Source organism: Lepus europaeus, chromosome 1 (genome assembly GCF_033115175.1).
Source record: "Lepus europaeus isolate LE1 chromosome 1, mLepTim1.pri, whole genome shotgun sequence".
In the NCBI taxonomy this organism is placed as follows: domain Eukaryota; kingdom Metazoa; phylum Chordata; class Mammalia; order Lagomorpha; family Leporidae; genus Lepus; species Lepus europaeus.
The window spans coordinates 166,713,555-166,857,733 of record NC_084827.1 but is presented as its reverse complement, the minus strand read 5'-3'; the positions used below and the strand labels follow the sequence as shown (position 1 = coordinate 166,857,733).

At 43.0% G+C, this 144,179-nt stretch overlaps 2 protein-coding genes across 5 annotated transcripts; both read left to right on the top strand.

Moving 5' to 3' along the window:
* The first annotated feature begins 18,449 nt into the window (after nt 1–18,449).
* On the top strand, nt 18,450–19,463 carry LOC133767626 (RING finger protein 223). The gene has a single exon (XM_062202067.1). The coding sequence runs from the start codon at nt 18,450–18,452 to the stop codon at nt 19,461–19,463; it is 1,014 nt and encodes a 337-aa protein (XP_062058051.1).
* Nucleotides 19,464–39,818: 20,355 nt separating this feature from the next.
* PAX3 (paired box 3) lies at nt 39,819–140,312 on the top strand. Of its 4 annotated transcripts, XM_062202043.1 has the most exons (10): nt 39,819–39,903; nt 41,067–41,302; nt 42,567–42,696; nt 43,787–43,921; nt 109,280–109,485; nt 119,188–119,353; nt 120,202–120,416; nt 138,682–138,928; nt 139,422–139,452; nt 139,611–140,312. In XM_062202043.1, the coding sequence occupies exons 1-10, from the start codon at nt 39,819–39,821 to the stop codon at nt 139,675–139,677; spliced, it is 1,518 nt and encodes a 505-aa protein (XP_062058027.1). In that variant the 3' UTR covers nt 139,678–140,312. The 4 variants fall into 4 exon arrangements, with proteins under 4 accessions (XP_062058027.1, XP_062058019.1, XP_062058043.1 ...); XM_062202035.1 differs by lacking the exon at nt 139,422–139,452 and having other exon boundaries at nt 139,608–140,312; XM_062202059.1 differs by having other exon boundaries at nt 42,570–42,696; nt 139,422–139,689.
* Nucleotides 140,313–144,179: the final 3,867 nt, after the last annotated feature.

Sequence of the window (144,179 nt, the reverse complement as noted above, 5' to 3'; positions counted from 1 at the left end):
TGTAAGCTGTATTTGTGAAAGGTGGTGAGAAGAAACAAAATTCAAGGAAGGGAGAAGATGAACTGCAGTATGGTCTGTAGGACCAGTGAGGCTCTGGAATGAAAACAAGAGGTCTTCAGAAAAAGCATGGAAAATGTGCATTATGAAGAAAACCTGTGAGTGGATTTCAAAAAAAAAATTTTGCAGTAAAATAAACAACCCTTTAAAATTTATTTATTATCATTTTTTTTTGTGAAAGAGAGAAAGAAATCACCCATCTGCTGGTTGATTCCCAAAATGTCCCCAATAACCAGGGCTTGGTCAGGCTGAAGCCAGGAGCATCTAACTAATCTGGATCTTCCTCACATAGGTGGCAGGGCCCCAAGTACATAAGCCATCATCTGCTACCTCCCAGAATACACACGAGCAAGAAGCTATATTGGAAGTGGAAGAGCTGGGACTCAAACTAACATTCCAATATGGGATGTGAGCATCCCAAGTGGTCAGTTAACTGCTGAGTCAAATGCCTACCCCATAAACCTATCTTTTAATTTCATCTTCCATGAACTTTTTGTGGTCTCTCATATTGCCTAACAACCTACCTTGCACCACAAATGGCTGAGCTTCATCCCCTGCCTTTCAATGCAAGCTGCCTTGGGAAAGACAATCTTAGACAAATTAGAGCCCTAAAAGCATTGTCTGCCAGAAGGTGGGCACTGAACATCCTCCCCAGAGCTGAGCAGTGAGCTCTCCCTCATAGGGGAATCTGGGTAGCACATCTCTGTGTGCACCCCACCACTGATATGTGAAATTGAAATGTAGAAAACACCTCATATATGGTATATCTCATGAGGGAGAAATATATTTAGTAAGCTAAGCACACAGAAAAATGTGCTGTCCCTCACATTTCTCATGTGAGAAATAGCTTTGCAGGTAATTTCAGCCATCCCTGGCTCGGTTCAGAAGCTTTCAGAATCCACAGCCCTTGATGTACTTGGAAACATTCTTTTATCAGCCTCTGTTGGTTCTATCTCCTATGGCCTTGGCTTTTAATGCCACCGTTCTACCTAGCCTCATCTGTTTGACATTCTGATTTTGGACTGTTAGTTGGGCTGAGGCATGAGTCTTAGGACACTGCTTGCAGGAACCTCAACCAAACAGTAGGTAGAAAATGCAGATTACCAGGCAAGGTCTATAGCACCCTTTCCATTGCCCCAGTTGTCAGCAGCATAATTTCAAATCTACATAACACCAGAAGCTGGAGAAGTCAGTGAATTCAAAGGAAGCAAGTCCACCCTCAGTTAGAAGTAGCTCTGGAAGCCAACCTGTCTTCCTTACAGGAACTTCCACACCTTTTTCAAATCATGTGGTTCCACAAGGCTGACCCAACTCCTGTGTCCCTGAGTAGTCATGGGGTCCCGACAATCTGGACATATGATTGATCAGAAATGGGCACCTGACATAGCTGGGCAAATAAAACTCTAATGTTTCCATCAGGAGTTATTGAAAGACATGCTTTGTTTTCATGAGAAATACTCTTTGTGGGGATAGTTTAAGGCTCCATGAAGCCCTGCCTGCCATGGGGATTTTCAGCCACAGGAGCCAGTAAGCTGCTGTCAACGCTTGACCTAATCTGAAATGTGGTTTTCTTCTGTGTGCACCCAAGAAAGTCTAGACTAACACATATCTCTCTCAAAATTTTACCAAGTGCTGGTTTAATAGTTACTAAAAAGAAATAAAAAACATAAAAAATTCTTACAAAAGCTGGTTCCATCTATTAGGTGGGGACCATACCACTCTTTCCACACCAAGTCAAATAATATCTCTTGGGGCTATCAGAGTGTCTTGTTCTGAGTCCTGCCTCTGCTCCTGACTCCAGCCACCTGTTAATGAGCACTGTGGAAGGCAGCAGTGATGACTGCTGAACTACATGGGTTCCTGCCACCTACATGGGAGACCCAGATTGACTTCCCAGCTCCTGTCTTTGGCCTGGCCTATCCTCAGTTGTTAAGGAGAATGAACTAGTAGATGGGCAAGATCTCTCTCTCTCTCTCTTTCTCTTTCTTTCAAACAAAAAACCAATAAGCTCTCTATTTGGAAATTCACCCTTGATTGTATCCTGCAGAGCTGTAGTGGGCAGAGGCATTCATCCAAATATTTTGTGTATCAGTGCTTTCCAAACTTGGCAGCACATCAGAATTAACTGGGATACCTTAACATCGAAGATTCCAGGGCCTCACCCTAGATCCACAGAATTGGAATTTCTGGGTGTGCAGCCAAGGAATATGTATTTTCAAAGCTATGTGAACAGTCCTAATCTCCCGCCAGATTTAAAAGGCACTGATCCATATAATGCCAAGTAATTGTTTGACTGGACTCAGTAAATGTCCAGCTGTGTGGCAGTCATGAGTGTGTCCCCTTTGCTTAAGCTGTATTCTGTACAAATCCGGCCCCTAAGTTCAAGATGCAAATGTACAAAGAAACAACAGCAGTTCCAGTGGAAGAAAATTTGAGTGTAAACTGGAAAGAAACAAACAAAACTAATGAGGCTCAAACTTCAAATCCCCTCACTTGAACTTGTAAGTGTTCTCATGGCCATATGTTCTCATAAAATTTATAGGAATACATAATTCTAACTGCAAATAGCTGAGATTATAGTCTCTCTCCACTTTAGTTGCCCTCAGTTCTATTTCCCCATTTTTCAGGTGCTGTGGGAGATGCTATGGACATTTTTGGGATATAACTTAGGAAGTTGAAGATATATATATATATATATATATATATATATGTAATCTATATAGATATAAACATATATCTATATAGATAATTGGTTTACTTGGATGTTTATGTGTTTCACAGCCTCCTTATAGAGCTTACATGGTGCTAGCTGTCTGAGTCAAGAACAAGTTTCTGTAATAATCTGACTACCTACTCTACCTGTATGCCCCATTTTGGGAAATGAAGGTGCAAGTTCTGACATAACCCTTGTGTGATATGCCACAACATTAGGGACACCAAAGACAGACTGGTAAATGAATGTTGTAACCTCAATGAGTATTTAAGTTTCCTCCCTGCAACACAGAAGCCCCTGAAATGCCTTGAAATCTTTCAGCTCATTTTTGAAAACATGTGAGAGAGGTTTTTCTAAAACTGATAACAATCCTAAAAGTGACATGTTCATACCAATGTTCAGTTGTGAAGCCATAAGAAACCTTTCTATGCTGTCAATAATAAGAAATACAATTTGTCCCATCATGCTAGAGGAAAAATTGATTTCTCCTTCCAGTCTCCCTGCATAAAATACAGCAAAATCACTGTTGCATAAATAGGCAATCCAATGGCAAATTATTTTATTGAAGGGTGTGTCAGATAGCTAATTACTAATAATTATTTTTTTCTGGATCATTTCTCTAGAATTGTTTAGCTTTAAATTTTTGTTATGATGGTGATTTTTAAAAAATCATTCTAAATGAATATTTAATTTCATACTTGTAATAGGAATTATTTTTCTTAAAAAGGACCCCCAAAACTATATAAGCTTCAGGCCCACAGGCTTGCCCTGGTTGAAGTGAGAACTTCGTCCACGCACCCTCATAGTGGATGGGAAAGACCCTAATGGATCTGCCCTTTGCAGCTGCCTCACTCGCCTGAAAACCAAATCTGCTTATTATTAAGTCAGCAAATGCACAGTTGATGGATTGTAATGACTCTGAAGGAATCTGTGTGGCCAGAAAGATAAATAATACATTGTTTAAAGGTTTTTGAACTCTTACAATGTTTTGAGAGATGCCATTTAAAAAAAAAATACAAAAGAGATTAGGAGGGAGGAGACATCATGGTTAAAAACAAAAATATATAAACAACCAATTATGACTAACCATGATAGATGAAAGGTAATTTATCTCTAATTTCCATCTATAGGAAATATTATAAACCCATCATCTCGTGAAGAGTTAATTAAGCAGATTCCATCCAGCAGAGCTGGTCTGGCATGGCTCAACACACCCTCAGAATCTGTTCCTTTTCAGCCAGGGAACTGCTGCAAGTAGGATGGTACATGGCTTCGTGCAGATGATGCAAACAGCATATGGAAAGAATTGCCCACTTCCTTTATTGTAAACACATCCCAGCCTCTGTGCACACCAAACCTCACTCCCACTCTAGCCCCTTCAGGGACAAAAGGAGAAATCCGTTCCTATGCTGATAGATGGGCTCCTTGGTCTCATGTCCCCAGTTTTATACACTACTTTAAACCATCTCTGTTTCCACAAAGCCACATGCAAAAGCTGTTCAATTAAAATTCTCTGCTCTGAGCACCTCTATTCATACCTTGGATTTTTAATGCTTACTAAAAAAAAAAATGTGTGGCTGTTCTAGTTTTGTCAACACTGGCTTATACAACATTAAACAGATTTTTACAAATTTTAGGGGCCAGCATTGTGGTGTAACAGGTAAAGCCGCCACCTGCAAAGCTGGCATCCCATTGGAGCACCAGTTTGAGTCCTGGCTGCTCCACTTTTTTATTCAGCTCCCTGCTAATGTGCCTGGGAAAGGAGCACTGTTGGCCCAAGCATCTGGGACCCTGCCACCTATGTTGGAAACCCAGAAGGAGCTCCTGGCTCCTGGCTTTGGACCAGCTCAGCTCTGGCCATTGTGGTCATTTGGAGAGTGAACCAGCAGATGGAAGATTTCTCTTTTTGTTTCTCTCTCTCTCTCTCTCTCTCTCAGTCTGCCTTTCAAATGAATGAATAAATCTTTCTTCTAAAAAAAAATGTATTTATTTGAGTGGCAAAAAGCCACATGGAGAGAGTTAGAAAAAGCTCCTTTCTGCTGGTTCACACCCTAAATGCCCACAATGGGCTGGAACTAGGCCAGGCCAAAGCCAAGAGCTGGGAACTCAATCCAGGCCTCCCACATGTATGGCAGAGACAGCAGAAAGCTGAAATCAGGAGTGGAGCTAGGACTCATATCCAGACACTCTGAAATAGGATTCAGGCATTCCAACCAGCGGCTTAACCACTACACCAATCACGCAACCCTAAACTTATTTATTCGCAATAGCACTTCTCAGAGCTTTTAGTAATCAATCTGTAAGTACAGAATATAGACTATACTTTGGAATTCTTCCCAAAGTATTTGATCACAAAACCATTTTGTGAGTAACTCATATTTAAGATACTGTAATTTTGGGAAGTACTACTTTGGACCACAATAAAATTAGACAATAGAATATAAATACTTTATATAAAATAAAAAATAAACAAATTATAGTATAAAATAGCTATCACTACTATTATTAAGACCACCATACTCAAAGGACTCACTTGGATTCATTATTTTTTTCTATGTAACTATCTCAACTCAAAAGCAAAAGATCAAATGACCCATTTTTAAAATGAGCCAAAACCTCCTATAGGCATTTCCCGAAAAATGATGTACAAATGACTACCAAGCTATGAAAAGATGCCTACTACCACTAACCACAGAGAAATGCCAATCAAAACCACAGTGAGATATCACTGCTTCAGACTAGGAGGACAATTATCACAAAACCAGAAAATACCAAGGGTCGTTGAGGATGCAGAGAAACTGGAACCATTCTGCACTGTTGGCGAGAGGGTAAAATGGAGCAAGCACCATGGAAAACATTAAAAATAGAAGCAATTTTTAAAAAAAAAATTTAAGCTAAAAAAAAGTCAAGCTAACATATGATCAATCCAGTAATTTTCACCTTTGACTACAAATCCAAAGGAGTCAAAATGATATTGGCACTCCTAGTAGCACTATTCACAATACCTAAGAGATGGAAGCAACCCAAAATGTCCACTGTTGACTGAATGAATGAATAAACAATGTGGTCTATACACAAAATGAAATATTGTTTAGCTTTCAAAGGAAAAGAAATTCTAATACACGCTACAACATGGATGGACCTTGAGAATATTATATTGAGTGAAATAAGTGTGTCATAAAAAGCAAAAACCATATAATTTCACATCTGTGAGGCTTGTATAGGGCTAGAGTTCATAGAAACAGAAAGTAGAATGGTGGTTACCAAGAGCTGGGGAGAGGTGGCAGGAAAGGGGTTGTTTAGAGGGTATGCAGTTGCGATCTACAAGGTGAAAAAGTTCTGGAGATCTGTTTCATAACAATGTGAATATTCTTAGCACCACTGAGCTACACACTTAAAATTGGTTAAGATGGTAAATTTTGGCCGGCGCCGCGACTCACTAGGCTAATCCTCCGCCTTGCGGCGCCGGCACACCAGGTTCTAGTCCCGGTCGAGGCACCGATCCTGTCCCGGTTGCCCCTCTTCCAGGCCAGCTCTCTGCTGTGGCCAGGGAGTGCAGTGGAGGATGGCCCAAGTCCTTGGGCCCTGCACCCCATGGGAGACCAGGGTAAGTACCTGGCTCCTGCCATCGGATCAGCGTGGTGCGCCGGCCGCAGCGCACCTACCGCGGCGGCCATTGGAGGGTGAACCAACGGCAAAAGGAAGACCTTTCTCTCTGTCTCTCTCTCACTGTCCACTCTGCCTGTCAAAAAAATTTAAAAAAAAAAAAAAAGATGGTAAATTTTGTATCCTATGTTTTTTACCAGACATACATAAAAAGAATAGTGACATTCCTAGAGCCACCCAGACAAGCTGGAAGTCATTTCTAGTACTTTTTCTGTTTATCTTTTTTAACCATCTGATACTTTTTTCACATTAATGTTAGATTAATACAAAGAGAATAGACTCAATGTAGTTCATAGATACAATTCTTCCTCTCTCCCCCACCTCCCTCCTTCTCTTTCTTTCTTGATTTTTGAGATAACATATTATAGTTTACTTTATAGTCAAAGGCTTAATGCTCCACTAAATAACAATCTGCTCTAATCAAATGTAGGGGTCCTTTTTACAAAATTCCTTTGGAGCCAGCATACTTAAGAGATTATAAGTAGACTGCATATGTGTATAGAACCAGAGAATTAAAGAGTGAGAAACTGACAACTGGTCTGAGATGTTTTCATTTGAAATCCCTTTCCTTTCAAATTTCGCAGTTGGAGCTCAAACATAAGGACTTGCTCATCCGTACAGACTGTGAGGTCTCTGACCACTTGGATCTTTGCAAAATAGCAAAGAAGGTAGAGTGTCAGAAGCTGCACCATTTCCTCGCCTCCCACGGTGCACAAGAACCCACAATATCTCTCCTTTCAGTAGAAGAACATGATTAAATATTGCATGATTAGACTTTCACCATCCTTGGCTTGTAGTCTCCCTAGAGGTCAAGACAATCCCCGGTGTTAGGTTCACAACTTGAATGCCTTTAATATTTTACAGCTCTCAGGCAACCTCTGGAATTTTAGGATTCATTGCTATAATACAAGCATAAGAACAAATAACGGTAAGAAACAATACAGTTGCAGCTTCCTTTCTCCTCTCTGAGGCATCTAAGATGTTTTTGTTTTTATTGAAAGTGTTATATCTTATTTTTTATCTTTCAAAAAGAAGATTAAGGGGCAGACATTTGGTGTAGTGACTAAGATGCCACTTTGGATCCTGGCATTCCTTATAGGAGCGCCTGGGCTCAAGTTCTGGCTCCACTCCCAATTTCAGCTTCATGCTAATGCACACTCTGGAAGGCAGCAGGGGATAACTCAAGTAGTTGGATCCCTGCCACCCACATGGAACACCCATATCAAGTCCTGGGCTCCTAACTTTGGGCTGGGCCAGTTCCAGTCATGGTGGGGAGTGAACCAGCAGATGGGAGCAGTCTTCCTCTGTCTCTCTCACTCTCCGTTTCTCAAATTAAATGCATAAATAAATCTTAAACAATAAAAATAAAAATAAAAGAATCTCTGTAACTTTAACACACATTTTCTACCTAATTGTTTTTACAGCATATAATTAAAGGGCCAACTTACATGAGGGAGAAAAGCTTCTTGCAACAATACAGACTTGATTTAAAGGGTCTCAGGCTGCAGAAGCTCTTTAAGAAAAACAACACTGCACAGATGTCCAGCTGATCTTGTGTTTGCCATACAAAGGACACCAAATGATAAAGAGAAAGCTGTTTTAAAATTAAGCCTATGGCTGGTTGGCCTATAAAGCATACATTCTTGAATGGCTCCCAGAGATTCAAGTTAAACTGTCTTGGCCCACAAATGGTTCTAGGTGAGGATATGACCAAGCCTCCTAGATCCACATGTCTTTAAAACTTTGAAAAGTTCTGGGTAGCAAAAAAGTGTCAAAGACCATGTATGGAAGAGAAGCAGGTACTTAATGCACTGTAGGGGCCAGCGCTGTGATGTAGTGGGCTAAACCTCCATCTGCAATGCCGGCATCCCATATGGGGACTGGTTCAAAACCTGGCTGCTCCACTTCTGATCCAGCTCTCTGCTATGGCCTGGGAAAGCAGTAGAAGATGGCCCAAGTCCTTGGGCCCCTGCACCCAAACGGGAGACCTGGAAGAAGCGCCTGGCTTCCATCGGCTCAGCTCCAGCCATTGAGGCCATTTAGGGAGTGAACCAGCGGAGGGAAGGCTTCTCTCTCTCTGCCTCTGCCTCTCCCTCTCTAACTCTGCCTTTCAAATAAATAAATCTTTAAATGCATTGGAGAGAAAGCTCTTATTTTTCCATTCTGCTCATACAGCATTGATGAGCTCCTACATTCCCTCCTCATCTCCCTGATCCACGGATTTCAAGTTTTTGAGCAATGACATCAGTGCTGTCTGGGCTCCGGGCTCTGCAGCCTGAGCTGGACCTGAGGAGAGGGGAAGAAGGAGAGAAGGGCTCCAAGGACTTATTCTGGGCAGTCAGCTCTGAAATCCTTGCTTTTCCTCCTTGTTTCTACAAGAGATACCTGGGCTCACTGGCACTCCCTTGATTTCTTAAAGAATGTGGAGAAGAAGAAAAAGATAAAGAAAAAAGTAAAGAACAAAAGAACCAAAGTGCTTAGTGAGGTCTCCAAAAACATAAGCATTATTAGTGCTTTTTATATAAAAGTGATCTCAAGTTCGAGTCTCTAAGACTGATGACTAACAGGAACATTTAAAAATATTACAGAGAGTAGTTGTATAATAAATGACTGCACTTCTATCACAGCTTTAAACACTATGATACATTGTGAAAATCAAATTTCCTCTATCTTTTCACTTTTTAAATGTGTTTATTTTGGCTGAAATATTTGAAATAAGTTCAAGATATCATACTTTTTCTGCTTGAAATACTTCAGTATTTCAGATAAGAACTTTTCTTGTAACCACACTGCTGTTATAAAAATCAATAATAATTCTTTTATATCACCAAATAACATACCTGGGGCTCCACTTCACCTGTCTGGTTCATTGGCCAAAGAAGTCAGAGCACACCTCTCTGATACCTTCCTTTCCTTATCTCGTCTTCCTGCAGACCTTTGCCAGATCAGGCTAGCTTCACATCACTTCCTACTAAGACGGAAACACCTTTGTTCTTTTTTCCAAGGTGAGACTTGCTTCCCTTTTCTTCAAAGTACTAAGAGCAAAGCAACTCAGAAGAACACACACATGCATGCATGGGCAAACAGAACCTACAAGGATACTTAACAAAGTTTACAGAAAAATGTAATTAGAAGATAAGTTTCTTTTGGTGCAGAAAGATTTCCATCCATGCTTAGGTTTTCTTTTTTCTTTTTTTAAATATTTATTTATTGGGGCCGGCGCTCTGGCATAGCAGGTAAAGCCACCACCTGCAGTGCCAGCATACCATATGGGTGCCGGTTCTAGCCCCGGCTGCTCCTCTTCCAATTCAGCTCTCTGCTATGGCCTGGGAAAGCAGTAGAAGATGGCCCAAGTCCTTGGGCCTATGCACCCATGTGGGAGACGAGGAAGAAGCTTCTGGCTCCTAGCTTTAGATCGGCGCAGCTCTGGCTGTTGCAGCCATCTGGGGAGTGAACCAGCGGATTTAAGACCTCTCCCTCTCTCTCTCTGCTTCTCCTTCTCTCTATGTGTAACTCTGCCTTTCAAGTAAATAAATAAATCTTTTAGACAAAAGAAAGGCAGAGTCACAGAGGGGCAGAGGCAGAAACATAGAGAAGTCTTCCATCCGCTGGTTCAGTCCCCAGGTGGCTGCAACAGCTGGACCTGTGCCGATCCAAAGCCAGGAGTCATGAGCTTCTTCTGGGTCTCCCACGTGAGTGCAGGGGCCCAAGGACTTGGGCCACCTTCTAGTGCTTTCCCAGACCATAGTAGAGAGCCGGATTGGAAGCATAGCAGCCAGGACTTGAACCTGTGCCCATACGGGATGCCAGCACTGCAAGTGGCAGCTTTACCCACTACGTCACAGCGCCGGCCCCACTTAGTTTTTCTTAATGCACATTTTCCATGAACTTTTTGAAGATACCTTATGCATCAGCTTAATATGTTTGTATTATTCCACATTATCTAATGAGCCTATTGTTCCCTAGGACAACTTCCATGCTGCTAAATAAATAGGCCACAGTTCAAATAATCAATAGAAAATGCAATACTTTCTTGCAGCAGTTGTAATATTTTATACTTAGATAAACTCCAATTTTACTTAATTATCAGCAAAAGTGCAAACTTAATTTTGCCTACAACTCTAACTTCCTTTCCAACATAAAAACCACCTTTTGGGGATAACTGTTCAGTGAGTTCAGAATGTGATCCTCTTCACTTTCTTCTCTCTCTGGATGGCATTTGGGCTCAAGGAAGGCAGAGTCAAGAGGTTGGAAGGAGCTAGTGTGTCCTTGCTGGCCTCTGCTCAGATGAGCCTTATCTTTAGTGGGGGCGACTGTCCCTTACGTTGTACTACACTGGACCCATTTATTCTCAAAGGGGCTAAAGGAACCAATACTTCCAAGTTCATTTACTTCCCACCAGACCCAGTTGGAGTTCCTGGCTTCAGCCAAGTCTAGCCCTGGTTGTTTGCAGGCTTTGGGGGAGTGGGCCAGCAGATGGAAGATCTGTCTCTCATCTGTCCTCACTCTGTTGCTCTGTTTTTCAAATAAATAAATAAATCTTTAAAGTCAATTCCTACCCTCCAGTGGTTCACACGTATGTGTGTGGGGACAGACAGCAAGTCAATTAGTTAAATATGTAGCACCCATAATAGGCAGAGCTGGCTTCCTGGACATGAAACAGGGCCCTGGACTCGGAAGGGCCTCATCCTTGCTTTAAGGCTCTGCTGGCAACCTGGAAATCCTTAACTTTTTAACAAGGCCTCACATTTTAATTTGTACCAGGCATAGCCAATTACGTTCTGGAATAAAATATAGCAGGTAAGAGGGACAGGAAGTGAGCAGCGGTTGCACTTTTAGATTGGATGGTCAGGGAAAGCCTCATTGATGTGACATTTAAGCAATGTAAAGGAGGCCCTGGTTACAAATATGATTTTAAAGGAAAAACTCAATTCCTATTCAGTAAAAAAAATTATGTACCCTGAAGTTTTGGGGTAGCAAAACAAAACCTTGGAAACTGCTCTCTTCCCCTTGCTCACGACATCAGCAAATCCTGTCAGCCCCACCTTCAAATGAAGTCCAGAATCCAGGCAGTCTCTCTCTCTAACCTATGCTGTCCCTTGGTCCAAGGGCCCTCCTTTCTTTGTTAACTAAGCCAACAACTCTGATTAACTGTAAACTTGCCTTCTCCAGTCTATTCCTCACATAGCAGGTGCGATGGTTCTTTTGAAATCTGAATCACATCCTGTACCTTTCTGCTTTAAACCCTTGGCTGGCTTCTCATCTCATTCTAATTAAGGATGAAAGGTCATTAAAATGGCTTGTACATCCCAACAAGATCCACCCTGCCCCAGCATCCTCTGAGGCCTCATCTGTACCCTCTACTCATTGACTATGCTTCTGCCACTGCTTCTGGCAAACAGCACTCTGACCCCAGGACCTTCTCATTGCTGCTCACTTTCTTGGGGGCACTTTTACTTTAGAGAGCCACATGGTTCTGTCCCTCACTTCCTTAAGGTCTTTGCTCAAATGTCACTTTATTAGCTGGGCATTCTTGGCCACCTTACTTAAAATAGCAAGCCATCCCCTCCACAGACCAACATTCCCCCATCCCTCTAGCCTGTCATATTTTTCTCCATGGCACTTTCTACATCCTATCATATTAAATATTCATTAATTTTTTGTCTTTCACACACACATGCATGCTATCATGAGGACAAGCATTTTGCGTATCTTATTAACTCTTTCTGTATCCCTGACCTTAAAAATACTATCTGGCACATAGTACATACTATAAATAGTAATTTGAATTAACAAATCAAATTAAAGCAAGGTATATGCATTATTATTATAACTATAGAAAAACATGTGCCAGCTGGCGCCGCGGCTCAATAGGCTAATCCTCTGCCTGCGGCTCTGGCACACTGAGTTCCAGTCCTAGTCGGGGCACCAGATTCTGTCCCGGTTGCTCCTCTTCCAGGCCAGCTCTCTGCTGTGGCCTGAGAATCCAGTGGAGGATGGCCTAAGTGCTTGGGCACTGCACCCCATGGGAGACCAGGATAAGCACTTGGATCCTGCCTTCGGATCAGCGTGGTGTGCCGGCTGCAGCGCCGGCCACGGTGGCCATTGGAAGGTGAACCAACAGCAAAGGAAGACCTTTCTCTCTGTCTCTCTCTTTCACTGTCCACTCTACCTGTCAAAAAAAAAAAAAAAAAAGAAAGAAAAGAAAAGAAAAACATGTGCCTATGAGAATAACTTCAATGATGGCAATAGCTATGCTAAAGTGATGAGATCCAGGTGATTTAAAATTTTAAAATTCTCTCCTGAATTTTCTTTAGATAGTTGTACTATTTCTATACATTTTTAAAATTATTATTATTTTGGGAGAGGGATGTGTAACAGTAGGTTAAACAGCCACTTGCAACACTTGTATCCCATGTCAGAGTGCTAGTCTGAGTCCCAGTTACTCTGCTTCTGATCAGCTCTCTGCTAATGCACCTGGGAAAGCAGTGGAGAACGGTCCAAGTACTTAGGCCCCTGCCACCCACATGGGAAAACCTGGTTGGAGTACCAAGCTTCTGGCTCCATGGCCAATTAGGAAGTGAAACAGTGGAAAGAAGATCTCTATCTGTATGTCTCTCCTTCTCCAATTCTACCTTTCAAATAAATAAATCTTTTTTAAATGACTATTATTTGAAAAGTTATAAGTTTTATGACACTCTACTGCAATCAATTCTAAGGAAAATGTTCCCTTGGAAGGCTTTTCTTTCATTTTTTTAAGATTTATTTGAGAGGCAGAGTTACAGATGGAGGGGGTGTGTGTGTGTGTCTTTCATCCACTGGTTCACTCCCCAAATGGCTGCAATGGCAGAAGTCGAGCCTATCTGAAGCCAGGAGCCAGGAGTTTCTTCCGGGTCTCCCACGTGGGTGCAGGAGTCCAAGCATTTGGGCCATTCTCCACTGCTTTCCCAGGCACATTACTTGGGCCATATTCCATTGCTTTCCTAAGCACATTAGCAGGGAGCTGGATTGGAAGTGGAGCAACCAGGACCCAAACTGGTGCCCATACGGGATGTCAGTGGCACAGGCAGAGGCTTAACTTACTATCCCACAGCATCAGCCCCTCTTTTCAAATACACTTAGTGGATTCTTTTTGAAACAATAATATACAAATGAAGTGAGCAGATATACCCTCATCTAAAATTCTTCAGGAATTTTAAATGGCTGGGTGAGTGCAAATTTTCATAAACTGTACATTATCAAAACATTTTCATGTGCCCCATAAGTATATACAAGTAACATTTTTAATTTTAGAATAGTTTTAGATCTAAAGAAAACTTGTAGATTTCTAGTATTCCCATTAATACTTCATACTCAGTTTCCTCTATTATCAATCTTTCATCAATACGATATACTTATCATAACTAATGGACTGAAATTTATATATAATTATTCACTAAATCCCATGCCTTATTCAGATTCCTTAGTTTTCCCTAATGCCCTTTTTCTGTCCCAGGATCTTATCCAGGATATCACATCACATTCAGCATCCTCCTCCTTGGGCTTCTCCATTAAATTCTTCATTCCTGGAGGCCAGGTATCATCATCAGCACCAATGCCTTCTAAAACAGGACTCAATAAATATTGAATTGAATCGACCTGGTTTCTATTTTAAAATGTCAACTGCTTGATTGAATCATTTCTTACTTGCTTCTGAGTGGCATTATCTCCCTATACATCTAGCCCTCCAATACTGCCAGTGGGATTTCGCTTTGTCCTAATGTTTTATGCAGAGCTTTATTTATTAAAACTGGCAGATCAATAATGCATAGTTAAAATCACAGGTCAGGCCCCCACCTGGTCTTTTTGACTGAGATCCCACCTGTGTCTATATCCCTGAAACAGCAGTAGTGTTGGGTGAGAATCACTCTATTACCCACGGCTGCTCACACAAACCTCTGGGCCTCTCTCCCTGGGCATTTGTGAGGATTACTGAGATGAGGTGGGAAAAAACCCTTATATCAGTAATAATGAGGGTTAGCAGGGGCTGAGGACTGTTCTTTCAATTTCCACATACAGCATATTCAATCCTCACAACAGACCTAAGCAATAAGAGACCTTATCCCCATTTTACAGTTTGGGAGACTGAGGCTCAGAGAAGCTAAGCAGCATGTCTAATACTACACAAAGGATGAGACGTAGACTTAGGGTCTGGACTCAAGACTGTCAACCTACACTCTTTGTGAGTGCTTGTTCCCTATGATGTCCTTTGTAAGACAGCTTCTCCCAAATTAAAACATTCTCTCCCCTTAGATGGTCCAGGAAGGAGAAGTACAAAGGAGCAGCCGGAGGCCATGACAGTCTCGCCTTTACTCAGGTCCTCAAAAACAGAACAATTCAGCAAATGCTGAGTGTGTCGTATGTACAAGGCGTGAACAGGAGTCTTACGGTGGTATGCATTTGTAGCAGTGCTTGGTACTCCTTAAGATACTGGAGTGCCTGGGTGTGAGGCCTGGCTCCATTTCTCCAGCTTCTTGGTAATGTATACTCTAGGAGGCAGCAGGTGGTCCAGTACTTTACTCTCTGCCTCATATTGGGAGACTGGGAGGAGTTCTGTCTCCTGTCTTCAGCCTGGCCCAGTCATGCCTGTTGTGGATATTTGGGAGTGAACCAGTAGATGAAAGAATTTCACCTCCATCCCCCACTTTTCAAATAAATAAAACATACAAATTAATTTTTAAAAAATTTTTACAAATCCCATTCAGAGACTGACATGACGATTGAGTTCCTTATTTCTGACTTGAGGTCCCTTTGAGCACATCTTTCCCTCAGTGAAACCCCAATTCCCACATGAACGACCAAGCTCCCCTGTTCACTCCTGCAGGCAGCTCTGCGGACACTGAGCCTCACAGTCCATTAGGACGGATGCTAGTGGCCTGTGTCACACAGACTCTTCAGCTCCTCGTTGCACTGATGGAAATCCTCACATGACACCTCTGTAAGTGTTAAAAATGAACAACTGGCCCTAGGATATGAAATAACTTAAGACATTAGGCCCCACCAAAAGCTATGCAATGCAGAGAATAAATTCTAGCATCATTAACCAAATTCTGGCAACTGTTTACAATTCCATCAACAGAATGTATTATCAGTAATTGTACTTAGTCCTTCCAAGGAGCGCATAGTGGTACCTAAAATACCGTGAGTTACAGAGAAAATGCCTATACCCGCTAACTAATTACTTTGGCCATGCTGTGCTTGTTTGCACTGGTTGAATGTTGAAGGTGTTTCTGGCTTCGACTTCACATTAACCAAATCTGTGATTTTGATGTAGCCCCATGGTCCTCAGCCAGGGATGATTTTGTCCCCAGGAGACATTTTTGGTTGTCACATCTGGGAAGAGGCTGCTAAACATCTGACAATGCACAGAACAGCTCCCAGAACAAAGAATTATCCAGTTCAAAATGTTAATAGTGCTGAAGCTGAGAAACCTCAGTGTATGGTGAGAATGTGTTGTAGAGTAAAACTTCAAAATCTTAAGTGTTTTGCCCAAATACATGCTATGTCCAAATAGATAAGACCCTTCGTGTCCTAGGACCTGGGTGGGTAAGAACAAGGACCACATTGTGCTCAAGTGTCTGAACGTCTCTTTTCCCCAAAGCTCTGTTGATAAATTTTTCCTATAGTTGAGGTGGGCACTTGGCCTAGCAGTTAAGATGCCCATTAGGAACTCATGATCTAAATCAGAGTGCCTGGGTTCGATACCTGGCTCTGGCTCCTGATTCCAGTTTCCTGATAATGTAGAATGTGGGAGGCAGTGGTGATGACTCAAGAAGTTGGGTCCTGGGGCAGGCACTGTGGTATAGTGGGTAAAGACTATAGTGCCGGCATCCCCTATGGGCACTGGTTCAAGTCCTGGCTGCCCCACTTCTGATCCAGTCTCTGCTATGACCTGGGAAAGCAGTAGAAGATGGGCCCCTACACTGATGTGGGAGATCAGGAAGAAGCTCCTAGCTCCTGGCTTCAGATTGGTGCAGCTCCGGCCATTGTGGCCATCCAGGGAGTGAACCACCATGTGGAAGATCTCTCTTTGTCTCTCTGCCTCTACCTCTCTATAACTCTGCCTGTCAAATAAATAAATAAAAGAATAAGAATAATAACAAGAAGAAGAACAAGAAGAAGAGAAGGAGGAGGAGGAAGGAGTGGGGGGAGGAGGAGGAGGAGGCTCCCCATTTTGATTTAGCTTTCTCTTAATGTATTCCCTGGGAAGCCATAGGTTATGGCTCAAGTGTGTGGGTGCCTGCCACCCATGGGAAGCTCATACAGAGTTCTTGGCTCCTGGCTTTCATCTGGCCCAGCCCTGGCTGTTGTGGGCGTTTGGGGAGTGAACAAGTGAAGGTGAAAGTTAGTTTCTCTCTCTCTCTCTCTCTCTCTCTCTCTCTCTCTCTCCAGATTAAAAAAAAGGCACATATCACATTCACTACGCATATAAAGTAACACAAATCTAATTTCAAATATCACAGGAACATATGTTACTTATGACAAGTCCTCTCTCCACCCCTTGACTGTACTTTAGGTGTTGGCTGGTTTCCTTCTTCCCATCTTCCTTTTCCTTCTGCTAGCTTCTCTTTTGTTCATTCTTCTCAAAAACACTCCCTGGGGCATCCTGCTGCCATCTGCAGAGATTCTGCACAGAGCGAGACATCTGCATCTCCAGGGAATCCAGAATCTTCTGAAGCCAGTAGATTCATCTCTCTTCATATGGTGACGCCAAACCTGGAGAACAAGGGAACAGGGTTTCTGGTTAGGAATATGTGAAAACTGCCTCTCAGATGGGCCCCAACTCCCCACTCCTGCATCCTGCCAACAGCTGCTCCAAGAAGTTTTATTTTTCCCCAGCCCGCCCAGCTGACTTTCCACCAGTTTTGATAACATCCAGATCTGCCCTCTGTTACTCACGGAGTTTTCTGCTCCCTACATTTGGAGCAGAGTTTAAGTAGGCAAAGAAAACAAGCGGTGCGAGGAGTGAGGTTAAGGCAGGACTTTAGAAATTCTGTGAACCTGTTTGACAACTCTGCCTCCTCCAAGGAAACAGCTAGCTCGTCCGCTGTGGGCAGCGACAGGAATAGAGCCAGACCTGCCACGAGTCTGTGTGGCATGCCTCCTTACATCTCAAGAAGCAGAACGCCAGAGGGGGCAAAGGGGGACTGTGTTCAGCTCCACTCCAACATTTCCTCCAAACGGTGAAGGGAAAAATGCCACCTCTCCACTTCCACCCCGAGAGGCGCGCTGCAGGGCTGCCTGGGATCTGCTAATAAAAGCGCAGAGCGTAAACTGCTTGGTGATTATTGGCTTTCGCCCTCGGACGGAGAAATGAGATCACGATTTTCACGAAGGGCAGGAGCCGCTGCTGCCAGTCTGCTGAGGCCGCTGCCTCCTGTCGCTGCGCGGGTTCCGCATTACATCACGGGTGAGCTCTGGCTGGTGGGGGGAGACGAGGCCGCGCCGCCGGGGACCCGGGCCCGGACAGAGCAGGATAAACAACAACGCGGGGCGGGAGTGGTGTGCAGAGAGAGGGAAGGGTTTCGAGAAAGCAGGACCCAGTTTCCCACCACCACCCCGTGGGAGGGGACGCTGCACAGGCGAAACGTAACCTCTCCAAGCAGCCGCGCCCCAAACCCCGGGTCCGCACCGCCTCCCTTTCGCCCTCAACCCCAATTCCGGCTCCAACAAAACCCAGTATCCGAAGCTGCCAGGACAGCTACCTGGAAGGGGCCGAGGGGGACAGCAGAGAGACGCCCGGGGACTGGGAGGGACAGAGGCTCCCGCGCCGGGGGAGGGTGGGGTGCGGGGACGCGAGTGGGAGGCGGTCGCCACTGCGCCCCCGCCCGGCCCAGCCAGCGGTGCCTCCCCCGCCAGGCGACAACAGTCGGAGGGGGGCGGCAGAAGCGCCTCCTCCCCGCCCGGAGCCGAGGCAGCTGCGCCGGGGGAGGAAGGCGCTCACCTTGCCCCCCGATGAGGGGCGGATCATGCCATGGCAGCGCCGGCGAGCCACAGCGGCGGCAGCGAACAGAGCCCGAGCAGCAGCCCCGGGAGCCGGGCGGGAGCCGGGGGCGCCGCGCTGGGAGTACGGGACGGCGGGGACCCGGGAGTCCGGCACGCAGCCGCGACGGCTCCCGGCCTCCCTCCGCTCGAGGACTACGAGTGCAAAATCTGCTACAACTACTTCGACTCGGACCGGCGCGCGCCCAAACTGCTGGCGTGCCTGCACACCTTCTGCCAGGAGTGCCTGAGCCAGCTGCAGCTCCGCGCCGCCGCCGCCAGCGCAGCGCCTGAGCGCCCGCCGCGCCCGCCGCCCTGGCACGGCCCTCCCGGCGCCATCGCGTGCCCTGTGTGCCGTCACCGCACGCCGCTGCCCGACAGCCGCGTGCACGGCCTGCCCAACAACACCAAGCTCGCCGAGGCCTTCCCGCTGGCCCTGCGCGCCGCGCAAGACCCGCTGCCCCAAGACCGACTGCCGCCGCTGCCTGCGCGCCGCCCCGCGCCCGCCGCCGCCGCCGCGCCGCCCGCCGCAGCCCCGCAGCCCGAGCCGCCCGCCGAGGACGCGGCTCCCGAGCCTCGCGCCCGCACCGGCCTGCGCGCCCCGGGCGCCTACGAGAGCTGCCAGAACTGCAAGCGAGCCGCGCTCACCGCCGGCTGCGTGTGCGTGGTCTTCTCCTTCCTCTCCATGGTGGTGCTGCTCTTCACCGGCCTCATCTTCGTCAACCACTACGGCGGGGGAGGCGGCGGCGGCGGCGGCGGGGGATCCCCCGGGGCAGGAACCACGCCTGGCACGGGCCCGGCGTCCGGGACGCCCTCGCCCTCCCCCGTGGGACCCATTTGTCTGTCAGTGGCCAGCATCCTGGCGCTCTTCTCAGTCGTTGTCACCTGGGTCATCTGCTGGCTCAAGTACCGGCCCGAGGGCGCGGCCGCCGGCTCTGCGGGAAGCGGCGGCCCGAGGGCGCGGGCGGCGGCGGCTCCCGGCGGCGCGCGGAGGAGCGACACGTAGCGGACAGCGCCCCGGGTCTCTCGCCCGCCCCTGGAGCCCGCACGGCCGGAGAGAAGGGAGCCTCTGGCCGGGTGCGCCTGAGCCTCTCCGTGTCTGCGTGCGGGCCCCCTCAGGGCGCACACGCCCTCCCGACCCCTGCGAAGCCCGGGTTTTTCGTCCCCTCGGGTTCTCCACACTCGACCTGCTCAGCCCTGGGCCAAAGAGGGAAACCAAGGAGACGCCCAAACTGTGTGAGCTCGGCCCCTGCGTCCTGCACCACTCCCATCCTCGCCAGAATGCGCTGCGATCCCTTCCCAGAGTCCCAGGATTTGCAGAGAAAAGGCAGTGGGACTCCCGCTGCGCCTGCGGAAAACTGGTTTTCTAGGGGCTGGGATTTAGGAGTTTCCTTAAGGGCGCAGGTGCGCGCGCGCGCTCCCGTCTGCCGCCGCTGTGAATGAACTTGACTCTCCCAGAGGAAGAATGTAACGAGTCCTACACGTGAGGGAAACGTGTCCCTGCTTCCCCGCCGTCCCAGTACCCAGTCCTGGGTGCTGAAAGCAGCGCACGCTGGGCGCGGGCACAGCGCGGGCGTGAGGGCGCGGCGGCTGGAAGCGCCGCCCGCCGCATCTGTGCGGGATTGGGCAGATGCGCAGCGCGCGTGCGTGTCGGGGCCGCCGGCCACGCCGCGGTGCAGGGGCGCGGCCCGCGCGTGTCGGTGGATTCTGCTGCCCGCCCAGAGGCGGCTGTGTGAGCAGAGCCCGCAAGTCCCAACTCCTGGAACGTGGTGGCGGGTTTATTCTCGAAGCCACTGCTTGGAAGTCATTTCATCTTCTGTAACTGGACTCAGGGAGCTTGAAAAGCCCGTTTTCCCTTTTCTCAAAACTGACTGACTGTTGCCCCCACCTGGAAGATATTGAAAGCTATTCACACAGAATATCCTCCGTAGGCTTTCCTCGACTTTTTTCTCAGTTTCATTTAAAATAGCCCATTTTCGAATATTTAATTCTAGAAAATCTTCGGCATTGAGTTTTCCAGAAAAGTTGTTTGATAAGCAATGACGTTTCTCCCATACCTCCAGTCCAAATACATTTCGAAACAAGGAGTAGAAGATAACGGTATGTTGGTAATTATTCAAGATTTTATACAGTATTCAGTTATAGGATAAAATATTAAATAGTGCCCAAAGACGAAACTGACGAGTCTGCTTTGACTATGAGGATATATAGTGTACATTTACAAGAAAAAAATATTATCTTGAATTTAGGTGTGTGATGTTGTTGGAATCACCAAAATGTTTGCATCTGGTCATGTGATATGAAAAAGAATAGATATGATTTTGTAACTAAAAAGATGAACCACAAATGTGTGTGGCAGGTGGATTAGATGCCTTTTTTAGGGAAAGAAAAATATCTTCCAAATGTATTTTATATGAAAACATTCTTTATTCCAAATCTTGAAGCTTGGAATAAGACAAAGTTTTCATGCTTAAACATCACAGAAGATGCTGAGGGTGTGTTGTTATTCCTTGTGTGTTTATGCAAGCCATCTGCATGATATCTTGACACTATTCTATTAACTGAACTTGAATGGAGCATTTGTATCTATCCTAGGAGTGAAGTAATTTATTGGCCCATGATAAGTGGTGTGGCTGCAAATATAGGAACTACAATATGATGTGCTATATGTCTGCATTGTCTTAATAATAAAAAAGGAATTATTTATAGAAAAACCTTTTTGTTGATGTTTATTTCATAGTGAAATTGTTTCCAGTTATTTGTACAGTACTTCTGTTCCTTAGACACATTTCCATCCAAATTCCAATTTCATATTTTGAATGGGGCTGAGAGAAATCTCACACATGGGAACATCCATTACTAAGAGGATCACTTCATGGAATTATTGGTAGTGTTTAATAGGAGTCCCTGTAGACCCGGTAAGAGCTGTTGTGGTATTCTGAAAGGAGAAGTGACTGCCACTAGAACACTCACTACAGCTAAAATCTGTTGTCAGACTCTGTTCTTGGTTTCTATGAAATGTTTTCAGATTCCTCATACTAAGAATTATGCTTCAGAGATTGTTTGTTTGGAACTCCAAAATCTTGCATTACTTCTATATTCATTTTTTTTCTTTTAGTCATCCTTTTCTTTCACCCCCATTGCTGGTATTTGTTTACATTCACACAACTATTTAAATGCACGGTGCATTTACACATATATATGGGTATATGTTATACATATGTAAATATATAGAATACGTATGGCATATTGCATAATAATATCAGGACTTGGCATTTGTATGTAACCATGTGCACACATATGTTTATTATTTAATTTTCTTGAACTGGCCACTGAGAAGTCTGTCTAAAGTTCCTTGGGACCCAACTTGCTTCTTACAGAGTCTATGTTCCACAGGAGTATACCAACCTAAATTATTCCTCATGAATGAAAAAATCTTTGAATTGTTACACTCACCATAAAAGTCATATTTTGATTCTTTCATGTATTGCACAAATTTCTTACCATAACAAATTTGTTAGGATCCTTTAAAAATCAAATAGATGCAGGTAATAGCTCAGTACCTAATCATGGAGAGGTCCCCCCAACCTTGGGTGACCTTGTTTTATCACTAATTTTGGACTTTCTTACCAAGAATTGAATGGCAGGATGGAGCCATGAAAAGCATATTCTGGTTTTTATGGTTCTCTAGTATTCATGTGTCCCATTCTGCAGATTTGACTTAAATAACTCCTATTTAATGTGGAAAGACCTGGCATACCAGCACCTGAGATGAAGCAGGCATTGAAGAAGACATAATTGTTGAAATAATCAATAGGTTGTCTGGAGGGCTACTAGTTCCAGTGGAGTGCTTTTCTCCTTTCCCATGACAATTTTCATCTTCTTGGAACTCTTGATTCAATCCTGGACACATCCCAACTTATGAGTGAGAACTACCAGTAAAGTCACTGGTTCCACCTGCCTGGGGAACTCGGAGTCTCCCAGCTCAGGTTCTGCCTAGGTTCTGGGGCTGCAGGTAAACGTTATCATCATGCTTCTTTACAGTCTAAATTTCAGGTGAAAGACAGCCATTATGCAGGTGAGGACCAAAGGTAACAGCATTCACATACAGACAGCACACAGGGTTTGGGCTCTAACTACTGGTATCTGCAGCCAGGAGATGCCAATCTGAATATTGGCTCTTTTTCTACTTGGGAAATCATTTAACCTCTTTGAACCTCCAGCTCCTCATTTATAAAATGGAGAGAAAAGATTTCAGCCTCATGTACCTCATGGAGTTGATGTGAGGATTGCACATCTGAGAAGAGGTTGGATAAAAGTACTTAGGGAATTAAAACCCCATGTAGGCCTATAGCCTTGTTTTCATTCAGGTCTCCAAGAGTCTAATATCACCTCCCCAGAGAAGTCTGCCCTGACCACTCTGTTCCTGGTTGATACAGATTTCAGTTTTACTTTCTTCTGAACACAGCTATCTGCAGTGGTCTTATTTACTTCTTTTCTTTCTTTCTTTTTTTTTTTTTTTTTTTTTTTTTTTTTTTTTTTTTTTGTCAAGCTGCAATCAGAATGTGTAGATAAGAAGATAAGGACAGAAACCTTCTGCTCATCCGCTCTGTCCTTTCCTCAGCACATAGTAAGTGCTGGTACTCTGTTGAATCTGTTAAAGGGAAACCCTGGGAACCCAGGGAACTTGGCTCCCCAGACTCACACCACTGCTGAGTAACTCCTGAGTCCCTGGGGATGGTGGCTTTCCCTATTTCATAAAGATTTTTTAAAGGTGAAGAAACAATTTCCAGGCTCTTTGAACTGTGAGAAAAATCAAAGTTACTACATGATAGTCAGTGAGAGGGAACTCTAGAAAGAGTAAAGAACACTTGGCTTCCATTGTCAACATTTCTGCGTTGTAATTGCTTTTTGGGTTTTTATGCACTTTAATGGTAACAGAAATGGTTTTTGACTGCAAACAGAAAACCTTATTAGAGTTGGTTTATACAAGGCTTACTCACTTTCTGGGTGTTCCTTGAGAGAAGCAAAGAACCTCGTCTCAATGCAAGGCCTTTTCAGGAGATGATGATAGAGCTGATAGTCCTTGACTAGACATATGGCTGAACAAGAAATGCAACTGCAAGCAGAGTGCACATCAAACACAAGTTATGCATCCCGTTCATGAGTTGCATGGTGACGGTTTAAAGTATCTCTATGAACATGTCTGCACTATCCACTTCAAAGACAGCAGCAGCATAGTTGGAAAAGCATTATTGCAATGGAACTGCCCATATTAAGGATGAGATTAGTTGTTTTCAGTTTTGTCACTCTGATGCATCAACTCTTCAATGTTTTCATTTTAATAAAACATTCTTCATATGTTTGATAATTTTGTTGATCCCAATAGCTGAGTAATATCTCGTTATCTTGTGACCCAACTGATGTCCTCTCAATTCAATTTCCAGTAGCTAATTTTCATATTTTACATTTCTGCTGCTATATAAAGATTATTGAGTGAGTGTTATGAGCAATGAGTTGAATTCTTGCTTAATATGTGTTTGTATTTTTTTCCTTTGAAATTGTGTGCTGTTATTGTATATATATTACACACCAAGGTTTTTTTTTTTCTTAGTAAAAGCTGATATTTACCATACTAATTATTTTGAAATGAGTTTTAGGGCTTGGTTTGAACTTAGATCAATGAAGAGTGAAAAGGATTGTATTTATTTGTTGCTAAATTTCTTTTGATTGTCCATAAGATAAACTTTGTAATATGAAATATTAGCATTGCTTCTGTCAATTTAATTCAAAGGCTTCTGTTCTCTTATGCTTGAGAAGAAAATTTGTTTCTCTTGTAAATTCACAATCATTGCTAATTACAAGACATATTTGGGGAATAATGTTTAATGTCCAATTTCCAAGAGGAAGTTGAGGAATAATGTGCACACTTCCTTTAGGGAAAAAAAGTGTTGTACTTGCGTTTAAAATTGGATCATCCATAGTTTAGAAATACCACCTCTCTGGGGCTGGCGCTGTGGCAGTAAAGCCACTGCCTGCAGTGCCAGAGTCCCATTTAGGCATCGGTTTGAGTCCTGGCTGCTCCATTTCCAATCCAGCTCTTTGCTATGGCCTGGGAAAGCAGTAGAAGATGGCTTATGTCCTTAGGCCCCTACTTGAGAGATCCAGAAGAAGCTCCTGGCTCCTAGCTTCAAATCAGCTCAACTTTGGCTGTTGTGGCCATTTGGAGAGTGAACCACCGGATGGAAGACCTCTCTCTCTCTCTCTCTCTCTCTTTCTCTTTCTCTCCCTCTCTCTCTTTGCCTCTGCCTTTCTAATTAATCAATAAATCTTAAAAAGAAAAAAAGAAAGACCACATCTCCATGGGGTTTTTGTGGATGTTGAAGTGAGAAGAAATGCAAAAAAAAAAAAAAATTCTCCAGTTCCTAATATTATACACCACAAAATGAACAGAAGAGAAAGTGTTTTGTCACTGAAAGAATAGAATGCCTTTATTTTAACAGCTATGATTTCAAAGAATCTTGGTAACATATGGTCTGCTGTATGGTCTCCAACATAGAAAAATACTTTTATATCTACAGTACACATTTAAAAATATTTTGTAATCCAATTGTAGAGTGCAAGTTGCATCTCACTATAGTTTTGGTCTCCCAGCAAGAATCAGTTATTTCCTGGGAGAGACTGGGAGTGAGAGGAGTCGAGCTCCTTATATTCAGAGGCCATTTCTTATAGAATTCACACACAGCAAATTTGTTTCCTGACATGAGCCTCAAGGATGTCCTTAGCCTGGGTTACAAGTTAGGATAACCAGGAGAGGCTTTAAAAAACAAATACGGAAGCACCCCTCCTGTCCCTAGAGACCACATATTTAATTGCTCCGTCTCCTGGGAGAAGTGTATCCCTGTCTTTAAAAGGCACCCTCGGTTATTCTACTGAGTGACTAAAATGAGGGCCATTATATTTCACAACCATTTTATTGAACTACGAATGTCTCCCTAATCTCAGTTTAATGAACTAAATGTCGCCAGGTGCGTTTTCTTTGAAACTCATTAGGAGATCTGGTGACAACGCTTCCATTTTGGAAGTGGCCATAATTTGGAGAACCAAAGGAAGGTGGGTCTCTCTCTCTCTCATTCACACTCCTATTGCTTTTGCATTCCCAGAAAGTTAACTAAGTATTTGTATCCCTGTTTAATTTTTTAAAATTTTTTTGAAAATTTTTAATTGTACATATTTGTGGGGTACAGTGTGATAACTCAATACACGTACTCAGTGTGGAAGATCAAACCAGGTTAGCTTTTCTATCTCCTCAACCACTAAAAAAGTTATTTTTATTACCATTTAATAATCGTACATGTTCACGGGGTACAGGGTAATCTTCCATACATGCATGCAGTATGTCTGATCTCATTTGGCAAGCTGTGATCTTTTCTGTCATGGGCGGGTGAGGGTGCGCCTTCCCCATCCTAAGCCATTTCTGAGGGCTTTCCTAGCTCCTGCAAAAGAGGTGTTTTCATGTTCGAAGAATCTGATCAAAATCTGGTGACAACGTGGGGATTTGCTGGCAGTTATGTGAGTAACCACGAAAGTCTGGAGGTTAAATGAAAAAAGGGTCGCCCCTGGCAGCCGAAGAGGAACTCCCAACTAGTTTGCAGGTCGCCAACAGGTGCGCGCGCGCGAGCAGATCCAGCGCGCATTGTCGTGTTCTCAAACGCTCCCTAGGAGAGCCGTTAAATGCTTTTAAAAGACCCTTCGGAGTAGCCGTTCAGCGTGCAAATTAATTCCATGCTCTCGGATCCAGGTGTCAATGGATTTGCTGGGAGGCGGAGCTGCCCGCGGTGAGTGTGCGACTGGAGTTGGCCTGGATTTCTCTCTCGGTTTGGGCGCGGGTGCGTGGCGCCCGCTGAGCTCAGGGATTCTGCGGGGAACACGGGGCGCACGGGACCACAACGACGGCCGGGGGCTGGGGGCAGGACAGCCTCTGGAACCCTGGGCGCGGCTCTGAGGTTGGCCTCGTGGAACCCTCAGCCTGGGTTGGCACCGGCTGCCTCACCCTCGCGGCCTTCTACGCGGGACACAACCCAGGGTGTGTTCAGCGATCTCCTCTCCGCTGGGCCGACGACTCTTAGATTGTCCCCTTCGCCCCATTTCCCAGCCCAATTAACTGTGGGCTTGAGACCAGAAAGGCAGGGAGAAATCTAAGCACAAGGACACGGGCCGCATCGCACCTGGCTAGTGCGGAGGTCGGGAAACGGCGGTCCCGGCATCCACCCGGTCAACATCTCTGCTTAGCCTATTTGTTTTTGTTTCGTCTTTGTGCGGAATCTGATCCTCATCCTTCCCTCTCCTGATTTCAGGGTGTGACGGGCGTTATGTTAGACCAAATGCTGGTTTAACACCCTGCCTGCCCCACGGGCGGCTGCCAGCGCCCACCTGCCAGCTTCGCGCTCCGGTCTGCTGTTAAAAGCGGTACAGGTGCCCCAAATAAGTAGGTTAGGAAGAGACGCGCAGCGCGGCGGCCGCAGCGGCACGCACGCCGCAGGCAATCGCGTTCAAGGCTGCCGAGGAGCGTCCTGAGCTTTGGGCCCCCAGCAGGGATTTGCAAATCCCAGCCCCCAGCGGCTCCCTGAACCCAGGGTTTCCCATTCCCCATCTCCCCCGGCTCCCGGAGGTGTGGAGGGGCCAGACAAGTCGGTGTGCCCCTGACACCAAGCGTGGGGTTTCTATTGCAAACACCTTGGGAGTCTTGGGGGTTCCGTTTGTAAATTCCTCCCAGCCCGTACCAAAGAGCCGCGCTTGCATGCTCCCGCCCAGGGTCCCCAAACCGGCTTCCCCCGGCTTCCGCAGCCGCTCAGTCCTTACCCTAGGCCTTCCACGACATCTCGAGGAGGCGGGCGCACTCCACAGAGGTTCCTTGGGACGCCGGGAGGATTCCGCCTTGCAGACCTAGAGCGGAACGGTTACAGCTAGGGGACTACGAGAAACTGGAGTTCTCTTTGCAAATATTCCCCGCCTACCAAGGCTTGTCCCGCCCAAATTACCATCAGGGATGATGCTAACGTGTCTCAGGTTCTTCAACTGGAAAATAGAGACCAAAGAATTCTCCCTGGGAGAAAAACAAAAACAAACATTTTAAAGCAGGAATATATAATTGAATGTGTTTCAAAGGGGAATTGAAGCAGAATTCAATTCCAAATTCTTTTCTGTCAGAACAAGGTAGGTCGGTGCCTAGCAGAAAAATTAAAGGTAAGCAAGTTCTGTTGAAATTTACTTAAGAGTTGGAACAAGGCAAACAGTGCGAGGTGGAGAATTTAGTTAGGTTTCAAATGTTATTCCTTCTGGGTCTGATCTCAATGATGGAAAATTAGGGCTTTCCGCTGAACCCACTGACAATATGACGTAGACCTGAATTTAAATCCTAGCACTGAGGCAGGCTTTGACCCTGTGATACTGCTATTGACAACTGCATCTCCTATTTCCATATCAGAGTGCCAGGGTTCAATTCTGATCTCCCTCAACTCATGATTTCAGCTTCATGTTCCTGTACACCTTGGGAGGCAGCAGGTGATGGCTTAGCAATTGAATCCCTGCCACCCACTTAGGACACCTGGATTTAGTTCTTGGCTGGAGGTGGGGGACTTGGTGGGTGTTTGGGAGAGTGAACCAGTGGATGGGAGCCCTCTCTCACTCTCAAAACTCAGTTGTTGGAATAAGTGAATGTTTATAATATACTGAGAACAGTGCCAACATGAACTAAGCATTCAATAAATATATGCTATTAGTAGTATAATTCACCACTATTGTTAAGCACTGTCACCACATCCTAATTTCCACAAGACTCCTGAGATAGTTTGTTCAGCTTGCTGGGTAGAGAACCCATACCACTGGACTGAGGAAGACCAGGCTCTCAATGTGCCAATTCTAGGACATTGAATACCTTGATGAAGTCAGATAGAATGGTCTGATTCACAGGACAGAGACCAGGACAGCTGCCATGTGAGAGTGTTTGGCAGCTTGGTGCAAAGGGAGTGCTCCCTTCCTCCAGCCTTCTGCCCTAACACGTCCATAGCCTCTATTTTTTTTAGAGGATTTTTTTTCAAGTGTTCACTTTGTTCATATCCACACTTACTCTCATGACTTTGTTGTCTACAATGTTTGTGCTGGCAAGGTCCAATCTCCACTTCACATTGTTTTTAAAATAAATAAATTTGAAAACCTTGGTAGAAAACCAAACAGAATTATTCTTAAGGCAAAATGAGGTACAAGGGTCTGGCACATAGTAGGGTTGTAACTATAGTATTTTCCCATCTAATATCTTCTTCCTAATTTCAATACCCTAGCTCTTGCTTCCTCCAAATATACAAGCATCTCCTTTACATATTCTAGAAGAGTAAAAGGTTTAGATTTCTTCTCTCAGTGTTCTTCAAATCAAAAGAACTCACCCAAGGCTGCCCAGTATCAACTCACCTTGATTTATGAGGCATCAGTTAGGGTTCAAGTCATCAGAAATATCGTAGAGGGGTGTTCTAGTATTTGATGTCTGTCCCTTTTCAGTTTGGAGCAATCCTTTCTCTGAGTTTTCTTTTTCCTTTTTCTTATTCTATCTCTAAACCCAAACATTCTGAGACTATTTCCCTGCCTTTTTAAGCTCAGAAAACTTCTTTAATTTCTGCCTATCAATGTGACCAGCTCCTTGACTCCTCAGTGTCCCAGGGTCTGTTCCCTGACCTCCTTGTCATCCTCCCCCAGAGAAACCACAATTCACTCTTCTGAAATTGAGGCTTCTTCCACAACTTGAAAAGTGGAGCATACACACACTGATCAACAAATGAGACCTTGTTCAAAGGTGGATCTCCTTGTCTGTTATCATGATGGGGGGGGGGGGCTGCCTGGTGTTTCTGCTTTGGAGATAGAAAGCATGAGTCTGGAGATGTCATGGTGATTTTCTTTCCATATAGACCCTCTCCCCTTCTTCTATAGCTACACATTTCTGTTTCAACCCCCTCCTAAGCTTCTCTGAGGTATGTTGGGGCTTTGTTTGATCAACAGTTTCTGAAACAAGAAACAATCACTCTCTAGCTGAGCAGTGTTTCTACATAGTGCTCTGTTGGCTCTACATCCATTCCATGTCTTGGTCCCAAATGATGAAGTTATTCAAACGTGTTCTCAAAGCCTTCATATCAATAACTAGTGAAGATATTCTCTCCTGAATGTCCTTGCTGGTTCCATTTCTATTTATCTCACAAAACAACCAGCCAATGAAAGATGTTTCTTCAGGATCTTGGGCACTTCTGGATGCACTGGGAGAAAGAGTCCCCCTCACTCCGCCACCTCCCATGATAACAGGTGCCAGGAATAACCCAGAAGGAATAAACACAGTGCCTTCAACTTGCCCAACAGTTCCCCAGCCTTGGGGGGGGGGGCGTCTCCTCCTATTTGGGGACTAAGAAAGGCAGATCCAGGAGAGGATGGACATGGCAAGCTTTCATTTTTTATCCAATAAAAATGCGATTTTCAGCCCAAATCCATACTGGGTTTTTAAGCTATAACCACAGGAATGGAGGAAACTTGGTAGCCTCAAGCCTCTGACTGGCCAACAATGACATCTACTTTACTCCAGGAGGCTGAGGGAAGGACAGAGCTCAAGAAAGCATAAGTTTGTTAGAAGGAGTGTTCAGTACTCCTGTCTGCCCTCCACTAGCCAGAGTGGAAGATAGGGAGGAATTTTGGGAGGAATATCTTTCCCCAAAGGACCCAGGAGCCACCCCTTTCTATGCAAAACATATCAGTGTGTTGGGGTGCCCAGGGCCCACCCAGTTTGCCAGGACCTCAGACTGCTGGCCGCACAGTACAGGGGTTGCAGGTGTCGGAGAAACTTGGCTCCTTCACTCCCTTCCTTTGCTCTTGTCCTGCCTTTAGGGAATGCTGCTTTCCACTCCCTTCTTTGCAAGAAACTCTCTGCAGAGCCTGCCCACACCTCCCTGGCTAAATAAGAACGCCCTCACCCATACCTCAGCCATACATACCAGTCCACCTCTGACTGCCACCCAGAGTTAAGTCCAAGTCCTACAACCCAACTCCTGGTAACAATCATTGATTGATGGTTTTCTGCCACTATGATCTGTTTGGTTTACTGACTTAGCAACACAGCCGCAGCACTTGGAATAGCACTTAATCGAAGCCCCATACGTTTTAGTGGACAGAATGAAAAACCATGAGCTAGCACTGCAGTCTACTTAAGAGAGAAGCCTGGAGACAGGTCAGTCCGACCACCTAGCAGGGGAGGAGGAGTTAGATAAAGTAATCAGGTGACTCGTTTGCTAAGTGACCCGAGAGCAGATGAGCCTGAGCCCTTGATGAAAACTTACAGAGGAGGTGGAGGAATGAATGCTTGATGAAGAACTCTGGGAGCTGGGGTGTGCCCAGCTGTGGCAATAAGGAAGGGTAGGGAAGAGGGCGGTGCTTCCGACGCTGCCAGAGCCCTGAGAGTGTTGGTCTCAGGCTAGCCCACGCACCTGTCTGCTCTGTGCCCCATGCAGCACAGCAAGGCAGGCTTCTCCATAGGCCGCCAGGTCTTCCAGGCTACACGACAGGGCTCGGCAGCTCTGGAGAGAGCTCAGCTTGCAAGACTTTCCGCCTCTTGGGGACGCTCCATAGGCCCTCCAGTCAAGGGCACACAAGACGCAAGGGGCAGTCCTTTATGGCAGCGATGGCGGAGGACACAACCTCCGACGCCAGACTTGACTCAGCTATTACAATTGCGTTTAAATTCAGGACAGTCAGCCAGGAGTCGGCTCAGTGTCCCTCGGGGTCTGATTCTCGCTCACTTGCGCAGCTCCCACCTGCTCTGCTACGGTCTGAGACGGCACTGCCCTGTTGGGCGTGGGCCCTGAAATAAGTTTCCCCCTTCTCCCCCCACTTTGTTTTCCTTTCTCAAATCCAGTAGAATGTCCTTTAGGGGTTCGAGTGGAAGATTCTCAGATGGGTCGGGCTCTGGTCACAGAGAACCCACGATCTGCCAGGGTAATTTTGGGTGAGTGAGGTAGGGGTATAGAGGAAGCTCAGGATGAGAGGCCAGAGCTTGTCAGGTTGGAAAGGGTAGTGCGTGCACCATCCGTCCCGGGACGCTCTCCTGCCAGCGCTCAGTGTCCCTGCCTCCCGCAGATGAGAGGACGGCGGCGGAGGTGCCCGCTGCAATCTGCATTTACATTCCCCCTTACCTCCAGCAGCTTTCCCCCTCGCAACACCGAGGCTGTGAATTTTCCAGGGTCTCCCTGCCCAAAACTGAACGTGTGCCCGGACCCCCAACACGCACCTGCGCAGTGCGCTGGTGCGCTGTGCCGTCGGCTACTGGGAGGAGGCTGCCTGGTCAGCTTCTAAGATCTGCCGCACCGCAGAACCCTTTGGGCAGTTTTCCGGGTAGTCCTCGGACGACTGGACTAGGTTTTCAGCCTCCGCCGGCTGCCTCGCCCTGGGGATAAATTCAATCTCCCCAGATGGCTGCTCAGCCGGGATTTGAGCCTCGGACAATCGAGTCTTGTCAACCGCCACTTTGGAGCGTTCCAAGGGGAAGCAGGGGGCTGGAGCTGTGTGGGCCCGGAGAGGCACAAGCGGAGGGAATACACTGTGGGATGTGTTCGCACACGTCAGGGTGCGAGTTTCTCTTCTCTCTCTGTCTCTCTCTCTGTCTCTCTCTCTCTCTATCTGTGTGTGTAAACGTGCACGTGCCCAAATAGGGGACCGCGTGAGTGTGGGGACACTTGCAGGTGCGTTAGAGGCCCTCGGCGCTGGCGGGAGGACACGCAGCAGGCTAGAGTTTCGGTCCGAGGCCTCCACGCGCAGTCCCGCGAACTGCGTCTCCTCCGACCGCCTCTGCACCGAGAGCCAGAAAGGAAGAAGCCGGCACCTTGGTTCCTTTTGCAAACGCACTCTGCGAAAAGATTAGGCGCCCCCGCCCCTCCCACCCCGCAAGCCCCCGCCCTTGCACTTTCCGCTTTGGGCGTGATGGATGCGAACGGCGCCGCACTGAGGGCTGCGTAATTAATAAAGATTACGCCCGTTTTGTCGAAACGTCCTTCTTAATTAATGGAGAAGGGGGAGCGCGAAGGGTGATTTATTTGCATTTGGAAAATTCCCTCGGCATCTCGGGCTCCGCGGTGGAGGCAGCCACTGGGACCCAAGACTAATTGGCAATCCACAGGCTGCGGCGTTCTCCTTCGGTTCAAGTGTACCTCTGCCGGCTCCTTCGCCCCGCAGTCTACCAGACTCATCCCCTCCCCAGCTCTCCTGCATCCGCCCCTCTCGGCGGGCCTTGTCCTCACAACGGATACTTCTGGGTCTGGCGGGTGTCCACTCTCCAGCCCGCATGCTTCCACCTGCGCCCCCTGTTTTGCTACCCGTTGACGCTTATGGAGGAGCCCAGATCACCGATCCCGGGTTTGGCCAGAGCTTCCGTCCGTGCCCCGTGGGGAGATGAAAAGCATAGCAGGCTCCGAGTCCACAAGGCCAGGGACCTCCCGAGAAGGCTGAAAATCTACTCCCGGGCCCGTTCAAGTCTGTATTTCTGAATATCCGGGAGTGGTACGTTTTTGACAAAACATCACTCTCTCTTCCCGCCTCACCGTTCACCTGCTGCCCAGGTCGGGGGGGGGGGGGGGGGACGGGACTGGAGCGCAGCCTCTCTGTTGAGCCGCCCGGTACTGAAATAGACCCCAGTTTCTACCGTAGACTCCCCCACCAAAGAGGAGAGCGAGTGCCTCCGGCCCAGCAGGGGCTGGTGGGGAGAGATGGGGGCGCCCGGTGGAGGGCCCGAGAACCGGGAAGCAGCTTCAAAGGTTTCGGTAACGACTCTTTGGCCTTTATTTATGTCCCTATTAATACAATATCCATCATGCAGATATCGATCTTTATCCTTTAAACTGATACGCTGGGAATCAATTAGCCATGCAGATTACGTTTCCTGCATATCCAAATGTTAATCTTTCAGACTCAAGGCCGGTGATATATATTTTTGCAGCCAGATAGTATTAGATTTCGTTTAGAAAAGAAGAAAGGCTCTCTGAAGCTCATTCCTCTTGGGGCTACTTGTCTTAACTCCTGGCCCCGACTGGGTGCTGGGGTCCTGGGGGGCGGGGATACCCCTTACGGGATCTTCCGGGGCAAAGGGGCGAGAACCGAAGGTTGCGCCGTGCGCTGGCTGTCCAGGGGGCTTTCAGCGAGACTGCTCCGGGCCCGCGGTCGGTTAGGGCATTTCCCTCCAACCACATCGCCCTACCTCGCCGCCTCCTTCAGATAGGTTTCGGCGTCCTAGAATTTTTCGTGTTTTTAAGGTTTCTCCTCACGAGTCTGCCATTTCCAAGCTTCCAAACCAAAGTCATCCCCTCACCCCAAAACCTACAACTGGCTTATATGTTCATCTTGGAAAAGGAACTATTTAACCGACTGATTTCCTGGTGGACGGGAGACGAAGAATAAAGTTTAAGGTCTTCCTAGGAGGGAACTCGAAGCCAGTTGTGTCTAGAGACTCAAAGGGCTGAGGCGTCCTGTTTTGGTTGAGATCTTGCCTCCCGTCTCTCCCACCCTTCTTTTTTTCTCTTTCTTCTCCACCCCACCCACTAACACACACACACACACACACTGCTTTTAAAAGGGTGAAGGGTCAGGAGAGCATGTGTCCCAAGTCGGGCGTGCCCCTTGCCTGTTCCCCGGTTTGTGCGTGAGGCGCTCTCCAGGCCGCCTTGCAAGGGACCAAGGTCTCCAGGGGGCAGGTGGGCAAACCAAGGCTCCTAAAGTCTCCCTCCAGCTCCCGCCCGCGCCCTCCAAGGTTGCGGCCAGATCGTGCCTGGCTCGGCTCCTGGAAATCCCGGCCTCTTCCACCTGTTGAGTTTACTCCGCTCGGTTGGCTGCGCAGCCTCTGGCTCCAGGCGCGCTTTTAAATAGGACCGCGGATGCTGGGCTCACTCGCCGTCCGCCGCCTCGGGCTCGCGCGACTCCACGGTGCCCCAGCTCCAAGCTCAGCGGGAAAAGCCTAAGTTTGAACCCTCGTCTCCTGGTTGTTCTCGATCCTTGCGGAACCCCCTCCCCAGTCCCTCCTGCAGAAATCTAGCTCCGGAAGAAACTTCCTGCGGGGCTGGGAAGGGATCCAGGCTGAGAAACGCAGGCAGCAACGCACTGTGCGGCTCCGGCGCTAGGGCCCCGTGGAGCCGCAGCAGAGGCCTGGCCTGATTCTACCCGAAGACCGGTTGGCGCAGCAACCCCCTCCTTCCCCGGGAGGCTGCCCAAGCAGTTACCGTCCCGGTTCCGTGTGCTCAGATTCCCTGGGGAAGTGGTTATTTGCCTACCTTTTGCTCGCAGGATAAACAGACCCCTCAGAAACCCAGCAAACCCCTCTGTGCTTTCTTCATTCTCTTCCCCAGCTCTGCTGTCGCCCCACCTCAGACTCTGTCTGGCCTTTGCACAGATCAATTCTCCCACCTCCCCAAAGGCCAAGCTGCTCCATGACCAGTCAGTCCTCTGGCTAGGGCGCCTTACCTTTGCCCACCTGCGCACACACACGCACACACACCGAGCCCGGGCACGTGCGTGCGTGCGTACGCACAAGCACCGCAGTTGCAGGTTTCTTTTTCAAATATCAAATTCCTCCCGAGTTAGCCAGAACATTATTTTAACAATACAGAGCACTTATTCTATTTTTCAAAGACATCTTTCCTCTTGCAGAACCGGGCTCTGGCATCTTGCTTGCCTTGTTTGCTTACAAATGATTTTTAGACACAAACGTCCACACAAGGCAAGTTTCTATATTTCGTTCTCTCCCTCCCTCACTGCCTTTCAAACACTTTTTTTCTTACATCTTTCTTCTTCCTCTCCCTCTCTCTCCCTTTGCTTTTTTCTTCCTCCTTCCTTTCTTCCCACAAACCATATGTTTTTTATTGGGAACCGGCTCGCACGTTCCCTGGCGGCTGCCTCCGTCACAGGGGCACGGCAGGGGCAAACCCATTGAGGCTGACCCGCACCGCATTTCAATGCAACGTCCAGATCCTCATCCACTCCCAAATCCGAGCTCATCCCGACTGATTTTCCGTCCGGGAGAATAGCGGCGCCAAGGCTTTTGACAAATAACTGCGGGGGGCCTGGTGACGGTCGCCGAAGCAGTGGCTGCGCTGGGCTACGAGTTTAACCCGCTCATTCACCAACCCTTATCCTCGCTTCCGGCCCGGAGGCTTGGGATCCGGAACCTCCCCGCCAGCGCGAGGCACCCTGGTTGTGGAATGGAGGGCTTCGCAGCGCTGCCCAACCTCGCAACTACACCCGTGTCCTGTCCATACCCGACCACGCCAACCTGTCGGAGCTCGGCCTTGCTGCGGGGGTGGTGGGGGGAAGGCCTGGGTGGCAGACACCACCACCTCTCCCTGCCACACACACACACACACACACACAAGGTCAGAGACATTATTTTGCATGGATCATGGTTTGTTTTTAAGACTTGTGTCCGGCTGGAAGTGAGGTCATCTCTCAGGGGCACCATCAGCTCAGGGGCCACGAAAGGTGCCTGCCGGAGTTGTGGGTCTCTGGAAGAAGCCCACCTAACTGGGCTTACAGATGCTTTCTTGGAAACCGGCTGGGAGGACGCGCCTTCCAGCGAGGCGTGCTCCACCCAGGCCTGCACAGCCAGATAGATCGTGGTCTAGTTTACCCAAGATGTCACTGCAACTGGGAGCAGGGGAGGAGAGGAGGCAGCACCAAGTTTCCTCCCTTCCTTCCTCCCTTCCTCCCTCCCTCCCTCCCTTCCTTCCTTCCTTCCTTCCTTCCTTCCTTCCTTCCTTCTTCCTTCTTTCCTTCCTCCCTCCCTCCCTCCCTCCTTTCTTTCTTTCTTTCTTTCTTTCTTTTCTTTTCTTTCTTATTTTCTTTCTTATTTATTAATTCCTCCCTCCCTCTCTCCCTTCCCTTCCTTCCTTTGTCAAAAGTGTCTGTTGCTCTCAAAGCTCCGGTTTCATTTTGCATGTCCATCGATAAAGCAGGTGGATGCCCTGCTGGTTCACAAAAACTGTCTTAGGGACTTTCAGGGATGCTGTCTGGGTAATTTGTCAGCCCGTGGAAATCACGCTTCCTCCTAAACTTGGGTCTAGGGCTGCACGCTGCTGGCCCTTGCCTTGCAAGCGTGGTCGCTGCCAATTAGTGTCTGTGTTGCAGCCAGATTCGGCGCAGGACCTCAAGAGTTACCCAGGCTCCTGACGGGAAAAGTGGACAGAGTAGAGACCTCCAGCTGCAGAGAACTGGAGGCAGAATGGCTTCTGCTTCCTCAGAGACTTTGGAGAGAATTAAGTAAGGGTGGGTAGGCAAGCCTCAGAGGCAAAGAAAGAACAGCTGAGAGTGTGGAACTGGGCTGCGTCCTTCAAAACCAGTCTGGGAAGTCAGGAATTAGCCGATCCTCTGGCAATCTGTTGCATGCAGTTCTTCAGAGTCCCAGGCTCTGGGGTCTGGTTTGATCTGGCAGTGGGTTGGTGCTATTGATGGGTAGCCTCGACCAACAGTGTACATAGGACTTAGGAGATACCAGCCACAGGGAGCTTGAACTCCCAGGGCATTTGGAAATGCAAATGGACCAGGGGTGCAGATCCCAAGGGTGCCCACCAGTCTCTCCTTGGAGTCTGGGACTCCATATAGACCTCAGAGAACTGGGCAGGGGAGAGGCCCTGGAAGGACACAAAAATGGGTCACCTTCTGACCTTGGAGCTTCAGGCTCCCAAGCTACCCAGGTGCTGGTGGCCAACATTTGTACCTTTTCATAGCAAGTGGAGCGAGCTTGTGAGTGCTACTGCACCAGCACCCATAGGCGCTGAAGACACAACTCAAGCAGTAGAATCTCCGTTCCAGGGTCCAGCCGGCTCTCCTGCCTGTGGACCCTGGAGAACGAGTCTGCAGTACGCACATCACTTCCCAGATCTGCCTGCTTACAAGGCAAAGAGGAGCTGGCGGGAAAGTTCTGGGATACCCAGCCTTGGCTCAAGAACAAATAAGACTCAGCCCCAGACATTCTTCAGCTGCTCACTGCAGGTCTGGGATTCTTTTCAGCTAAGAGGTAAGCCTACATTTGCCTCTTAACATGTGCTGGAAACACCTCCCTTCCCCAAAAGTACTGGGAACCCCAGCCAGTGCTCTGTGGGCTCCGTTCAACCCTTGGGAGGTAGAAAACTTGGGAAAAGCCTAGCATCCAAAATGCTGTCTGGTGGTCCCCAGTCCTCAGGAAGGAAATGAGAACTTTTTTCCCCCTTTACAAGTTGAATAATTTCATGTAAAACCAGGTTAAACAGGGCTTCATTTTAAGCAACTTGTTGACTTTGTACAATGAATGCGAATTGCCTCCCCCCTCTCCGCACTCCCTTCCCAGCAATGGGTGGGAGGGAAGGTTTCAGGCATTTTCTGAAGTCTCCAGGGGCCTGTCTCAGCTGCTCCGAGAACCAACCAAGCCTTTTGACGTCAGGGGAGCGGACCAACGCTGGTCTGTTTGCTCCACTTGGAGAGGGTTTTTAAATGACTAACGTGTGACCTGTTGAGCAGTTCCACTCCCCCCCACCCCCCACCCCCGCCTCCGCTTGCGCGCGCGCGCGCACACACGCACACACACCATCTTCTGAGTTTGCCTTAATTAGGAGTTGGAGAAGTAGGGTTGGGGGCCCGAGTTCATGTCAAAACTGTCAAGGGAGGCGGGGGAAGGAGGGACAGAGAGAGGGGTGGAGAACTCCCCAAAAGGGGGAACTTGAAGCCCAGAAGTCATTGTTTCCTTTATTTCAAAGGGAAAAACCTGCCCGATTCTCATCCTTTTGATTGATTAAGGCCCTGAATACCTCCCGGCCCCAGAGTGACAGTCCCTGAATAGAGTCAAGCGAATAAAGCGCAGTGCAGAGCGCGGGGCTGGCACTCGGGGGTGTCAAGGAGGCCAGTTCGCTGGCACTTACCAAGTTATAAATAAAAGGCTATGCACAATGCTACCTTCTCCGAGGACAGACAGCCTTTACAACACTCCTGGCGTCACATCCTGCTGGGGACACTTCAGCTCCTAGCCAAGACCCCCGCTCCTTTTATTTTTCCAGCAGTTTAGTCTGAATGCCATAATAAATTCCTAAGAACAAACGCTGCGGCCGGGCAAAACTTTACCATATAGGCGCATCTCTGCACTGGAGGTCTAGACCTCTGCATTGCGAGCCCCCGGCTCCCCAGAGCAGTTTTCAAATCAGGGAGAGATTTTCTGTGTCCCCCCCCCCCCCCCCATCCATCCCTAACCTTCAACTAACACATCCTGGGGCCTAGCCCCTGGTTCTTTGCGCCAACCCGCCTTCAAAGTAAGAAGACAAAAGCAGGTTAGTAATAGTCCCGGGACTCCTCCTGAGAGGAACCCCACTGGGAGAACCCGTGACCGGCCTAGGCCACCGGACCCTAAGCCCAGGAAGGAAGCCCAGGAAGGAAAGCCGGTGCTGTCTCATTGGAACCGTGTTTTCTCCAGCGGCTGCAAGCCACGAAAATGAAAAAAAAAAAAAAAAAACAAACTAGGGAGCGAGAGAGAAGCAGACACAGAGACAGAATGAAGAGTAGAGTAAGAGAAAGGCACACACAGAGACACGAAAAGAGACCGAAAAATAGCAAGTCAAGGACAGAGAGGGACATTCGCAGAGGGAGGCGGACAGAGATCCTCTCTCCACCCGCCCAGGCTGCTGTCACCCTCGGGTTGCCTCTCCCGGTTTGCACGGGTCCACCCTTCTCTCCCGGGGAAGGGGCGCAGCGCAGGTTCCTCTCCGGGCCGGTGCAGGCCTCGGCACCGCCAGGGATGGGAAGAGAAAGTGGCCGCTGTCGCCCAATCAGCGCGTGTCTCCGCCACCCGGGACGGTCTCCCCGTCGGCCAATCGCAGCTCAGGGCTCCTGACCAAGCTTTGGGTGAAAGAACTAATAAATGCTCCCGAGCCCGAATCCCCGCACTCGGTGTCACGACGGGAGGAGACTCAGGCCGCGCTCCTGCCTCGCCCCCCACCCCACCCCTCTCCGACTCCTCGTGGAGCTCTGAGCCCCCTTTCCAGCGCCCCCAGCCGCGGGGCCGTTCGCCCTGACTCTCAGCAAACTTTTCCGCCCTGGGCTCGGGATCCTGGACTCTGGGGCCTCGCCGCCCGCCCCTTTCCCGGGTTCCATCCCGAGCCTCTGGACCAAGAGCGAGCAGCCCCCCCTCCCCGCGTCCCTCCCTCTCTCACTCTCCAGCCTTTTTTGGGGAGGGGCTTTACACGCTGCGGAGAGTTCCCGAGGGTCACCCGCGCTCCGCTCGCCTTGCTGTTTCGTCTTCACCTGGATATAATTTCCGAGCGAAGCTGCCCCCAGGATGACCACACTGGCCGGCGCTGTGCCCAGGATGATGCGGCCCGGGCCGGGGCAGAACTACCCGCGCAGCGGGTTCCCGCTGGAAGGTAAGGGAGGGCCTCTGCGCCGCCGGATCCCGGCCTGGGATCGACCGCTCCACCCCTTCTAGGTCTCCACCGGCTCCCGTGGCGCACCCAGGGCGCCAGTGCCCCGGACACTCCCCACCCCAAGAAGTGGTAGCACCGCGGGCGCTTTTCTCTCTGCGAACCCCGTGCGGGGCTGCCCTCGGCCAGGCCCTGCAGAGCTTGGCGGCCAGGCCTGCACCAGGCCGGGTCCACTTTCCAGCGTTGTTTTGGAAATGTCTTGGTGGGGAAGGAGTGAAACGACTTCTGGGCCCTAGAAGCGACTTCTATGCCTTCTGTCCAGCCAGAGTCGCGTCAGAATTGTCCCGGCTGCACCCGCTTTCGTGAAACTCTGGTTAGTGCGGGAAGAATTTCTTCGCCGTGCAAAGTTGGGATTGGCTAGTGCTCTGCCGGCCGTTGACACTGGCATTTTTAGTATTCACGAATCAGTCAGAGTTCGGTTTATCCCAAGTGGCATCGTGAAGTTTCTGTCCCTTGATTGGGAACCAGCTTTCAGTCGGCCGCGGATTTCTGGGACTCGCGGGCGGAGGGGCAGAAAGCTTTGCAAGTCGGAGCTCTTTCCGAGCCTCTCCCGAGGTTTACGCGCCGGAGCGGGGATTCTGGCAGTACCCTTGGCCCTCGGTCCAGAGAAACAGGTCACACCCAGAGCGCGCCTGGAGGCCCGCCCGGCGCAGCCTCTGTGGTCAGGCGTAACAGGTGATTGCGCTCTCTGGAGTCCCTCTGGGACTCTGGGCTGCAGCAGCCGAAATCCCCTAGGGCTGTCAGCGGGCCCCAGTGCCTCAGGGAGCGGAGGCCACCAAAGCCAGGGCCTGTAGGAGCCTCTCTCGGCCACGGAGGTTTCTGGAACGACACCTAGCAGCCTCGGGGTCTTGCTCTAAAATGCCAAGACCCCCTGGACCCAAAGGAAAGACAGGTTCTCTGGGGAGTTATCTTGTTTGATTGCTGTCTTCACAAAAGATTCTGCCTAATTATCTGAACACGTGTGATTTTAGGAAGATCTGGGGCTGGGAGTCTGAGCCAGGCTGTAACGTGTGGATTGGCCGGAAGAGTGAGAAACGAAGTGAGTTTGTCTTTCTGGCTGCCTCCTCTTCTCCCGGAATGATTTTCTTGCCTCTCTTTCCTCCCAGTGTCCACCCCGCTGGGCCAGGGACGAGTCAACCAGCTCGGTGGTGTATTTATCAACGGCAGGCCGCTGCCCAACCACATCCGCCACAAAATCGTGGAGATGGCCCACCACGGCATCCGGCCCTGCGTCATCTCGCGCCAGCTGCGCGTGTCCCACGGCTGCGTCTCCAAGATCCTGTGCAGGTACCAGGAGACCGGCTCCATTCGTCCGGGCGCCATCGGTGGCAGCAAGCCCAAGGTGAGGGCGTGGGCCCGGCCCTGCCGCCTCCGGGTCCCCTGAGTTGGGGAAAAGCGGACTGGGAGCAAGGGTTGCTCTGTGGGGCTTTCTTTTTCCAAGTCTGTAGAGCGGCGTCTGTGTGCGCCCGTGCATACGCGTGAGGAATTGGGGTGGCGGTGCGGGGGATTCGGTTGCTCCCAGAGCCCGACAATCCTTGACACACGCAAATGCCTTTCTGCAAAGGGGAGAAAGCATTTTTAAAACTACCCGGGAACCTTGGAATCCCCATCAAATTATGCTAATAGACGAACCCCCAAAGCCTGCAGTCTGCATGCGTCCACCTGTTGCGGGTTTCTTCTGAGTGTATTCCTAGCCCTGCCCATTGCACACTCCTGTTCCGAAGGATTCCAAGGAGCCCGCTTTTGGTTTTCTGATAGCTTCTTTCCCAACTTCCGCCCTCGGTCTCCGGGAGTGCAAATCATTTTCCTGGAGTTTTCTTGGTGATGAACCTATGACTTCGTTTTTAAAAAGTAATTTTTTGCTACCCTTAAATTATTCTGGCTCTCTTTTAAAAAGCCAAGTCAACCCTGGCTCCCCGTTGAATGGGAGGAGATAGCATAGGGTCTGTCTTTTCTTCTGAATTTAGGGAAAGGTCTATATGACTTTCCAATTGCCACAGGGCAAAATCTAAAAGGTTCTGGTAAACCTGCTGTTTCCAAACGCCCTCCCCTTTTCTCCTCCCTACCGAGACACCCTCGCAACCTCCCTAAAGGTCTTTGGAAATTCTTTGGGGGAGGGAGAAATCTCTGAAATTATCCACACGTGTTATCCACTCTTTTTTTTCCCCCCAAAAGATACTTAGCTTTGACATTTTATTCTGCTGTTCACTTGAGCTAAGAATCTTACGCCCCTTTAGAGAGACACAAGTTGCAGACCTAACTTGATTTTTCAGTTTCCCTTTCAAGCGCTCCTTTTTTAGTTTCGTTTTCCTATGGATTCTCTGTAAGGCGTTGTCTTGATTTCCAAGGATGGGACAGTACAATCTCCATTCCCAAGATGTTATGATCATTCTTAATTTATCCTAAAACTCCAACTTCTGTGGGGAGGTGAAGGGGAGGTGGTTGGAGTGTTTTCCTGTCTGGCCCTTCCTAAAGTCAAGCGCCTCAGAGAGTTGGGGTCCTTTTGTTAACGAGGGGAACCTTCCCAGAGGATGCAGGGTGAGCATTCCAACCGAGCGCGGCTGGCCCCGAGTACCGGGTACCAACGCCCGGCTGTTCTCTTAAAGCAGGTGACAACGCCTGACGTGGAGAAGAAAATCGAGGAATACAAAAGAGAGAACCCGGGCATGTTCAGCTGGGAAATCCGAGACAAACTGCTCAAAGACGCGGTCTGTGACCGGAACACCGTGCCCTCAGGTACCAGGCCCGTTAGCTTCTGCCCCAGGCGTGACCGTCAGTCCACTTTACCCCGGGCGGGTCCGCGGAGCCATTATCAGCCCAACTACCTACCCAAGCCGTGAAGAGGTGGCCCCTGCCAAGGCCCTGACCTCGTTACGAACCAGGCGTCCTTGGCGTTTTCTGCAGCGAGGGATGAGCTGCTTGTCCCGGAGGGCGAAGGCTGCGATCTCCCCAAAGAGCTTTTGGGTTGCGGAGGCGGAGGCCCCGCGTTAATATTGATGTTTCCTTATAAAGAGAAGCGAACGCTTTGGTAGCCCCAACCGAAGGAGACGGGGCAGAGCCGTTTGCGCCCCGGAAGGGAAGCTTCGGTAAACAGCCTCGATTTTCCCTGAGAGTCCCCGGGATCGTGCGGCGCCCCCCGGCAGCCTGGAGGAGGCGGAAGGAAAAGGCGGCGAGCGCAGGGCCAGCGCGCGGGCGCGCGGGCGAGTTTGTTTTTAATTAAAAGGAAACTCCCTTTTTCCCTCTTCGAGAACGATATATTTGAGAACATGGATTTGTTTACCAGACTGGGATCTGGAAAAAATAAATGGAGGAGAGTGCATTTTTCCTTTTGATTTTTTTTTTTTAACAATAGGAAACGATCCTGCAGTTGAAATTGAAACCCTTTCAGAGCCTCCAAAGAAGTTGGGTTGTAGGGAACAGGTCCGCTGGGGTCTCCTTCCCTTGTTGCGACCCGCGGGGCGGGGGCCTCAGGTGCAGAGGCGGAGGGCGCACCCCGGCGCAGTGGGGGCTGGCACAATTCGCTGCGACTGGAGACCTACAGTCCGCCGGATCTGTGGAGTCAGGAGGGAAAACTCTTCCTGCCGGGAGGAGAGAGGTGTTTTCTGGCCCTTACTTGGGGCTTTCCAGGCTCCGCCGATCTGAACCCAGATGAAGATGATGTGGCACGGGTTTGAGCGGGAGGGTGGACAGGTGGTGCAGGAGCAGACAGAAGCGAGGTGTCCGGGGCAGCCATTCTCGCGCCCCGGCTGCGGGTTTGGGAGTTTCTTCCTCTACACCCCCGCGTCTCAGTCCTGTGCTCTCCTTTGCCCCCCACCCCCACCCCCAGTGAGTTCCATCAGCCGCATCCTGAGGAGTAAATTCGGGAAAGGCGAAGAGGAGGAGGCCGACCTAGAGAGGAAGGAGGCAGAGGAAAGCGAGAAGAAGGCCAAACACAGCATCGACGGCATCCTGAGCGAGCGAGGTAAGCGGCGGCGGCGCGCTGGGCCGCGCGCTCCAGGCCTTGGCAGGCATCAGCTCCCCGACGTTGGGGGCCGGATCGCGGCCCAGCCCTGGCTAGTGTCGAAGTCCCTCTACACTCGCAGCCACCGAGTCTCGCTAAGGGCATCCAAGGGAAAGACCGGAGAGCGCATGGAATTAAAGCAAAAGTCTACTCTGTTTGAGTTTTCTACTTCGCACATCTTTCTTCCGCACTACTTTCCAGCCCTGCGGAGCCTAGAACGCTGAATTATGCTCTAAGTGGAGAGGCTGCCCCTTTGCCCTTAGGTATAGGAGGGGACTGGATATCTCTGAGCCACTGGGGGGCTGGGGATAAGAGTATATGAGCCTCCTGAGGTTGAAGTAGCTTCTGTACCCTCAGGAAAGATTCAATTTCCCAGAGAGAGAGACAGAGACAGAGAGAATTTTAAGCAGTGGGCCCCCAAAGTGGCCCCACATCTCTGCTGTGTTATATATGTGTATGTAGGTTTGCAGACTGTTTTTGATTTGTTCTAAATTGGTTTTCAGATGTGATGGGGTTTAACCTGTGTGCTCCTGGGACTCCAAGCTCTGGGTTACAAATCAAAGAGATCTGGGTTCGAGCCTCATAGTGCTGACACCTTTTGTACCCCAGGGTGCAGACCACCCCCACTCCATGTTGGCTATGGCCTATTTGCTCTTAGAGTAAAATTTCCCCTCAGGGGAACCAGAAATGCAGCGTGCTTCCCTTTTACCCGATGGGACTCATCTTCAAACTTGAGAAAGAGAAAGGGGTGGGGAAAGAAAAGGTGAGGGAGATGGGTCAGCGTGGGCTCGAAGCTTCAGCCTTGGACAGAGTTACAGCTCTTCACAGGTGCGATGACTGGGAGGAGCCAAGCACCCCACCCACACCTGGAGTTCCCTCACCTGCAGTGTGGACTTTGCTGTGCTCAGTAGAATTTTGTCTCTCCAGGTGGGCTTAGAGGGGTTACCTCCTATGACCAGCTGGGTCTAGCCCCTCACCAGAGTGACTCTGGGTCCAAGTGGGACTGTGGGTCCAGCAGCTGGTGCTTCTATCCCCTTCATTGTCCAGCCCTGGAGCAGCTGCTTTACCAACCAACACAGAATAGAGGCACACCCTCAAAGGCACTTCTAGATTTGGATGCTACAAATCCAAATGCCTTAGTTAAGGCATGCACACAATCAAGGAAAGACACCCCAAACCATAGCAGGTTGCACAGGGAGGTAACGTAGGCTATTGCCTTCCCTCCCCATGGCCCTTTACCGCAGGGGTTTCACAGGGACTCAGTCCAAATCCCTCACTTTTGGAGGGTTGTGTTTCTTTCCTAATCTCTAAGAAGATACCCCAGCTTTTAGCCCAGCCTTAGCTGCAGCCGGGAGGTGTTGGGGAAGGAGGAAGGCAAGGAGCTGTACAACTCCAAGTCCCTCCTGGGCTCCTGCAGACAGCGAGGAGAGGAGCCTGAAGTGGTTAGAGAGCTCAGGAGGCCCACGGCTTTGCTACTTGTTACCAGAGGCTCTGGCAGGGCTGATCGGCTGCTCCCTCACAGCACAGGCAGCAGAGGCCCAGGAGACAAAACGTCCCAAATGAGCTGGTCAAACATTTGTACAACTTTTCCAGCTTTTACAAAGAAGGCCTTCTCTACACAAACTACACTTGGAGATGAACTTGGGAGACAAAGCCTGGAGAGTCCATTGAAACTCACACTTTAGCTTGGGCCAGACAAAGCTCCAGCTCGGAGCAGCTTGATGTGAACAAAGGAAGGCAACCTTTTTATAATTCAAGGAGAAAAGAAGAGAAAACAGCCCCACAAAGGGCTGAGAATAGACATTATGGGCTTGCAATGAGGGATGAATTATTCAATGAGCCCCAATAGCTGCTGCGCCAGGAAGTTTTATGGACTCTCCAGCGTGGAAAAAGTGGCCATTTCACCTACAAAATGTTTCTAGTCTTTGGGCCCTCTAGCTGGGCTGGCTTCCATTCAAGGGCAATTGCTACCATTTTTAAAATCAGAGTATTCTCCCCAGTGGGGGCTGTACCCTTGAAAACACACACACACACACACACACACACCCCTCCAAGGCTGAAGCCTAATTTAATTTGGGGTTGTCAAGGAAGATACAGCGGCATCTCTCCAGTGCCTCTGGCTCCTTTTCCGGATGAGCCCTGCAGGGCAGGAGTGGTCCAGAGAAAAGGACGCAGTGAGATGTAATTTGAAGCCTAGAAACCTCAAAAATTCCCTCTGCGTTGTTTAGGCATCCAAAGTCGCAGGCTGTGCCACTTGCACTGTGGGGTGAATGTTGATCAACAGCTCGGAGCGTCCGGCGCAGGGGGAGGAGAAATCTGACAGAGGAGGGACTTTGGAGTGTCCTGACCACTGCGGCCTGCCCTCGCCGGATGTGCCCGCTGATGGGCCTGGCGGGTGCTGCTAGGGCTGGCTTTCCAAGGGAATCTTCTTTGGCCCAGGGTCTACTTACACTATACACAGGGAGCTAGGCACTCTGAAAGAGGTCGGAACCACCCCCGTTCTTCTCTCCAGGGCCTTGCCATTTCTGCTGGATGGCCCCCTTTACCTCCCCAATTTCCCATTTATTCTCTCCCAACCCAAGAGCAGCGTGCTGGCCTGGTGCGCTCTGACCCGTGCGTCCCGGCTCTGTGCGCCCCTGCTGGAACCAGCCCCTCTCTTGCCGGGGTGAATGAAGGCGGCTGGGCAGCCCGGGAACATCCAAGTCCCGTTCTCTTGTTCCCCAACCCCCGACCTGCACTGACATCGGAGCAACAGCAGGAGCAGCGGGAGAAGCCAATCCCCGGCCGAGGCTTCGGGGGCTGTGGGCACAGCCTGCGCTGCGGCTGCTCAATGGGCGCCTCTGTTCCTCCCCCGGCGCGGCGGAGCGGGCCCGCGGGCGCAGCCACAATGGGCTGGGCCCCCTCTCCAGCGCCCAGCGCCAAAGCACCGCGCCGCGCCGCCCCCTCTTCTGCGCTCCGGCCGGCTCGAAGCTTAGCTCGCCGGGCTGCAGCCGACTCAATTGCCTCCTTTATGTCCTTCTCACTTTCATCTAGACACAGCCCGCCTCCCCCCTTCTTCTCCTCTTTTTTTTCCCCCCTCTCTTGCCCGAGGCTCACATTAGTGAAATTTCTGCAACCTCCCCCCCCCCATTTTTTTCTTATTTTAAAGAAAGCCCTTAACACAAAAGCGGTGACTAATCAATAGAAACTGCTCCTTCATCGTCATCTCCTCCTCCTCCTCCTACTTCACTCCCTCCTCCTCCTCCTCCTCCTCCTTCTCCTCCTCCTCCTCCTCTTCCAGCAGGGTGACGCTTTTCCTGTTTGTGAGTTTTGGGAAACATTTTTGCTTTGTGCCGTAATGGAATTGGAGGACAGATGAGGACTGTAAATGGACACGCGACTGCAAGACTCTCGCTTAAACATTTAGATGCAACGCTACAATTACTGACTTGTTGTAGCGGCTTTGAAGTGGCGATTGGGGAGTGCAAAGGGAGAGAGGCCAGATTGCCAAACTGATGTTTTGATTGGGACTGGAGATACACTTTCACAGGACTTTACCCCCCCACCCCCCTTTAAAATCAGAAAGTGAGCGTGGGAGGTTTGCAACAATTTCAAAGATTCAGCTAAGAGACCTCAAGCATAAGGTCGGCCTGGGGCTTCTGTTTCTTTAATTTCCCTCCCTGCCAACTTGAGGGTTGTGGAAGAGTGCCGCCTGTATTATTGTTGTTGTTGTTCTTGTTATTGTTATTTGAGAAAGCAGAAGGGACAAAATTTTGCTTGTGTCTCCATTTTGTTTGTAAGCTTGTGAGCTTTTCTAGAATTCACAAGGACAAATGACTTCAGCTTTTATGGTGGGCAGAAGATAAAGCAGTTGAAAGTGCAGAGAAAGTTTTAAAAGTCCTGGGAGTATTTCGTCTACCGTGGGACGGTGAAAAGAGCAGTTTTATCACCAAGGGAGCGATGCTGTGGAGGGAACTCAGGGCCGTTTCTCTACACCCCCAGCCCCCAAGTTAGCAAAGAAGGACATTTTTGCATTGGAGTGGGGAGGGCAACGTAGGCCCAACTTTCCCACAGATGAAAATAACAGGGTACAGGCTGTGTCCTCTGAACCTTTATTAGAGTGGACAGCTCAGCCCACTCTCGAGGTCCACTTACCAGGGTCAGGAATTGGACCTCCACTTCGGCTCCAGTCTTCACAGTACATATCCTCTCTTCTCAAGTCCTGGAGGCACTCAAGGAAAGGTTTTTTTTTTTTTTTTTTTTTTTTTTTTTTTTTTAAGGATTGGAAATATCACAACTTGAATTAAATTAGAGCATCATGCTGTACTTCTTTGCTCCAGCGTGGCTGTAACGATTTTCCTGCTGGACCAATTTGAAAGGGAACACGGGAGTTCTGCCTGTAGCTTTTTCTTTTTCACTTGTTTATTTGGTTGACTGCTGCATGCATACTCTCTAGCCTTATTGAAAACATGCAGATTTTCTAATTAATGCTTGAAATCGTATGTTTATTTTAGGGTTTGATTTGATTGTTGATAGTCCTCCTGAACAGGAGGTAGGGGCTTCAAGTGTGTAATAATTACTGAAGGGTCATTTAAGAGTCCCCAGGGCTGAGCAATAAAACCCACCGGGGCGGTGAGGCGGAACCGGCAAGTTGCATGTACCTCGGTCCAGATGAGTGGAATATGCTGAAACCAATCACGTGCATGGGACCACTGCCTCTGAACCAGGGTGGCTTAACAGATGTACTTTGAGGAAAAAACAAAAATCTTCCCTGCTTGTGAGATGCGATGCTTAAGCTGTACATAAATAAATGAAAGTTAAAAGCTGCAACAACAGTCACAAACAGAGGGGGAAGAAATTTGGCCTGGGCTGGGAGTAGAGAAAGTTTAAATTCAGTGGGATTCTAAGTCAAGCTACTTCTTTATGCAGGTAAATAAAGATTAAAGAACCATTAGGAATTTACATTTATAACTAACAAGACACTAAAAGGCAATTAAGCAGTCAGTTTAATGTCTTATCTCCCTGGCTGCTCTGGAGTTGTTTTACAACCAGGAATTAAAATCTGAAAAGGAAGTTTTCAGCAGCTTTGGCCAAATATTGATTAAGTAGCTGTTTGTTGATACCATTGTTACGCATTAAAAGGCCGGGAGAGCGGCCCCTCAGTGGCCATCTTCCATTGTGCAGGATTCTTAACCACCGAGATCAAAGTGGGATCATTTCAATTTATCTGTCTTGGAAAATCCTCCTTTTCCTCTGAAGGCTCTCAGGAGGACTTTTAAGAAATAGGAACTGGAAGCAGTTACATGTTGTAGGTTTGTACAGAAGACTCTTGGGGTGTTTTTAATTATCCGATAGTGATTTCTTGTTTAGAGCTGCGGCTAAGATGGTGAATTTATCATCAAACTGATTCTCATTTTCGGAGGGAAGGCATGGAAGCGACTACTCTCCTCCTTGTTGCTAAATTTCTCGATAAGGAAGTTCCACTATGGTTGCCTTCCAAGTTGGGAGTGATGTAAAGAAAAAAAAAGTCAGATTTTTATGTAAAACTAGATGGGTAGTAATTAAATACACAGGAACTTTGGAGTTATTGACAACATCTTTCTGCATTGTTTCCATATTTTTTTGTTTATAGATGATTAGATGATTTGCTTGTAGATTTTTAAACGCTGCAGTATAGGAACAGATATGTGTGTGTTTGTACAGTATGTGCATCGTTAGAGTTTATATGTAAGTTGGTCACTAAAAATTATTTTGGCACTGAACTACATCCAATTGCACTAAATACAGGTTTATTTGTCCTGTAGATTGCATTTTCTACAGTCGAAAGAATATGAGGCAATAGCACAGTCTACCAATTCATACTCTCTAAATCATCTTATGACTTTTCTTTTTTTGGCTGTCGACTTTTAGATGAAATATTAAACTGTTGCTTGTTTATTTTTTTAAGAGTATGATATATTAACATACATTTTTCTTTTATTATGAAAGCAAAAATTCCTGCATGGGCCTTTTGGAAATACCATCCGTGTGCTTAATTTGTGAATTCCAAAAAATAATCCTAATCGAGGTTCTAAAATTTGTGCCAGATTACTATGTATCGTGGATCTTTCTCAGTGTAGAATTTTTTGAATCCCCTTCTCTCTACTTTTCAGTACTAAATAATGATCCTCGTACAGTTTATTTTGATTTTTTTTGTTACTCTTTCTTGTTTGCTCTTGAACAAGATCAGCCTTCACACACATAGCAGAATCATTAGTGGATATTTTCTAACACATTCTGTTATAATAGCCCAATTAATTAATAACCCATCTCTGCTCAGATACTCTCTGTTACAAAATGCATAGTACGGGGGGGTTATAGTGTAGAAAGACCACCTGAAATAGATTAAACTAGAAGTTAAGAGCTTCGATCTGTTACAATTCTTCTGTCTTGGATCCAGGGATAGCATCAGAGAGCTCTTTGTTGCGTGTTTCACGTGTACATGTATGTTTCATATACACATGTAGTTAAAGTGACTTTTCCACCTCTGGTTTTAGGTTGTCTGTTTTTGCACTGCCAGGAGAACAAGCAGAATCCGGCTCCAATTTGGGCCTGTACTTAGCATCAAGATAAAATTGCTGTCCCAAAGACTGACTACTTTTTGCTGAGGAGCTGTGATCTGGAAGGGTGCAGAGAAAGTGAAAGGGAGTTTTAGATGTTACCATTATCCTTAAAGATGGATGCCAACTGGAAACAGAATTTCCCTATGGCAAAAAAAAAAAAAAAAGTATTGTTTGCCCATTCATACCAGTCTTCAGTAAAACAAGATACAACTCAGCTTTTAGTTCAGTCCTGTGATGTTACACCAAGCCCTGAGTTCCCATGGCATGGCATGGAAGTTTTTACTGGAATCAGAACACCTCTCTTCTAAGGAAGCTTCCCTCAAAGTAACTGTGTTCTGAAAAAAACAAAATAAATTATGTTTTCAGTTTTTAGTTGGGACATGCACAGTTACAAAATGCTCATTAACATTATAAAACCCCATTCAAACAAGATGAGTTTGAATGTTCACTGTTGTCCAAGTCAGATATGAAAATCATGGATTGTAGTTGTTCAGGACATTTGAGAAATAATAGGCTTTAAGAATTCTTACCTTCAATTTCTGCCTTCTTTCCTTCCTTTCTGATAAAAACTAACACCGAAATAATTTCTGCTGTGGAAGTGGTCACTTCACTTTTTTAAAAAATACACTTTTGTGAAAGATAGCAGTGTAAAATTTAGAACTTGATTTACATTTCTCCTAGAAAGGAAACACTTGAGAAAGTATTTTCCCAAGCACACTGCATAAAATATAGCAAAGTTTATAGTATTTAAAATTTTCCTGCAGGATTTTAAATAAAGCAAAAACAAAATACCTCTTCTTTGGGGTAAACCAACTTGGTCAAAGTAGTCTTAATTTTTATATCCTCTTACTTCTGTGATTGAAAGATGACTTTCCCTATTAAAACAGACCAGAACTCATGACAAGCAATGTAAAAATAGTTGTATGTGTGTTTTCTTAAGCCCACTCAGTAATTTCTTGACTGAATTTTCTTTTGTACTTTTATTTGGCCAGATACATTGCATCAACCAGTAAATAGTGTACAAATATCAATGCTTGATGTTAGGAGTCAATTCCTCACTCATCTTGGACTCAGTCCAACAGATTACATTTAAAAATAATTGACCAAAATGCTTTGTGACAAAAATGGGAGACTCTTGTTGGTTGATCAACACCATATTAAGGGAGAGGAAATACTACTGATTTTCAGCATGTAAAAATTTACAGAATTATGTTGAAAATTCAAATAGTACATATTCTCAAAATTTTCATAAATGGATAGTAGGCCTATTTCTGGAAACAAGTGCAGACTCAAATACCCCGGGTCTTATGCCATTAAACAGAATAAGTAAGTTAGGGTGTAATAAAGGAAAATTAATTGCTCTGTGTTACAACATGGAATTAATTAGCTTAGTTTGTTGTGTACTTTCATAGTAATTACTGATATTGTCACATACACACTTGCATTTTTAACAGAAAACCTACATCTGTATTTTGTGATTTTTAAAAATAGGTCCACAGATATGCTAAAGTATAGCCACCATATCCTTGTTAATTATGCAAACCCTAGTGTAGGCATAATTTACCCTGTTAAGCACTTGGGCATTGCATGTGGGTACTAATATCTTCATTATTTCCTTTATAGGCTCTGTATTCTTTTTTTAACATTTTACTTTAAAGTAATTATAAATCCATAGACTCTTTCCTCAAACACATATTTTTAAATTTTTCCAGAATTTAAATACATTTTCATAAATAGGAACACCTTGGCCAAAGGCTATGTGCATGTATGTGTCTCAATTATCATGGTTGAGCTTAACCTGAACTAAAGAAAATTAATTGGTCCAATTCATTTTATTATAAGAAAAGCAATAGGTTTCTTCTTTCTGAATCCCCACTTGCCCAGTTTCCCCATTGAGGGGCACTAAAGCAATTGAATGTTTCTTGTCTGCTCTAATTTAGACACACTCTAAAGTACCTGTTGTGTCTTTTCGTCCCTTATAAGAACACAGTACCCTAGGTAAAAGTGGCTTGCTCTTGCGTTACCAGTTTTACTCTGAAATTGAGATCAAGCACATTTCAGGTATGACCTGTTGAATTTCAGTTTCAACATCTGTAAGATGTTGATCATCATAGCAACACTTCAGGGTTCTGTGAGAATAAAACGAGAAGATCTGTGTTATGTGCAAATTACACCTATCGTAGCAAAACTCAAGTCTTAGGGGAAAAAACTGGACATGAAGAAACTGACCAGCCTACATGTTAGCAGATGGGCTCTGCCCAAGGGCAGATAAAAGCTTAATTCAGGGCTTAGAAGCAACAATGAAGATCAAACATGCGCGCACACACACACACATGCGCGCACACACACAGACACACGTTCACTTTCACTACACCAAAAACATTTTTTGTAAGCAATTATTTAATGTGAGAGACTTCACTGATTTAACAGGGATAAAAAATAAAAAAAATATACAGTTGTAAAACCATTCAATGAGATGTCAAAAGATATTTCTTAATTGCTTTTCTTCCCAGTTTATCAAGTTTACTTTCTTTTCTTTGATTAATCTGGATTTTCAAAACTCTTCCAAATCTAACTTTACTTTCTTTTTTTTTTTTTTTTTTTTTTTTTTTTTGCACAAGTTCATTTCGCTGGATTAGAGATGGATAGGCAAGTTGTTTTGTGAAAATGGGTCTCATACATACGTTTTTACTCCTGAAACTCTGTTGTTGACTTTCATTTTGTGGGACCTTTTTTTCAGTCCCCTCTTCAGCTCGTTTCGCTGTTCTTAAACATATTCACCCCTGTCCGTGTGAGATTGTGTACATTCTTCTTTCTTTGTGCGTGTAATTCTTCTTAATTTCTTCTCCTTTATACCAGAGTTTAGACATAAGGAAATTTTCTAAAGTGTCATTCTTTAAACGGGAGGATACATTTCAATGGCCTTTCTATTCAATTTTCCTCCATGTAGTAAAGGTTGGGGGCTCCTGTGTTATTGGGGTACAATAAGAGAATGAAAAGAAAGTAGTCTGGCTTATAGGGCTCTTGGGGGCTTCAGAGCTCCTGCCCCCCATGTTTCGCCCGTTTGGAGCAGCTTGACAGCGCAGCCCCTGGCTGCAAGGAAAGTTGTTTTCTTATCCCCGCTTGCACTGGTCTGACCTGTCTCCGAAATAGGTCAGGCTGGGGCACAGCCAGTTTATGCAGCTGTTGCGGCTTAGGCGTCACAGCAGGCAGCCGAGTTCCTTGGCCGGCAGGCCCCCAGTGAACTGATAAAAATTCGTTGGCGAGCTGTACATCTATGGAGCCTTCCTTCTGGATGGTCCTGGCCCCCTCAAGGCTTTTAGATGCAAGGGGACTCCTGGATTATGTGGGCCAACTATTAGGCTCCAAAGGGAACCATTCTTTTATTTGGAGGATTGCATTCTTGTCCACTCAAGCACTCACGTGAAATAGATGTGTTGTCAGATTTTTTTTTTTAAATGGTTACTTATTTTTGACTGGGTAAAACATTCACTTAACAAAATTCAAAAGCTATGACAGATCTTCAGAGAGTTCATGGAAAATGAGTATTGTGAAAACTATACATGGATTTCAATTTTTTTTGTACCAAAATACACTTATCTCTTATTCCATTTTCTGTCAGCTTTTTGAAGTATCCTCCTGGAAACGGATGTACATTGATACATCTTCTTCCCACTTCTGTTCACAAGTTGTTAAATACCTTGTCAGTGTTTCCATAAATGATTACGTTGCTCTCTCATTTAAATATTATCTCCCCACATTGTGCAGAAGCAATACTCTACCATGTGAACTATTCTGTACCTTGATTTTTTTTCCTTTCACATTAGACTATATCTCAGCAATCATTCAACATCTGTGTCTGATGTTTTTCCTCCACCTTGTTTGGAAAGCTGCATAGTATTCCACTGGATTGGCAAATGATGATTTTTAAACAACATTCAGATTCTTGCCAATCTAACAGCACCATTTGGCAAGTGTGTGGTGTGGGTTTATTTGTCAAATAAGGGAATGACATTTGTGATTTGATAGCTTTGGTGGAATTTGGGTTCTGCTTTGGGAACAAATGGTGGAAGAGTTCTTAAAAAGTGCAGAGTAAGGGTTTGTTTGCCTATGAAGCAACACTTGCAGTAGAAAAGTGAGACGGTTTCCTCTATCACTGTATACCAGTATACTAGAATATTGAAATATACCAGGTATTAAAATCACTGCTTAAAGTTGTTCCACTGACAGTGACCACCCTCGGGAAATTCCTCCAATATTCTATTCTGCCTGCAAATGAAGAACTCTAGAAGCTCAAGGAAAATTTTGCCTTGTACCTACTGATTTCTTTAAATCTTTTTTTTTTCTGTTTACTATTTAATTTCACCCTATCAAACATAGCCTCTGTATGTTAAACTCTCTTTGCTGATTTTTCTTTTTGTGCTGGAAAAATTATGGATCATTTCACAACAAATTTAGAGGCAACTCATTCTGATTGTTTAGTTACAAAGGAGAAATTGTCTTCCAAGATCCGCAAATGAGTATTGAACTGGTAAGGGAGCAGAGCTTGAATAATCAAAAGTGGTCTTGTGCTGTTCCTCACTCTTTGCAGCTGCTGACCTGATGCTCTGGGGGTTTCTCGATTTTTGTAAGGGCTGATTTTCGATTTTACGAATTTTGGGGAGAAGGTATCCATTCCCTTCTATGCACAAAAGACTTTTTATGCTTTTTCACATACCTGGCCTCCCTCAAATCATTTCAGCCTATTTTCCCTTAAATCTGATGCTTGGGAATTCAGTTGTTGATGCTGCTGGGTACCTGGCCTACTAAGCTAGAAGTCAGAGTCTGTGAAATGAGCCAGAAAGCACTGCTCCAGCTCCACGAGAAAAACAACCCTCTCCAAACTCTCCTGAGAAAACTCCAGAGGTGAACGCCAATCAGTATGAAACAGTGAAGGTTTCAAGCCATTCCCCCTTCGGAATGGGCCTTTCAGAAGAAACCGGAGGCCAAATTAGGGACTACAAATTTATTTTGAAAAATCAAAATCTTGATTTGGTTTATAAAAATAACAGACAAGCAACACAACAAGTCTTCTTTGTGGACCGTTCTTACCCAAAATGTGCTGCTCACTGTGTCCCAGGTGGGAGGAAGGGAGGTGATGGAACTTTTTCCTTTGTGATGGAACTTTGGTTTGTACTGAGATGGGAGGCTGCTGGGTGGGTGCTGTGGCAGCCTTCCTGCGCTTCCTGGACCCAGCTTCTGCAAACCTAAAGAAGTCAGAGGATGTAAACAGGCCTGGCGTTAACCAGCTTCTGCAAATAGCTGAGAAGAATTAAAAAAAAAAAAAAAAAAGCTTTCCCTCCCCCAGCTCTGTGCATAATTTGGAAGGAATCAGGCCCGTAATTTGTGGCATCTGATTACTACCTGTACAAGTCTGCAGTAATCCACGTAGGAAGAAAGGCTAGGGAGGGTTAATCCCAAAGAGGAGGAGTTTGTTTGTCATGTCGTTGTGGTGTTCTGTACAGACATTTACGCCATATAAATAAAGTAAGTTGCCTGCACTGGCAGAGTGTGCAGACTTTAGATTCGTGATTCATCATCACATTGTTATTATCTGTGCAGGTAAAGGGAAGTGGTAAGCAGAGTTGTTCTCCAGGAAGTTGGCCAGCTGCGTTTTGTTGAGGGAGCTGCCCCTTCACCTCCAGTGTGTAAACTTGAAATCTCTCAAAATAGGAAGAGACCCATGGATTCGTCTGGGGGAAATGCTTCAATTTTCCATTTCACGACTGTCAAGTCGACAGGATCTCAGTGTCTGGAATTGGTGGTTGCATTTTGAAAAGTTGGAGGCCTTCTAACTTTTCTGCTCAGACCATTTCTGAAGGAGGCTAGGAGTCCATTTCAGGGCATTGAGCAAATAAATAACGGTCTCCTCACAGTGCTGTTGGCGGAGTAGCGATGTACCAGGGCAAAATATGATTTGGGAATCTATCCAGTGTGGAAACTTTCCAGGTGGTAGATTTGTTTGGTTTTCATGCAGACGGGGCACATCCACCACATGTGTGTGTGCAACACACATTTATCAGAGGGCAGTGTAAAAGCAACTTCTATAGTTTCTTACTAGAAGCCAATGTCTGCTTGTGGTCACTGGCTCTGCCAAGCTCTGAATACTTGTTGAATTTGTGTCTAGAAGAAGGCAAATGTAAGACTGGGGACATAGCATCAGATCAAAAATTTCAAAGAGCCAGGCTTAAGAAGGCAAGGGCTAGAGGGATGCCTGGGTGGTGGGCCAGTCCCTGTTACATAGGGGATTGGCTCCAGGTAGAAAAACAGGGTGGGAGCTTTATTTGGCATTTAGTTTCTGGGCTTTTTTCAGTGATATTTTTGTGCCTTGACTTACCTGTGTCTTCTCCTAGCCTACAGAAGTTTTCAACTGGTCTTTTCTAGAACATTCTGGAACACAGAACGAATTGGTAGCTGAGATGGTCACCTCATGTTCGTAACAGGCTGAGTTAGTGGTCAGGAGAGAGCAGGTTAGTGCAGCTCTCATGGAGGTCAGAGCAGATAATCCCTATCTGGCATGGCTTTGCCTCATATTTTCTGTCCTTTTTAGAGAATTTGGAACCAGACTAGGTCATTGCACAAGTTTCTATTTCTAATGAGTATATATATTGGTCAGATAAGGAGAGAGACAATTTCTTTATTACAAAATACAATTGACATAGACAACCAAATTTGGTCTGAATCCTTGTTGGCTAACCTTCATTATTTTATTGAATTACTATAATTTAATGTTACTAGTTTAAGCTAACAATTTTTCCCCTGAAATGAATCCTTTCTATTTTTTTAAATGGAAATCCAAATTAAATTCATTAGGAAAGACAATGACTATCTTTCACATTGAAGTTTCTGGTGCTTAGAAATTCCTTTTGGAAGAACTTTAGGAAAAACAGAGCTGTCACTCAGACTGTGCTTTATAGGAGATGATGTTACCAGCCCACGTTTAGCCTTTTTCACAGGCATGTTTGGAAGTTGCTCTGTGTCCTAACTCTACTTACCCAAACCCTTTGAACATGTTTTCCTCCATTTTTCCATGAAAGCCTTGTGGGCTAAGCTTAGGTGAAAAGGGAGAAGTCAGGCTCAAGGCTGTTCCCTCTCCTTTCCAGCCTTGCTTCCATCTGCTGTGCACACCACTCCACTCCACACACACACACACACACACCCCACATTTGTGCAGACACAGGCAGACGTATGTGCACACGAGTACCCCCCCAACCACCATTGTATTTCCATCTAGTTCTGCCTCATTACAGCGACACTTGTGAATCTCAGAGATGCATGCACTTTTCAAACAACCCTCAAAGTAGGCTACTTAGCATAGAGGAATGGATCCCTGGTGGTGGGACTTTATTCATAGAGGAAAGCTCTTGCTAGGAGTAAGGAATAGCTTTTAAAAAGGTTTATGAGGCCAGAGTTTTGGCACCATGGGTTGAGCTGCCACTTTTGATGCCAGTGTCCCATATGAGAGTACTGGTTCAAGGCCTGGGTATACCATTTCTTTCTTTCCTTCCTTCCTTCCTTCCTTCCTTCCTTCCTTCCTCTCTTTCTTTCTTTCTTTCTTTCTTTCTTTCTTTCTTTCTTTCTTTCTTTCTTTCAGAAAGCTTTTATTTACTAAATATAAATTTCATAGGTACAGCTTTTGGAATATAGCAGTTCTTCCCCCTCCCACCCACAAATCATCCCATCTCCTACTCCCTCTCCCATCCCATTCTTCATTAAGATTAATTTTTAATTATCTTTATATACAGAAGACCAACTTTATACTAAGTAAAAATTTCAACAGTTTGTACCCACACAGACACACAAAGTATAAAGTACTGTTTGAAGACAAGTTTTACTATTAATGCTCATAGTACAACACATTAAGGATGGAGGTCCTACATGGGGAATAGTTGCACAGAGACTCCTATTGTTGATTTAACAATTGACACTCTTATGATGTCAATGATCACCTGAGGCTCTTGTCATGAGCTGCCAAGGCTATGGAAGCCTTTTGAGTAGGCAAACTTCATCAGCTGACTATACCATTTCCAATCCAGCTCCCTGCTGATGTACCTAGAAAGGAAGCAGAGGATGGCCCAAGTGCCCCTGCCACTCATGTGGGAGACTTGGATGAAGCTCCAGGCTATTGTCTTCAGCCTAGTCAAATCCCAGTCATTGTAGCCATTTTCTGAGTGAACTAGAGGATGGAAGACCGACCTCTCTCTCTCTCGCGCTCTCTAACTCTGGCTTTCAAATAATTAAATAAATCTTTTTTTTAAAAGAGACATTTGTTTATTTGAAAATCAGAGAGAGAGAGAGAGAGAGAGAGAGAGATGTCTTCCATTCTCTCATTCAAAGAGAGAGAGAGAGAGAGGTCTTCCATTTTCTCGTTTACTTCCCAAATGCCCACAACAGCTGATTCTGAACCAGGCTGAAGCCAGGAGCCTAGAACTCCATCCAGGTCTCCCATATAGATGGCAGGGCCTTAAGCACTTGAGCTATCATCTACTACCTCCTAATATGTGCATCAGCAGGAAACTCAATCAGATGCAAATTAGCCTGGACTTTAACCATGCACTTGGATATAGGATGTGGGTGTCCCAAGGAGGGGCCTAGCTTACTGCTGAGAATAGCTTTTTGATGCCCCTCACTTCACACCCCAGAAGAGTCTAGTCTTGCTCTGAGCAGCTAGGATCAGTTCTGCCATGAGTCAGCTCCTTGCTGGTGAGCAAGACCTGCCAGGGCATGGTGCTTCATTGAACTAGACAGATGGTTGCAAGGCCAGGTTAGGCCAAGGGCATCCTCCACCATAGGCAGGTTTATCCACTTCCTTTGTGCCAGGCAAGAGCCTTGGCTTGTGTCCTTTGGGCTCCTTGGCAAAGATGAAGCCCAAAGTCATGTGGCCTAGAGTCCTAGAACAGGAAAACACCGTGGTGAGATTACTCAGTAACCCCTGGAAGCAGAGCTCTGATCTGAGCTCTAACATTTCCAGTGGCTCCCGGATGGTTGTCAAAGTTCTGAAGAAATGAGACTCCCTTCCTAAAGAGGGCTAGGGTTCAAGGGAAGTCCATGATAGACCCACCAGCTGGGTTCTGGCAATGCAAGGCAGAGGTTTAAGTCCCCAGAGACTCCTAGACTTTCAGTTCGTGGGCCCCAATTCTTGGAGCACATAAGCCAGTAGGGTCTGAGTGGAAGAGCTGGAATTTATTCCACCAATCATGTGGTAGAAATTGTTGTGTTTGTGAACTATTTAAATGATCTTGGGCTCCTAGTGTTCCAAACTTAACAGGTGTTTTATATATATTAGGTCATGAGAGTGAATGCAAGCACCCAGAAACAGCTTACATTCCCCCAGGCAGGGAGTCTGTTGGAAGGAGTTTCTCAATAGAGCTAATGAACCTATGGGACCTTAACTCCAGGCCCTAGGAGGGGCCTTAATGATAATTTCATTGGGTTTTTATAAACATTGCAACATTGAGAAGTTAGTATTTATTTCTCAAGAAGATCCCCCTAAATCGGAAAAGCATCAGGTCTCACGAAACGGTATCTACCCTTGTCCATGTCAGCAGAGGTGAGGCACAATGGCTCTTTCCTGTGGGCAGAGTGTGAGTCTGAGTCTGGCACAACCCTGTGTAAGAGTAAAATAATGACCCCAGTGCTCAGGCACTCTCATGCCTGCATGTCTGGAACTTCAAAGCTGCCAGGATGCTTCTACATTCCTTACACCTTGTCTTGTTTACTCAAGGAGTCAATATGTGGGTCTGGCAATTCACTCATGTGGTCCTTACATGGCAGAGCAACCCTGCGCTCCCAGGGAGACTCTTAGAGGGATCTTGGATGGGCTCCTCATGACAGAAGCATCCGCTCACTGGATTAGGGCAGGGGACAAAACCCTTAATTTGGGGGTGGGGGACTCTTAGTTCCCTTGGCTATAAAGATTATATCAGACAACATGTAGGTGCTTCTCGTGGGTCTTTGAAGCTGTTGCTGTGACAAAGTTGCTTTCCATCTCTGGACCTCATTCTCCCCTCCTGTGAAGAGTGGACGCTCTGCCCCAGGTGAAAGCTATGGTTTCTGCCAGGGCTGGCAGCCTGTGGGAGCTGTGGCCATGTCTTGCTCTCAGCAGACCTTGACGAGCTCCAGGTAACTCTCCAGGCAGCCAGGAAAGCAGGGTAAGCCCAGAGCTCCATGGTCCTTTGATGTCCTAGGAGGTGAGCAGCTCCTACTTTGTCCTGAGTTTGGGAGAAAGGATCCTTTTTGGTGCTGGAAAGAAGAAGTAGAAACAGAACTGCAGTGTTTCTGTGCGCTGCACAGGTGCACATGTGGGCTGTGGCCCATCCGTGCTGGGGAATGCATGTTCTCCTGCACCTCCTGTCAAAGCTCTGGCTTGCAATAGAGGTGGGAATGGCCTGAGGGTATTGTTTAGGGAGCTTTCCTTTTAAGAGATTGCATGATTTTGTTGAGAAAAAGTTAAGACTTTCTTAGCCATGACGGTTGTGTACCGTCTTTTAAACAATGTGTGCATAGACAGTTTTTTTCTGGGGCCAAAGAGACACGTGGGAATTCTGGTTGCTGAACAAGCCAAAGCTAGAAACTATCTGGGACTGAAGAGACAGTAGGACAATGGTGTATCCACTTCAGCTGACTCTCAGTGGTGTCTTAGACTCCAGTGAGCTCCCTCTTGTCTCACACTTAGTAGTTGTCAGAAACAGCATCGGGCACCAAGATTATTTTTTTTCTTATGTTGCCTCTGAGTTAAATACACACATATACACTCATTAATAAAACATTGTTATTTGAGTCAATGAAAAATTTCCAGACAAGAAAGAATTTGGGAGAAAATTCATAAGGATTAAACAGGAGATCATTTGAAATAAAAAAAAAAAAAACCAAACAACTTTTATTTTTTTAAAAAGCTTGGCCATGAAGCCAAGAATGTAAGAAATAATTCTTGTTAGGTTGCAGACAATTCAAGGCCAAATGTCATAGCCTTTCAAGAGGAGATTTTACTGAGTATCCCCTCCCCCCACCTTTTGCCATTTTATTTGTGCAGAGGGAAATTATTTCAAAAGTCAACATCTACCATGTATTGACTTTTTAGCTATAAATTCTGAAAACAGACAATGATTCATTCAGATGCTGCAACCCTAAATTGCAGGGAGTAAACGATCAAATTGACAAAGTAAATAAAATGCATTTTGAAAATGGTTTCTTTGCTTGAGGAGTTTTTTAGTGCATATAAAACATCCAACAAAATTTGCACACATAACTTTTCTCTCGCTTTGCTGTTTTCTTTATCTTATGGAAATATATATATATATATATATATATATGATTATGGAAACACACATAAGCAAATATTGCTGTAAAACACTTTGTAATTTTTTAAAAAGAGAGGCCAAGCATTATAGATTGAAAACATTAGGAAGAGGAGCTCTATTTCTTTATACTTTCAGAATAATAAACGCTACTGTTTCTCATAGGAAAGAATTTATTTCCATTTTTCTTAGTGATTATCCTATACTCAGATCAAATATGTTGCAATCTTGAACTTTCAATTGCAAATTAAAATTTTCTTTTGATAAGAGTCAGTCAGTACTTGACCTTCATATTAGAGAAGAAATCTGATATTCGCCCCTTTTAGGCAACATTAGAATTTTTGTTGAGTAATTCCACAAGCATCAAAACAATTCAAATTTTTGACTAACCTTTTTGTGTTCATAGACAAACCTCTGATGCTGCCATGTGAATTGGGTTCCAAAAAGGTCTAAGATGTTACATTAGTGAGAGTTTGGGCATAAATTTGTTTAATATAGTTTGAATAGTGAGATAAGCATATAACTTTTAAAACAGCAAGCATTTATAATGCTTTGCCAAGTTTGGGGTGGTGAACAGTACTCGATCTGCGTATTTGATTTCCTCAACTTTTTTTTCCCATGTTTTCTTAGGGAAGTGCTAGTTGAGATTCGAAGAAGAGTTGTTATTCTGTTTAACTATATAAAAACATTAAAACATTTTAGGGAATGCAAAAATACATATGCTTCAGGTTAAAATATTGAGACATCTTGGATATTTTAATAACATTTCCACTCTAAAGTATCGAAAGCAGACTTTTTAAAAAACTTCCTTTATAAAGAAGGTTACATTTGTTGATTAAAGTAATCTGAACACTTAAGAACACTTGAACTCTACTGTGGTGAGACACTGACTGTTTTCCATGCTATGAAAAGAGGTATTTTTTACTTATAGGCAAAACACTACTATGATCATTTTTGCAGTTGTTCAGAGGGATTTTTAAAGTTAATATGAATGTAAGTTTATACTCATTAAAGAGATTAAAATTAACAATGTTAAAGTGAAACTGTGGAATTGCATTCTATAAAATAAGACAAATATGCATTTCATTGAAAATGTTTATATTGATAAGTAATAATTAAACTCAAAGGTTTTGTTATATACTTCTGTTTGGAATTAAAACTATCCCATTGGGATTTGGAGAAAATGAAACTGTCGCTATTTGGAGAGGATGAGACCAGGACAGCAGAAGGAAGTGGAGAGAACTCAATCCAAATACTCCTCAAACACTGAGGATTCTGTAGGTTTAATTTCACAAGTCCTTCATGAAGTTGATTTCTCACATACAGGCTTTCAAAGGTAACTTCCATAGGAACCAAATAAATACCAAAGTCCAAATTCACTAGCAGGGCAGATTAAAATTGAGACCTGCTTTTATTAGAATGATGGGAATTTTCTAATGAAGGAAATGAAGTAAAAATTACAGCACCTACTTTGGTATGTCATACTTTAATTTTTATCCAATTATAATCTTAAGAGCTGTCAAATTCCTAGAGGAAACAATTATTTTCTCAAAAGGAAAAAAAAAAAGAATTATCCAGAAATGCTGCAAGTACAAAGCAATCGTCCCTGCTAGGCTTTGTGTGACTTTGAATACAATGGGATATTAATTCCGTCAGACCCAGTTGACTTAAAAGCTAGAATGGACCAGGAGCTGATTTTTGGCATTCCTTCATTTTTCTGTTCTTTTGTTCACTTGACGCACAGCTTTTATACCCTGGCTTTGCGGGAACTACTGGCGTGATCTCTGGACAATCTGTGTGAGGAGCGAAGGGCTCCTCCAACCAGCAGGCAGAGTTTTAATTAAATACTGTCCATCCGGCCTACCTCAAACAGCTGCAGAAATAGCTGTTGGCGTAAAGGTACCAATAAGCTTATGTTCTCTGGTGTTAACAGAGCAAAGAATGTTCTTGGTGGTTTTAAAAAAACCCCACACTTCAAAATCATGTGATCATTATTATTATTATTTTTAAGCTAAGAGGAATCCCCACGAAGCAAAAGTCCTGCTCTGTGGCACTAGACTTTGTACCATGTTGGAACAGACATGCAGGTTGAAGAAATTATTTTGTTTATGAATTCAGCTTCCGCGTGCTGCCAGGCAGGCTGGAGGAGAAGGAAAGCAAGGTGTAACTTTAAGCACACACTGATTTGTTCTTATTATATAACAAAAGTCTATTTCTTTATCATGTTATCATTCAGTTAATAAAAATTAGCTACAATAACAGCATCAACTTAAAAACCCCTCAAAGTCCAGGGGATTTTCTTTCACAATGAACATGAATACTGTTCAGAAATACAAACAGTCAAAGGATAACTTTAGGTCTGAAAGAGAAACCTGGCAAGGGTAATTGAATAAGCCTGGGTCCCCTGACTGTGTCATGGTGAGGGCAGTCAACATGTCATAATTAGGTTTATTGAGGGCCATTCCAACAATCTGCTTCTATTCTTCCTGCCTTATTGTCCACAGCTAGGCAAATAGCCAAGGGACAAAAGGAATCAAGTGCTGACAAAACATGAAAGAGGAAAAAGATTTAGCTGCTTTTATCAAAGAAACTGAGAAGGACTTTGTGTAAATAAAATAAGTGGCTGGCCATCCTGCATTTAGGCAATGCCGTTTTCATTAGAATTAATTCTTGACATATTGGAAGAGTTCCAAGGGAAGGATTTCTACTTCTGACAAGTTTAATTTGTAAATTAAAAACAGTTGGTTAAACATGAGCCTCCATCAACAAAACTTAACCAAAGCCATACACAGTAAAGGCCTAAGCAGGTGAAAAAGAGAATTACTTTGAAAACAAAGTCTTCCCCAAAATTATGCAAATTCTTATTGCTTCATAGCAAATGTTACCCACTGAAGCTTACAGCAGGATGTCTGCTCCTAGAGGTTTGTTTAGATCCCATTTTCTTCCCCTTTAAGCCTCTTTAGTTGACATAAGACTCCATTCTTGGGCAACTTGCTGGTGCGTGGGAGAAGTGGCTCCAAGATTAGAAGAGGTGCACTTTCGCTTTTAAAGGAGTAATGCTCAGACAGCATTTCTAACTCTGCAGATTTCAGGGTGATGTGCTCTGCTTTTTTTTTTTTTTTCCCTCCCCCATTGAAAGCAAGAACTTCTCCTCAGTGTGCCCTTGATTTCTAAGTGGCATAAACAGTGGTGGCTATTGCACAGTGTTACTACATATTCATCAGATCTCAGGTCAATGGTGTCTGGTAGGACAGTTGCAGGCAATGCGGGCAGCTTTGTGGTCCTGACTTGGGGACACAGAGAAAGTGAGAACTTTCAGGAGAGAGGTCCAGCCACATCTGGACAAGGCCCTTATTTCCGTTTGGGGAAATCCTTTAAGCACACGCTCCTTGTGATGTTGGAGCACCTTGTTACATTTTTGCAGCTTGCAGCTTAAGTCTTGGAGGGGAGTCTTTCTCATGGAGCTGAATATCAGAAGCACCTCTTTCCAGTTGCAAATGAGAATTGGCTGGACAAGAGAACGCCATTTGGGGCTGATTTATCTCATGGGAATATAAATTTTACTCAGTTATCAAACACCCCTCCATTTTATTGAGAGTTATATGGGAAACCTATGGCTTGAGTAGCTACAATGAGCCAGGCTATTTAGGTTTTTTAAACTTCAAATTGCTTTACTTTCCTTGACAATAAGGCACAGTTACCTTATTCCTTGGCACTTGAAATGAAAGTGAGAAATATCAACTCAAAAATACAATTACATCACAGAGTGGGTGTGAAACATTCTTGAAGAGGTATAAAGCCATAGACAAATGCAAGATTGGGGCACAACCTGTCAGCATGAGCATTATCTCCACCAGCGTGTCATCAATCCCATCACCATATTGCTGTGTTTGGGATTAAGTTTATCAATTGCTGCATACATACAATCATAGCATCCTGTGCAAGATTGAAATACATGATCCAAACCATTTTTTATTTTAGTGTTTTGGTAAGCTGGATTTGTCATGCCTTGATGTTGATTCTACTTGTGGATTTTGGTAAAGCAACCACAGCACGCTGGGTTCAGCATGCTGAAGTCTAAGTCTGTACCAGAAATAACCACGGCTTTATGAAAGGTTTTGGGCTTAAGAGACTTTGGTTTCTGTCCCAGTTCACTCTTTGACTACCTTTGGGACCATGAGTCACTGTCTTGAGCTGGATTGCTTGGAAATAGAGGTGATAATACTTGCTCCACTACTTGTTAATATATGTGAGTGACCATGAACCCAGTAGAAGTTGTGAACAAATATAAAATGTGATTTACTCATAATCTGCTGTTGGCTTCTGTACTCACTGAAACAAGATTGGGCAGCTGATAGATTTGCTTTTATGCTTTCTTAGAGTACAGTGCAACAAGGATTCAGCAGATCCTCTGTGGTAAGTTGGAAATATACTCTAGACCATAATTTTGTAAATATGGAAGTAAATAAATATATTTCCAGGCCACACAAGACCTGGTTGCTAGGATAACATTGTTTTATGGCAACACACTATGGTGGCGCGTATCTAGTGGAAAACCCATGTGAGAGAAACCGCCCTTAAAGGTTTGGATTTGGGCAAAATAAGTCTTTTGATTTTCATGTAGTTCTGATGCCTGTTGGCTCACGTCACACGACTGGAAGTCCCAGCAGGCCAGGAAGGAGTTTCTCTGGAAGGAGCTGGAGATGTGTGCGGTTTGGCTGGCTCTCTGACATTTATTTGCTGCCCTTCTCTCACTCCGTTTTGGCAACTCCGAACCAGATGGACAAGCTCACAGAAAATCAGGCCAGTGAGGAGGCAGGCGATGCTTTTGAGTTCCCCAAAGACAGCAGAGACCTCTCTTTCTCTTAGCATAGCAGTGGCAATTTTATAAAAAGTCAACTGTGTGAAGCATCTGACCAGAGCCTTCTGTCTATGTCACTGAGAGTACCATAAACTCAGTTTACCAGGGTGTCCAGTGAAGAGATGGAAGTCTAGCGGTCCAGGCCATGGTCCACATGTTGTGTCAACCAAAGGCCACAGCATCCAGTTTGTAGCAGGGCCCAAAGGTTGCCAGTTGGGGCTTTAGCTAAGATGATAATTCACCAGGACTGAACACTTTCCTTAGTCATCAGTTGTTCCAAAAGGAGAATGATGGCGAGAGGAAGCGGGGCTTATGGTTTCACTCTGTAATCATTGATGGTTTGAGCTGAATTTTACCTTACGTTGACCTCTGGGGCCGTGGACTTGCTTATTCTCATAGCTGCAGCTACAGCGTTACTGGGGACAATGAAGACAGTAGTTGCTTACTGGTGATTTCTTTGGGAGAAATGTAAGCTATGGCCTCAAAGTGTAGATACAGATATATAAAATGTTACTATCTGGGGCTCCAACTAAACTCTGCATTGGGACTCAAGAAGCACACAATGTTCCTATCAAAAGTAAAAGTATTTATATCTCAAGCAGTGGGACTTTTTTTTTTTTTTAAATGAAAGCTGCATTTTAAAGACAATAACATTTTTCCTCTGTGATACCCATGGTGCAGAATTTCAGACTGAAACTGCTTTATCTCAGGCATGTTGCTGAACTCAGTCTTTGGCATTTCAATGTTGAAATATGGGATTAAAAATAGTGAATGGATTTGCTAATGAAGTGCAGCTTTTTTCCTTTTTAAATGGCAGCGTGAGGGATGTGTGTGTGACAGCAAGCAAGCAAGCGAACGAGCAAGTGAGAGTATAGCTTTTGAATTTAGCCTTATTATTTATTTTATGTTGTCGCTGTTTGTAGACTTTTTTTTTTTTTATTTGTTTACTCTTGTTTGTTTGAACTAATCACTACTTAAGGAGAAGTCCGCTCAGGCCAGCCTCCCCTTCACGAAGCCTTTAGCCACGGTGACCACTGGGGCATAAAGACGTGGTTATCTGCAAATGAATGGCAGCTCTTGGCTTCATTAAAGCCCCTTTCTCTTTTGGCACTCGCATTGTGACCCTTTGATATTAATTCAAAGGGCAATTAAAGAATGCGGTGCATCTTTGAAGTAAGGCATTCAGGGCCAGGGTAGGGAGGAACCTGGGCCTCTGATGGACTGTACGCATTCAACAGGCCTTTTCAAGGCAGTTTGAAGTGAGTCAAAGAAAATGGGCAGGAGAAGGTCAAAGAGAAAAAAGGGGCTAAAGAAACAGTCTGTATTTGTTCGGAGTATTAGCCAAGCAAACTGCAAATAGCAACAAAATGAAACAGTTAATAGAGCAGCCAGACACAGCCATGTCAATCACTTAACTTCAACAGCATTAGGCTTACCAAGGCTCCCTCCACTGTGTTACCTAATTATCTTGGGAAAGGCAGTAACTGGAAGTAATGGTATTGTATTTCTTTCTGCTTACTGCCCAGAAAAGGTGATAAATACTCACTGCTCCATAATTATGCAACATATATACATAAAGGAATGGGGGGGGGGTGGCGGGGCTCTGGGGGTACCAGGGCTGCATTGAAGATGCGTTCCTAGCAAAAGGCTGGAATATGGCACAAACATGGCATTTTCAAACGTTAGCATGCTGGAGAATCGCTTAACTCGTTTCATCTGGAGCTGGCTAAAATATGCATGATCTCTCCTAGAACAACCCTTAAAGACAAACACGTTTGCCCATTCTAGGAAAGTTGTTTTTTTTTTTCCAAAAAAAAAAAAAAAAAAAAAAAAAAAAAAAAAAAAACCACAACACCAGCCTGCAAAAGTTGCTGTACTCAAAGAATATGAAGGATTTGGCGAACACTCCCCTCTGCTCCCGCGGGAAAGAAGGGGTTCAGAGCGAGCAGGAATGGAAACCGGGCTCTTAGCTCCGGAGCCCATTGTGCCAGGCCATTCAGACACCCTTGGGGAAAGGCACCAGATCGTCCCCCTTGGTAACCACTGAGGCTGCTCAGCCCGGAGCGCCTGTGTTACCTGAAGCGGGGCGGAGGGGTGGGTGGGGAGGAGGTAGGGCTAGGGGACTGATTGGACAACTGATCGCTTTCTATTGGTGTGGTTCGGAAGGGGATTCGGGGATTCTGCTTTCATTGGTCATTATAAAAAACAAAAGGGCATCAACCCGGCACTTCTTTGAAAGTGTGAGTAAACTGATTTTTAAAAGATTTCCAAACGCCCTTGGGGGAGCATGGTAAGAGAAGGGGGAAGCCTGCGCACCACACCCCTGTCTGCGGATTCGTGGGACCTGCCTCTCTAAGTGCCAAGCCCGGCGGCCTTTCCAGGGCCCCTACGGACTCTGTTCAGATTACTTGCAACATGCGCTGTTACAGATTTTTGTTTGATGTTGCATTTGTGCATAATGGGTTTTGTTTGGAGAGACAGTTATAGATCTGAAGGGTCTGTTAGGCAGCTTTTGACATACTGTTCCAGAATGTAACTATTATAAAAGTTACTGCCTTTGTAAAAAGTCCATTACCCAACAAAGTACTCGTTTGCTCTGAATTGCAGCACACCACTCATGTATGCTCCTACTTGAAAACTTTCCTTTTCTTAAAAGGAAAAATCTATTTTGGGACACCCAGGGTGAATTGTTTATAAAAAAACAAATGATATGATTTTAACAACGTTCTTGAAACATTTTAAAAAAACATTTATTTGAAAGGCAGAGCAAGGGATAGAGAGAAAGACACTTCTATCTGCTGGTTTACTCCCCAGATGCCTACAACTTCCAGGGCAGGACCAGGTTGAAGCCAGGAGCCAGGAACTCCTGGTCTCCCGCATAGATGTTAGGGACTCAAGTATTTGAGTCATCACCTGCTACATACAAGGGTGTCTATTAACAGGAAGTTGGATTGGATGTGGAGGCAGGACTGTATCCCACATTTTGTGATATGGGGTGTGGGTTTCCCAAGAGGCAGCTTAACCTGCACCACAAAACCTTCCCAAAATGATATGATTTTTTTTTTTAAAGTTAGTAACTCCAACTATTGGGTAGGACAACTAATCCATTCTCTCTGGTGTCCAGTTTAATGCTACAGCAGAACAACTGGAGCGGGGTACAGATATTGCCACCATGGAAGGAATTAACAGAGTAGCTACTTACTAAATAAGAAGCATCTTTGCAACATTGTAGATTTGCTTGGGTGGTTTTTTGGGGAGAAAAATATCACAAAATATCCCAAATAATAAACTTAAACAGTAAATTTTTAAACAAAGGGAAACTAGATGCACAATAAGCTAGGATAATGTCATCAACAGTAACTAAGGAAAATTTTCCACAGTGTACATTATTTTTCTTCCAGGAACTTGGAAAATTGTTTTAGTTTTAGAAATACAGAGCTCATCTTGCTGTCTTTTTAAAAAGGTGGCTAAAAATAATAATATCTGAAAATGTTAAGAAATAGCCATCATCTTAGAGTATTGATATGCTTTTCATATGCAATCAGAGAAATGGGAAGAAAGATGTACAGCATTTTGCTATTAATTATGCCCACTGCTCCTTCCTATACTGCTTCTAGGAATACTACTTTTACCCTACTAATCTTATTTTCATATTCCTTTATTTACAAAAAGTCCTCTTCTCCCACTTTTTTTTCCAAAGAGTGAAGGCTAGGGAACAGTGGTGAAGAAGAACAATTTGGTTTCCTTTTTGTGTATCATTTTAACTTTGTCCACCTTCCTGAACTGTTGATTAGAATCATATGTTAAGACAAATTTATCATTTGTTCTACCTCTGTCTTGGTGAGTTTCAATGAAAGCAGCAAAATCCAGCTTGGAGAGTAGACTTACACTTACCTCACTGAAGCTCCTACTCCATACAAGGTCAATGTGCTCTCATAGGCTTCCAATGCAACAAACCAATTTTGTTCCCTATTTTCCACTTCCCTCATAAATTTCATTTTGAATCTAATAAGCATTCCTTCAAGGGACAGACAGATAAACATAAAGCAGCAATAAAGTTGTATTTCTTTTTTGTCAGATGTTTATTTATTTAGTTTTACTTATTTGAAAGGCACAGAGAGAGAGAGGGGAGATATAGAGCCAGGAACCTGGAACTCAATCTGGGTCTGCCACATGGGTGGCAGGGACCCAAGCACTAGAACCATCACCTGCTGCCTCTCAGGCTGTACATTAGTAGGACACTGGAATCAGAAGTGTAGTTGAGACTCAAAACCAGGCTCTCTGATATGGGGTCCGGGTGTACCAAACAGTTCCTTCATTGCTGCACCAAATGCCTGCCTGTGCTTCATATTTTGTAGCTGGGAATGCAGAGGCTTAGAGGGGTTGAGTAACTCAGCTAGCTAAGGGCAGAGTCGGACTGAGAGTGTTGGTTTGCTTGATGACAGAAGTTGGATTCTTCCCTGCCACTCTAGGTAACAGGTTTGTGGCATTGAGGAAAACAAGTGCCATTCAAAGACTGAGGAGGGGGTGATCTTGACTTCTTCAGTTCATGTACATGAGCTTGACAGTAGAGCCAGAATTCTCAGTTGATGACTGTGAATGAATCAAACCCTCGATCAAACCATCGGTAAAGTAACCTACTTTCTACCTTGTGCCAGAACCTGGTTCAGCCAATGCTGAGCTCCACTTCTGTGTGTAAATCCCAAGGTAATTTACTTGGAATGTTTACACAGAAGTACACCTTGCTGCACACTGGTTTCTCCTTCCCACCTGTCTCTCAGAGGGAGGACAGAGGTCTGCCTGCAAGAGTACTCCAGGGGCCAGTACTGTGGCATAGCAGGTAAAGCTGCCACCTGCAGTGCCAGCATTCCATATGGGCACTGGTTCTAGTCCTGGCTGCCCCACTTCCGATCCAGCTCTCTGTTATGGCCTGGGAAAGCAGGTGAAGATGGCCCAAGTCCTTGGGCCCCTGCACCCACACGGGAGACCTGGAAGAAGCTCCTGGCTCCTGGCTTCAGATCGGCTCAGCTCCAGCCATTGAGGCCATTTGGGGAGTGAACACCCTCCTCTTCTGGAATTGATAGAAGTCTGGCTTGCTAAGTATCCTTATTGAAAAAAAATTAATTAATTAGAGGGACAGAGACAGATAAGCACTGCCAATCTGCTGGTTCACTCATCAAATGTTGACAATCACTGGGGTGAGGCTGGGGCTTCCACTAGGACCAGGCTTCCCATGTAGGTGGCAGAAGCCAGATTACTTGGCCCATCACAGCTATGGATTAGGATCTGTGTTAGCAGGAAACTGTAGTCAGGCATTGGAGCTGGCAGTCAAACCCAGGTACTCTGATGTGAGATATGGGCATTTTAGCCATCAGCCTCAACACCTGCTCCTGGCTTGCTACCTGTTCTCTCAATATCCTGAAGGAGTTGGAAGAAAACTTGTGCTTCATGTATAAAGTGTCCATGGGAGTCTAACTTATAGAATTTGTCAGAAAGCAAAGAACCCAAAGAATCAGAATTTATTTTAAATCAAGGATTTATTTTAAATCAAGCAAATGAAGGAGAGATTAGGCTTTGTCCATAAAAATGTCCAGAATGTTTTATAAGTGTACAACAAAAACCACATAAGCCATCTATGCTTATGTGATAGTTATTCAACAGTGATGGAAAAGCTGTGTCCTTTTCTTTCTCAAAGTCCATAGCTTGGAGGGATAGACACTTGTGTTTGGCATAAGGGAGGATCCTCTGGTTGTCCCTTGGTTCAGGGAATGTTTCCTTGGAAGAGAAGCTCTCAGAACTGAGTGTTAGAGGACGACTCAGAGTTAACCATTACAAGGACTAAGGAGGAAAGACATTTCAGGTAGAAGGAATCTTACAGGCAAAGGCAAGGAGCCGGCAAATGCACAGTGTGTGGGGGAATGGCTAAAAGCTGAAGACAACAAAGGGTACTGTGACCAGTTTTTCAGTCTTCAAAGAAAGCATAGGCCCCCTTTTTGGATTTTTTTTTGTTTCATGATATGTCCTAAAACACAATCACATTTTCAAATGTCTAAGTAGATAACTTTAAGTATTTGCAATCAAGCAAAGAAAATGAAATTCTGTGTACTTGTTTTTTTATTGATTGGGAAAAGGAATTTTCCCACTTTGTGGAGATGATGTTGCTGAAATATTTTGGGAAAAAACAGAGTCTGATGCTCAGAAATATGAAGTCCTCTCATATTTACCAACTTAAGTTTAACCCTTCCTTCTTGCTTTATTTGAAGAGTTATTCCAAGTGTAGAGTTATAAGCTATTATTATTTTTTTCTAATTTCCTTCTTTTTGAGGCTTTAAATTAGTTTTTTTTAAAGATTTATTTATTTAAAAGGCAGAGCTACAGAGAGGCAGAGGCAGAGAGAGGGAGAGAGGGAGAGAGGGAGGGAAGGAGGGAGAGAGGGGGAGAGAGAGAGAGAGAGAGAGAGAGAGAGAGAGAGAGAGAGAGAGAGAATCTTCCGCTGGTTCACTCCCCAGATGGCCGCAACTGCCAGAGCTGAACCAATCCGAAGCCAGGAGCTTCCTCTGGGTCTCCCATGTGGCTGCAGGGGCCCAAAACTTGGACCATCTTTTACTGTTTTCCCAGGCCATAGCAGACAGCTAGAGCAAAAGTGGAGCAGCTGGGACTCGAACTGGTGCCCATATGGGATGTGGGCACTGCAGGCAGAGGCTTTACCTGCTACACCACAGTGTTGGCCCCTGAATTAGTTTTTGGAGTTAGTACACTGAAACTGTTTTGGATTATTTTTTATTGAAGTGGAATTCATATAACAAAATTAGCCATTTTAAAGTGGTAATTCAGTGGTGACTGGCAAAATCACAATGTAATGTAGTTGGCACCAATTCTGTGAGTTCTATGTAGTTCTAAAACATTCTCAAATGGAAACCCTGTACCCATTAAGCAATTGCTCCCCAATCTGTTGTCCACTCCCTGCCAACCACCAGTCTACATTCTCTCTCTATGTATTTAACAAGTCTAGTTATGTAATCGAAATATAATCATGCAGTATGTGCTCTCTATGTCTGTCTCCTTTTACTTATTATATTTTAGAGGTTTATTACTTTTTATGGCTGAATAATATTTCCTGGTATTTCTGTCCCCCACTTTGTTTATCCATTCATTCATTGGTGGTCATTTGAGCTATTTCTACATGTTGGCTATTATGAATCATGCTTCTGTGAATATGTGTGTACATGTACATATATAAATGTTAATTCCTGTAGCCACTATCACAGTCAGGATAGAGAAGAGTTCCTTAACCCCAGAAAACCCCCTTTGTTTTTTTTCTTAAAGATTTATTTACTTATTTGAAAGAAGGAGAGGCAGAGAGAGAGAGAGAGAGAGAGAGAGAGAGAGAGAATGTCTTCCATCCACTAGTTTACTCCCTAATTGGCCGCAATGGCTGGAGCTGTGCCGGTCTGAAGCCAGGAGCCAGGAGCTAGGAGCTTCCTCTGGTTCTTTCCACTTGAGTGCAGGGGCCCAAGGACTTGGGCCATCTTCTACTCCTTTCTCAGGGCATAGCAGAGAGCTCCATTGGAAGTGGAGCAGCCAGGACTTGAACCGGCGCTCATGTGGGATGCTGGCACTGCAGGCAGTGGCTTCACCTGCTACCCCACAGCACTGGTCCCAAAACCACCTTTGAAATTGCATCCTTTTCCTACTCTGAGCCATTGGATCTGTTCTCCATCAATATAATTTTATTCTTTTAAAAATATTGTGTAAATGTACTCCTATAGCATGTAACTTTCCAACAATGGGTTCTTTCATCAGTATAATTACTTTAAGATTCATCCAAGTCATTGCATTGCTCATGTCATTTTTATTCCTTTTTATTGCTAAGTGGTATTCCATTGAATGGATATGCCAAAGTTTATTTATTCGTTCAATTGTTATGGAATTTTTCGGTTACTTTCCACTTTGGGTCATTATGAATAAAATTGTTATAAATATTTGTATAGAGGTTTTGTGCAAACCCAAATATTCATTTCTCTATATCCCTAGGAGTGGGATTTCTGACCCCAGTGTTAACTGTATATGTTTAACTTTACAAGAAACTGCTAAATGTTTCCCAAGTGGGCTATAAAATTCTGCATTCCAGTCACAGTGTGTGAAAATTCTAGGTATTCAATGTCAGTGGAATGTCTGGTATTGCCAATTTTTTAAAAATTTTATTTTAGCTACCCTAGGATATGCATAATTGTATCTAATCTTAGTTTTAATTAGTTTCCCTAATGACCAGTGGTCTTGTACACTTTCCCATATTCTTTTTTTTTAAAGAATTTATTTTTATTTATTCAATAGGCAGTGTTACAGAGAGGCAGGTCTTCCATCTGCTGGTTCACTCCCCAAATGCCCACAATGGCTGGAGCTGGACGTATCCTAAACCAGGAGTCAGGAGTCAGGAGTCAGGAGCCAGGAGCCAGGAGCCAGGAACTTCTTATGGGTCTCCCAAATGGGTGCAGGGACCCAAGCAACTTCTGTTGCTTTCCTAGATGCATTAGTAGGGAAGTATATTTGAAGTGGTGCAGATAGGACTTGAACCAGTGTCCATATGGGATATCGGCACCACAGGCAGAGGCTTAACTTACTGTACCACAGTGCCAGTTCCCCCATGTTCTTATTGGCCATCTTCATATTGTTTTTGGTGAAGTTTCCTTCTATTAAACTCTTGCTCATTTTTAATGGTTTACTTCCCCCCCCCTCATTTAAAGTTCCTTATGTGATTTGTAAATACTTTCTCTCAGTCCCTCCCATGTTTTTTCATTCTTTTAACCGTGTCTTTTATAGAACAAAAGTTTTATTTTGATGAAGTCCAGTTTTTCACCTAGCCTTGGACATGAAGATTTTCTCCTATAAAATATGGATTTTATATTTATTTATTTATTTATTTATTTATTAAAATGTATTTATTTACTTGAAAGCCAGAGTTACACAGAAAAAGAGAGACACACACACTCACACATACACACACATACAGTAAGAGAGATAGAGAGAGATAGAGAGAGAGAGAGAGAGAGATCGATCTTCCATTTGCTGATTCACTCCCCAGATGGCAGCAATGGCCAGGAGTGGGCCAGACTGAAGCCAGGAACCAGTTTTATCCAGGTCTCCCACATGGGTGACAGGGGCCCAAGCACTTGGTCCATCTTCTGCTGCTTTTCCCAGGCCATTAGTTGGGAGCTGAATTGGAAGTGGAGCAGCTAGGACGCAAACTGGTGCTCCTATGGAATGCCAGCATTGAAGGCAGTAGCTTTACCTGCTATGCCACAACAGATTTTACATTTATGTCTCTGGATTTTACACAATAGATTTTACATTTATGTCTGAGATTCATTTTCAGTTACTTTTTTATGTGGCCTCAGGTTTAGGGCAAAGTTTCTTTCTTACATATGGATGTCCACTTGTACTGGCACCATTTGTTGAAAAGATTATCCTTCCTCACTGGATTGCATTTACATTTTCGGCCAATATCAATTGCCTATATTTATGTAGGTCTGTTGCTGACTTATGCATGTATATCCCTTTGCTTATACTATTTTGTCCTTTTTTTAAAATAAAGATTTTATTTATTTATTTGAGAGGCAGAGTTATAGACAGTGAGAGGGAGAGACAGAGAGAAAAGTTTTCCATTCACTGGTTCACTCCCCAAATGGCTGCAACAGCTGGAGCTGAGCTGATCCGAAGCCAGGGGCCAGGAGCTTCTTCTGGGTCTGCCATGTGGGTGCAGGGGCTCAAGGACTTGGGCCATCCTCTGCTGCTTTCCCAGGTCATAGCAGAGAGTTGGATAAGAAGAAGAGCAGCTGAGACTAGAACCGGTGCCCATATGGGATGCCAGTGCTGCAGGCAGAGGATTAAACTACTGTGCCATGGTGATCCTTAAAATCTTAACATGTTATTCTCTAACTTCATTCTTGTCAAAATTGTTATGTTTTCTTATTCCTTTGCTGTTCCATATACATTTTCCATATATTATACCTCTCTGGAAACAATTCAATTTGTTTTGGTTCTGAGAGTTTTTGGAAATCAGAGAGAGATGATAAAATGAATCTCATTTTACTCAATGGAAATTAATAAAATTATCTACCAAATTGGGGATGTCATTCTATTACAATTTTTCCTTCTGTATGAGTGCTCAGTTTTAGTAAAATGGTTGGCTGTAAGTCAGAGAGGTTGAGCAGAGTCGTGATATCTACACCAGAAAAATACTTTGGATTGCCACGCATGTTTAACCTGCTTTACTCATTTGTCATGCAACACTCAAAGTCGCTCTCCGAGAACAAGGAAGGCATACATAAAACATTAAATGGACATTCATAAAGAACAGGTCAGCCTGCTCATGGCTTTTATATCATTTATTCAATTTATATAGTTTTAAGCATTTGAGTCTTCTCAAAAGCATTTGCAAATGTGCAGTGTTACAGGGCTTCCAGGCCAATGTTCTGGCTCATGAATTAAAAACCAGAATATCAGGAACTCAGGAGGGGAAGTAGAAGGTAAGAAGTTTTCCTTTATTTTTCCTCTTAAGTGAAGAAAGAAATCTAGCCTCTTCTGTGCCTCAGAAGGGGACAGTGAGAGAGACGTTACAATCTTTTTAACATCCTCTCCTAGTCCAAGACTTCATGGTGAGGTTTCCATGAACTTGGAATGCTGTGTCCTCATGTTCTATGCAAATTGACATGCATGCTAGGTATTTGGTTTATTTTTTCTAGTCAATTTTTTTTCTATCATTTTGAATAGGATCAAAATTTAACACTTAGAAAGTCGGTGTGAGTATTGTGAAAATGAGCTTCAAATATAATTAAGGATTCAGCAAGTGAGTCTCAAGTTTGGCAGAGACTGCTTGTGAAACTCTTGGCTTTTTGAGGGAGGGTGCTTTTGGTCAGCTGCTCCGGCCATCCTGGCTGCCCCCACCCCATGTACACACCACACAAACTATTCTGGCAAAATGGTTATGGCTCTAATTTTGGAAGCTTTGGGTTAGAGAAAATCTGTATTTCAAGTGACTCCTTAAAGACTGTAAACTGAAATCCATAAGCTTAAAGTTTATCAGGAATGAATTTTTTAAAAAAGATTTATTAATTTGAAAGGCAGAGTGGCAGAGGCAGAGAGAGAGAGGTCTTCCATCCACTGGTTCACTCCCCAATTAGCCTCAATGGCCAGAGCTGCACTAATCCGAAGCCAGGAGCCAGGAGCCTCCTCTGGGTCTCCCACGTGGGTGCAGGGGCCCAAGGACTTGGGCCATCTTTTGCTGCTTTTCTGGGCCACAGCAGAGAGTTGTATCAGAAGTGGAGCAGCCGGGACTCAAACCGGGCGTCCATATGGGATGCCGGCACTGCAGGTGGTAGCTTTACCCGCTGCACTACAACGGCCAGCCCCATGAAATGAATTTAAGAGTTCTTCACTACAATACAAGTGTGTGGTGCTAAATGTTTCTGGCTACAACTTGAGTCCATTTTAATCATTTAGACACTCTAAATGACTCTAGGTGATTGTTCAGTGGTTCCAAGGAAAACATTAATTTTTAAATGTTGTGTTACCAGAAAGTTTTCTTTTTATTCTTCTATCATGACCATATGTGTTGAAATGTAGATACATGTAAGTGAAAGGTAGTTAACTTCTTATAGAATGGAAAAATACTTCATTAAAATTTTTGCAATCCAGCAGTGATAATAATAATGCTTATCTCTCTATAGTTTTTTTACATGTAGCTTGTATTTGCCCCTTCTGTGTTAATGTCCTGCATTGCTTTCTCCATATTAAAGATTAAGAAAGTGAGGATCAGAGACGTTAAGTGGTGGCCTAAGGCCATGGAGCTGGGAAGTCACAGAACCAAGCCGATAACCTCATTCTCCTGAGGCTAGTCTTAGATAGCACTTTACCTTTAGGTAAAGCAAGTTCCTTCCTTGTATCTGTGAAGAGAAAGAATGACCTCAAAGTATCAGACTTCTGATTCTAAGACAAAATGTATTACATAGGGTTTTGTGTGTGTGTGTGTGTGTGTGTTTGTATTAAAAAAAGAAATAACCCTCACTTCTGTAGCATCAACATTGAACTGTTTTTTTTTTTTTTAAATATGGGTACTTGCTTTTTTCTTTCTCTAAACAGAATCAGTGCTATTTCCCCATATAATTTCTCTGTTAGCACTACCTCTTTTATTTTGATGCTCTTAATTTTGTTGATTGGTACAATGCTATGCCTGGTCCTTACAATGTGTGTGCGTGTGTGTGCATGTATATACAGCAAAATGCTGATTCACTTTGAGTGATCTCTTGATTTTACCTTTTTTTTCCTTTAAAAATTTTTATTTAAGTTATACGAGCTTCATGTATTTCATATATACAGATTTAGGAACATAGTGATACTTCCCATCCTACCCTCCCTCCCACCCATGCTCCAACCCTTCTTCCTCTTCCCTCTCCCATTCCTACTCTTAATTTTTACAAAGATCTGCTTTCAGTTTTCTTAATGATTGTAAGGTAAACCCTACACTAAGTAAAAGAGTTCAACAAATAATAAGAAGAAAAAGATCACCTTTCCTCAACAGAAGAGACAAGGGCTAAACAATCATTGAAGCTCAAAATGTCCATTTCACTCCAATACATTAATTTAAAAAAAAAAAGCCTTTATTTGAGAAACAGAAAGAGCAAGTTCCCATCTATTTCATTCTTCAAATGCCTGAAACAGCTGAGTTTAGGTCAGATGGAAACCAGGAGCTGGGAAGACAATCTAGGTCTCCCTTGAAAGTGGCAGGAACCCAAGCACCAGAACCATGGCTGTGGCCTCCCAGGGTCTACATTATCAGGAAGCTTGATTCAAGAATCTGAGCATTCCTATATGGGGTGTGGGCATCCTAGCAGGTGTTGTACCCACTAGACTAGACAACCCACCCCTGTCCTACCTTTTGATCTAAATATAAAACAGGCAGCAGTAATGTGATTCCTGCTTTTAGTGTAATATGATTCCAGGGATTAGGAATTCCCATCTTAGAATGTAGCAGGAGGTGAGAAATGGGCTTATTCAAAGAATAATGGTCTCTTGGGTAAGTGACATTTTTTGCTTCCAAGTGTATGTGTGTGTCTGTGAACATGTGTATGCATATGTGTGATGTATGTGTTCATATGTGGATGTGAGAGAATGCATCTGTGAGGGGACTTTGAAAGTTTCATGGAAAATGGAACAAAAGATAAGTTTATTTTGGTGTGTTATGAAAAACGTACATATGGATTTCAATTTTTTTTTGCCTTAAATAAATTTATCTCTTAGTACCACTTTCCATGAACTTCTTGAAGTACCCTCATATTTATTTCAAAATTGCAAGAATAGGTTTTTTTCCTTTCCTAAGAAACCACTCTTGGAAGGTACACCTCAGCTGCTGTAGATGGGGTAAAATATAAAATACATTTAGTTTAGGAAACTTGACATTTTAAGATTCATTAGAAAAATAAGGCCAGAAGCCACAGAAGTATAAATCCTGAGGAAGGAGTTCCTTGATTCTGGTTTTCTGGTTGAGGCCAGTTTATCGGCTCACTTCACAGTGTGCCTAGGGGCTTGAGATTTTTACAGCGGGTGCTGAATCAGTGCCATGCAGTCAATCCCACTTGGGTTTAAGAGAATAAGACTCAGGAAGAAAAGTCTCAGCGTTACTAGGAAGAGAATTTTCTTAAAAGAGCTGAATTTCAGACGTGCACGTTTGAAAAATAGAGTCGGCACCTAATAAAACTCAGATAAAAAAAATTCTCCATCTGCCCCAAATCTTCCGTCATGACAAATATGCAAGGTTGAGAAATTAAGTCCAGAGGTTAAAGGTTCCTGCTGGCAAAGCAGGGCGGGCGGGGAGAGGTATACTGATGCCTGTCAGTTTCCAGATTCTGGGGTCAAGCTGTTGTTCCTAAAAGGAACAAGGCATCTTCAGAAAAAGTGTGACTATCAAACAACAGGTCAAAGTTTATCTGTAGGTCAATGAAAAAGGAGGGGAGTCTTCATTTGAACTCTGAATGTAGGCTTTGTATCTAAAATAAATTTGTAGCAAGTATTCAGATTTTTTAGACAAGTAACTCTATTGATTTTCTTAAATATTATTTAATAATGGAATCAGAAAATTATCCTCACTTCTAGTTATCTAATAAGGGATAAAATTGTAATAAAAATCAAGTTTCATATACATTATATAATTTAATCCTACAATGATGCTATGAGGTAAATATCATTCCCATTTTGCAGATGAAATAATTGAGGCCCAGAAACAAGTTTCTCTTCTCAAGTGACTGGAAGAGTTGACAAATAAACAGTTCTTTCCACCAATGTAGCACCCACCCTCACACCAAAAAATAAACTGGATGGTGTGATTTGATTTCCTGTGAAATATAAATATGCTTGAGAGCATTCTGGACAATCAGGTCTGTTTTAGGATGGAAAGGTATCTCTGTGATAATCCTCTTTGAAGCAATTCCTTTCTTCTCCATTTCCCCTCGAGGGTTTGCTGTCCTTTGCTGTCACAAAGCTCCTCTGTACCGTTGCCTGGAGGTTCCCACAGCGTCTGTGTGGGAATGCTGCAGCCGGGACCAGGGTAGTGGTCAGCGGTGCAAGTGGTGACCACAGGGAGGCTCCTTTGGGCACAAAACGGCCTTTTTCCTATTGGGCTTGGCAGTCCTTGAGCCTAGGAGGCTCTGACTTCTTACTTTAGCTCTCAGATACACAGGGACCTCCAAACTTCCTGCGTTTCCCTCCCATTTTCAAGGAAATCTTATGGTGGATGGGAGAGCACTGGCCATCACAGGTATTCTCAATGCCATTTAGAAAGGTGGATTGAGATAGGTAGTTTAATTTGATGACTTCAACACAAAATGAAGCATTTTTTTGGGGGAGGGGGGAAGCAGTGTCTGAAAAACTGGCAATCTTTTAGAAGAAGTGAAAGTTATTGAGAATAATGTCCATTCGAATCATGATAAAGCCTCAAATAATAATTTTTAAAAACATGTGCAATCTATGGAGTTTGGGAGCTGTTAAGGCAGAAAAATAGTTATTGCAGTACAGTACTGTGCTTAATACATAATAGTGTATTATCAGTTGACTATATTTGGCTCTATGAGTTCAAAGAAAAGGCAAATAAAATACATCTTGAGTTGTTATGGCATGAAAAGTTCAGTAGTAAGCTTCAATGGTGAGTGTGAGGGATTAGAGACAGAAGCAAGGGGAAAAATATGCTGATCCACTTATTTAGCAAATGTTTATTGTGTCCCTATAACTAGTAAGGCACCTAGAGATGATTACACAAAGGATAGGCAGTTTAAGATGTGAAACTATCCCCCTTTCCCTTACTACTGTCTATCCTAACCACAAGAGAGCCTATGGCATGATGTGCCCATGTGTGACCGTTCTGTGAATAATTTGCAGCTTGTAGCAGCATGCTGATTATATTTCCTATCTCAAGTTAGCCTTATTAAACAAAACTATCACACGATTACAAGGTCTGTTTCAGTGATGCGGACTGAGCCCACGTTGACAGTAGTTATGGGTGGCCAAGTTGAAGGTAGTTGAAGGTAGCATTGGGTGGCCCTCTCTTTACTTTTAGAGGTAGAATAGGTCTTGGAGCTGGTCTGTCAGATTTCAAATGAAGCAACCGCTTTCTGAGATGAAGTCAGATTACTTTCCCTAAAATAAGTTGTTTAGTGTAAGGAGAGCATTAAAATACCATATTAGTTTCACTTTATGATTTTTTAGGAAAAGGAAATAAGATTATTAGTTTAAATATGATGGTTATATACAGTGCTTAATTTTGTATTCATGAGAAAATGAGACTTTCAGGCTACTAATAAAGGGAAGTTAATTCTTTGCAGTAGAGAAATCAAAGAGCAGTTTCCAAGTTTCTGGGGCTGTAGGACTTGGAGGAGGTTAGGGGGTCTTTGTGCCTGGGGGATTGTCTCAGTGGGAGTGGAGAGGGAGAGAGAAGGGTCAGGAAGTGCCAGGCTCAGTGTGAGCCAGAGATCTGGGAGGACGGCAGGGGTCTCCCAGAGGGAGGGATGGCATTAGTTGGGTGGATGAGAGCATCAGGGAACTGTGCGCCCAGTCTGTCTGAAGGGCTGGCTGGAGGGAAGAATGGCTTTCTCTGAACAGAGAAAGTACTTCGTGCAAACTTTGAAAATGCCTTAAAGGATCTATCGGCCAGCCAGTTTGCTTCCGTGGAATGTGATTGCTCCTGGCATATTCCAAATAACAGAGGAAGAGTGCTGTAAGCCCTGGGTGCTTAGGTTTCTAAGGGCAGGGTCTGGTAGTAGCCAAGAAGTGAACCCTCCTCAGTGAAGGTGCTAACAACCAGGAGTAAAGAATAGAATTATGTCATTACTGTTATATAATGCATCTTTCTTTCTTTCTTTCTTTCTTTCTTTCTTTCTTTCTTTCTTTCTTTCTTTCTTTCTTTCTTTCTTCCTTCCTTCCTTCCTTCCTTCCTTCCTTCCTTCCTTCCCTCCTTCCTTCCTTCCTTCCTTTCTCTCTCTCTCTCTCTTTCTTTCTCTTGCTTTCTTGCTTCTTTATCTTTTTAAAAAAAGTTATTTACTTGAAAGGGAGCTACAGAGAGAGAGGAGGAGAGACAGTAAGAGAACGAGGGAGGGAGGGAGGGGAGGAGGGAGGGAGAGAGAGAGAGAGAGAGAGAGAGAGATCCATCTTCTATCCTCCGGTTCACTCCCCAGATGGCCTCAATGGCCAGGCAGAAGCCAGTAGCCAAGAGCTTCATCCGGGTCTCCCACATGGATGGCAGGGATCCAAGCATTTGGGCCGTCTTCCTCTGTTTTCCCCAGACCATTAGCAGGGAGCTGCACTGAAATGGAGCACCGGCCGGCGCTGCGGCTCACTAGGCTAATCCTCCGCCTTGCGGCGCCGGCACACCGGGTTCTAGTCCCGGTCGGGGCACCGATCCTGTCCCGGTTGCCCCTCTTCCAGGCCAGCTCTCTGCTGTGGCCAGGGAGTGCAGTGGAGGATGGCCCAAGTGCTTGGGCCCTGCACCCCATGGGAGATCAGGATAGGCACCTGGCTCCTGCCATCGGATCAGCGTGGTGCGCCGGCCACAGCGTGCCAGCCGCGGCGGCCATTGGAGGGTGAACCAACGGCAAAGGAAGACCTTTCTCTCTGTCCCTCTCTCTCTCACTGTCCACTCTGCCTGTCAAAAAAAAAAAAAAAAAAAAAAAAGAAATGGAACACCCAGAACTGGAAGCAACACCCTTATGGGATGCTGGTGTCTCAGATGGCCACCACAATGCAGGCCCTAGTGGGTGTTTTCTTGATGTACATAAGCATCTACTGTAGGATATCATGCATTATCTATGGCCACACAGCTAAGAAACAACAGTCCCAGGATTTGGCTCTCTGTGTGTCTTACTCCAACATCTAGGTAGGCCAGGGCTTCCCTCATTTCAGGTAAGGTAAGAGCCGCACATAGGAGAACCTGAGTTCGTGCATGTAAAGAGCTCTGACCATTGGTTGACACTATAGCTGCTGGATAGGTTGATATTATTGAGATTGATTTGGGAGGTCTTGGTTTAAAAATAATATTCTGGGACCAACTTTAAGTCATTTTAATATTTATGGTCTAGAGTGGGGCCCTGAAATCATAATTTTAAACAACAACAAACTCTGGTGATTCCTGTGCAGGTGTTAGGAGATGATTTCCACAATGACTCTTAATGGAGACCATGTAGCTGAGAGTTTTCAGTGCACTTTACCCTGTGTTTTTGATGCCTTGACCATATATAGGCAAGGAGACAATTTCTGCCCCACTTCTCAATGGTGGAGCAACCTCAGTTAATCTCAGTGTCAAAGTCAGATCCCATGACTCATATTTTTGAAGGCTACACATTCCTTCCTTCCCAAGTAAAATCTGTCTCGGAGTCTGGCCATGGAACCCAACAAAAATCTCAATTTCTGTTGATGTTGCAATTTGCCAACTGACTCTCTAAGAATGGAAAGCTTAATAGTAAGCTTTCAGCATGAGAGAGAGTATATAAATGTCGTGTTGCTGTATTATGTATTTACTTATTTGAAAGGTGGAGAGAGAGGGAGAGAGAGAGAGAGAGAGAGAGAGAGGAGACTTCCTCCATTGGGTTCTCTTTCCAAATGCCTGTAGCAGCAAGTGCAAAGCCAGGCTGAAGCCGGGAACTAAGAACTCTATGGGGGTTTGTCAGGTAGGTGGCAGGGACCCAAACACTTGGGTCATCATTCACTGCCTCCCAGGTGCATTAGCAGGAAGCTGGAATGGAAGTACAGTAGCTCAGATTCAAAGCAGGCACTCTGATATGGGATATGGGTGTCCCAAATGATGGTGTAACCCACTGTGCCATAACTCCTTCTCCCTGCCCTCCAAGTTGTTATTAATTGAGACTTATAACATGGTTGTACTGGAGCATGTCATTAGGAACATCACATAATAGAGAATAAGTGCAGGGCCAGTACTGGGGTGCACTGGGTTAAGTTGTGGCCTGCAGTGCTAGCATCCCATGTAGGCACAGGTTTGCATCGTGGTTGCTCCTCTTCTAATCCAGCTCCCTGATAATGTGGCTGGGAAAGCAGTGGAAGATGGCCCATGTTCCTGGGCCCCTGCCACCCACGTGAGAGACCTGGAGGAGGCTCCTGGTTCCTGACTTCAGCCTGGCCCAGCCTTGGGGAATGAACTAGTGGATGGAAGATATCTCTCTCTGTCTCTCCCCATCTCTGTGAATCTGCCTTTTAAATAAATCAATAAATCAATAAAAATAGATAATCAGTGTTCACCAGTTCTCTCTAGGAGATCTTAGTCCTAACTAGCCTCAATGTTTTCTTGCTTCCCAAGTACTTTTGACATCAGTGGAGACATCAGTTTAGAAGCAGATCCAGAGATGGGTTTGAGAGATGCATTTTCGATAAAATGATACTTAGTTCCAACGGGAAACCTAGATTTTCCAAGATCTTTCTGGTCATCAAAAAGCCCTACATTTCAGACCCTCAGGGTAACCTTATGTGCCTGGAGCGTTGGACAATGCTTATGGCAAGAGGAAGCATGTCAGACCAGACAAGCATATTTCAGTACAACGAAACCAGTCTACATGTAAGGTGAGAAAAGACTGTGACAGTTATGCTGCCTACCCTTCAGGCAAATCACATATCCACTGAACACAAAATGGGATTAGAAGCCCAGCTATTATCTGACTAAGCATCTAACATGTCTGACTGAAAACTTAAAGTGAAACTCTCCATTTAAAAAAGAGCTCTTGCAATTGGCATTTCCTGGATATTGAATGTCAGGATTTGTACATTTCCTAGACTGTGAGCTGTCTTCTGCTCAGCTTTCTGTGTGCACTGCTGTGCAGAGAACTGGACATAAAATAAGCATTAGGTAAGTGTTTGATCAATACATGAATGTGTGGAAGTTACTGAAACCTTTCTTCCCTCCTTTTCCCCTCTCGGAAGGAAAACATTTGTCTAAACTTATGTCTGATATAGGTTGTTTTGTCCTGTTATCTGGTCTCTGCTTATATCTTTGACAACTTGTTTTATTGCCATTTATTGTGTACATCATCTGTGTTTATTCATGTAGAGAGTCTTGGTTAACATGGAGTTTTGAATTTTGAATCACACCCTGTAATGTCTTTAGAGTTTGACAAAGTTGGCATATTAATGTCAAACCAGGGTGTACATTTCTACTTCAATGCTGTACTTTACTTTTATTTGACATTCTCTAGTACTCTGTATTTTCTAAGGTCCACTCATACCCTTGTAAGTTTTTCCTGCTTTCAGCTACCTTTGGGTTGTTCCTTTACAGATGGGAGGTTGAGAGCTACTCGGTTAAGGCAACTTGCCCAATTGACTGTCAAAGTTCAGAATAGAATACTGGGAGAAAAATCGTTCTTTATTTCATGCTCCTGCTAGTTTTCTTTCTTATCGAACAGGTAAACTTGCTGCTTGGCCATGGCCATTTAGACAGAAATGATGGAAGCAACTTATGGAGCATCAGGGCATAGGACTGGGAAATGAGGTGACTACTGTGGTTCTAATATTCCTAGGTGTGTACTCAGTGGTTCACATCAGAGGTCACTGAATTCCGAGGCATTGAGGTCTAAGACAAAGGACTAGAGTAAAAGCAAAGGTCCACATTAAACTAATCAAAGCACCAAGACTCCAAACCATCTAGAAAACAATTCTCCATTGAAAGCAGTTTCCTGTTTCCTTTTCTCTTTTGTGAACAGAGCAGTAGTGTGATCCTTGGGCATAATTAACTCATGAATTAAGCTTGGCATCTGGCCTATAAAGTTATGTGACATCACAGGGACCTCAGCCTTTGTGAATAAAAAGCCCTAGGTTCGTTCAAGCCTGGGCTTTGGAGAACAGTAGCAGCAGGAGATGGAGCAAGGTATGCCTTCATAGGGACCAGCATGTGCCTCGTGCTTCACAAAATAGGAGTTATGAGTCTACATTTTCCCTGTTCCTAGGTGACTGGCATGGTGATGGGCTTTGGGGGTGGCAGGGAATATGGGGATGAAGTTTGGCACAGAATTCATAAACATCAGGATCTACAAGAGAGATTTAATGTCTGTTCTCAACTTGATCACATGCTAGTTAAAAAAATTCTCTGAGCCTCATTTTTTTTTTTTCATCTGTAAATTGGGGAATAAAAAATTGATTTGAAGGGTAGATGAAAGAAAGCAAGTAAAGATTCATGGCATGGTACCTGGTGCATAGTCAGCACTTAAAAAATGTTGGCTATCGGGGCTGGTGTTGTGGCACAGAGGGTTAGGCTGCGGCTTGAGATGCTGATACCTCATGTAAGCACTGGTTTGAGTCAGCAGAAGATGGCCCAAGTATTTGGGCCCTGCTACCCACATGAGAGACCTGGGTGAAGTTCCAAGCTCTTGACTTCAACCTGGTCCAGCCTCGGCTATTGCAGCCATTTGGGGAATGAACAAGCAAATAGATTCTTTTGTTTGTTTGTTTTTGTTTTTCTCTCTCTTTCTCTCCATCTTGCTGTCACTCTGCTTTTCAAATAAATAAAAAAAATCTTAAAACAGTGTTGACTATAACACAGACCAGGCGAATGTCTCCTGTGAAGATCTATATAGCAAATGTTTTTGACTTTGGGGGATATTATTCTCTGTTATAAGTGTTTAGCTCTACTGTGTAACAAACACATAGCTATGAAAAAATGTACAAATGAATTAGTATATCTATGTTCCAATTAACTTTCTTTGTGAATACTGATTTTATATAATTTCATTATCAATGTTCTTTTTATTAAGATTTCTTTATTTTATTTTATTTGAAAGGCAGAGTTACAGAGAGAAAGGGAGAGACAGAGACAGAAGATCTTCTACCTGCTTGTTCCCTCCCCAAATGGCCGCAATGGCCAGGACTTGGCCAGGCTGAAGCCAGGAGCCAGGAGCTTCTTCTGAGTCTCACACATGGGTGCAGGGGCCCAAACACTTGGGACATTTTCTACTGCTTTCCCAGGTGTATTAACAGGAAGCTATATGGGAAGTGGAGCAGCCAGGACTTAAACCTGGCACCCATATGAGAGGCTGGCACAGCAGATGATGGCTTTATTCGCTACACGACAACACGGGCCTCTATCAATGTACCTCTTTGTTCAACCACTTAAAAATGTAAAACCATCTTTAGCTCACAGGACACACAAAAAGAGGGAGGTACAAGGGTGCATTTGGCTGACCCTGGTATAACCTGCATGTCATTGATTTGGAGGTATTATTTTCTTTGCTAGCACCACACTTGTGTCCGTGGTGATCCTTATTAAAGTTCTTTTGGTAACCCCTTGTTATATAGCAAAGCAATCTGAAAAATCCACTGTGAAATCCTGATAGGGTGTTGACAGTCTTCTTCAATCACCTCAGGTTGGTTTTACCACAAAATGCTACATTTCTAGAGGATAATGGGAGTGTTGGGGCAGGTGGTCCTTTAAATGCAAATGTGCAGTTTCAATTTTGTTTTTAATCCAGGACTCTTGGCAGTCAGCTAGAAATTTCCATGTTTAATAAATCTTCCCCAAATGGTAAAGTGTTAGAACTGCTGAGATAAGTGAATATTAGTGTTTAGCTTATTTAAAAGTGTGAAGCAATGTAGAGAGATTTACTTCCTAATGAGTCATTTGGGGCAAAGCTGTGTGAGGTCCTGCATCATATGCAGAATTTAAGAATTTGCAGATGAAAATAAAGCCACATTTTCAGATATAAGTGGAAAAGAAATATAAGGTAATATTTAGGTAAATGAAATTCTAAAGCCCCCGTGCCTGAAGTGGCCAGCCAATTTAATCAAAACCATTGTTTTTTCTTGTAACTTTCTAATTGTCATATTTCTTCTACTTCAATTTCTAGGGCCTTATATCTAGTCTATGTCTGATATATGTTCCCCTTCTCATGATAATTTTTCCAAGTTTCTGGGGTACAAATATGTGCAGGTAGGATGTTACAAAGTTAGTTAACATGCATAGGACTTTTAATAGTATCTATTATTGTTATTCTTTTTTTTTTTCAAGTGTAGGAGGGTGCTTGCAGAATCATCTTTAAGATACAACAAGATTACACATGCTGGCTAGGTTAAATTGACTCATTTGTTTGCACATATGAAAATACAAGTTCTGTGGTTGGGGTTCTTCCCAATAATGGAATTATTTTCACGATTACAAAGTAATAGTGCTCAGTACAGAAAAAAATATTTAACATGGAATTTCACAGATCATTTCAGCTGCATTTCTTTTGAGGTCTACTAAATGTAAGTAACACACATGTGGAGGAACCAGACTCATGGAAGCTGTCTCCAGCTACAGGTTCCCAATATATTTCTTTAAGTTTAGAAATCAAAACAAAATGGCTTCCCTACTTATCACGAGGTTCTCTGAACTATCCATGACCAGTATGTCTCCATTTCTTCATAGCTGACATAGTGGCTACCTCTCCAGCTTGACCTTAGTTAAATTGGGAAACACTCCAATTTTCTCATCAAAGGCTTGACAGTTTGTTAAGTGTTGGTTGACATGTTGTCTCTACTCTGTTGTATTTGATCATGTGATTTTGTAAAATACACCAAAGGAGGCTAGTTTTATGTTGCTCTTTTTTAAGATTTATTTTTTATTTATTTGAAAGGCAGAGTTACAGAGGGAGGAGGAGACAGAAAGAGAGATCTTTCATCCACCAGTTCACTCCTCAAATGACCACAAAAACCAGAAGCCAGGAGCTTTTTCCAGGTCTCCTATGTGGGTTCAAGGGTTCATGCACTTGCAACATCCTCTGCTGCTCTCCCAGGTGCATTTGCAGGGAGCTGGATTGGAAGTGGAGCAGCCAGGTCACCAACCAGTGCCCATATAGTGGAGGCTTAACCTGCTACACCACAATGCTGGCCCCTAGTTTTGTATTCTTAAAGAGGAATTCTTCAGGTCCCGCCAAACATAGATCTGCTTTTGGTGGCATTTTTGGGTTGGGACTTATTTTTAAAAACATCTTTGTTGACAAGTATGTAGGATTCTGGAAGTTGAAGAGTAAGGCCTATTATTGAAGATAAAGAGAGGAAAGAGAAAGATTTGCTTAAACATAGCTGAGGGAAGAATGTTACTGTTGGTGTTTTCCTGTATACTAAGAAAATAACTATTTAAAGAATTTGAGAAAAAGGAGGAACAAGTATCTTTAGATCATCAGAAAGGACTTCACCCCCTCATGTTTTTATGTTCTGTAGAAAGTAAAGGGCTTGATAGACTGTCTCTTCAGTTTAATACTGTCTAATAAAGTTTGTTGTGGAATTTTTGCTGTAACTATAACAGCTCTGCTGGCTTGAATGATGGTGATAACATGTGTGTAACAGCTTACTAAATGCCTTTACATATTTTCTCTAGGTGGTAACTATTCGATCCAGGAAAGGGTCTCTTTCTCTATGGCCTGTGGGTGCCTTTAAAATGAACTGGAATCCTGTGGACAACTGGAATAGCATGGACCTCATATGCCTCCCTTTCCTTATTTTGTGGTAATTCCTTATGGTACCAGCAGTTAGCCTCCCCTGTTTTGTGCAAACAGTCAAGGTAATCATTGAACTTTGACAAGTGAAGCCATTTTTCTTAGAATAGCTAGTAATTTTTTCACTTGCAAAACTATTCAATGGGTAAGCAAAGGACTGAGCTCCCTCAAAACCTGCCTGTTAGTACGCAGTGCTTGCATTCATTTGATTTGTCGCTGTGAACTTACTAGTTGCTTTGCTGACCTCTGACTCTTTGACCTTTTAAAATGAAAAAGCACTGCTGGGAGACACAACTATGCTGATACAAAGTCAAGGAAGTGGTCCGTCAGGGACATAAGTGTGGCTGCAACCAGCGGTGACCTGTAAGTTTTAGTCAGTAGTTGAATTATGAAGGGAAGGTGCTGAATGAATGGGTAGTACGAAACGCTCTTGCAGTGCAGAGATGGAAGGAGCATTTATGCCTGGGAGGTTGTGGAACTGGGTTTTGGGACTTATGTATGACACTGGGCAAAGCTGGGCAGAAAGGCATTTTGGGTAGAGCAGTAGTCAGTGAGGTACAGTGGGAAAGCCAATTATGACCAAGCCTTGGGCCATTTTGGCAAATGCATGCAATTTTGGAAAGTAGGTTTGTTCCAGTTCAGTGAAAAGTTTAGATTCCACTAAATGAATTTTTATTGGATTTTTGTGTACGTATTCAATGTCATATCAGTTATTAGTTTTCTCTTTTTCTTTTTAAAAAATTTAATTAAGATTGTATTTACTTAGAAGTATTTTGAATGTCAACAAAACAGCAACAACTTTTTTTCTTTGCAATTGCAAAGTGGTGTTCAGTTCACAGATCAATTATTTCATACAAGCTGCATCAGAGACAGCTGAAGATGAAAGAACTACCATTCCCATACATAACTAATTTGTACTGTGCATCAGCAAGAACCTGCTCTACATTTCCACACCAATGTACAACCCCCACACTGTAACAGGCCAGGTCAGTGGCTATTGAAAATACCACCAAGACAGGGCTATCTAAAGACACATTCGGTAGTATTTAGCTATACAAAAAAGCACACTGTCCAATTTAAAAATAACTCTTACACAGCCGTACATTTCAGTTTTTCTCTTTAAAAGCAGTGAGTTTTGATTAGGAAGGTTAAAACTTTATAGACACACACACACAAAAAAAACTGTGCTAGAACTCACTTATTCATCTTCTTCTTCATCTTCATCTTCCTGCTCTTCCTTCTTTCTCTTGCTCTGTCCAGCCTGGATGACTCCTGGTTTGCTGCATCAGGTTTTCCTGAAGCTTGGAATACAGCAATACCTTTTTCCTATTTTTCCTTCAGCTTAGCAGCCATCTTTCCACCCGGCTGCTTGCCACCTGCAGCAGTGCTATTGCATATCTGTCCTAGTTTCTTTGCAACATCACCAGTAGATAGGCCAGAATGCTCTCCTTTGATTTTTGGGGCAATACTCAGGACAGAATAAGAAAAAGGCTGCAGGAGGCCTCTTGGGTGCATTGGAAGCCTTGAACTTCTTCTCCATCTCCCCATTAGGAGGGATCTAGTTTTTTCTTTCTCTTCATAATGAGTCTTGTCTGCCTTTGCCGTGTTTTCACATTTTCTCTTCTCTTTAGCAGACATGGTCTTTCACCTCTCTGAGAACTTCTTAGAAAACTCTGAGCAGTTCATGGCACCACCTGGCTGCTTCTTATGCTTCTGGCAAGGTTGCATGAAGAATGCACATGATGACATTCTAGGGTTGAGATTTAACTGCCACTAACAAGCCAGGTAACAGTGGAGGTATCTGCCATTCTGTGTGTCCAAAATGTAGGTTTTTTTTTTTTTAATTTAGACAGTAATGAGTTGTTAGATGATCTTTAAAGTGCTTTATAGCTTTAAAATCCTGTGCTAAACAACACATTTAGCATAAAACGTGAACATCTCTAGCAAGTGGTTAAAAAAATGTTGAAGAGTGATATATTCCTAATTTTTCTCCTGCAATTTAATCACACTGTTAATTACCTGAGATGCAGTCTTTCTAGGATTCAGTTGGTTCTCTTCTCTAGCTATTCTGTGCACAGGCTTACACCCAATAATTACATTCCTAAACTGTTCTGACTGCTTTTCTGAAGAAGAAGAAAGCATGTTAACAGCTTACTTCTACTTGCTGACTAGGTAGAAGTAGGATGAGAACTTGGAGGGATGGTCAGTAAGGACACCAAGTCAGGACAACTTATGGTGACCCAGGCCTTTGGTAAACTTTCTTTCTTTCTTTTTTTTAATATTTATTTATTTATTTGAAAGTCAGAATTACACAGAGAGGAGAAGCAGAGAGAGAGGTCTTCCATCTGATGGTTCACTTCCCAATTGGGCACAAGGGCTGGAGCTGCGCCAATCCGAAGCCAGGAGCCAGGAGCTTCTTCTGGGTCTCCCACGTGGGTGCAGGGGCTCAAGGACTTGGGCCATCTTCTACTGCTTTCCCAGGCCATAGCAGAGAGCTGGATCAGAAGTGGAGCAGCCAGGTCTCAAAGCAGCAGCCATATTGGATGCCGGAGCTTCAGGCCAGGGCATTAACCCACTGCGCCACAGCGCTGGCCCTGGTAAACTTTCTTAAAAGTATGGGCTATCTATTATGAGAGTAGAAAGAAAGACTTGGGATCAATGTGTGCTTGAATGTATACATGAAGGCAATGGGAATATATGTGCATTTACCTTGGCCCTTGTAGGAGATAGGCAGGTATTCATATTTGTGATTCCCTTGCATGTACAGATATATCTGAGGAAATAAGGATCAGTGCTACATAGTCTCAGATCTCAAGTTAAAATTTCGACTATTAACAATACTATCAAACACTTTTTTGTTATTATTCAATAGCAGGATAAATTTATTCAAATACTTGGTGGAGGAAAGAATTTTTTTTTTTTTTGACAGGTAGAGTTAGGGAGAGAGACAGAGAGAAAAGTCTTCCTTCTATTGGTTCACCCCTCAAATGGCCACTACGGCTGGCGCTGTGCCAATCCGAAGCCAGGAGCCAGGTGCTTCTTTCTGGTCTCCCATGTGGGTGCAGGGCCCAAGCACTTGGGCCATCCTCCCCTGCCCTTCTGGGCCACAGTATAGAGCTGGACTGGAAGAGGAGCTACCGGGACTAAAATCTGGTGCCCATGTTTAGCTAGTTAAGAAGTTCTTGAAATTGATATTTTTTTTAATGATATACAACAAATAAAAGTGTAGAAAGAAAAGAGAGTAAAGGAGTTTGGTCCCTCTCTATGTATCTATTAATCTATTATCTAGGGGCCAGCACTGTGGCTCACTGGCTAATCCTCCGCCTGTGGTGCTGGCATCCCATATGGGCACCGGGTTCTAGTCCTGGCTGCTCCTCTTCCAGTCCAGCTCTCTGCTGTGGCCCGGGAAGGCAGTGGAGGATGGCCCAAGTGCTTGGGCCCCTGCACCTGCATGGGAGACCAGGAAGAAGCACCTGGCTCCTGGCTTCGGATCGGTGTAGCTCTGGCTGTAGTGGCCATTTGGGGGGTGAACCAATGGAAGGAAGACCTTTCTCTCTCTCTCTCTCTCTCTCTCTCTCTCTCTCTCTCTAACTCTATCTGTGAAATAAAAAAAATTATGCAAAAAAAATCTATTATCTAGCCATCCATCTATTCTAATTCTTTAGTTCAAAATCAATAGTGATTGTTTTGGATTCTGGAAGTCATTGTTTGTTATTTTTAGATCTTGACAACATTTTATTTTGTAATATAATAGACTTAAAATTTTTTTAAAGATTTATTTATTTATTTGAAAGGCAGAGTTACAGAGAGGCAGAGGCAGAGAGAGAGAGACAGAGAGAGAAAGAGAGAGAGAGTGAGAGATAGATCTTTCATTTGCTGGTTCACTCTGCAAATGACTGAAATGCCCAGAGCTGGGCTATCTGAAGCTGGGAGCCAGGAGCTTCTTCCTGGTCTCCCATGTGGGTGCAGGGGTCCAAGGACTTGTGTCATCTTCTACTGCTTTCCCTGTCCATAGCAAAGAGCTGGATTGGAAGTGGAGCATCCAGGACTTGAACTGGCGCCCATATGGGATTTTTGCACACTATGCTGCAGTGCCGGCCCTGTAATATAATATATTTTTATAATATGATTACCAACAGTGTAATTAAATAAGAAATATGTTTTATGCAGGAAAATTTTCTTAGGTGCAATGAATATGTAGTTGGGTGGTGAAGAGTAGAGCTTGAGTTTCAATTGTATATGCAATAGTTTATTTAAATGTTGACATTTGTCTTATCATATTGATAGATGATTTCCAGTTAAAAGTCATCAGCTGGTTTGGGTGGGCAGGATGAGTTGGACTTCCTTTAGTCTTTACCCAGGAGAGTTCTCAATTTGTTCAAAGCTGCCAGGGACACATTTCAGACCCTCATTGTCTACTCTAGATCCTCAGGGAGGGATTTCCTAACTGACAGAGACTTACTGGGGCAAGCACTGTGGCATAGCGAGTAAAGCTGCTGCCTGCAGTGCTGGCATCCCATATGGGTGCCGGTTCAAGTCCCGGCTGCTCCACTTCTGATCCAGCTCTCTGTGATGGCCTGGAAAAGCAGTGGAAGATAGCTCAGGTCCTTGGGCCCCTACCCCCAGGTGAGAGACCTGGAACAAACTCCTGGCTCCTGGCTTTGGATTGACGCAGATCCAGCCTTTGCGGCCAATTGCGGAATGAAAAAGTGGATGGAAGATCTTTCTCTCTCTGCCTCTCCTTCTCTTTGTGTGTAACTCTGAATTTCAAATAAATAAATACAATCTTTAAAAGAAAAGACATTGGGGCTGGCACTGTGGCGCAGATTAGTCCTCCGCCTGTGGCACTGGCATCCCATATGGGTGCCGGTTCTAGTCCCAGCTGCTCCACTTCCAATCCAGCTCTCTGCTATGCCTGGGAAAGCAGTGGAGGATGGTCCACATCCTTGGCCCCTGTACCCATGTGGGAGACCCAGAGGAGGCTCCTGGCTCCTGGCTTCGGATTGGCCCAGGTCTGACTGTTGGCGGCCAATTGGTGATTGAACCAATGGAAGGAAGATCTCTCTGTCTCTCCCTCTCACTGTCTGTAACTCTACCTCACAAATAATAATAATAAAAGACTTATCATCAGAGATTTTTTGCAAAAAAGAGTAGTGGTGTTCAGCCTAGTGACTTTAATGACTTATTGCCTTATTACTCTTCTTTGCTGGAAAGGAAAGCTGACTCTCTTCTCTCTGCCCTCTTCTCTTCTGTACCTTTTGCCTTTCTTGTCCCCATCTTTACATTTTCCTACATCACACTTCCTTATTCATTTCCCTATAGTTGCAAAAGGTTGTTTCTGAAAATGCAATGTGGAAAGAAAAGGGAATTATCTGACAATTCATGTAGAAGCGTACTACTGTAGACACTCCTGATGCATTTTTCTGGAATTGGGTACCGACCTATCCACATTCACTGTGTGCAGAATTCAAAATGGTCAAATAGTCAGTTGCTCAAAACTGTACTTCTTTTTATCTGTATAGATTTGTATTAGTAGACAGAAGATAAGAACTGCCTCCAATCAAACTCCAAGCAAATTCCAAGTTCCTTCTCGTGAAAACCAAAATATGCCCCATCTATTTAATTTATTTGAGGCAGGTGGCCTGATTTGTGTTATGCTTAACCTTCTTGTTTAGGCCCTGAGGTGTATGGGAGCAATGAATTTATCCACTCTCATGACCATTGATGCCAATGCTCAGACATGAGTCCTGGGCAAATCAGTGCACTTGGCCTCCAGTTTGGACTTTTAAGGGAATTATATATGGAGCAAGAGCTGAGCAACTTTTTTGGTGGGTACATATACTGGCCAATCATGAGAAGGATCTTTGGAAGAGGAACCCAATGTAAAGTTGAATGGTTCTCATTTCTCAAAGCTGAACTTCTACAAATCTCTTTCCAGTTTGGGTGGTCATTTTTTTCCCTTCAAGGTACTATAATAGAGAGTACATTTCTCTCTTGCTACTCCTTTTATCCTGGTAGTGCTCCGAGAAGGAAAGAGGAGATTACAGGATATACTGTGTGTCAGAGACTGTGTCGTATTTTACAAACTATTTCCATTCGTTAAAGTCAACCTCAGAAGCAGGTGTTTTAAACTTCATTTCACTGATGAGAAAACTGATCCAGAGAGATAAAAAACTATGTCTTCCACTAACACATGACACATCTTTTGCCCAAACCTTTTGTATCACTTCCTCTGAGGTCAATGGCTAGAATTGCATAAAAACAAAAAGAAAGAAAAAAATTTCAAAGGGCAGCTGTTCCTTTTTGATTGGTCTGCCAATTCCTCCTAGGTCCTAGGGTGGGATGTGACAGTAATCTGAAAACCCACTTTCTAGGTGGAGCCTCACATTTTTGCAGGACCAAGGGGGAGGAAACACAGTCTTTTCTTTTTCATTATCCCCTTCCTCCCAGCCTCTGGGGAAGTACTTCTCACACAGTAGGTGTCCTATGCCTGGTTTCTGATATTAACCTTGATGTTGCTACTAATTTGTTTGCCAGAGAGGATTAAGCTCAACCATCTCTGTTGCCTCCAGGAAGAGTGTCCCCTCTTTCATTTATGTTCAGTTATTACCTTTTTTTCCTATCTTCTAACAAGCAATAATTGACCCAGATAAGATTTGGATTTTCAAAACAAGCTTCCTGTGCTATCCCTTTTCTTCCTTATAGAACCCAATAGAAAAAAGGAAGCAAAAAACAATCTTGAAATGCCATATGGGAAGTGTTAAAGCATTTATGTATTATTGTGATCTCTGTATGAAAGATCATAGGCTCACAGAATCTATGATTCTGTTATTCAGTTAATACTGTATCTAGGTTTTTCAGCCTTCAGAGGCTATTTAATCTTTCTGATGCCACAGGGCATAGCTGGATTGTCTCTTTTATAAACTGACACTTTCCCCTGCCTTGCCAGAGAGAGTACTGCAGTGAGAATTTTACTTCTTGAGTTTAGGCTCCATGCATGATTTATACTTGCATGTCTGGTGACAAGGACAGCATCAGCCACTGCTTAAAAGCACTTAATAAAGGTTTGTTGAAGTATGTGTGATTTAGGATAACCCTACTTGCTATCTTGGGGCTTCATCTATAAAATGAAGAATTTGGCCTGCACTTTCTTCCAATGATTCTGTAATTTTGTAAATGCTTTGTCTTGGCATTTCAGTTCATGGTCATTTATCGTCTTACCTCTTTACATAAATTTATGGTAGTATTTATCTTTCTTCTTAAATGTACCTTTCTTATAATTTCCAAACATCTCGTGTCATGCTAATCCTAGCAGAGTTAAGCTGTGTATAAAGCTGCTTAGGTTTTATGTGTCTTTGGGTAGTCATGTCTTAATGCGGGTGCCAAAAGCATACTTTCATTTTCTACCCCCTGAAAGGCACTCTGTGTAACTTGTTACTTCTTTTATATATTGAGCCTCAGTTTATTTGTTGACTTTAGAACAACTTATACACACAATAGCAAATATGAAAAGTCAAGATGAAGGCAAGGTACTTCTTTGTCTTTGTCAGTTATGTCACAAGCTTTATTGAACACATTGTGTCTTATTTAAAGCTCTGTAAATAAAACTAAGGTTTAGGTTTCATAGTCAGAGTCCTTTCTTAGTAACTGTACAAAACATAATTTTCACATATCCAACCACCAGTGAAAATATTACTCTCCTTTTATACTCATGTTTTTACAACTGGTTTGCAGAGTAGACTTTGATATCTGAGTCCTGTCTCAGTAGACTAGGAAGAAGAAAAGCAAAGATATTGACTACAATTTGTCTTCCAACCCACACGAATCCTACACCTGAAATGACAATGCTATTGAGATCTTGTTTTAGGGTAGCCTCTCTGAGTTGTCATGAATCAGGTAGTTAGATCACTTGAGACCTCATTTTTTTCTCATCTGCAAGATGGGATGACCATACCCCTACAAATAGGATTTTGATAAAGAAAGAAAGTGCACACGAGGGACCTGAACAGGGAGCAGGGTTGGGTATAGTTAGTTAGTAGCCGGGAGGTCCGTTAAATAGCAGCTTTTCCTATACCATTGTTACTGCTATTACTGTTGTTAACTTTGCCCATAATGGTCAAAAAACCATCATAAGAAAGGCTTTGAGAGATCCAGCTTCTGCCTTTAGATAACTAGTTTCCACCCATTTGTTCTGCATGGCAAAGGATGAAACATGCTCGGGTCAAAAAATGTGGTTTCAATTCATATTCAGTTACAAAAATGTAAGCTAAATCCCTCTCACGTAGTTTTTCTTTTCCTATTAAAGAAATGTGTTTTTGTTCCAAAGGAAGAAGGTATATTTGGACAAGTGAAGTATCTACAATTATTCTAACTTATCCATTTTTCACCTGATCATTGATTAAATTACTGATAATTAGCCCAGAATCAACTCTGAGCATTTCTGATGTTCTGTAGTTTTGAATAAGATGTAAATGGAAGAAATATCATCACCACATAGGACATGATTTTATGTTTTATCTTACAGTTTGTTTTTTTCACTGTAATATCTAAGAAATGTATTTATTTGTGAGAGATTAAATCACCCCCATTGTTCCTCCCATTGTTTGCAGTGTCCTGTGTTTTTTTTTTTTCCTAACTCAATTCCATTGAATATCTATGAGTTGTCACATTTTTGGTAAGTAATAACTGTGTCAAGCTGTGCTGACAAAATGTCCCAACATAACTGTTAATAAGCATTGTCATTTTAAGCATGAAACAGTTTAGCTAATGATTTATCTCTTATAATGCAGGACTCGAGGCAGCTGTATGATTTGTCTCTTTAGCAAGTCAAGTAATTTCTTTAACAAAATGTTCAGCGCAGATGGGCCCTAAGCTGTCAGTTAACTATTATTGTGTCTGCATCTGCTTGCTCTCAATGCACTGTTTTATGTATTCAGCCAGTTACTTAGCTGCAGCCCTGTGAAAGGCTGAACCTACTCTGATTGGCAAATAAAATGTTCATTTGTCTCTTCTTCCTATTGTTTTGTTTTGGTAACACATGTCAGCAGCTCAATTACCCAGTTCATTAACAGCTCCCACAGGACATGATGGCCAGCCCGTGATAAGAGGGCAATTCTGGCACATATGGTCAGTAATGGCCTCCTCTCTTGGCAATTGTAAATAAAAGTCACTTGGCCCTTTTCCTTTCGCAAGAACTACTGTTGTCCTGGTCCTCTTCAGTGTGCAAATTACCTTTTTCTGCTCTACGCAACGCGATCCCTGCCAACTAGACCTTAGCTTACTGTTTTTACAGACCTGGTACCTTAATATGGAGAGGCGTCCTCGCCCTTCATTTTAATTATGACTGGCTTTTAAGCTCTTGAGGCAGGGAAATTCTTATCGTGGGAGTCTATTCTTGGAAAGCTGTTAGCTGATTAATTAGTTAACTAATCAGTTTTCCTAATTGAATAGCAACATATTTACTTGGGGGCTTTAAGGCTCTCCCCCCCCCCCCTTTGAAATCCTCTGGTGGTGGTTACCATGGAGTTTAAAATGCCTTTTTATTTTTCCAAAACAAACAAACAAAAAAATGCAAATACTTGTAGAAGCTGTTTGCCAGCACGGGTGTGGGAAGGGTGATCTGTGGCATCCTGGCTTGTTGAGAGATTCAGGATGTGCGAACACACACACACACACACAGAGAGAGAGAGAGAGAGACCTCAATATGAAGGTTTAAGGAGCGAGTGGGTTAATTTGGGTCCGTGTCAGGATGCCTAAGCCAGAACAGATCCCTCCACCACTTCAGTCTTTGAAAGAAGGGGTTTAAACAGGTACCGCTCGTTGGACTTTGTGGCTCCCGGGAGCAAAATGCTGCTTTTGCATCAGGGGATGAAGAAGGGCACACGCATGTTTTTACTTAACTATACCGGTGAATGCAGCTACTAAAAATAACCCCTCGCAGGGCTGCATAGATGAACGAAGGAGAAACAAGGCTTTCTTCCTAGCTGCGTTGTCACAAAGGGGGCCTTTGAAATGACGCAGGGTCAGGTGGGGGCCGCTGGGACGGAACTACGCGTGGAGAAAGGTCTCTCCAGGTGATGTGGGCGCAAAAGCGCCTCGCACCTCCAGGCCACAGTGGCCGCAGCCCTGGGAGGCACGGACCTTGGGGCCGCGCAGCTCCACACCTCTGAGCAGCCGAGCCTTTCCACCGGCCGCTGCTTGTCAACACTTATCTTAAACAAACACCCAACAGTGCGCGGGGTGCGCGGAACGACTCCTGGACTGCGCCCGCGCCCGCCGTATTCATAACCAATCTGTACTCTCCTCCCAGGGCAGCCGGCACTCGGGGAGTTGTTGAGTGTCAGGGTTTATTTGTGCTATTTTGATTAGCCCCAACCTGGCATGAGCTTATTTTCCTTCTAATGACCTCGTGCTGTGAGACGGCCGCTACGGAGGGAAAGGACTTAGGTCAGAGGGGAGGGGAGTACCGTTCCATTTCCCCAGCCAAAAACTGGGGGACTGCTGGCGGGAGCAGGAGTAGGTAAACGGCTAGAGGATTCTAATCAAATTTCGTGTTCTTGAAAGAACCTCTTCTCGAAAAAGCCCGGCAGATCCTTGCCAAAAATTGCCTTTTTTTTTTTTTTTTTGCACTTGCTAAAGAGTCTTTTGCTGGCATATTTGGGGGGGGGGGGGAGTCATAGAGGGAATTAAAAATAAAGGAAGATCACTGTACGCCCTTCACCCCCATAGGCCACTGATGAGGTTGTCCCCTAGATGATCAGCTAACAAAAGAACAGTCACCAGAATCCTAGCTCTGAATGAAGAATTCAGGAAAGTTCAGTTTATCGCTTGATAGTCTTGTTAGGTGACATACAATTCTGGCTGCATTCTAGAATTTTGTCATAAATATTTGGTTTGTTGCATTCAGTGCCCTCTCCATATTCTATGTATGTGTGTGTATGTATATAATATATCTATTTAAAAACTTTGAAAATAATGATGCCTGTTACTTCTTGTGAATTAATATGGAAGAGAAGCTTCCAGGTGCCGAAGTCCCTAGACTGGCTCGGATTAACCCCTACTGTGCATCCATTTCAACCACCCCCTCCTCCCTTCTCTGGAAAAAAAAAATCCAACCTCCCCTTTCTCATCCACTCTGGCTGCCTTTGTGTCTCCTGCGCCCTGCCAGGCAGGTGTCAGAGCACTGAATGAGGGTAAATGCCCCGTTGATGGGTTCCACAGATGGAGCGTGGAAATCGGTAGAATAGGCCTCAGCCACAGGCCATTTCTTGGGATCCAACAAAAGCCTCCAAATAAGTCAACAAAAATCCCGAAGATCACAAAGGGAAAATGTCATTTGTCATTTACTCTGGGCCTGTGAGGAATATCAGTCTTGCTTCACTCCTCCTGACTTTCACCCGAGGAAACACGAGAGAGGTCATTCACATCTTTCTCAGTGTAAAAGAGCTGCTTCAGGTCAGAAAACACTGAGTTGTCCCATTGTACCCTTCATGTTGAATGGCAAAACTCACAGGCACAGGGGACATTCTGCAGTTAGCCAAGTAGGTGCATCAAGCGTTGAGTGGACCTGTCAAAGGCCTCATGGGATATACTTTTTGAAATATTCTTCGTGGTAGGATGTGGTGTGAAACGACTCCATGGAGCTACCAGGAAGGGTTCTTATTTTTATCTTGTCCTGCGGCCAGCGAAACACAGCCAGGAGTGAAAATGCAGACAGGTCCCGCTCAAATAGATGAAAACAGATAAAAAGATTCTGGGATTTGGTATGAGGCAATCCCAATACAAATGGAAGATGACTGGGAAGTCCCACCTCTAGCCATGTCCCACCTCCCCGTGTCTGTAAATCGCATTGTGTTATATCTGGGGCAAACACAGAGTCTAAATGGTTGTCATGTTTTGATTCTTTAATTATTCAAATGAAAGGTCTTGCTGAGAAGAAAGACAATGTGCCAAATTCATGCTTGTGAATTATTTTGTGTCTCCATTTTTTGCCTGTCTCCCAATTCTGAATTATATTTGTCTGGAAACCAATAATTACAGAATTCCACGTGACTAAATCCCTATAAAATTGAGGCAAGATTTCATGTATAATAGTGTTAACGAGGATGAAATATTTCCCAAGGCTACAGAGCAGGTCGCAAGGGGCTAACGGACAAAGACATTCTCTCTAATTCTGTAATTCCTTCTTTAATTAAGCTTCATGGTTAGTCTACTGGTGGGAATACTTTTGCCTGTTCTTTGCAGTTTGATTTGTTTCCCAATGAAGAATTTGTAATCCTGTGGGGTATGACAATTGCCCAATGCTGCTTCCTTCCTTTCTTTTTAACAAAAAAATCGATTTTCTCAAGTTTAATCTGGGCAATTAATGTGAAATTTTTGGAGTAATCAAAAATTTGGCTCCTAAAATCTAGAATTAGCTTTAGCTAGCAAAAAGATGTGATGAACTTTCATAGAAAGCACAGAGTTAAAGCACTCAGGTCTCTGGTGAGGGGGTGACACTTTCCTGTGATCCCACGAGGGCTTCTGCTCAATGACCTATGGATACCATGATGTGTTTGAAGTTATTCATTCCTGTACTTTTGTTTAAAAATAAATTACAGCTCTTGATGACCTTTTAAAAAGTGCATTTTAATAAAAAGTAACCAAAAAATTTAATAAATATATAAAATTAGTAAATTAGTTCCACCATTTGTAGTTCCAGATTTCAGACTGATTTTACATTTTAAAACCATTGGTCTCTGATGGTTCCTACTGGGCACTGCAAATGATCAGACTGACTATTTTGATTTCTCAAATTCATTCAATATCTTGGCAAAATTGATTTCTTAGAGCTTTATTGTTTGTAATCTGTACATTGAATCTATAAAGGAGTCAATAGTGTTCACTTAATTGAATTCCATTGGAAAATGTTCTGATTTGGATATAATATTGATCCCATCGTAGTATTTTTATGAATATCATTTGATTCTTGGTAGTTTTTGAAAATTAGGGACAAATGGTAGCAAAATGATCAGCTACATGATTGACATCTGAATTCTGATTTTGGTTCCTCTTTGTTATTCTTCGTCAAAAGAATTTGTGTGTGTGTGTGTGTGTTAAAGGAACCAATGCCTCTTTTTGATATTCTGAGCTAAAAGAGAGAAAGAATCCCATTGACCTGAGTCAAGTCCTGATTTCCTTAGCTGTGTGTCCTGACTAACCTCTTGGAGTCTCAGTTTCTTTTTCTCTGAAGTGGGTGAGTACTTATTTCCTAGGCTGGTTGTGTAGTTACACGGGAAGGAGAGAGGAATCCCCTTCTCCCTGGAAAGGCTTAAGGTCATTGGTGACATGGAGTTAAACTAATATGCAAGTCAGAGACTGGATTTTGAAGGGGTTGTGAGGATAGAGTCAAAACTTTCCAAATCTTCTAACAGCATATGGATTGGGATAAAATTTGCAAGTTGTTGTTATGTATTTTAAGGCAATACAGTTTTTATTTGGAAGGGTATGTGTTATATATTGATAACATGCATTTTTTATAACAACTATTCTGGAATTTCAAATTGGGGGACAATTTCTTTTAAATGCACAATAAAGCAAATTTTGTTTGTAAAGGCATCCAAGGAATATGATTGAGCAACTTTAATATAATTAAAAATCATCCATTAATATTAAGGCTGTGCAGTAATTATAGTCCCAAGAGAGTTTATTTAATCTAGTTGCTATCTTTTGGCAGTTTAGTAACTGATTTAGACAACAGTCTTGCTAACATTGCCTGCAGTTTCAAAGTCATAGCATTAGCTACTCTGTACAGAAAAAAATACATAATTTTCTTCTTAAGCTACATGAAAGATGTTTTACTTTGTATAATATTTAGGATCAGATACTTTGTATCTATTATTTAATTTATTTTAGTTGTTTGAGGAAAACTGAGTATGTAAAGTAGAACTCAAACAAAGGTCTCCTGTGTTCCCTTAAAATGGAATTCAACTTTTAGATTTGTTCTTGGTAAAAATTGGGTGATTCAAATTCAGGTGATTGTTGTGAATGAGTTTCTGTGCAAATAATGGATTTTATTTCTATTGCATGATTATACGAATAGCAGTATTTCCATCTTTAGAAATAGCTGGTTTTTCCTAGCTGGTAGATTAATTGTGGGTTGCTGACTTTACATATTTTAAAGCCCACATCCTTTTGGGGTTTACAGATGGGGAAAAGTTAGAATTAACTTGTAAGATTGTGGCTTCATATTGCCAAAAATGAAAGGTTGGTTCAAATAATCTTCCAGTAGAAAAGTCAGGCAAATCATTTCCTCAATATCTTTTGAAATGATGTTATATGGAGGTTTTCCTGGCTCGATGTAGCCTTCCCATTGCTTTTGAATAAACACTCTAGAAATAAAAACAGTGATTTGTTAGCTTGTTAAAGAAAAAATTATTTTTGATGGTAAAGTCTATCCTATTGACCTCAAAAGTTATGTCTTCTTTTTTTTTTCAATCACTAGCTGTTGGTAGTTCTTCAACTTAACAAAATTACAATCCTCTTTGAAAAAAATTGCTCATTATTCTCTGGAAAAATGCAAGTGTGTAAATAATTGGAAAAATTTTTAAATAATTTTTGAAGGTTCACAAAGTGCATCTAAGTGAATGTTAGGATTCCGTAAGAGCAGTTTCCATTTTAAACATATAAAATAATGGCAGTGAAAATTAGTGTTAGAGCAAAACTGACATTTTGCCTTGCACTTGCATTCATCTAACATGTACTTATTGAGAACCTAAGGTCATGGTTTCTGGAGGGAAGGCGGTGGAGAGGAGACTGAGCTGAAAGGCTTATATTCTGGGAGATGATTGTTAAAGTGAAACACAGTGGTCTTGACCCTCTGGATTAATTCTCTCTGGTGCTTGTAAATCTAACTGGTCATTTTCTTCAGAAACCAGAGAAGATTTTGATTAATTGACCTGACAGTGCATGGCACATCATATTTACTTGGGAGAATTTAATAACCCTAGAGACTCCCAAAGGAAACATGAAAATTTCCACATACTATTATACTAATGGGATCACAGTAAGAGAATGTGCAAGCAAAGATTTAGGGCTCTCCAAGGCAGAGAAAGCTGTTGGTCAGTCCTGGAACTTTGTTGGGTTTTTCACCTGAATTCACTTTGGAGAGACAGGTAAGGGCATCAGAAACTGGAAACATGTAAGGAAATATTTTGTGGAAGTACATTTCGATCATAAGGGAATAAGTAATTCATTTCCTTGGAAGCAAATTTTTTATGATTTAAATATGTGTGTGTGTGTGTGTGTGTGTGAGAGAGAGAGAGAAAGAGAGAGAGAGAGACTCTCAGTAAATTATGGCAAGAAGTATTTTATATACTTGGAAATTTAGAGAGGAAGAAATATTAATATAGAATACTCCATGGAGGTATTCCTCCAAGTACTGTATATCAATAGCATCGATAGCATCAGCACATGTGTCAGAAAACAAATTAATGCAAATTCTCCAGGTATACCCCAGGTCTACTGAATCTGAAACCATGGAGAGGGGTGGCAATCTATGTTTTACCAAGGGCTGTGGACAAGTCTGATGCTCTGGAAGTGAAAGTTGGCAACTATGCACAAATGATTGCTAGTTCCGTTTGGCTCACATTCCTCAGACATACAAACAGGTTTAATACTCCCTACAAGTTTTCAGAGTGCATTTAGATATGTTTGCTGCTCCTCCACTCTTATGGTCTGTCAATGATAGCACTCTAGCCCTCTGGCCTCTGTCCTGATATGGGGTTTCTGGAGCCCTGGTCTGATTGACAGGTTTTAAGTTTGTAATGCAAGGCATGGCATATTTCTTAGCAGGTTAACAATTCTTTTAAATATTCCCATAGTTAAGGGCGGACATTTGGCTTAATAGTAATGACATGTCAGTGTCTGTGTTTGGTTCCTGGCTCTGGCTCCAGATTCCAGCTTCCCGCTAAAGCAGATTCTGGGACAACAGGTGATGGCTCAAGTGATTGTGTCCCTGCCACTCACATGGAAAACTTGAATTGAGTTCCCAGCTTCCAGCTTCCATCTGGCTCAGTCCTGGCTTTTGTGACATTTGGGGGGTGAACCAGTGGATGAGAGTGCTTGTGTTTCTCTCTCTCTCTCTCTCTCTCCCTCCGTCCCTCTCCCTCTCCATCCCTCCATCCCTCCATCTCTCCATCTCTCTCTCCCCCTGCATTTCAAATAAAAAATAAAGTATTCTCTTATTTAAAGTCTGTTTTTCTTTGTTTAATACTAAAGACCATTCATATTGAATTAATATAACTGAAAAGCTAAGCACAATATTGAATACACAATAGATGAATTTTATATTATAATTTTCTTTTGTTCTTATGTGCAAGTGTTTGTTGTCAGGTACAGTTTCTTTTTATTTATTTATTTTGAAAGGCAGAGTTACAGAGAAATAGAGAGATAGAGAGAGGTATCTTCCATTCACTGGTTCACTCCCCAGATGGCCACTGTGGCTAGGGCTGGGCTAGGCCAAAGCTAGGAGATTGGAACTTTGTCTGTTCTCCCATCTGCATGCAAGGGCCACACACTTGGAACATCTTCTGATGCTTTCCCTGGCCTATTAGCAGGGAGCTGGATTGGAAGTAGAATAGCTGGGATTTGAACTGGTGATCATATGGGATGCTCTCATCACAGGTGGTGGCATAACCTAATGTGCCACAACACCAGGCCCCATATTTTCTTTTCTTAAATTTTTTTATTAATATAAAGAGGATAGATTTCATGTACTTTATAGGTGCATATCTTCTTTAATTTGTCATTTATATTACTAATTTGCTCTATTGCCTCCTTGTTTGACAGTGTTTAAATGAGACTAAGATGTAATAACATTAAACTATTAGAAAATAAAATATTTTTATGAAATAATTTTGATACATACCTTTTTGGGCAGCTAATAACTTATACAGAGGTAGAATGACATTTTACATCCCTTTAGAGAAAAGTTAAGTCTGAGTGTAAGATAAAATAGACATATAGGACATATTGCATTTCTTCTAGTGCCACCTGCATTTCCTCCAGGTCCTACCCAACCAGAGGGTGCAGTTGAGTTAGCTTGACATTGACATTAATAATGTAGTTTTCCAACTCTTCTTCCCTGTTTGGTGATCACACATGCTGGCCACTTCTCTAGAGGATCCCCAGGAATTTGGGGGTGGGTGGTTCAGAGTGCATTTAGAGGTGCTTGCTGCTCCTCCACCCTTTTGTTCTGACAATGATAGCACTCTAGCCCTATGGCCTCTATCCTGATATGGGGTTTCTGGAGCCTTGATCCAATGCATTCTCAAACCACGTAACTCTTCATAGGCCAACAGGTGCTCTATTACTGGCACAACTCACTTGGCTGTGGGAGCCTAAACATATTCCTAGTTGCAACAAGTGGAATCCTACTCCATCCCTGTTGCCCTCAAATCCTGTTCTGGAAATGTTGCTACTTGTGCCCCAGCTTTGCCAGTCTGACTCTTCCTGTAAGGATTCAGGATCTTACTGCAGCAGACACCATATTGCATCATTAACACAATTTCTGTCTCATCTCTCAGCTCCTCTTCTCTTTCCTAGGCACTTTCATGCTATGTTTTGGAGATCCTTTCCTCATGTGAATAGGTGTAAATGCAAGTTTTGTTGGGAGGGGGCGGCAGCAGGGCCAGCTTCAGCGGCATTCATCCTATGCAGCACTCCGGAGCCCCATGCTGGGAAGGGGCCCAGGCCTGAACCAATGCTCTGTTGTTGGTGTCTTGAAATTCCTAATAATTTATGGACAAGGTCTTCACTTATTATTATTATTATTTTCACAAGGTTCCTAAACTACTGTCCTGGACAGTAGCCCATCCACTTAGCAGAGACCCAGAATCTGAAGTTCAATTTAGGGCCAATGCATTAGACAATGGCCTCTTCTTTTTGGCTCAGTTCTTGAGGTGTACGCTAATAACGTATAAATTTCTTAAAGTATTTCCAAATGTCTGGTAGATAAGATTAAATCTAAGAATGATTTTTCCAATAGAAGCAGTAGAGTCTACAAATATATAGGAATACTACAATAGGTTACCATTATTGGCCCTTAAATTTGAGTTAAATTTTGAAATATATTTTTAAAAATATGTATTTTCAATATCTGTTGAAAGATTTCCCAATATAAAGGCTGATGAAAATCTATCGGGAACCAAATTAAATGTGACTCACTCATTAGACATGAATGGAGTACCCATTTAAGCACTAAGTCTAGGCCATAAGAATGTAATAAGGCCTGTCCCGGTTTCTGAAGGTCTCATAATTGGTCTAGAAGGACATATTTCCATTGCAAATACTTCTGTCTGGGGAAAAGGGAGAGATAGATATAAAGTAGTAAAAGAAATTAAACATCATTTGATTATTAGGTATTACTTGGAAGGGCTTGGTGTCCACAGTAAAATATAGAAAATGAATTTCAGACTGAGATTTGAATCATTATGGTTTGGTCAGTGTTGTTTTTTGATGCACATTTTATCAATTTCTTTCCTCTGTGCTTTTAGCCTCAGCACCTCAATCAGATGAAGGCTCTGACATTGACTCTGAACCAGACTTACCACTAAAGAGGAAACAGCGCAGGAGCCGAACCACCTTCACAGCAGAACAGCTTGAAGAACTGGAGCGTGCTTTCGAGAGAACCCACTACCCTGATATTTATACCAGGGAGGAGCTGGCTCAGAGGGCAAAGCTTACTGAGGCCCGAGTACAGGTACTGCTGTCCAGACATTCACATCCTACTTAAATCCAGATAGGAAACAAAGCCACGTCTTCCCATCTGACACATATTTTAAACCAAGAAAATAAGTAGATGAAGAATGGCATTTCATGTGGACGCACATCTTTGGAGTTTGGTTACTATTAATAAGAGAATGTGGCTATATCATTTAAGACTTTTACAAATATGTTATTTCACGTTCCTCATCATTTTAGGAATGCTAGGCACTACATGCATGGACTTTGGGGGTGAACACAGGTAACGGCCATCACATTTTGAGTAGTTACTCTGCAAGGTACTCTTTTAAGTGCTGTACGTGAATGAACCCATTGCATCACTACTAAAACCTTAGTTTGGATCTATGACTAACCCCATTTTATAGATGAAGACACTGAGACTAAGACTATGTAAGATAAATACCCACAGTCATATAGCTGTATAGTTAGTATAGAGGTTCCATATGCTTCATCTTTGTGGCCTTTCCATTAGGAAAATATTCAAAAGTATATCATATAAAGTTCCTTCCTTTAAGGATTTTATGGTCTAGAAATACTTCAAGTATTTATGTTATTTGGAGAAATAACATCTTTTAATTATCTTTTGAACTCTTGAAAGTGCTCTCTAAACCTTTCGGAAAAGGCTTCTTACATGGAACAGGTTTCTATTGAGTATAGAATAGTGTTTTAATCATTAATGATGACTTTCCCCTTCAGCTGGTAAAGCAGTGTTTTAAAGAATACAAATGTCTTAGTGTATCTTGGAACTCGTTACTGCCCCAGAAGTTAAATTACTTTATCTGGAAAAGTTGTGCGTTATTCCTGGATACTTGACTTTTATAGTCAAAGTCAGGCTAGAGATGCAGGAGTGAACAAACAGTTGACATGGTCCCTGCACTGACCAATGCTCTCACATATGTGGAGCGCTAACTCTCCTATTAAGGATATTTACAGAAACAGCCTCTCCTAGGCTGCAAAGCCTTGTCAGAGCAGTTGTTTTATTTAACTTTCCGTATGATCATCATAGTGCCAGGAAAGTTGAGGAAAACTAATATGAATTAAGATATTTCCTCTCAAGAAGCTTCCATCTAATAGGGGCAACAAAGTAAAATAAAAATAATTTAAAAGCAAAGCATATGTGTTATGTGTTGAAAGAGGGAGAAGAAAGTGCAATTGAATTGAGAAGAAGAAAGAATGAGATATTGGAGAAAATTAGATGTGCATAGAATAGACAGATTTGTGGTGGGCTTTCTTGGCTAGGTGGATATCCATTGGGCAGGAAGGGTGAGGAGACTATATTGGTAATACAGAATTATAGGACTAAGACACAGATTTCGAAGTGCGTGGGTTACATATAAGATGACCTTTCATTTTTACTGTAGTTGTATAAAGGAAGAGTGAATTGTCGAATTTGATTAGAGTATAAGGAGTTGTGGAGTGGTGGAAAGAATATGATTGGGTAGCCAGATTGAGGACATCCCGTGGAAGGAATACGTTTCAGGTTCAAGAGCTCACTTGATGTGACAGGCAGTGGGGGCTACGGCATGGACTGGGTAGTGGCAGTGGGAGTGGCTATGAACTGTGCAGTGGGGAACACTCTCTGTACCGAGTGAAGTGGCTAGAATTCAACATTACATATGAGTGTTATAAAATATGTATGTGTCAAATCTATTTTGCTTTCATCATTGTTCTGTGATTACTTGGTTTAAATGTGAATCAAAGTCCAATCATTTGTTTATTGAGTGTCCATCATATTTCCAGGATTGGTTTCTGCACTGTGTGGCTGGCCAAACTCCCATGTTGAGGCTGCTCTTTAGATCAAATGTTAGCCCTGAACTCAGGTTGAGTAAAAAATTAAACATTAATTTTAAAGAGATCAGACAAAGAGGAGAATGAAAAACTGAACAGAGGGTTCTGTGCTGCTATCCCTCATTTCTGCCTTTGTCAAAAAAGAGGATAGGGGCAGAATAAATTCCAAGCTCATGTAGCATGTACAGTATTCAAGGATAATAATAATGGCTCATTAACTTTCAGAGGACATGGGATCAAACCAATAAAGAGTGGTTCATATTTTTCTAGGCAGTGACCTCCTCTCCCAAACAGGGCCCTCATTAACGTAACAGCTGTCTTGATGTGGCTTTAACCCGGTGACTCTTTACATTCCTTATGGCTTCCTTAGTCCCCTTGAGACACATCATGTCTTGCTCCACAGCTATGATCTACAGCCTAACAAATTCCCTAGAACACCCAGCATATGGATCTTTTAGTTAACCCAGCAGGGAAAAGAAGGGAGTAGTTAATCACTGATTAAAATGCCAGAAGAAAATCCTTAGTTTTTAGAGGGATCTGGGAAAGCAGTAGCAAAACCAACCTCGTTTGAGTGACAGTGAGAAAGTATGAGTTAGTTTAATTCAGGGCACCTGAGAGAACCAAACACCAATTTCTACCCCCTGCCTCAAACCCCAAACCATGTCTTTATTCCACATTTTTTCCCAAGGAAAAATATTTCTAAAATATTTCTGGGCTTTTCTGGATAGAGACGAGATTAAAATTATAACTCAGGCATTTGTGTTCATAAAATTCATTCGGATAATAGCTATGTTGTGTTTATCATAGCCAAATCTCAACACACAAAAATTGTTATACGCCAAAGATTATGTGCCTAATAATAACACTACAACTTAAAAAAAAGATTTTTACTGAATTTATCAGGGTAGCTGTTAACAGGCAAAGAATGGCAAGCATTTATGTTTTGAGTGAAAGAATTATTGCAAATATAGTGTGCAAAAGTTTTAGTAAATATTCCATTTAAGAATTCCACTAAGTAGGCAAGTATCATTCTGTTTTACCACCAAGATAATGGAAAACAGGAAAGGAAACTACTTGTGGAAATAGCATGTAACTGGGAGTCAGATGATGTGGGATTTGGTGCTAGCTTGCCAAATGTGTTTTGGTGACCATGTTGCTTAATCCTTCTGGACTCTTTTTCTTTCTTTTTTTTAATTTACAAATATGAGGTAGGTTACATCAGATGATCTCAGCCTGGGTCCACAGCCAGGTTAGCCCTGGGATCTGGGAGACTGAAGAGTTGTACACAGAACTTTATGCCTGTATGTATGTGTATGTGTGTGTGTGTGTTTGTACACAAGCATAACTACAGAATGGGCCTTCGTTTTTCATCTTCTCAAACACCATCTTTCTCTCACCCCCAAATTAAAGGCTACTGGGTGCACGATTTCACAGAATCCTTATAGCATTAGTAACTTGAGATTCTCAGGGAAGCCCAATGCTGACATAAAGCCACCTAACAGATTTGTATAGTTCAGAAGTAAAAATAGTTGTATAGTTCAAAAGTAAAAATAGAAGTGAAAATTATGAACTCTACAGTGAAGCAAGAAGCTGGCCATCCTGCAGCTCTCTGCAGGGATTGCTTTTGGGTGTCTCAAGGTGTAGTTGAATATGCTTTAGTGTGTGTCACTGGTCCTTTGACCATTTGCATGCCCTTTGACATGCCTGAAAACATGACATCCCTTTTTGTCAACTTTACTCACCCCCTTTGTCACCTGTTCTTTATACGGTGGCCAAAGCTGGATAGCAGCAATGGCAGGAGGGCTATGGAAAGCATGGCATAGAAAGGGAAAGGGGATGAGGGTGAACGAGACAAGGTCCACAGAAAGAGCAGCCTGTCCCAAATTTGCCTACCTGGACAGTACTATACTTGCATGGCAGCATTAGTGTCCAATGTTTAATCAAGCATCTTATGATCTTGTGAATTTTCTGTATAAAGACTCATTATTATATCCTCTGCCTATTATCAAATTTATTTGAGGGGCTGGTGATGTGGCATGGTGGGCTAAGCTTCTAACTGTGGCAGCAGCATTCCATATGGGTGCCAGTTCTAGTCCCAGCTGTTCCTCTTCTGATCCAGCTCTCTGCTATGGCCTGGGAATGCAGTAGAAGATGGCCCAAGTGCTTGGGCCCCTGTACCCATGGGGGAGACCCAAAAGAAGCTCCTGGCTCCTGGTTTCAGATTGGCTCAGCTTTGGCTGTTGCCACCATTTGGGGAGTGAACCAGCAGATGAAAGACCTTTCTCTCTGTCTCTCCCTCTCTGTGTCTGTAATGTTACCTTTCAAATAAATAAATAACATCTTAAAAAATTATTTGAAAGAACCCATCTGGAATAATGTAGGTTATTTTGAGGAGGATAGCTGTAATGTGAACTAGTAATTTTAAACAAATTTCTATGTATTTATTTTCATTTTATTTGAGAGAGGGAGAGGGAGTGGGAGAGGAAGAGAGAGAAATTGATTTTTCATTCACTGATTCATGCCCCAAGCACCTGCAACAGTCAGTGTTGGGCCAGGATGAAGACAGGAGCTAGCTGGGAATTCAAGCCAAGTCTGTCACATGAGTGACAGGGACCCAGGTACTTGAGTCATCACTTGCTACTTCCTAGGATGGGCATTAATAGCAATCTAGATCAGAAGTAGAGCAGCTGGACTCAAACCAAGCTCTCTGATATGGAATATAGGTGTCTCACCTGGTAAGTTGATCTGTATGCCAAGCACCTGTCCTTAAACATTAATTTATTGATGGCAAAATTAGGTTTATACCATGGGACAACAAGCAGTAATTCATGAAACTTGGAAGCAAGTTTGACCTAAGCCTCCATTCATGTCAAACTGACTTTCAGTTCTTGAGGTGTTCTTTGGGCACTTCCTGGTTACTCATTGGCACAAAAAGCTTTAGTTGCAGACCAAAGAGCAAAGGAGACAAAGCAAGACTTTAATTCTTTGTTTTCTTAGACAGAAGTGCCAGTGTGAGACTTATTTCATAGCTAACATTTATTGAACACTTAATATCTCCTGGTATTCTTTTAAGTGCTTTGATTGTACTGTTGTTTTTAATTGCTACAACAACCATGAACGTAGTTTTTTGTATTTCCCATTTACCAGAAGAAAGAACAGAGGCCCACAAGTATTAATAAAATTGTTTAAGGTCATAAACTTAGTAGGCAGGGAAGCTGAGGCCAACTTTTGTTGGGTCTGCACTGCAACTATGTGAGTTAAAAGAATTACTCTGTCTTTACAGTGGAACATATGAAGTTTTTCTCAACTTATATTGTTGAGTTGGAACACTTGATTACTTACTTTAAAATTTATGAAAATCTTATTCTTGTGCCATGCATTGTTTTTTTCTTACTAGTTATGCTGATTTAAAGGGCCTTTTAAATTTAAATTTTGCATTGGGGTGGGTGTTTGGTGCAACAGTTAAGTCGCTGCTTGAGTTGCTTGCATTTCACATCACAGTGCCTGAATTTGAATCCCAGCTGGACTTCCAATTCCAGTCTCCTGCTTCTGCAGACTCTGGGAGGCAGCAGCTGATGGTTCAAGTAGTTGGAAACCTTCCAGCCCATGGAAGAGTCAGTTTACATCCAGGCTTCTGGCTTTGGCTTTGCACAGCCCTATTATAGGCATCTGGGGAGAGAATCAGTAGATGGAAAATTTCCTTCCTTCCTTCCTTCCGCCCGCCCGCCCTCCCTCCTTCTCTCTTTCCTTCCTTCCTTCCTTCCCTCCTTCTCTCTTTCCTTCCTTCCTTCCTTCCTTCCTTCCTTCCTTCCTTCCTTCCTTCCTTCCTCTCTCTTTCTTTCCCTTCTCTCTCTCTCTCTTTCTTTCTCCTGTTTCTCTTTCAAATAAAATGAAAATACATTACAATTTAAAAAATTTTGCTTCAAAAAAATTGGGCATCATTATACATCAGGAACACATTTAAAGATCATTTTCCAAACTGTAAGAATATACTATTATAGAAAGGGTCAGTAGAGAGACCTGCACATAACAGAAATTGCCAGAGTCAGATGAAATTAAACAAGGCTGCAGTTCTTCAAATGAAACAAAAACTTTGAGGAAGTTTTGACATTGTGATATTTTACATGCAATTACAGGCAACCAACTGTCTCTAATACTAGGTCACTAACTAATCTGTTTCTCTTGTCCTCACTTCCTTAATATGCTGAGTGATGTGGAAAGTCAGGTAATGTGTGGGGACAATGAAATTACAGTGAATTATAGATTACAGTGACATTTAACAGGTACATAGCCAACTCTGTAAAATTTGTTCTTTCTGCCCCACTGAAAAAGTGACTGGTTGAAAACTCGTGTTCTCTCCTGGATCATCAATTAAAGTCCAGATTGTCTCTGTTAGTGATTTTTTTTTTCAAAACAAGGAGAAATTTCTGGTAATTTTAACCATTGAGTCATAAAAGTGCTTTGTCTATTTTAGATGAACTTATTCAGTCTTACACACTCATCTAGGTCATTCTAGATTATTCACTGTTAGAAATTAGTGATTCCATATTGAAAAAAGTTATATAAGAGTTCTGAGTATTAAGAACATTTCTTTTAATTAAATATAGGATGCTAACAGAGTTCCAGGGTCTCTGTGTTTATTCTGTTTGGGCATTTAGAATGAAGGTTATTTCAAGGGCACCTGTTTTTTCTTTCCTACTCAAAGTAGAGGGTATGTCTTTTCTGGGTTTCAGAATAGCGAAGGCAAGGATCACATCTCAATTTGTGACTTCAGTGTATTTTCCCTTTAATCCTCTTTGTGGCAGACTCAGCTGGTTTTAGGAAGCACAGAAGGTTGGCAATGGTAAGATGGTTTTAAAAATCTGGATAAATGGCCTGAGACAGGCAGATCAGTACTCAGAAATGCTGGTTACTGGTTCTCTCTGGATTTATTTAGTCTAAATTTAAATGTTTAAATTCCTTCCTTTAAGAAACTCTTGAACCTCCTGCTGAAGGTTTGTTTTTCAGTAAAAATTCGCTTCCCAACTATTTCTCTTTGTCTTTTCATTGTAGATATCATGCATACTGTATCATAAATATAAAAATTTTAAAATCCAACTCCTGGTGTGTTTCCTCAATGTCTTCAATACTTATTTGTATCATTTTGGAAAGAATGAAAACAAAACCAAAAATCCCTATACCTCTAGTCTGTTTGGATTCTATCTTTCAAAGGCATTTATAGGAAGTTATGATGTTTCTTCTTTATTGTTAGACAAAGATTTTTTTTTTAATTTAAAAATTGGGTCATGGTGGAATTGGAATGAACGTTGAATCAATAGCAGGTTGAGAGTAATAGAGAGTTCAGGCATAGCCACCCCCTGGGCAAATCAATCTTGGTTTACTTATCTAAAGGTTACAGAAGGAAGTTGGCACAGAGATTGGCAACATGCTCTGAGAACGACCCAAGTGTCAATTTTTGAGTTCTTCACAAAGCATCTCATCAGTGGAATTGAGGTTAGTGAGTCTGCATGAGTGAAGTCATATCAGGACTTGTTGGAGTTCAACTCTCTTCCCAGCCTCGTACATAAAGCTGAAGGTGCACTGCACATAGTTGGTCTAGACAGATGTGGAAGAGCTCTTCACCTGGGTCAAGAGTACCTCTTTAACCTTGAGGTTTTATAATGTAAAACGTGATTATGGTGTATGGTGCTGCACAGTAAACAGAGGGATAAATATCACCCAAAATTCCAACCCACAACCTCCTTAGACTAACACAGATTGTTCCAAACACTTTCTTGAAAATGGTTTTCTTATCCTGAATCCTCTGGAAGTCATAGTAACAGGCACTTAGACTTACAGTGAGAAGACACAATTGGTACAGCCTGAACTCGAGTGCTGTTCATGGTTCTATTATCCCAGGTGGCAATTTATTAAGTTAAGTAAAACTCTAATTCAATTATGTATCAACATGGGAAAATATTGACTTACCTTCTTTTCCTGTTGGTAACTTAAGGAGTTTTACATGTTAATATGTTGAGGAAGTTCAAACAGCTTTTCTTACCAGTATCTTGCAACAATGGTTAGGGAAGACAAAACTTTTTTCAGATAAATGGTCAGAAAATATTCATTTATCTTCTATTCTTGTTGGAAACATAAAAAGTACTATATGTTAATATTTTGAGGACGTTCCAACATCTTTTCATATTAGTGTCTTGCAAAATAAAAGGCTTTTCAAATACTTGGGTGAGTAATAAAAATTTGAAGAGATGTCTTAGCAAAATATTTGCTAAATTGGGCTTTCCTGCTTCAGAAGGGAGAAATCTTTCTTTTAAATTATATGACTTTAAAAATCACAATGAAGTTGTATTATTATTAACCTTGTTCCTTTAGTTAATCAAGTCTCACATTTTTCTTAGACTGATGTTCTGGAACAAGACTAGTATTTCTATTCTAGTCTGTCACCTCCATCTATAGTGATCTTTCCTCAAAATCATATCCAAACTTAAAATGAACTGAAACTTTGAATCCTGATCCTATGCACATTCAAACATGGAGCCCACACCTCTAGTGAACAATTGTTTTGGTCTCCTTGTCTCTGTGAACTCTATGAGGACAAGGCTGTAGGCTATGTGCATGTGGGGCCCTACCTTGTTCCTCACTTATCTCTCCATCTCCAATCAAGAGTGCTTTCTCCATATTAAGTTTCAAAAAGCTTTTAATGTAGGAATTAGAGTATCTTTAATTGGTAGAAATCTTCTTTCATTTTGAGGAATATATGTGGTTAATCCTCCACCTGTGGCGCTGGCATCCCATATGGATCTCGGCTGCTCCTCTTACAGTCCAGCTCTCTGCTGTGGCCTGGGAAGGCAGTGGAGGATGGCCCAAGTGCTTGGGCCCTGCACCTTCATGGGAGACCAGGAGGAAGCACCTGGCTCCTGGCTTCGGATCACCGCAGTTCCAGCTATAGCGGCCATTTGGGGGGTGAAGCAACGGAAGGAAGACCTTTCTCTCTGTCTCTCTCTCTAGCTGTCTATAACTCTACCTGTCAAATAAATAAATAAAGAAAGAAAGAAATTCTATAGACGTAATATGTAAGGGCAAGATTATGGGTCCATTAAAGGCCTTATATTCAATTTCTCACCATCTTAGATGCTCTGTTACATTTCTTGCTGCTATTTTTGCCCTTTACTTTGTTGACTCATACAAAATATTTGAGCTTTGAATTTCTTAAAGGCATTTTATTCAATTACATCAGGTTTTCTTAATGTACCTTCTTACCATAATTCCTGACAAGGTGTTAATAGATGTTAAAGTTGTTATTGAAAGCACAAAACTAATTGTTTTAGATTAAAAAATGCTTTCATTTCATGAAAGCTTCACCTCTTTGGGATTTATTTCCATTGAGATCAGTTCAGTGTCTCAAAATTATTCTCCTATTCAATTTATAAGACTGTCCAGGTGCAATACCCATAATGACCATAGAAATTCAGAGACAGACTGATAAGAATATAAAATACTAGACTTTGTGTAATGGGCAAGGACAAATTTAAGACATATGCTGTGTAAGGGTCAAAGGTTCCAACACATGAAGGTGGGTGGGTGGGTGTTGATGGCAGTGTTGGAGAGTCCTGTTGTACTTCTGCTTGGCAGTCCCTCTCCATGACCACCACAAGATTTATGGGGGCTACTGCAGGACCCTGGAGGATCCTTGAATCCCTTCTACTGACTCTACTCCTGGCACTTAACTCTGCTTTCACCCCCAACAGTATACCAGACAACATAGAAGGCAGAGGCACTTGCATCTATTTGCCCTGGCAGTAAAGAGACTTTCATCTGTTTTAGCATGCAAAGTTCAGCAAGAATGTGCTATAATTCATCAGTGAAATCCTCAAATTTTAAATTGCATCCATAGGTCTGGTTTAGCAACCGTCGTGCAAGATGGAGGAAGCAAGCTGGGGCCAATCAACTGATGGCTTTCAACCATCTTATTCCGGGGGGATTCCCTCCCACTGCCATGCCAACTCTGCCAACATACCAGCTGTCAGAGACCTCTTACCAGCCCACGTCTATTCCACAAGGTACAGAGGAAGAGTAAAAGGGATTAAAATGTAACTTCCAATTGCTTTCTCTGGTGGATATTTTATACACTGAGATCCTTCTGCAATGTTGACATTGATGCTTGTTTGCAAATCAATTATATTACATCAGGTTGTCCTGAATGTACCTGTCACATTTCAGAAACATAGTTTGTTGTCTGACATGTCTGAATCTCTCTAGATAAACTATGTGGTAACATAATACCACTGCAGTATTTTAAAACAAAACAACTTTCCTAAACAAACCTGGGATTTGCTTTTCTTTTGTTAAAATTTTACCACTACATTTGTACTCCAGTTTGCAAATAACTGAAGTTCTGTGATGGCTACCAACTGCAGTAGTCACAGAGAAAAGCTCTTTGGTAAAGTCACTATTTGTTAGAAGCACATAGAGATCAATGGGATGATATTAAATACTAAGCCTCAATTATTTTGAGTTATGAAAGAAAGCATTCCAACTAGATGTTTTAAAAACGTATTTGATAAGAAATTTGAAACTTGTGGCTTCTTTATTGGCTAATTCTTGTGCCGATTAATCACATTCACTACCCTAATAGGCTTGTTAGCATTGTCAGTGTGATTTCTGCATCCATACTCTGGGCAAGTGTGCCATGAAAGTACATACCTAAAATAGAAATAGGTACAGAGAGGGTGTGTGGCTATTTGCTATGAATGGTTCTAAACCTACATATTAAGAGACACCTTTGACATGAGCATTGGGTCTGATGAATGTGTAGTACTGATGGCTTAGTGATTTGTGACCTTGTGCACCACGCTGTCTGTGGCCACCTGCACAGAACTTAATGGCTGACAATCTTTTTTCATTTCAGCTGTGTCGGATCCCAGCAGCACCGTTCATAGACCTCAGCCGCTTCCTCCGAGCACTGTACACCAAAGCACTATTCCTTCGAACCCGGACAGCAGCTCTGCCTACTGCCTCCCAAGCACCAGGCATGGATTTTCCAGCTATACAGACAGCTTTGTGCCTCCGTCGGGGCCCTCCAACCCCATGAACCCCGCCATTGGCAATGGCCTTTCACCTCAGGTCAGTCGCGTGTTTCTAGGCAGATGACTTGCTGTATACCAGAACCAAATAGTCAATTCCCCGAGGCAGTAGTATAATGAATTGCTAGATTTAAACCATAATGTATTCTTTATACAAGCCACATGATTTCAGTTTTCTAGTTTCCTTTCTCTCCACCCTTCCTACTGGCTGCATCAAAAGTTGTAGCTTAGATTTAACATCCAAATGATTTCTAATGTAATCACAGAGACTCTGTTTAGACTTGGTTGTCAAGGCGTTTGTCATGTGTTGTCTTCTCCAATCCTGGTTCTGGGCTTTGACTAATGTTCACAAACATTGGCAGGTTGTATGTGTGTGTGTGTGTGTATGTATGCACGTGTGTGTATGGTTTTTGCTTCAAATGTTATTTGGTCAGCTGGTAGGATTGTGGGCAAAATCACCTTGTATGAAAACACTAAAGGTTTGGCAAAACAATTGGAGAGGAAGCAAACAAGTCGTGTGGAGAGAGACACAGCTGATGACCACAGAACTCTGGAATAAATGAGTTATAAAGGCACAAATTAGAAAAATGACTGCTCTTTGGGAATATATAAATATTTGAATGTTGTAATTGTTTTTCTAATTTGCATTGGACTGTGAGGTTTTCTTGGGAGATCATATTAATAAATGGCCTTGATAATTGCATGTCAGAGGGTTGGTTAAATTTCCTACACGTGGCATCTGTCTCAGGTTGACATTATTAGTGGTTGTTTAAATACAGATCGTTTGATTTTATTAGGGAGCACTTGGCCCAGGTGGTGAGAAGAGCTGCCCACTAAATTTGGAGAAATGTCATAAAGGGGTTGCAATCTATAATTGCAATCAGGAATCTCTTCAGGGCTGAGAGTGAGAGTTTTAACAGCTTTATCTTTTCTCTACCTCCTTTTTCCTCTTGGTGGTTAGAAAAACAGAGAGAAGCTCAGAATGACACAAATGAAAAGTGAAAAGACAATTATACTCAATTACACACTAATCACTGACTATCACCACTGCCTAAGCACCAAGAGGGCATTCTAATAGGCAGAAAATGAGATTTTAATGGCACAAAGGGTGGCCAAAATAACGACTCATATATCTTTGCCTTCTTCGTTTTCTTCAACTTGTGGTGTGTGTCTTGGGAGAGAAGCTCCTGGGCTCTGCGCAATGGTGATAACTCTGAGCAGCTGAAAAGTTCAAAGCCGCTGGAGTTGAAAAGAATGGATGGCAAAGGCAATGAAATAAACATTTCTGCCTAAAGGCAAAAGTTCATAAATCCTTTTTTGTAACAGTAAATGTAATTAAGTTTCATAGATTCCTATAGCACATCCTGGGATTAAAAAAAAATAAGAGGTGGCTTTAAACCTCAACCGAAAAATAACATGAAAACAATGAAAGTGCTTCCTGTAGGACTTGAGTGCAGTTAGTTTCCAAGTACTGGCATTTGTGGGTGTGATTTTGCATGAAAATTGTGGACTTATATCAGTAGAGTCATATTTAAAATACCCAAGTTCATAGCCTATAAAATTATTCCACAGTCTACAAATAACATCTGAAGTAGTTGTTGAGGTTTTTAACATTAGCATTTTGAGGTTATAGAAAAAAGCTCTTTATGAACATGATTTAGTCACAAGTTTTAATAAAAGTAAACTTCAATCCTAGCCAGTTCTGTCAGGCAAGGTCTAGGATTCCATCAGCATTTCTTAGTACCTTATTTTATTCCATCATTATAAAAATCATAATATGAACCCCCATTCTATAAGTGAAACTGCAAGTTTCTCAAATGTTAAGTGTATGATCTTGTATAAGTGTATTATATAAGTATTACATAAATGGATTCACTGGAACTTGATCTTTAAAGTGCTAATCCTTGACTTTAAGGAACCTGGCTATGGTTCCAGAGTTGGTGGTAGGGCGGAAATCATTCCAATATCAAGCAATGGAAAATTCCACAGACAATTCTCCCTGTTTTTCTTTATTCTGTTTTATATATTATGTTAATTCCTTACTTACTACATTGTAAATATCCAGAATCTTTTGCATTGCTTTTATACATTTCCACCTCAAACCTCCACTGAGAATCCATGTTGCATTAGTTCTTATAGCCTCCCCCTGAGTTAGCAAAGAGACATATAACAATATTTCCTAGGCAAAGTGAGAGACCAGAAGACAGGAGTAGATCAGTTTTTTTGTAGGACATATTTACAAAACAATGGAGTAGGAGAATTGGAATTAGATCTCAGATTTCAAAAGCCTTTGGAATTGATCACTGCTCAAGAATGCCCCTATTTAGGTAAGAGATGTCTGCAGTACTTTTGGTAGCATTATTAAGAGTTCCATAAAGAAAAATTTAAGGCAAAGGGCTCATGTCTAGCAATGTGATTTACCTGTTAACTTTAGAAAAGACCAAAGAAAGGATAGTGATCTTTTAGTCATTGCTTATTCTACAGAAGTGCTTATTAATATATTGGGTCATATAATACTAGCAGCAGAACTAATGTTGTGATTTCTCCTCTTCCTCTCTGCATCCTCACCTCCCTCCTCCACCTCTGTATGGTCATCTAATTTGCAGAAAAATCAGCTGAGACCCAAAGAGATTATGACCTGATGCAAACCAAGCAACTGACTGGAGGGAACAAGGACTAGCACCTAGGACTTTTGATTCCTGCTCTATGGTCTTGTCCACTTTCCACTTAACACACTGTTGACATGACAAAAGAGAGGTGGAGAGTTGTAGTCATATTTTCAAATGATTTAGTAGAAACCAGTTTTCTAAACTTTTGGGGTTAGGTTAACTTGCATTCTTTTTGCTTAATCTTTCCATTTTTCTTTTCTAATAATCAAAGTACTGCATGTTTATTGTAGAAAAAGGCAAATTTTAAAAAAGTGTCTTTAGAATAGGAAAAAAATTCCCTTAAGAGAACCACTATTAATATTTTTTATATATTGTCTTCTAGCTCTTTTTGTATCACACCTTTTTGAACAACATAATTGGGGTAATGGTGGTATTGCTTTGTACTTGGCCCTTTCTCTGCCTCTACTTGTTGACCCTGGCCTTTTCCTACTGAACAATCAAAGCTGGTTTAAGCTGGATTGGATAAATTGAGTCATTATGGTTAAAACCTTGTACATCTCTTCAGTGGAGGCTATTTGCCATGCTAAATATATTTCTGCATTTTATTTGACTTTTCCCCCTAGTGTCATTGAAATGAATGTGTTGTTTACCATTCAAACTTGAAAAGCACATATTAGAATGTGTGTGAAACAGTGTAGAATGTGCTTTCTAGTTTCTGGTCTAGGAAAGGAATTAATAGGCAACCACAAGGAGAGGCAAATCACTGCCCTGTATTTGTCTGTCTTCATCTGAATCAATGTCATTGGACAAGTGGGGCTTTGAAGATGCCCTTGGTGCTTTCCTTAGCCCAAGGGTGGGCGTGAAACAGTGACTCAGAAGGGTGATGCCCATCCAGGAGGTCAGGTAGCATAGTAGTAGACTCATGTGTATTTGTGACAATTTTAAACTCGAAATACCAACAAAACCCTTTTAACAGCATTGATCATATCCTTCCGTGGGTCATTGAAATGAGTTGATGGACTACCAAATAGTGAGTTTTGCTTGTTCTGAGGGAATGAACACCTATATTGGGATAATCCCATTTTACTTGTGGAAAAACTTGATGCCAAGGTAGCACCAGCTTCTTCTTCTTTTTAGATTTTATTTATTTATTTGAGGGGTAGAGTTACAGACAGAAAGAGCGAGAGACAGAGAAAGATCTTCCATCTGCTTGTTCACTCCCCAAATGGCCACAACAGCCGGAGCTGAGTCAATCTGAAGCCAGGAGCCAGGAGCTTCTTCTGGGTCTCCCATGAGGATGCAGGGGCCCAAGCATTTGGGCCATCTTCCATTGCTTTCCAGTCCATAAGCAGAGAGGCTTAGCCCACTATATCATAGTGCTGGCCCAAGTAGCAGTGATAAAGTGATTCACTATTAGGGAGAAGAACCAAATATCTCACTTGAGTTGTTACTGATTCTTTTATGAACACGAATAACACATTTCAGTAGCTGGTATCTGCCAGAGGAACATATTGTGCTAGGGAGTTTTCAGTGGGCTCTGGTTGAATATTAGACCTGACTTTCCTGCAGGCATGGTTGAATGGCTTCAGAAATGGAGGGCTTGGCTTCCCATTGCACTGAAGGCTGGGGCTGTCAGAGAACTTGAAGCAAGAGTCTCAGTGATGGGTTAGGAGGGGTATAAGCTAATGGCTTCAACCTTTCTCTCTTTTCTGAGTAGCTGCTAACCTGAACACCCCTTTTACGGGGCAGTGTCTATATGTGGAGAAGAAAGCCATCCAGCTCACTCCAGTGAGCGTTCCCCTGCAATAGCTGAAGCTCTTTTGGAAGAGTTTTGTTTTCTTCCTGCGGAGAGCAGTGTGAAACAAGGGGAAGTACTGACCGTTTATTTCCCTTCCATCACAGACACTCTGTGACCAGCACCTTCCTGCATGTGCAGGACGGAAAAGGAATGCTGACTTGGAATATGAAGCGCCAAGGAAATATTACCATATGTTCAAGACGTGAGAGTAATTAACATTTGGCTCATGTTCTTCCAATTAACTTTCCTTCACAAGAAATAATACTTTCCTGCTCCCCACTCCCAAAACATACATAGCCAGCCTCCTCTCCCTGCAAATAAGACCAATTAAATTAAGGCCCTTTTATCATTGCATGCTCCACCCTGACCCTACTTCTACAAGCTTCGCAATTCTTGGGTGACAGCTTCTCATGATTTCTTCAGTGAAATTCAGTATCAATGGGCAACATGGCTTCCAGGGAGATTTTCTATTGTTCTGCAATGCACAGAAATGGGCCAACTTGGTTGCATTTAGGGTTCATCAACCATTGCAAATGATTCTTCAAATGTTTTGGGTTTGGTAAAACCTAAAACACATTTTTGCCAAGCACTTTTCCTCCTTAATTTTTCAAACTGTGTATTTTAGGGAAAATTTGATCCATATGGTTTTGATTCATTTGCTCTTATATCACTGACTTTTTTTTTTCCTATGGAGCCATTTGATATCCAAGAAGCTTTCTGAGCCTTTCCTATGTTCATTTTGAACATTTTCCTTCTTAAAAAGAGGAAGTCCTGTTTGCAACCTCAGGGGTCATAAATTTTGAGTACCTCTCAATTCAGCAATACTTACAAATACATTTGGTATAAATCTGGATTATTATGAACACATTTTATGTTTAGAGCAGATGGGCAGATTTTGGTTTCTAGTTTATGAGTGAAACCAATGACAAAATAAGAAAATAGGCTTAAATTACAAAAAAAAGTTTTGTTTTAGAGAATGTTTAACTGTTATTAATAAAGCCCATGGTAAGAGCTATGCTCAGAGGCCTTATTGCAAGTTTGGTTCAGGTCTTGGGTAAGATGTAATTGAATAACCAGTACACCTGTCCTATTTCATGGATAATCTACTGAGGAAAGGAAAAAATTCTCATAAAGATTTGTGTACCAGACTTGGAAATGCTTGAATGTTTGCTCACCGTTCAGCACTTCAGGAACAAAGAGTTGGTCTGCAGATCTCATCAAGTTGATCCACCGTTCATCTGTTAAGTCTGGCTGAATCATCACAACCTTCCGATGATGAAGTACCACTTCTGAAAGAGACTCAGATAGAGCGGACAGATCTTTATACTTAACAAGATTGTGGTTAATAGCATAAGATGCTAGGATCAACTTTTGTTCTTATTCACATCTTACAAAAGAAGACCTTTAACTCAACCACCCACCCAGTTGCTTTTAAAGAATAATATTAAAATTGAGATTATTAGTGTGTAATGTATGTAAATTGCATATTTGGTGTCAGCTACGCCTATTAGGCAGTGTCTCCATTTCATGCATATATGTATTAGACCATCGTGGTTCCATTTCAAATTAGATTTCAATTGCTCAGCACAGTTTCTTTTGACAAACATTTGTTAATCCTGAAACTTATTAGGGAAAAGCATTTAAGTGTTAATATGTGTACACAAAATTCAAGACTGCTTTTGATTTTGCTTGTCATTTTTAGGACCATATTGTTAACAGTGATCTCAAATTCTTTAGCTGCAAGACAACATGAGAGTTGTTTGTCCATCCAAGGTCTAAGAATTTACTAGAAATTTGATTGGTATGTGTGTGTGTGAGTTGTTAAAAATGGTTGTGATGGGCACTTTTCTATTTTACCTGTTATGATGAAAATGTTTTTCACCATAGCATGGTAATTCCTTTCCCTTCTTTTGGACCATAAGGTTTACTCTGATGGTATAGCCAGCTCATATTGTAAGAGATTGAATTTTCTGGACATTTTCAGGTACATGTCTGAAATATACTTGATGCTAGTCTTGCTGATAAGCCATTTGTCTTGTCCATTTCACACACAGGTTGCAAATCTGTGTCTTTAGTCCACTTTCTTTTTTTCTTTTTCTTTTTTTTCTTTTTTGACAGGCAGAGTGGACAGTGAGAAAGAGAGACAGAGAGAAAGGTCTTCCTTTGCCGTTGGTTCACCCTCCAATGGCCGCCGTGGCCAGTGCACTGCGGCCAACGCAGAGCGCTGATTCGAAGCCAGGAGCCAGGTGCTTCTCCTGGTCTCCCATGTGAATGCAGGGCCCAAGGACTTGGGCCATCCTCCACTGCACTCCCGGGCCATAGCAGAGAGCTGGCCTGGAAGAGGGGCAACCGGACAGAATCCGGCACCCTGACCGGGACTAGAACCGGGTGTGCCGGCGCCGCTAGGCGGAGGATTAGCCTAGTGAGCCGCGGCACCGGCCTAGTCCACTTTTATCACAGTGAAGAACCAGACCAGCAGGTGGCCAGCCACCAACCCATTCCCATAGGGTGTGTTTCCTTCCCTTTACACTTTGCAGAAATTCATCTGTGGAAGAAAAAGGAGCGATTCTGATTAAAGTGATTTGTTGGGTGTCAAACAAAGCTGGGACAGAGAGACATTCCATATTCAAGTGACAGGCTCTCAGGAGCTTGAACATCTTTCTGTTTCGTTTCTGAAGCAGTTCATGAGCTCATTAGCAGGGTTGCGGAAATCTCATATGTTTATGAAGGCTCAGGCATGTTTGCGATCATGAACGAGCCAATTTCAGCCACACAGGAAGAACCATGGAGATTTGTGAGTTTGTGTTCTGCCATATTGGGCTTTTGAGATGTTCTGCTTCGTGGTGACAATATTGCTGTGAATCCATTTGTTCAATCAGTGTAGGTTCTGATTGATCTGGTGCCTTTGGTTTCTTTCTCAAGGCTGTGGTTGCTACCCATAAAGAAAATGAGGAGAGCCCTGGTTTATTTCAACTCCAGCCATAGCCTTGTGAATTAGTTAAATTTGGATAATTGTGAAACAACTATTTGGCCAAAATCTCCTTTTTAAAGAAAGAAGGGAAGCAGCAGCCAATGACTGAATTTTGTGTGTCACTGAAATGATCCACAAAAAACAAACAAAAAAAAAAAACCCCTTTCCTGCTGAATTAAATTTTTTTTTGTGATTTCTGAAATGTTTTAAACAGAAACTCTGTCAACTATGTTCTCCAGAATGTTGGACAAATCAAATGCAACAACCTCTAGGTTTTTAGGCCATTTGAATTTCTCCAGTCATTGAGGGGAAGAAAAATTGAGTGTGATTGCTTCATCTCAGAGTAAACTGTTAGAATAAAATGTTTTTCTTTGTAGTCAGCAATACACAGGAAAGTCGTGCTAAATTCTAGTGTAAGGTCAATGGTCTGAATCAACCCTTTATATGTGGCTGGAATGCAATGTAAAGCTTTTAATTTATTACTGCATTTGCAAAAATGGCAATATCTACAGAAATCTGAATACTTGCATATTTATTCAATTAGGGGCTGAATGTGCGCTTTGTACTGCAGGCACAGAAGACTGGATTCAGTTATTAGTTGTGTACTATATATTTTTTTGTTTTTTGTTTCATTTTTCCTAAAGAATCTGTCTTTGCTGCACAGTCTGGGTTTCATCAGAGGTGTATATTTTTCCATGTATAGTATAATATTTTAAAACTACCCTTGACATTTAGCTGGAGGTCAGTAAACTAGAATTCCTGAGATTAGTGATTGCATTGTCCTTGTTGATCAATGAAAAAGATGGCAAATTGGGGGACCTTCTGAGACAGTGCACTTTGCAGAACCGCAGAGTAGTATTTCTGCACTGAAAGGAGTGTTTTTTAGCTGTGAGATGACTGTGCGGCCAATCCTCAGCGCTTACGAAGGAGGCAAGCATTAAAGAAATAGTTATCCTTATTCTCCACCATGATCTATTGATGTCTCATTTTGGGCAGCAAAAATCTAGTTAAACTATTGCATCTGTTCTGAGGTTTACAAATATCCCCTGTAGAACTGATCCTCTGTCTGACTCCCTGAGAAAAATTCTAGCTCAATGTCAATGCTTCCATGACTCTTTTAGGCAGAATTTCTTGATTTAGCCTCTGTAGATGCCACATTACTGTATTTACACCTTGTTAAGTTCACATACCACACTATACTACACTCTATTATAATATGTCCACTTATTCCCTCTTTGACCATCGGCTTTGGAAGCAACGGTATTGTGCTTTAATCATCTTGAATACCCAGAAATTAAACTGAGCCTCATAATAAAATTTGTTCCCCAAAATGAGCTTGTTGGAACAATAATTTATGGAAAAACATCCCAAATGAGTGATTTGGTAAAAGATAATAAATATCCATATCTAAAGATCCAGATTAGATATAGATATCTTTCAGTGCCTCCTTGTACATTATGCTTCCAGAGGCTCTGACAAGTCTTGGAAACATACTTAAGTGCATTTAACTCAGTGTTCTCCCATTTGACTGTGGAGCCCCTTTGTTGAATACCAAGCTATCGAATTTTGAGAACATTTCCTAGCAAGTACTGGATGACAGAAAACACAGGTGGAGATCTGAGTTGTTATCCATCCTCTTCTGAAATGGTTCCCTCCAGCCCCTGCCCCTCCCAGGAGAACCTTTCTTTCTAATTAATGTCTGCTGTTATCTTCTACATCAACACATTGTCAATCCTCTATATAGAAACTTGGTTTGTATGGAAGTTTTTAATTTTAAAGAAGAGGTTCTAAATTGCTTAACGATGTTTAAAAAAGGCAAATAAGGGAGTAAGGAAAGAAAGAAAATTCCCGTTTAGTGGGTTGATTGTGATGTGTATGTAACTCCCCAGTCCAAAGACAGGCCAAGGTCAAAAGGACTAGGTGGTGAGACTTCAGTCCCTACTAGCTGTGTGTCCTCAGATAAGTTGTTGAAACTTTCTTCTGTTTCACCTTCTCAAACTTGCAAGGTCTAAGAAAAGAAGGGTCTTCTTGAGCTCTGTCAAGGAACCTGGTCCTTAGGAAATTTAACTGCTTTTACAAAAGTAAGAATATTATTGCAATGGCTTTCATTATTTTTTTAACATAAAACTTTTTATCGAATTGCTAATTGATCCTCGACTTTAAGTGCTTCCTATTTTTTTTTTTAAAGATTTACTTATTTATTTAATTGAAAGAGTTACAGAGAGAGGAAGGTGAGGCAGAGAGAGAGGTCTTCCATTCACTGGTTCACTCCCCAGATGGCTAAAATGGCTAGAGTTGTGCTGATCGGAAGCCAGGAGACAGGATCTTCTTCCAGGTCTTCCTTGAGGGTACAGAGGCCCAAGGACTTGGGACATCTTCTACTGCTTTCCAAGGCCATAGCAGAGAGCTGGATTGGAAGTAGAGCAGCAGGTCTTGAACTTGCGCCCAAATGGGATGCTGGCACGGCAGGCGGTGGCTTTACCTGCTACGCCACAGCACCAACCCCTCTTTTTGTTTTTTAAATAGCATATGAACCTCTGACAAAAATATATGTTTGCTTTTTCTTGACAAATAAAGCCAATGTGGAAAGTGGATGACATCAAAGGAAAGGCTGTTTCTTGGTGGATTGGAGTATTTTCAGATATTCCACTTTGACAATTTAAAGAAATAAGGACTTATACTGATTACCTTTCAGGATGCAGTAATTTTAATATGTCTGGATAAGATAGTCCCCCAAAATATAATGTGCTAAAATTGGTCTTGAGTAATTTGTATCATAACAGGAAAATTAACTACAACAGAAAACAAGAAGCAATCATCTTTCATTCCATGAGGTTAAGAATGGAGAGGGGAAATGGTTGTCCTACTGTTTTCTTATTTTTTTTTTGACTTATTGAAATATAATAGCAATATGAACACATTTTAAATGATCTAGTTATTTATTTTCATTTAACTTGAAAGATAGGGGTGGGGGCAGAGAAAGGAGACAGAGAGAGAAAGAGAGAGAGAGAGAGAGGCAGGCAGAAGCAGTGAGATCCTCCATCTGCTGGTCCATTTCCCCAAATGCTCACAATAGCCAAGGCAGGGCCAGGCAAAAGCCAGGACCCTGAATCTCCATCCAGGTATCCTGCGTGGGTGCAGGGATTCAAATACTTGAACATCACCTGCTGCACCCAGAATGTGCATTAGCAGAAGCAGGGTAGTTGGTACTCCAAACAGGCACTCCAGTATTGGATGTGGGTTCCTGAGTAGTGACCGAAGAGTTGTGTCACATGTCAGCCCCCTTTTCTTTAAAACAAATTATTTATTTATTTTATGAACATGAATGCGTTTAAAAATATAGTTTTCTACAATGCTAGATACTGGGTAAATTGGAAGCATTGTACTTACCTCAAAGTAGAGGAATCTGATGCACTCTCACTAGCAAAGGATAAAGGTAGAAACAAAAGGTGTAATGGAAAGATTTTGAAAGTGAGGGACACTCTAGCTAATTTTGAGTCAACCAAATGAAGAACATCCTTTTAATCACTAGATAATAAGGACTTTATTTTGTTAAAATCTGCAGAATCAGAGTTAATTTCCATAGATCAAAGAACTATGGCTGTCACTTCACTGTGGGCTCTGTGTGTTGCCAGTCTTCATCAAGTTTCCTGTGCAACAGGAGACATTGCTACTGCACAATTAATGATCAGAACACCAGTAAGCTTCCCTATGGAAAAGTGAATTTAGCATCATTCTTGGTACACAGTCCCCTGAGTAGGATAAGTGAGGGAATTGAAGTGGATAGGATTTTAGCTTAGTGGTGTTGTAGGTTCTGTGTTCTCAGATGTTGGCTTCTGTTTGTAGAGTTGCTCATACATCTTAAATTAATGTTTATTCTACTTTACCACAAAGCCTGTGAAACAGACCAGAATTTCCTAAGGAGTGGGTTCATCCTTAGACTTCTGCAAGACTATCCTATACCTTCCCATGATTAACACAGATATTTTTCTGGTATCTACTCATCAGTGTTACATTGAAATCAGTATCCCTTGATCTTTGCAGCTTTGTCTTTTTCTAAGGACAGACCTTACTTTGCATGAAGGCAGAAGAACACTGCTCTTCTATAGTCTTCAAGCATTTGGTAGAAGGGTCTTATGATATTGCTTTTGGGCATCCACAGAAATATTTGCCTTCATCACATGATCTTCTTTAGTATACCGATCAGAATGGCTGCCTTCCAGGTTGTTAGAATGCTGAGTGGAGTGGAAAATCTTTAGGGAAGTCCAGTATCACTCTGCTTGGCAGTGGCTGAGTTGAAGTTCTTCTTGTTAAAAGATGATGTGCATGTTTAGTTTGTTGTAAGTTACTGTGAATGTTAGAGATGCACATCAGGACTCAGCAAGGTTTGCACTTATAAACGGTTATTAGGGTTAACTCATCTTGGGTTACCTTAAAATTAGAAATTTTAAAATGCTATCTCATTGGAATATTGCAGGATGCTCAAACCTAGAGTTTTTCCCTTTCTATATTTAGAATCCTAAGTCCCAAAGGGTCAATTAGTATTTAGTGAACGTGTCCTGAAGTAGTCAAGAAATGAAACCAAGATACATGTTTGATTTTTCACAGTCATGTTTTCAGACAGGTTTCTGAAAGGGTGATATGTCTGAGTGCACACTGTTTAGATGACTACTGTGGTTATGAGAAATTTCCTGAAACAAGAAGAGTTAACAGCAGGTAATGCCATTCCTCCCCTAAAGAGTTTGAGACTCTCTGTGTTAAGTGATGAATGAGGGTATCTGACCCACATCTGTTTTTCATTAGAATGGAACATTGCCCTGACATCGTTAGGAGCATTTGTCAAGATTCCCTGGACAGAGCTTCTGTAAATTACATGCTGCAAATGTGTCAGGGTCAGATAAGAGGATATCATTAACTCCCCCAAGTTTACTCAGGGCTCTGTCAGTCCATCTTAATATGCTAACAGCCAGCAATATTCCTTGAAATGTTTTGTTATATTTTTCATTCATAGAAGAAAGAACCATGTATGCTATACCCCCTAATATTACACATGTTCTTTTCTCATAAATCATATTAATTATAGACATGGTCACAAAGCATACTAAATGCAGGCATGCGTATATGAATTAAAACATATGAGAATTTTATTACGCCCATGATGGGTCTAACAGTCAAATACCAACTATATTAACTGGCATACTTTTTCATTTTTCTTAATGGGCTTATTTTATTAATAATAGATGGACATGGAACACTATTGCTCATCATTGGCTAGCAGTAAACTATCTCTACATATACCTCTTGCAAGCCATTTTTATGCTAATTCTTTGCCTAGATTTATATTTTCAACATCAGGCCCTAAAGAATATCATTATCAGTTTAACAGTTTAGCTCTACTGAGAAATAATAAATGGTCTATAGAAGCAATAAAATTATAGTTACAAGGTCACAGGATTATAGATGAAAGCATATGTAGATTTTAGAGTTTAACTGAGACAATACTTACTGTACTCATACGCATATAAACCACCCTTGTTTGGCATGCATGCTCTTTCAACATGCATTAAGCATAGCTACCTACAAAATATAAGCTTAGGATTAGAATGCAACACAAGACATATTCAGCGGGACATTTTACATGCATTAGTTTTCTCTCTGGTTAGGTAAAGGTCAGCCATGCCCTTCCCATAACTCTCAGGATGGGTGAGAAGGTCACCCTCCAGACCTTAAGAGAAACTTCTGCCTGCAGGCAACTTCCCCCTTACAGCTTTCAAACAGACAGGCCCCCAAATCTAATTATTTAGATGCTAATCAACTGCAGGATAATTCCTACGGCATTTGAATCTGAAGACATTTTCAGGCAAGTCTTGCTGTTTGAGGCTTTTCAGCCTCGAAGAGGCAGTCCTAGAAATTTAACCATTAGCTGACAACAGTAAGCTGATATTGACAAAAGACATTTGATAAACACTTGAATATTTTTTTTTTGGTTCTGAAAATAAAATATATCTAAATAAAAAATAGGCAGTCAGTTGACTTTTGGAGGGAAGGTTGCAAGGCTTAATACAAAACCCTGTTGTATAAAACTGTAATTCATAATTTTTTAAAAAGCAACTAAATGTGTGTTATTAATTGTTAAGTCAGAAGAACTTACTTAAGAATAGAGAAGAAAATAAAGAAAGGAACCAGCATTCCTCCTAAAGAAAAAAGGAGCTCCTGAATATACATCGTAATTTGCTAAATCATTTTAGATTTCTGATAAGCTCAAAGAACTTTCAACTGACAGCAAAACCATAATGCTTGTGCCAAGACAAATATTTTCCAGACACATCATTTTAAATGTAAATCTTAATTTGGCCGATGGTTTTTATCTTTTATATTTAATCTTACAATAGGAAAATTAATTCAAGAGAAATATGGCATGAAGCAATTGTAAAGAGTTAGTTTTTCCTGAACCATATAATCTTCAATCAAGATATAAACAACCTATTTGGAATTCTGAAACTCGAGAATGAGTTTAAAAAGATCTTCAGCAAATGTCTCTAATAATGCCAAAGAAGTGTGGGCATGAGATTCTGAGGCTCTGAGTGTGTTTTTAAAGTTTTTCTGTAAAGCAATTTAGAAATGGTGTCTGGGAAACATTTTGGAGGTGACAACTTACAATCTGCTCAATAGATTTTTTTTTTCCAGATGTGTCACCTAAGAATTGTACATAATTAGAAGTAAAAAAGTAGTGCTCATCTCCCTTTCTTTAAGCAATGGGACAAACCAGAGAACTTTCTTCAAGAAAATCTTACTGCATCTCCTGGATTTACCTGGCATTTAATGAAAATGTGTGAGCATTCAGGAGATATAGCTGAGTAGCCTTGAATTTCTTTCTTTTACTGGGAAATTGGTGAAAACCAATGGATTGTGCTCCCCCACCCCATTCCCGAATTAAAAGAAAGGTGGTAGGGTACAGAATTCATCCCTGTACTAGAAATAGTTTTCTCATGGTTTAAGAAAGGGAAAAATCCATTTTACAACAAATGAAAATTTTCTTCTAGGCTTTGAATAATAACTTGCTATGGGAAAAGCATGTATAAGAGGAATCTTGACATATTCTTGAGAAGAAAATATGATTGGAAGACATCCCGTGGCCTTATGGAGGGAGTTCTGTTTGTTTACCTACTTCTTTGTGCACCAAAAGCAATTTCCATAGCTACCATGGAACCACATGACGCACAGAACAGCTTTTAAAGGAACATACATAAAAGTGTCACGCGACTCTTCCACAGAGATTTGAGGTTTTAAACTATGTTAGCGGAAAGTAATGCATTTTCTATCAATTTACTCACTTTTACCCCTCAACACACATTTTAAAAAAATGTTTTAAATGACAAGTTATTAAAAGCGTACATTTTTCAAGTTTTCTCAATGTGCATTTTTGACATAAATGATGTTATATTTACCAATCTCAGTTTCAAACCAAATGTAGGAAAATGTTAGTGCCTCATCTCCCCCATCTTCCCTGTTTAAGTCTTGAGATCATGATTCTAATATGTGGAAACAAGAACTTGTGGAAGAAAGTCTGCCTCTTGGGCTCTATCAGGGAAGGAAAAGCCACCACAGATAACTGGTCCCTGGCCTCTCTGTTGCCTCACATCAGCCACTGAGAGTGTTGGGCGCTGAGCTGTGTGGACTAAGGCTAATGCAGGAGCCCTTAGTTGGATCACATTCTGGGAGATCTAAAAGGCATTCTGGTCTACAGTCTTTGAGAATTTACCTTTCTCTTGTGCTAGAACATGAGCCTGCAGGCAGTTCTGTGTGTCCTCCATCCTCTAGGGATATATTTCAAGGTTGTGGCGTTAAATCCTGTCCTAAAAGTTTGCTGGTGCAGTGACTGCAAAATGTTGCTGCCTGAACATTATAAGCTGATGTTTGCATATGGCAAGGACTTTTTTTCTTCTTTAGGATCTTCCTGAGTCCCCTGCCCGGCCCCTGCCCCACCCCTCTCATAGACAAGTTATTCCTGGCTTCAAAATTATGCATACAAGTAAGTTATGGCCAGGGATTTTAAAAAAGTTTATTGCAAAAATATACACATAGTTCATGGAAAATGTGCATGTTTTGAATAAAATTCTGCTCTGAGCATTTCAACTGTTAGCTGTGAATATTCTATGCATGTAGAATATTCCCTTAAAATGACATGCCATTAACTGAGTCTCAAGTAAGGAACATCATGAAGGACTTTAATAATTAAAAATGTATGTTCCTTTGTATCCATTATCACTGGCTCTCTTTCTTCTCTGAACTGGTGCAGTTGCAAAAATTGCTTTTTCTAAGGGCTTGTTTGTTTTTTAGTTAATACAACATATTTCTAGTAAGAGACTTTCTCTGTATCTGCTTTCATGAAAAAGTCACATTTTTGTACCTTTATTTTGCCTGTCCATTCTTGCTCGTCAGACTGGAGCACAAAAATGTACTCTTGATTTAAAAGGTGTGTGCTTCACACCGAACAACTTCCCCTTTAAAGACTTTTCTCTAATGCATATGACTAATTTGGGGTGAAGTAAAATACTCAGTAGATTAGTCTGTCAATTGAAGTCTATGAATTTTCCAAGTTTACATTTTAAAATCATCTACATAAACTCAAAGAAAGGTGAAGAAGAATAAAAATCCACATAGGTGGAAGAACATCCAGGAAATATTTCCATGCCTTCTTAGCTATGTTCAAGTTTTTAAAATGAGGAGGAGAAGAAATCATCTTACTATAAACAGCATAGAATCCATATTCTGGAGTTCTATTGATTCTTTATTTTTGACTTTCACTTTCTGCAAATCCCCAATAAACAAAACCATGTTATATGACAAATCTTGATTCTCTTAGAATTTAACTCATTTTCAGAGAGTTAAAAAATATTTTGCCACATATCACAAGGAAATTTAGACCCCTGGGACCTTTCAAAATTTGGGCATTGCTGGAGCCAGCACTGTGGTATAGTGGGTGAAGCTGCTGCCTGTAGCTCCAGCATTCCATATAGGCATTGGTTTGAGTTCTAGCTGCTCCACTTCCAATCCAGCTCCCTGCTAATGGCCTGGGAAAAGCAGCAGAAGATGTCCTGAGTGTCTGGACCCCTGCCACCCCTGTGAGAGACCCAGAAGAAGCTCCTGCCTGGCTCCTGGCTCAGTCCTGGCCATTGCGGCCATCTGGGGAGTGACCAGTGGCTGGAAGACCTCTCTGTCTCTCCCTCTCTCTGTGACTCTGCCTTTCAAATTGATAAATTTGATAGCGAAGTTGGGCATTACAGTGTTGCTTTACCTACGCTGGCCCATGCACACACAAACATACACACACAGTTGCTCCAAGGAAAGGGAGATAATGAGAGGAATACTGAGGAAGAAATGGTGAACTGTCTTGCCCTCTGCCTCTCAGCTAATTGATGATGCATCAGTTGAAAGCATTAGTTCAAGATTCCTTGGTTTTGGAATATGAGGATACTTTCTGGAATACAGACCAGTTCCCTGTGCCCACCCCCAATGCTCCCACCTTGCTGGAATCCTTACATCCAGGGTTCTCTGGTCTGAGATTACTCTTGAGTGAGAGCTGCTTTGCCATTAGCACCAAGGCCTATAGTCAGGGCTTGATTTTTACTTCTGCCCTCTCTTCTTGCTCCATTGGCTTTAAACTTCCTCAAATAAATCAGGACTGTTCTGGAAACATTGTGCATTTAAATACTTCTAAAGTAGGATACTTACTGAGTAAATATGTAAATATTTAAACACAGAATTTAAATACTTTGTAAGTAGGAGTGTTTTGTGGAGACTTCACCCAGCAGTAAGTCCCCTCCCCTCGCCACCCCCCCCCCTCCCTGCAAAGGTTTTTGAGCCCTGCCATGGACATGTACAAAGTAGGGAAAAATCACTTTCTTTCTTATGTGGCAGTTTTCCAGCTGCTAAATCAATCACCCACTTATTTCCATCACTGGCTGTTGGACGGGTCAGTGAGCTTGAGTTTGCAAAACATTCACCACGCTGATCGGAAAGTTGTTCTGTTAACACTCTTTTTTTTGAAAAGTTGTTTTACTCTCCAGAGTTATTTATGAAACTGAACTTTTGAGAACATGTTTGCATTTCAGGCTTGTCTTTCTGTTTAACACTTCTCTATACAAACTGTTGTTTTAGAGAAGAAACGAAAGAATAAATAATAATGGCAGTCACTTGGAGATTGTTTAGCTTTCATTCATTTGGCATGAAATCTGTGCCAACTACTGTGTTAGGTACTGGGATACCAAGATGAGTAAGTTACTCCTCTCCAAGTTCACGCAAGTCAAAAGAGGAGACAGAAATAACGATTCCACAGTGAGAAGGGCGAGAAAAGCGCGTGGGACTAACTCTTTCTAATTACTGAAGGATGGTCAAGATAAGGAGACAGGACACCATGAAAAAAGACACAGGGGTCTCAGGATCCATGGAAAAAGAGCTTGCTTTTGTATCTATTTAACTTTTTAAATATGTAAGCAAATTCCTGTTTAAAATCACATGCAAAACTCCCAGATGGAAGATACGATTAAACTTTTTTTTTCTATATGTGGAGATATAATTTCTCTCCCTCTCCATCCCTTCTTTCTGCTTCTTTGAAATTCCAGTCTGATTTTATCACTGGAGACATGGTGTAATCTCTCTCTCTCTCTTCCCCTCTCCTTCCTTCCTCTCCTTTCCCTCGCTTCTCCCTCCCCTTTTCCTTTTTCTGAAACTGCAGTCAGATGTTATCTCTGGGCATGATGTAATAGCTCTGCCGCTCTGCATCGAGGTCACAGTCTTTCGGAAAACTCTTAACGGATTTCCAGAGAAACAGTAATTGGACTGTCCAGTTATTCATTCAACTACAGGCTACTCTGTGTTCCTCCCTGAATTTTAACTTCTTCCTCATCCGGCCTGTTTGTTTTAGGTAATGGGACTTCTGACCAACCACGGTGGGGTACCTCATCAACCTCAGACGGATTACGCCCTCTCCCCTCTCACTGGGGGCCTGGAACCTACCACCACGGTGTCAGCCAGCTGCAGTCAGAGACTAGACCACATGAAGAGCTTGGACAGTCTGCCAACATCTCAGTCTTATTGTCCACCCACCTATAGCACCACGGGCTACAGTATGGACCCCGTCACAGGCTACCAATACGGGCAGTACGGACAAAGTAAGCCTTGCACTTTCTAGGGGGTAATTTCTCCTGGAGGGAAAATAAATTCAGCTCATGCTTCAGCAAGGGGAACTGCCGGCATGATTAAGCCTTACCTCCCAAGATCGTTCCTGTGGCAAAGCCAGCCGACTGTTCCAGCAAGGCCTCCCTTGTATAATTATTTTCTTAGCTGATGTCAACAACATCTTGCGGTTATTAATTGCTGAGACGTGAAACCTGATTGCCACGAGGTAAAACACAGGGGCTGGCCAAAATGCAATAACCCCTGGCATTGGAAACACATGTTCTTAATGAGGTCAGCTCAAGGATCATATGGAGTGTAATCCCAGGGACACAGACTTGTGTCAAACTTGTCTCGGGAATAAAAATATTAGTCTCAATCCTTTGATACTATGGTATTAAATATGACATTGTCAGCCTGTAGCTGATATTGCCCCTTACTGTGAATTGTCCCAGCTTGACCTAAAAAGCTGCATGTGTTTCCTTACAGGTGCCTTTCATTATCTCAAGCCAGATATTGCATAAGTGAACTGTCCACTTGGAGCGAAAACTGGCCCTGTTTCTGGTCTCCACAGCTTAGACATGAAGAATCTTCTCAGAAAAAAAAAATCCACCCTTTGGGGAGAGGGCAGTCCCAACAGGAGACAAAGAAGAGTGACTGATTTTCTTTCTCCAGTAGCTGGTTTCGAGTTCTCTCAAACCTGTTGGACAAAAGCAATGGAGAAGAGGAAGAGGTGGAGCAATAAAAGACAAATGCAACATTTTATTGCAATGGTTATGTGTCAAAATATCCCAACTCTTTAGTGCTGATCATCAAGGAGCTAAACATTCCATTTGCATGCACCCACACATGTATGTGCGTGCATGTGTGTGTGTGTGTGTGTGTGTCTGAGATTTACCTGGACTTTTAAACTGTAGAAGGACAACACCCTCTCACATGTTTGATGTCCAAGCCTGATGCTTCTACAACTTCAAAACTGCTCCCTAATGAAGCAAGAATGGAGGACTCCTTAACTTGTACACACTGGAAATTGATATAAAAATAAATGCCACCATTTTTAGGAAGCTAGATTAGGTATAAAGGACCTCCTAAATAAATTATTTGTTATTATATGCTCATTTGTAATCTAGTTGTCAATAGACATCCCAGAGAAGATATGGGATCCCAGGAAGGAAAGTTTGTCTTCTTTTCCAGTGTTGGGAGAAGTGTGTGGCATTTTCCCCAACCACATTCACTTGGAAGCCAATCTGGGTGGCAGTGAGGGCCTGGTGGAGAAGAAGTGACATGAATTCACATATCTGCTTATCAGTGTGCAATACTGTGTACCTCACAGATGCTTTGGCATGGCCAAGGTGATATAAACTAAATCAGAACTATATTTTTTGCAGGTGCTTTTGTTTTTACAGCCCATAACTCATTACAGTAGAATGCAGTGATGTTTGCCATTTGCTGGACAACAAACACTTGGCACGCTCCTTTTGGCCGTCAGAGAAGAATACTTTTTAAATGATTACGTTTACATTCTTCTCTTTCCTATGAAAGACAGGGCAAGAACATAAATGTCCACGTGGCTCTCATGTGCTTTTAAATTATACAATGATATCCAATATTAAAAGATTATGGGAACTGAGGTTTACAGACATTTGTGTGATGACATTTTAGAATGTCAATAAATTCATTTTTTAAAATGTTAAGAGGAACAAGAAGGTGGAAGGCAGTGTTATTTATTTCTTTCTACTCTTGGAACCATGAATGAGTTAGGCACAGATACATTCCTTGTAGCGTTAAGATCTATGATGTAGTGAGTTAGTGAGACTAGACATAGTACCAAGTTTAGTTCATGCATTGGTCTTAGAGGGTGATGGAACAGAAGTGCTATCTTTGTGTTGCAGCCTCAGCCAACAACAATGTGTTGTAAAAATGTCTTTCATGTAAAAAGTGCAGTAAATATTTACTATTTATAATGAATAAACAGTTATGAAAACTTGCTAAATACTGCTTTTTTTTTTGGGGGGGAGAGCCTGACAAATGTAATATATGTAAAATCTTGGATATGGGAAGCTCAGTAAAACATAAGGTGTCACTTCTAATGATATCTTTTGGATGGGAATATACCGTGGACAAATATAGTTACACAACCAACAACTGTATTCTCTTGCAAAGCTTGATTGGGGTTTGTGTTTTCCAGGTGTGGAATCTAGAAAAAACCTTCCCATCTACAATCCACCCTCTCTTCTTTTTCTCCCATAGCTGTTAAATCTCACCTGGAAATGCGTTTTCCCCAGAGTAACAGGCTCTGTATTCCTTTCCAAGAGTCATCGTCAGTGAAACTTTTATTTAAACCCTCCATATTTATTTCAAAGATTTCACTCTTCATGAAAAATGTTACTGCCTGCCTCATTCATTCTTTTTCTCCACTCTCTCACTCTCACTTCCTCCTTTTTCTCCACACTTATTTGATAAAATCTAAATGTGCTAGGCATGATGCTTAACACTGAAGTTATCCCAGTGCACATAGCCTAGTAGGTAAAGCAGAGTGAATGCATAGTGTCAACAAGTGTGAACACTGCTGTTACAGGGAAATAATCGTAAGACCCTTTGAAACTCTTTCCTGGACTTGCTCATTCCTTCCAACGTCTCATATGAGGCAGATGATGTCACTAGCATTCTTCTTTTATGGATGAGAAAACTGAGGCACAAGGAGCTTACCTGGGATCAAGCTTGTAGCAGAGCTGGGATGAACTGAGGCAGTCAGGTTTCATTGCCTTGGTGCTTAAACTCGGATTCTTAAGTCTAGATTGGTGTGAGTGAACCTTACAGCCATGAAAATCTAAAGGGACTCTGTCCAATTCAGTAGCTAGCCATGCATGACTATTTACATTTACAGTAATTAAAAGCAAATACAATTAAAAACTTAAGGTTTCACCAGCCACATATCAAATGTGCCATGGCCACCTGGGGCCAGAAGCTACTTTCTGTGGAGGTGTTGCCGTAAACATTCCATAGCATCATTGCTGACCCAAGGACTTGGTAAATTTTCCAAATTTTTAAAGTGCTTTGACTCTTTTTAGCTCACAGACTTCCCTTCTGATTAAGTCTGTTGCTCTTTCTCTGACAATTATCTATTCTGAAAATTGTGTAAGAAGAGGAATGAAGGTAGTCATCACTGAACACTTACTTTTGCTATATTGTTTAATCTTCACAGAACCCGGTGAGGTAGGCGTTATTTGCCCCCATTTACAGATGAGTGGACTGAGGTGCAGAGGTGTTAAGCTGTGAGACCACCATCACCCATAGCCAGGAATGGGGACAGGCTTTGCTTGCCCAGCGTGGAGCTAGCAGCTATTCTGTTACCTCTTCAAATGCTGCATGCAGTACCCACTTTATTGTGTCAACCCATCCTCATGCTAACCTCTCCCTGCTAATGTACTTGAGAAAGCAGCAGAAGATGGTCCAAGTGCTTGTCCCTTGCCCCCGTGTAGGAGATCAATTTGGAGCTCCAGGTTCCTGGCTTCAGTCTGTTCCAGACTTGGTCATTGTAGACATTCGGAGCATGAACCAGTGAATGGAAGATCTATCTCCCTCTTAGTCTTTCCCTCTCTGTAACTCTGCCTTTCAAATAAATAAATGTATCTTTAAAAAAATATGGTGATAGCAGAAGAGCTTCTATGAGTGGGAAGGATGAGCTTAGTGGAATCTGGAAAATGAGAACCTAGCAGAGCTAGTGGCTCTGAGAGCAACCTCTGATTAAGGAATGCAAACCTCAGAAGAAACCTCAAAGGAAGTAACCCAAGGGACAAATATACTGAACTCATCTTTCTCCTCTCTCTTAAGTCCTGTCTCCCATTGTTTGAAACAAGTTAAAATCAGAAGGCACAGAAGCCAAGCATGTGGTCCACACAGCAATCCTTACAGCACAGAGAAAGGGTAGGGTTAAGAAGAGTGGAGACAGAGCTGGGGGTGTGGGGGCGCAACTTGTGTCTAGGTTCAAAGTTTCTGTTTTGCTTTCTTCTGTGGTCTGAATGTTTGTGTCCCTCCCTTTCCTCCAGTTCATATACTGAAATCCTAGCTGCATAAAGTGATGGTACTAAGAGGCTGGGTCTTTGAGAGAGAATTAGGATTAGGTGACATCATGAAGATACATCTCTCATTGAATCTTAGTGTCCTTATGAGAGAAATAAGAGAGCTTGCTTCCTCTCACTGCCACATGAAGACACAGCAAGAAGCTGTCATCTTGAAGCACGAAGTGGGCTCTCACCAGACACTGAAGCAGCCAGCACCTTGATCTCGAACTTCCCAGCCCTCAGAACTGTGAGTAATACATTTCTGTGGTTTATAAGCCATACAGTTTGTGGCAGTCGATTGTAGCAGACAAAATGGACTTTGTCTTGTTCCCATTTTTTTTTTGACAGGCAGAGTGGACAGTGAGAGAGAGACAGAGAGAAAGGTCTTCCTTTGCCATTGGTTCACCCTCCAATGGCCGCCGTGGTAGTGCGCTGCTGCCGGTGCACCGCGCTGATCCGATGGCAGGAGCCAGGTGCTTCTCCTGGTCTCCCATGGGGTGCAGGGCCCAAGCACTTGGGCCATCCTCCACTGCACTCCCTGGCCACAGCAGAGAGCTGGCCTGGAAGAGGGGCAACCGGGACAGGATTGGTGCCCCGACCGGGACTAGAACCTGGTGTGCCGGCGCCGCAAGGTGGAGGATTAGCCTAGTGAGCCGCGGCGCCGGCTCTCTTGTTCCCATTTTGAAAGGTGTTAGACAGCCTTAGCTATCATCCTGAGGAATTAAAAGAAGGGTCCATGCCCACGGTGGGGAGAGTGTGGTGCCACATTAGCAGATGCTGCTTGAAGAAGGCTGATTTGCAGTGGTGAAGTAGGTGCCATGCCCAGCAGCCATCCAAAGGCATATGATTGACGGAGATGACAAAGTGAGATTTATACAAGCGCAGTCATCTTCCAGGAATTCCCAGAGATGTCTGTGGGAGAGGATTCGGATCAATGATTGTACTTCTTGTGGTTAAGCACTATAAGAACTTGGTTTAAAAAAGAAAATGAGAACATTACTTTTTGGTGACCATACTAAGAAATCCAGGACATTAGGCCAATCCCAAAAAAACAATTTCAGAAATATTTCAGATATGCTTATCCTTTAAATAGTTTTGGGGTGTGGATTAAGATAGCAGAGTAGGGAGGGAGCTTGCTGCTTGAGTGTAGGAGAAGACAGTTTAAAAAAAGTGGAAAGAGGGC

Excerpts from the sequence above, each read along its gene's own strand:
- LOC133767626 (XM_062202067.1), top strand. The coding sequence starts at position 18,450 with ATGGCAGCGCCGGCGAGCCACAGCGGCGGCAGCGAACAGAGCCCGAGC.
- PAX3 (XM_062202035.1), top strand. The coding sequence starts at position 39,819 with ATGACCACACTGGCCGGCGCTGTGCCCAGGATGATGCGGCCCGGGCCG. Across the intron at positions 39,904-41,066 it reads CAGCGGGTTCCCGCTGGAAG|TGTCCACCCCGCTGGGCCAG; the intron begins GTAAGGGAGGGC and ends CTTTCCTCCCAG. Across the intron at positions 43,922-109,279 it reads CGGCATCCTGAGCGAGCGAG|CCTCAGCACCTCAATCAGAT; the intron begins GTAAGCGGCGGC and ends CTGTGCTTTTAG.